The sequence below is a fragment of the Zophobas morio genome, unplaced genomic scaffold (genome assembly GCF_036711695.1).
Source record: "Zophobas morio isolate AGI-343-1 ecotype UQ-CSIRO unplaced genomic scaffold, CSIRO_AGI_Zmor_V1 ptg000004l, whole genome shotgun sequence".
Classification (NCBI taxonomy): domain Eukaryota; kingdom Metazoa; phylum Arthropoda; class Insecta; order Coleoptera; family Tenebrionidae; genus Zophobas; species Zophobas morio.
Window position 1 is genome coordinate 3,717,274 of NW_026972109.1, and position 144,179 is coordinate 3,861,452.

General features: G+C 33.0%; 2 protein-coding genes across 2 annotated transcripts in view; one reads left to right on the forward strand and one right to left on the reverse strand.

Moving 5' to 3' along the window:
- Positions 1–31,087: 31,087 nt before the first annotated feature.
- On the forward strand, positions 31,088–84,113 carry LOC135134161 (uncharacterized). The gene is made up of 7 exons (XM_064062784.1): positions 31,088–31,184; positions 39,526–39,715; positions 52,661–52,843; positions 74,414–74,759; positions 74,984–75,385; positions 75,431–75,569; positions 83,925–84,113. The coding sequence occupies exons 2-7, from the start codon at positions 39,534–39,536 to the stop codon at positions 84,056–84,058; spliced, it is 1,386 nt and encodes a 461-aa protein (XP_063918854.1). The 5' UTR covers positions 31,088–31,184; positions 39,526–39,533; the 3' UTR covers positions 84,059–84,113.
- Positions 84,114–96,955: 12,842 nt separating this feature from the next.
- The window catches only part of LOC135137772 (uncharacterized), a 58,472-nt gene continuing 11,248 nt past the window's right edge, over positions 96,956–144,179 (reverse strand). The window contains exons 2-9 of the mRNA XM_064067509.1: positions 127,532–127,708; positions 112,525–112,657; positions 105,012–105,327; positions 104,383–104,842; positions 99,019–99,172; positions 98,598–98,807; positions 98,364–98,543; positions 96,956–98,311 (exon numbers count right to left, since the gene is read on the reverse strand). Coding sequence (XP_063923579.1) covers positions 97,057–98,311; positions 98,364–98,543; positions 98,598–98,807; positions 99,019–99,172; positions 104,383–104,842; positions 105,012–105,327; positions 112,525–112,657; positions 127,532–127,592 — 2,769 coding nt within the window. The 5' untranslated portion in view covers positions 127,593–127,708 and the 3' untranslated portion in view covers positions 96,956–97,056. The remainder of the gene's footprint in view (positions 98,312–98,363; positions 98,544–98,597; positions 98,808–99,018; positions 99,173–104,382; positions 104,843–105,011; positions 105,328–112,524; positions 112,658–127,531; positions 127,709–144,179) is intronic.

Genomic DNA, 144,179 nt, shown 5'->3' on the forward strand with positions numbered 1-144,179 from the left:
GCCTTTATTTGCGCAATTATTTCCTCCATTCCATTGTAATTATTGTCGTGCTTTCTTAATTAAATCAACAAGCATCCGAATATCGAGTGTCGCGACGACTCTAAGCTCCGTTTGTTTGCATACCTAAAGTGCATTCTTGTTAATCCATAACAGGCACTCCTCCTGCCGGAACAAGACATCGAATAAATTCATTAATTCGCTGGAAACAACAGTTTAATCTCGTTAATGCAAAATGCGATTGAAGTAGCTGTTTGCCGGCTTACTTAAGTATCGCCAACGAATAAACTCAATTAAAAAGACGGTGTGGTAATGGCATGCCGCGAGTACCGAACAAGATAAGTTTGCTAGCAAGCTCATGCTGCATTATTCACGCGACAGCTACCACCAGCTATGAATTTTAACAATTTTATTAGAATTTTTATTAGCTTTTCAAAGTAGGGGCATTTTGTTCTACATGAACTACTCCAAATTCGTACCTTAAACAACCAGAGTGAGCTTGTCTGTTTATACTTTGAAAGTAAAAATTAGCCGAGTCATTGTTTTTGGCGTTTCGCAACTCGCGCAAAACTTAAATAGAGAGTTCCCGTTTGCGAGTGTTTGTCTGTTCGTTCAGTCAAATACGTAGAAATAAACAAGGGTTTTTTGAGTTCACATAGGGATTGCGTCGTCGTTGCCTTGTTTGCGATGGTTGTTACGACGAAAGCTGAGCATTTTCTGCGTCGCCAGATCGATAAATTTAGTATCAAACTTCCTTTAATTAAAAGATAATGCAATATTAATAGATGAGATGTGTACAAATTCCTCAAATTTCCGCCGAGTTCTCCGTGTGGTGTACCACTGTTGAGAAATATAGATTTTGGAGCGCATCGGGTAACTGAATAACCAAATCGCTTGTGCGTATATCGAACGATCTAAATAAAGTCAGTCACGATAAAATAGATGTGATTTATAAAAAATAGGTCCGAAGTTGTTTAGACGGAATTCTTTGTTACATCAGGATTAGAGTTAATAAAATATCATATTTCGTTAATAAAACGACTGATTTTGAAGCGCTGTCGCTTTGCATGGACTTTATTAATTACGTGTTTTAAATTATTCAAGTATATTTTAACAAATAACTAGTTTTATTCAAATATAATACAGAAACGAGCGCCCACATGAAGTGTTTGAATAAATTTAACAAATTTTGACCCACGCTATTATTAAGCAAATAAATCTCTACTAAATTTCAAATATTTAATTTCTCTAAACTAAATACACCTTTTTACATTCCGGATTTAACCTCACTCGGATAACATATTCGAAAAAATAAAACTAAATCTAGTTGAATAAAATTATATAAAGTGCTTTAAAAGAGTGAAGGTTTTTCACCCAAAGCAGAGGCAATGTGTGCATAGTTTCATATTTCTTTCTCAATTCTTGTTTTTAGGTAAACACAACTGCACTTAAAAAATATAAACACAACCCATGTGTTCCACTTGGCAAATAAACCTTAAGAGAACAACATGAACGTGTTTCTAAAAAGTGAGGTCTTTAAATGAATAGAAGTGGCGTGTGATGATTGTCATTAACATATTTTAATCAGGTTTAATGTTGCTAAAAATTTTTAATTTTTTTGCAAAAATGTGGATACTCAGGGAACAACCTCATACGGATTCATGAACTACAAGTGGAGAAGTACGCTAATAATACGTTCCATATTTAATTAATAATTTATAAATCAAAATCACTTTCACTAAATTTATTAAAGAACATATTTTTGATTTTGGTAAGTTTTTTTGGATATATGCGCATATTTCAGTAAATTTTGTGCATAGAATTTTATCCTCTACATCATAAGTTCCTAATATATGTATATAAAAAAAACACACACTCAAGAAGAAATCAAATTTTTCCTGAAGTGGTGGAATGTAAGAGAATCTCCCAAGATTCTCTTACATTCTTTCAAAAAAAGATACTAAAAACACGAGATCTATTCAAATTTTCAAAATGATAGCAGTGGTCTTTAAAATTTTTTCAAAAATAAAATACCAGAGGTGTTTAATCTTTTTCAGATACAAATAGAGTCCTTTTAAATTCGTGGAAAAAAATTTCAAGGAATCTCAAGATTCAACTTTTTTTTTAAAGAATCCCTGAGATCGTTCTATTCATTATTTTTTAAGTAATTTGAAGGAATCTCGGGAACCCATAAGGTCTGATTTTTGAAGTAGTTTGACAGAATCTAGAGGACATCTTGTGCTAAGTTTTTGAAATAGTTCGAACGATCTCGGAGGCCTCTTGTATTTTATTTTTGAAGTAGTTTAAAAGAATCTCGAGGACCCCTTGAGTTTTGTTTTTGAAGTAATTTTTTCTAGAATCTCGGGATCCCCTTTTCTGTTTTGAAGGAGTTTTCTTTATAGAATCTCAGGGATTACTTTTGTTTTGTTTTTGGAGTAATTGGAAAGAATCTCGGGAACCAGTTTTTATTTTGAAGTAATTTAAAAGAATCTCGAGGACCCCTTGTGTTTTGTTTTTAAAGTATTTTGAAAAATTTGAAGGACCCCTTTTTCTTTGTTTTTGCAGTATTTTTTTATAGAATCTTAGAATCCCGTTTGTGTAGTTTTTGAAGCAGTTTGAAAAAATCTCAAGGACCCGTTGGGTTTTGTTTTTGAAATAGTTTTTTTAACAGAGCCTCGGAGATCCCTTTGGTTTTGTTTTTGAAATAGTTTCAGGATCTTAAAACCCCCTTTGTTTTATTTTTGAAATGGTTTGAAAAAAATTGTGTCTGGTTTTTGAAGTAGTTTGAAAATTCTCGGGAGCTACTTTGTTTTGTTTTTGAAGTAGTTTTTTATAGAATCTCGGGGATCCCTTTTGTTTTCGTTTTGAAGTAGTGTTTTAAAGAATCTCGGGGATTCCTTTGGTTTTGTTTTCGAAGTAATTGGAAAGAATCTCGGAAACCTCATTTTATTTTGCCTTTGAAGTAGTTTGAAAGAATCTCGAGGATCCCTTGTGTTTTGTTTTAGAATTTTTTTTTTGTCTAGTTTTTGATGTAGTTTGAAGTAATCTCAAGGACCTCTTGTGTTTTGTTTTTAAAGTATTTTGAAAAAATCTCGATGGCCCCTTTGGCTTTGTTTTTGAAATAGTTTTTTTTTATAGAACCTCAGGGATCTCTTTTGTTTTGTTTTTGAAGTAATTTCAAGGACTCGAAGACGTCTTTTGTTTTATTTTTGAAGGGGTTTGAAAGAATTTGTGTCTGGTTTTTGAAGTAGTTTGAAGATTCTCGGAAATTACTTTGTTTTGTTTTTGAAGTAGTTTTCATAGATCCCTTTTGTTTTCGTTTTGAAGTAGTTTTTATAGAATCTCGGGGATTCTTTGTGTTTTGTTTTTGAAGTAATTTGAAAGAATCTCGGGAACACCTTTTTATTTTGCTTTTGAAGTACTTTGTTTAAAAGAATCTCGAGAACTCCTTTTTATTTTGCTTTTGAAGTAGTTTGCAAGAATCTCGAGGAGCCTTTGTATTTTGTTATTGAAATAGTTTGAAAAAATCTGAAGGACCCCTTTTACTTTGTTTTTGAAGTAATTATTTATAGAATCTCGGGATCCATTTGTAGTTTCTGAAATAGTTTAAAAAAATCTCTAGGACCACTTGTGTTTTGTTTTTGAAATAGCTTGAAGGATATCAGGGACTACTGTTGTTTTTATGAAGTGTCTTTTCTTAATGGAGTCTCGGAGATTCCTTGTGTGTTCATATTGAAGTAGCTTGAAAGAATCTTGGGGATCACTGTTCTCTAGTTTTTGAAGTGATTTGAAGGAATCTTGGAGACTCGTTTTGTTTTGTTTTTAAAGTGATTTGAAAGAATCTTGGAGGCCCCTTGGGTTTCGTTTTTGAAGTAGTTTTTTTTTTTTATAGTACCTCACGGATCCTCTTTGGTTTTGTTTTTGAAGTGGTTTCAAAGATCCTAAAGACGCCTTTTGTTTTATTTTTTGAAGTGGTTTGAAATAATTTGTGTCTGGTTTTTGAAGTAGTTTGAAGATTGTCGGTAGCTACTTTGTTTTGTTTTTGAAGTAATTTCAAGGATCTCGAAGACTCCTTTTATTTTTGAAGGGGTTTGAAAAAATTTGAGTCTGGTGTTTGAAGTAGATTGAAGATTCTCGGAAATTAGTAGTTCGAAGTAATCTTGGGAACCCCTTTGTATTTTGCTTTTGAAGTAGTTTAAAAGAATCTCGAGAACCCCTTCTGTTTTGTTTTTGAAGTAGTTTTTATAGAATCCCAGGGATCCCTTTTGTTTTGTTTTTTAAGTATCTAGTTTGAAAAATTTGAAGGGCCCCTTGTATTTTGTTTTTGAAATAATTTTTTATATAATCTCGGGATCCTTTTTATCTAATTTGAAGTAGTTTGAAAGAATCTCATGGACCCCTTATGTTTGGTTTTTGAAATAACCTGAAGGATATCAGGGACTACTGATGTTTTGTTTTTGATGTAGTTCTTATAGTATCCCGGGGTTCCCTATGTTCTGTTTTTAAAGTAGTTTGAAAAAATCTGAAGGACCCCTTTGGTTTTGTTTTTGAAATAGTTTCAGGATCTTAAAGACGCCTTTTGTTTTTGATTTTTGAAATGATTTGAAACAATTTGTGTTTGGTTTTTGAAATATTTTGAAGATTCTCTGGAGCTAGTTTGTTTTGTTTTTGAAGTAGTTGTTATAAAATCTCGGGGATTCGTTTTGTTTTCCTTTTAAAGTAGTTTTTTATAGAATGTCGGGAATTCCTTTGGTTTTGTTGTTGAAATAATTGGAAAGAATTTCGGAAACCCTTTTTTATTTTGCTTTTGAAGTAGTTTAAAAGAATGTCGAGGAGCCCTTGTGTTTTTTTTTTTGAAGTAGTTTTTATAGTATCCCGGGGATCCCTTTTGTTTTGTTTTTGAAGTAGTTTGTAACAATTTGTGTCAAGTTTTTGAAGTAGTGTTTATGAAATCTCGAGGATTCCTTTGTTTTCGTTTTGAAGTAGTTTTATTATAGAATTTCGGGGATTGCTTAGGTTTTGTTTTTGAAGTAAATGGAAAGAATATCGGGAACCTATTTTTATTTTGCTTTTAAAGCATTTTCAGAGAATCTCGATGACTCCTTAGATTTTGTTTATGAAACAGTTTTTTTATAGAATCTCGGGATACTTTTTGTCTAGTTTTTGAAGTAGTTTGAAGGAATCTCAAGGACCTCTTGTGTTTTGTTTTTAAAGTATTTTCAAAGAATCTCGATGACTCCTTAGGTTTTGTTTTTGAAATAGTTTTTTATAGAACCTCAGGGATCCCTTTTGGTTTTGTTTTTGAAGTAGTTTCAAGGATCTTAAAGATGCCTCTTGTTTTATTTTAGAAATAAATGGTTCTAAATAATTTATGTCTTATTTTTAAAGTAGATTCTAGGAAATTATTTTGTTTTGTTTTTGAAGTAGTTTTTTATAGAATCTCGAGGATCTTGTTGTTTTCGTTTTGAAGTGTTTTTTTATAGAATCTCGGGGATTCCTTTTATTTTGTTTTTGAAGTAATTTGAAAGAATCTCGGGAACACCTTTTTATTTTGCTTTTGAAGTAGTTTAAAAGAATTTTGAGAACCCCTTGTGTTTTGTTTTTGAAGTATCTAGTTTGAGACAATCTGAAGGGCTCCTTGTATTTTGTTTTTGAAATAATTTTTTACAAAATTTCGGAATCATTTTTGTCTAGATTTTGAAATAATTTGAAAGAATCTTAAGGACCCCTTTTTCGGTTTTTGAAGTAGTTTGAAATAATCTCGGGAACCCCTTTTTATTTTGTTTTTGAAGTAGTTTTTATAGTATCCCAGGGATCCCTTTTGTTTTGTTTTTCAAGTAGTTTGAAAAAATCTGAAGGACCACTTTTACTTTGCTTTTGAAATAATTATTTATAGAATCTCAGAATCCTTTGTGTTTTGTTTTTAAAGTATTTTGAGAGAATCTGAAGAATCCTTTGCGTTTGATTTTTGGAATAGCTTGAAAGATATCAGGGACTACTGTTGTTTTCTTTTTTTGAAGTGTCTCTTTTTTAATAGAATCTCGCAGATTCGTTGTGTCTTCATATTGAAATAACTTGAGAGAATCTTGGGGACCCATATTCTCTAGTTTTTGAAGTGATTTGAAAGAATCTTGGAGACCCCTTTTGTTTTGTTTTTAAAGTAGTTTGAAAGAATTTTGGAGGCCCCTTGGGTTTTGTTTTTGAAATAGTTTTTTTATAGAACCCCAGGGATCCCTTTTGGTTTTGTTTTTGAAGTAGTTCCAAGAATCTTAAAGACGCCTTTTTTTGTTTTGTTTTTGGAGTGATTTGAAACAATTTGTTACTGGTTTTTGAAGTAGTTTGAAGGTTCTCGGGATCTACTTTGTTTTGTTTTTGAAGTAGTTTTTATAGAATCTCGGGGATCCCTTTTGTTTTCCTTTTAAGTAGTTTTTTATAGAATTTCGCGAATTCCTTTGGTTTTGTTGTTGAAGTAATTGGAAAGAATCTCGGGAACTCCTTTTTATTTTGCTTTTGAAGTAGTTTAAAAGAATCTCGAGGACCACTTGCGTTTTGTTTTTGAAGTAGTTTCAAGAATCTTAAAGACGCCTTTTTTTTTTGTTTTTGGAGTGGTTGAAAGAATTTGTTACTGGTTTTTGAAGCAGTTTGAAGACTCTCAGGATCTACTTTGTTTTGTTTTTGAAGTAGTTTTTATAGAATCTCGGGGATCCCTTTTGTTTTCTTTTTAAGTAGTTTTTTATAGAATGTCGCGAATTCCTTTGGTTTTGTTGTTGAAGTAATTGGAAAGAATATCGGGAACTCCTTTTTATTTTGCTTTTGAAGTAGTTTAAAAGAATCTCGAGGACCACTTGCGTTTTGTTTTTGAAGTGTTTTGTTTTTGAAGTAATTTTTTATAGAATCTCGGGATCCCTTTTGTCCAGTTTTTGAAGTAGTTTGAAGGAATCTCAAGGACCTCTTGTGTTTTGTTTTCAAAGTATTTTGAAAGAATCTCGATGACCCCTTGGGTTTTGTTTTTGAAGTAGTTTCAAGAATCTTAAAGACGCCTTTTTTTTGTTTTTGGAGTGGTTTGAAAGAATTTGTTACTGGTTTTTGAAGCAGTTTGAAGACTCTCGGGAGCTACTTCGTTTTGTTTTTGAAGTAGTTTTTATAGAATCTCGGGGATTCCTTTGGTTTTGTTTTGAAGTAATTGGAAGGAATTTCGGGAACCTCTTTTTATTTTACTTTTGAAATAGTTTGAAATAATCTCGAGGACCCCTCGCTTTTTGTTTTTGAAGTACTTTCAAGAATCTCGAAGAGGCCTTTTGTTTTATTTTTGAGGGGGTTTAAAAGAATTTGTGTCTGGTTTTTGAAGTAGTTTGAAGATTCTCGAAATTACTTTGTTTTGTTTTTGAAGTAGTTTTTATAGAATCTCGGAAATTTCTTTTATTTTATTTTTGAATCTCAAGGATCCCTTATGTCTGGTTTTTGAAATAACTTGTAGGATATCAGGGACTACTGATGTTTTGTTTTTGAAGTAGTTTCAAGAATCTCGAAGACCCCTTTTGTTTTATTTTTGAAGTAGTGTGAAAGAATTTGTGCCTTTGTTTTTGAAATAGTTTTTATAGACACTGTCCCGAGGATATTTTCGTTTTGTTTTTGAAGTAGTTTTACAAAATTTGAATAGAATCTCGGCATCCGTTTTGTCTAGTTTTTGAAGTAGTTTGAAAGAATCTCAAGGGCACCTTGTGTTTTGTTTTTTAAGTAGTTTTTTTTATATATTCTCGGATGTTCCTTGTGTCTTCATTTTGAAGTGGCTTGAAAGAATTTCAAGGACCACCATTCTCTAGTTTTTGAAGTGATTTGAAAGAATCTGGGGAACCCCTTTTTATTTTGCTTTTAAAGTAGTTTAAAAAATATCAAGGACCGCTTATATATTTTTTTTGAAGTAATTTTTTATAGAACCTAGAAATCACTTTTGTCTAGTTTTTGAAGTATGTACATACAAAATTTGACAACAATCGGTCCAGTAGTTTAAAAAATTATTTGTCTAATCAAATCGACACGGACGTGGACAGATGGCAGATTGTAGACGGCCACAGACAGACGGATTTTCTTAAAAATATCTGATAACTTTGAAAAGTCGTCAGCGTATAACAGAAAATTTGAGAATTTGAACAGAGAACTTTACATTATTAAATATATAAAAAAGACTAGGAATACAATGGGGCGAAAAAATGTCAACATTTTTTGTTACTTTTCAAAAACAACCCATACTTGGTGAAAATTTGATGTACTTTTGTTCGTATTAATATATTATACCAAGTTGATCTAAAAAACCCACAAATAATTCTAGCAAAATTCGTGATAAAGATATGCAAAATTATTCCGATAATGTATTTAAAAAATCATAAACCGTTTTATTCATACGACCTTTAAAAAAATTAATTACTTCCAACATGTCGTCACCACGTAAATCAAAAAGAAAACTTCCTCAGTTCCAGAAATTGTTCACTCTATCGATTCGACGCTATAAAAAGAACTCTAAAAATTAGTTTTCACAGAACCGTTCGATTACAATTTGGATATATCCTGTGCTTCAATTTAATTCTGTTGTCTTATCATTGAACGATCTGTCTGACAGCCTCGCCTATGCTCTTTTTGATTAATTCTAAACAAAACGTACGCAAAAACAATTTTCCAATAACAGAAATTTAAAAACAAAACGTTAAAAACAATCAAGCGACACTCAACACCCCTTTGTCTAGAAATCTCGCTTGCTAATTTTTCTCTAGTAATTTTCCAACCCAGCGCAGCGCGTTCTCGCGCAATTACAAAATAAATAAATAGCTAAGTATAAACCGTCCTCGACTGTAACTAATTGATCAATAATGAAATGCACGCAAGTTTGTGTCATAAATTTGCTTAATTAAAACGAGGCAATTCTCCTCAATGACCTAATTCCCGACTCATAAATTTCAGTAAGCATTCGTCGATGCGATATCATGAAATTGCATTCAATCTCAATCCGCGATTTTATTACCTCCCGAATTGCACCACGATTTTCCGACGGTGAGCATCCCACACTCATTAATTTTCTTGAGTCTGAAGTGCAAATTTACAAGTTTGGCAGCGAATCAAGTGCCAATGCGTTATTATCGCGATTTATTATTCCGTTAGGACGCTGTCATAAATTCCGAACTGATTTACACAAAAATGGCTCGGCAAACGTAATTTTCGGGATATATGGCGGAACGTGGACCTAGTTCAACAACGCAGGGGCTACGTTAATTTTGATAAGGATAGGGCCACATACCCCATTAAATCGCAACACGTTTGCCTACTTTCGACGCAAATGTGTGCAGGAGTTTTTCTATGATCGTTGAATAATCTAAGAAGCGAATCAAGAGCATGCAGTGATGTAAAATTAAATCTCTTCAAATGATCTGAATGCTCTACACCACGTGGGGGGTAAACATTCTTGTAAGAAAGCTAAGAATTTTAAAAATTTTCGTTGTACAGCCTCAAGCGTAGATGGGGCACCAAATAACTGCTTCGTACTTCTCATGAAAAAAATAATATGATACATCTTGTAAATCTTAGCAATAATGTCTTTATAATGATCTGTGAAATAAAATTTGCTATCGAAACTGATACCTAAATTATACTCAAAAACAATCGTGATAAGTTTTCTTGTATAAGAAACAACTTTGCTTTTAGAGATATTCGACATTAATCTATTTCGAATACATCAGTGGTAAAGCAAAATTAAGCAAAACTGAAGATTGCAGGGAATAGCATCAGGAAGATCGTTAATAAAGAGCAAAAACAACACGGGTCCTAAGTTCGATCCCTGTGGTACCCCACAAAATGGAGTAAATGGTTTACAGCTAAAATTTCTGTATTTCACTAATGAGATGAAATTTTTAATAGGTTAATTAGAGGGTATCTCATTTGCCAAAATCAGTCTTATCTTAGCAGGTTCTAGCCCCGCCCACCCACCCCCTCTTTTCTTAGAGGGTATGTCATTTGCCAAAATCAGTATTATCTTAGTAAGTACTGTTGATTCACTTTTACAAAAAATGATCAAAATTTGGAAACATAACAGTTTTTAGCGGCAAAAACAACACCGCCATATTTAAACAATTTTCCATAGAATGGTTGTTACGAAAAACTAAGTATACAGTATAATCCAAAAATGACGCAATATTTTATCAATGTATTTAGTTAAATTTCGAACATCGTCGAAAATGGGTCGAAATTTGCATAAAGGGAACAATATAGTGAAAAATTTCATTTTTGAAAAAGTCGTCTAAAAATTCTCAAAAACCCCAAGGATATAGATCCTGACGTGCTGATTCCAAAAATATAGCGTGTTTAGGGTCACGGAGCAATATTTTCGAAAAATTCGGTGTGACATTTGAATTTTTTAAAATTTTTAATTTCAATGGGTGATTCTCGAATAATGGTTGGAGTTATCGAAGAAATGAGGCCAGAAGTGACTTTTGCGGTCCGAAATATAGAAGAAAATCTATATATTTAGTTAAATTTCGAAAATCGTTGAAAATGGGTTGAAATTTGTATACACAAGGTGAAAAATTTCTTTTTTAAAAAAGTCGTCTGAAAATTCTCAAAAAAATCAGGATGACAAATCTTGACGTGCTGAATCCAAAAATATAGCGTGTTTATTGTCACGTGTTGCTTAAGAAAACTTTATTTTTGTTTAATAAAATTAAACTTTATTTTTTATTTGTTTTTACCAATGTATGAAGTTGTTATTCATTTCCCCTTCATCTTCATCTAAAATCTGAATTTTCTATAGCCCTAAGCACATGTTTCTTGCGAAGGTAATATTTAATAGTTCCGGCACTATAAACAAAGCTGAGTTTTGTGTAAAAAAATCTCTTTTTCTGAGTTTATCTGTTCTAAATTTGTTTTAGGAAAAGATGACTATGTATATTAAGAAAAAAAGGCAAAATATAAGCCCCGCCCACCCGCCCTGTCTCTATTGTGATGATTTCTTTTTTATTCGTCGTGAACCAAGAGGGCGGAGCTTAATTACAAAATCCTTAATTCTCTGGAAGAAATTACTATGTGAAACATTTTTTAAAACAGATGACTACGTATATTAAGAAAAACAAGGTACAATATAGGCCCCACCCACCCGCCCTATCTCAATCGTGATGATTTCTTTTATCCGTCGTAACTCGTGGGGCGGAGCTTAATTGCAAAATCCTCGTTTTTCTAATAGAAACCGTTATCTGAATCATGCTCTGGAGTAATCGTGTTGTTTAAACCAAACAATATGTATTAAGTAAAAACAAGCCAAAAGATAAGCCCCACCCATCCGGCTCGATCTTAATCTGGCTTTAATTTTTAATATACATACTATTTTTTGAACAACACGATGCTCAAAAACATGTCTTACATGGTAATTTTGTTGAGAAATAACGATTTTGCAGTTAAGCTCCGCCCTCTTGGCTCACAACGAATAAAAATAACCATCACAATTGAGACAGGGCGGGTGGGTGGGGCTTATTTTGCCTTTTTTTTCTTAATATACATAGTCATCTTGTCGCAACAAAAATTTAAAACAGATGACTACGTATGTTAAGAAACAAAGGCATAATATAAGCCCCACCCACCCACCCTATCTCAATCATGATAATTTTTTACTCATCGTAAGTTGTGGGGCGGAGCTTAATTGCAAAATCCTTGTTTTCCAACGAGAAATTGCTAAAAGAAACATGTTTGTGTATTAATTAAAAAAGAAAGCCGGAAGGATACATTGTGGAAAATTTCATTTTTGAAAAAGTTGTTTAAGAATTCCCAAAAAAATCAGGGTGACAGATCTTGACGTGCTGATTCTAAAAAATCGCGCGTTTATTGTCACGAAGTAATATTTTTTGGAATATACATGTTGTTGCTTAAGAAAACTTTATTTTTGTTTAATAAAATTAGTTTATTTTTTGAAGTTTGTTTTTACCAGTGTATGAAGTTGTTATTCATTTCCCCTTCATATTTTTGGGAAAATCGCTTATCCGAACAAATCGCTAATCCGACTACTTTTCTCCAATTAATTCGGATTATCGAGGTTATACTGTAGTTGGTGGCAAAGAGTTCACTACAATGAATATCACTAGTAATCCAAAATTCTGTGAAAAAAATAAAATCAAAATTATTTGCTGAGACATTATTGTAAAATTCAACACATTTTAGTTTTCTGCTTATTTTGTTCTAAAATCTGAATTTTCTATAGCACTAAGCACATGTTTGTTGCGAAGGTAATATTTAATATTTCCGGCACTATAAACAAAGCTGAGTTTATCTGTTCTAAATTTTTGTTGTGAAAAGATGACTAGGTATATTAAGAAAAAAGACAAAATATAAGCCCCGCCCACCCGCCCTGTCTCTATTGTGATGATTTTTTTTATGCGTCGTGAGCCAAGAGGGCGGAGCTTAATTACAAAATCCTTAATTCTCTAGAAGAAATTAACATGTAAGACATGTTTTTTTACTATGTGTATTAAAAATTAAAACTAGATTGAAATCGAGCTGGATGGGTGGGACTTATCTTTCGGCTTTCTTTTTTACTTAAGCCAAGATTCTGTGAGAAAGATAAATTCAGAATTATTTGCTGAGACATTCTAAATTCAACACATTTCGAACGCAACCCGCGTACATTTTGATAGAAAAACTGTATAGAGTTACTAGAAATGCCAAAAGATGGGTTTGGAGATTTATCAGAGGTAGAAACCCAAGTTTGTGGTCTTAAGTTTTGTACAAATTGGTCGAAACAACAAAATTTGTAATCGGATATTGAATCAGTATAAAGAAATTATCTTTAAACTAGTTTCTTCTAACTTGACAGCGCTAGACGAACAACGTGTTATTGGAAACGAAATATCAAACGTCGTTTCGTCGAATTTTCCTTAATTCATCGTTCCTAATTTATTATTCGAAAATGTATCCCGCGTCTGTAATCACAAAAGTCAAACCCGAAGTAGATACATATTTCATAAAATACGCCATAAACGTCGGTGCGTTTGTTTGAATTGTTTTTCCTTTTGTGATTTACAGCAGTTTTGTGTATGTACATTGAACATCAAACGTGAAACTTTGTACGATGAGTGCGACCGCTCCACTTGTCTCAATCAAAAAAGCTTTCGCCGTTCTTTTCCGGATATGAGGCACGTTCTAGCAGCTTCACGTGAGCGTGAACAGACCAAAGTGGTGCAATAATTGCCTCTTGGAAAGAAACAACTGCAAAATTAACATAAATTCGGCCGTGTTTTGACAAGTGTTATTTTTCATCGAGCGTTTGTCGAAAACAATTCGTAAACTTTATATCACGAATTAAATTCGCACAAATTTCGCGAGCGACGATAAAAAACCCGGTTTATTTTGTTTTTCTTCAGGTTCATTGTTCTTCGAAGTCGTGCTTCTTGTTTGTTATCACTGCGCTTTCCAGTTATCGAGCACTTAGGAGAAGGCGCGAAGTCGGTTATCAAAATATCTCGTTAAAACTACTGAAAGCTGCGCGAACTGTACATATTATTAATGGAATTTTGGTCTTTATCCCACTTTAATAATTTATCAAAAGTTGGATCCCGGCGTGGGTGAAAATAACACCTCGGAGTAATATAATACAGAGCAAGTTTGTGTCTACAACAGTTTTTTTGGCAATTACGCGTAAGATACCTTAGATTAACACTAACGTCGCTATGCACAAGAATATTCGACTGAGAGTGAAACTTTCTTTTTTGAAATCAGATCCTATTTAGAATATTGACTGAAGTCGGTCTGGTTGGGTTTCTCAAACGACCGACTACGGTTCAAGTGTTTGTCGACGTCAACTCTGTAAGAGGATGATTTGGTAAAAAAAAATCTGCGTATCTTTGATATTTTCAAAAGCTTTACTCTAGTTTCTTTTTAGAATGGGGGTTAGAGGTAATAGTTTCCGTTTCCGCGCTTTCGACATCCCTCTGTCGGTTTAAAAGCGTTTCATTCTTGCTTTGGAACGAATTCGTGACGGATGGAGATCTTTGCAAAAAAATATTGAAACATTTCTAAAAGATATGCAAAACCCACAAGAATTAATTCGAGTTTTAATTTAAAAAACGACGAGATTATTTTCTGTAATACCTTGTAAGACGTGAATCTAAATAATTTACAACCTGCCCGCCACCAAAGACAAAGTTTAAATATATTCTTCCTGCGAAAATTAAGCTAACCGTGGATTAAGCGTAAATTGGACTAACAATTTATGTGTCTTTCACCCAAACGTAATCATTATTAAATTATGAAACAAAGGTAATTTCTCCAGGGTGTAAACTCCAATACAGGCAAAATACGTTCTCTTTGAAACTTGATGAGTGTTTAATTTTCTACGTCTGTAGAACGCAATCTTGAAATTAAGAAGAGGCAGCTTCTAATTGAAATCGTATTAAATATAATGAAATAATAACAACGGAATCGGGTTTATGCGCCATCGTTTTCCTAGTTTAAAAAAATGTACCGCGGTTACTTTAGGTGAATTTATCAACCATGAAGGATGTTTTAGATTTATGGAGCATGATGGCATAAAAGCATATTGCAATTTTGCTTTGCTTGCATAATAACTGTCATTTTTCACGTTTAAAGTTATTGTTGCTTTGACTGTGACTAAGCACATCGTCAACTATTGCCTCAAACCACACTCTGTCCAACTGCTGCCAAATTTTCATTAAACTAAATATTTGAAACGTCCGGGTGCAGCCAGGACATCCTCAGGGAAATTTGCAGAAGGCGCTATCGATTTTTACATTTTAGAACCGTTTTTGCAAAAATAAACCCCGGTTTACTAAGCAAACCAACGATTAATAAATTAACAGATAAATCGTTCAAATCGTGCAGAAATAATTCCATTGCCGCACACATTCATGATCATAAAGGGAATAAGCCGCACGATTTGACAACAAAAGACGCGATAAGTCGTTATTACGAAGATTTATGTCGCAGCCTTGCCGCAAAGCAAATATTATTGCATTTTTAGCTATTAATAATTCCGCGGGCTACACAATGGGAGTGAAGGATCCGGCTAAATTTAACCGATTTGTGCGTATGTCTTCGGAGTTTTTTTTTTCGACTAGTGGAAGCGGAAAAGCGTGAAAATGACTCACAGTTGATACTAGTAAGTCGAAATGTTGGCATATTCCAGCACTGAAATTTTCCTTGTCACTTTTAAACTTTGTCCATTGTTGGCGGCCGACAATGCGCGGAGAGCTTCTGGATTGCACGACGTCCGTCTAACGGAAGAGTTCGACGGCGACTGAGCGTCCTCGGCGTCTAAATGCCATGCCATAATGTTGGTGGGCTAAGTACTGCCATATTGATACGCCGGGAACAGGGATCACACCTGTTTGAAAACCCATTGTGCAAGGTTGGGTAAGGTGCGTGAGGTTTGAGGTGGTGGACAGTTTTAACCCCAACATCAGGTTTTGCTCAAAAATCGCCAAATTAATCGCGTTTTTTAATTTTTTTCTGGATTTCATTTTGTTTGACATTTAATTCATTTATAACTAATCAACTCCATCAGCGATGAAACAAAAAACAAATTTGTGCTGTGTGCTTGTGGGTTAATCTTGATTAATTTTTTAATACCTATATTAAACGACAAATTTTGATTTACATAATTCATTTTGCCGATTTCAATTATGAGCAAAAATAAAAAAGAAACAACGTTACGTAAAAGTACAAGATAAAATAAAAAGCGACACAGCGATTATTTGGTAACGCGCAAAAAAAAGAAGAAGAAACAATAGAAATCAAAATTTGAAAAAGGAAACCAAAAAAGATTTTTATTTAAGATCAAACAATTTCATTCGCGCAGAACGAAAATTAAAACCCGCAATTGAGTTACTGCACTGTCGTAACAGGACCCGATTCTAGCCCAATACCGCGACTAGACGCACGGTTTCCATGGCAACGGTGTAAAAAAAAAAACGTCTAAATGAGCCACGATTTGGTCTACGTCTCTGCCTTTCATCAGCAATAACATGTCATAATCCAAGACGCATCATCTTTAGATGTAAGTTTTGATACATTTTATACAACTGGAGCGAGATAAAAAAAATAATTTTGATAATTATGACACAAATTTACGGATAATTTTTTAAATATGACATGCTCACATTTTGCCTTTTCGTTAATATACATTTTTTCACAACAAGAACCTTAAAGCATATTCAAAATACAGTCATTCTTAGACTCATTTACCGGTCACTTCATTAGATGGACACAATCAACTCAGTCCAAGTCAGTTTCAACACGAATTTTTGCATATGGATTAATTATTTATGATCGATCTGAAAAAAAACGTGTTTTTAAGTTATAGGTTCCACGCACGCGGTTCATAGTCTGACAATGCAACGTTGTGGCGTTTATTTTAATATAAGCCAAACCATTTCATTCAGAAACGTAGATGGCCGAAAAAAATTAGAAAAATAACACTAAACAAACGAAAAATAACGTTACAAACATGTTTCATGTATTGTATTTAATGTAGTCAGTTGTGCACAGTTGAACATTTATTGCAGATTATATATCTTTTTGGAGGTATTTGAGGGTTTAAATCAAATTATTCACAATTTATGAGGTTCATTTTTAAGATGTACATAAATGGAGCTTGTAATTTTTCACCTATGTTTATTATCGTGATGATTATTTTTCAAATTTTTCTTTCCATTACTAAAAAGTTGACCTGATTGATGAAACACATTCCTGGACATTTTTATTTCCAAACATATTTTTTTAGAATCACTTATACAGACTGACTAAAGAATTATTATTAAAATTTTACACTGCACCCATGTGAAAAGAAATCTACACATTAAAAAAAAAAGACAAAATATAAGCCCGCCCACCCACCCAATCTCAAATGTGATGATTTTTTTATTCGCCGTGAACCAAGGGGGCGGAGCTTAACTGCAAAGTACTTATTTTTTATGTCTTACATGGTATTAGAGAAATAATATGAATTTTGCAGTTAAATTCCTCTCGTTTGGCTCTCGACGATAAAAAAAAATCACCACAATTGAGATAGGGTGGGTGGGCGGGGCTTATATTTTACCTTTTTTTTTACTATACGTAGCCGTCTTTTCAGAACAAAAAATTTAAAACATATTTATGTTTAGAACGGTAAATTCTTGTAGACAAATATAGATCTTGCAATTAAGCCCCTCGATCTGACAACGAATGAAAAATTCATCACAATTGAAAATTGAGATCGGGACGGGTATGGGTGGTGCCTAATTTTTTTAATAATATGTATATACAAAATTCTTTGAACAAACAGATACTCAAAAACATGTTTTTTATTTCTTGTAGAGAAATAAGGATTTTTTAATTAGCATACGCCTCCTTGGCTCACGACGAATAACAAACTGATCACAATAGAGATAGGGCGGGTGGGCGGGGCATATATTTCGCCTTTTTATTCTTAATATTATATAGCCATCTTTTCACAACAAGAAATTTAAAACATGATTAAAATGGTAAATTTGTATAAGGAAATATCGATTTTACAATTAAGCTCCGCCCCTCGGCTTACGACGAATAAAAAAATCATCAGAATTGAGATAGGGTGGGCGGGCGGGGCCTATATTTTGTCTTCTTTTTCTTAATATACATAGCCATCTTTTTACAACAGGAAACTTAACACATGGTTAAAATGGTACATTTTTGCAGGGAAATATGGATTTTGTAATTATGGGGTGAAGCCTAATTATAAAATCGATATTTCCTTATACCAATTTTTATTTTAGACATGTTTTATGTGGTGAAAAGAAGTCTACATATATTAAAACAAAAAGTCAAAATGTAAGCCCGCCCACCCGCCCTGTCTCAATTATGATGTATTTCTTTTCCGCCAAAATTTCACATTTTCGAAACCTAACCAAATACATTTTCTTGTAGATTTCGAGCTCTAGAACTCATTTCCGGCTTCGTTTCTTTGATGACTCCAACCGTTTTTCCAGAATCGTCCGTTAAAATATCGAAATTTTTAGAAAATGTCAAAAATTTACATTTCGTCCAGATTCTTTCGAAAATGTTGCTCCGTGACCATCAACATGCTATATTTTTGGAATCAGCATGTCGAGATCTACGTCCCAGAATTGTTTCAGAATTTTTAGACAACTTTTGTAAAAGTGAAATTTTTCCAATGGTCCCCCTTTTTCAAATTTCGGCCAAAATTTCACGTTTTCGAAATCTAACTAAATACATTTTCTTGTAGATTTCGAGCTCTAGAACTCATTTCCGGCTTCGTTTCTTTGATGACTCCAACCGTTTTTCCAGAATCGTCCGTTAAAATATCGAAATTTTTAGAAAATGTCAAAAATTTACATTTCGTCCAGATTCTTTCGAAAATGTTGCTCCGTGACTATCAACATGCTATACATACTTTTGGAATCAGCATGTCAAGATCTATATCATTGAATTTTTTCAGAATTTTCAGACAACTTTTTTAAAAGTGAAATTTTTCCAATGGTCCCCTCTTCTTCAAATTTCGTCAAAATTTTGACATTTTCGAAGTTAAACTAAACACATTTTTTTGCAGATTTCGAGCTCTAGAACTCATTTCTGGCCTCGTTTCTTTGAGAACTGCAACCGTTTTTCCGGAATCGACCGTTAAAATATCGAAATTTTTAGAAAATTTTCAAAAATTCGCATTTCGTAACGATTCTTTCGAAAATGTTGCTCTGTGGTCACAAGACTCTATATTTTTGGAATCAGCTTGTCGAGATCTACGCCTCTGAATTTTTTCAGAATTTTCAGACAATTCGCCGTCAACCAAGGGGGCGGGGCTTAACTGCAAATACTTATTTCTTTACAAGAAATTAAAAATATATTTTTGAGTATTATGTTATTCAAACAGTATATTTATATTAAGAAAAAGACAAAATATAAACCCCTCCCACCCAGCCCATCTCAATTGTGATGTTTTTTTATTATTACAAACTTAAATCACCTTTAAAATGGTAATTTTTTTTAAGGAAATACGAATTTTACAATTAGGTTCCGCCCCTAGGTCTGCCAACGAATGAAAACTTCATTACTATTTAGATCAGGGCAGGTATTTCTTGTAGAGAAATAATAAGGATAATAAAAAAATCATCAGAAGTGAGATCGGGTGGGTGGGCGGGGCTTATCTTTTCCCTCTTTTTTTCTTAATATACATGGCCATCTTTTCACAACTTAAAACCTGGTTAAAATAGTACATTTTTGCAAGGAAATTTGGATTTTGTAATTATTGGGCGAAGCCTAATTGTAAAATCGATATTTCCTTATACCACTTTTCTGTTCTTAACATGTTTTTAGTTTCATGTTGTGAAAAGAAGTCTACACATGTGTATTAAAACAAAAAGGCAAAATGTATTTTACATTTTTTTGGACCACATTCAAAATTTAGCGAAGTTTTTTTTTTTTATTTCGACCTCGAGAAGTTAATTTAGACCTTTTTCAGAAACTTCTACAATTTGTTCAAAAACCCCGAATAGATTGGGAGTAATTATTAAGATTTTTGAAAAAATTACTACAAAACAAACAGTTCATCGCGAACTATACCAAGCCCTGTACATAAAGTGTTTTTCAAGTGGAACACCTCTATTTTCTTGGAGAGTATGTCTTTGTCAATAAAAGATCTGCCAAAATCCGTAGTATCTTAGCAAGTACTAACCCCACCCACCCGCCGTCTTCTCATTCTAACGACAAGTTTTATTCAGAGCAGATAAACTTAATCACTGAAATAGAGGCGGGTGGGTGGGCGGGGTTAATTATTTTTTCTTCTGTAGAGTGGAATTGGGAATTAATGGAACCTAGGCTGTAAAAAAAGTAAAAACAGTTCTAATCGTAACTTTTTTTGTTGTACCTATTTGCTGTAAGATTTATTTCTTATTTCAGAAGAAAAACAATGAGAGACTGGCTGTGTGGGCGGGGCTAATTTTAACGTTTTACATTTTATAGGCAAGCAATAAAAAAATCACAAAAAAGTCTGGGATATATTCCAAGTATTGGCTCACAACGAATAAAAAAAAAATCTTCACGATTGAGAGAGGGCGGGTGGGCGGGGCTTATATATTGCCTTTTTTTATTATTATACATAGTCATCTTTTCACAACAAGAAACTTAAAACATGTTTAAAATGGTAAATTTGTATAAGGAAACATTGGTTTTTCAATTACGCTCCGCCCCTGGGTCTGATAACTACTAGTGAAAAATTCATCACGAATGAGATCCAGACGGATGGGTGGGGCTTATCTTCTGGTTTTATTTTTTAATTAATAAGTTCATTTAGTTTTCTTTGTAGAACACGATACCTGGAAGAACATTTTTCACATGGTAATTTCTCGTAGAAAAATAAGGATTTTACAATTAAGCTTCGCCCCTCGGCTTACGATGAATAAAAAAAATCATGAGAATTGAGATAGGGCGGGTGGGCGGGGCTTATATTTTGTCTTTTTTTTCGTAATATACATAGCCATCTTTTCACAATAAGAAACTTAAAACATGGTTAAAATGGTACATTTTGCAAGGAAATATGGATGAAACATGGGGCGTAGCCTAAATGTAAAGTCGATATTTCCTTATACCAATTTTCTATTCTAAACAAGTTTTGAGTTTCATGTTTTGAAAAGAAGTCTACACATATTAAAACAAAACGGCAAAATGTATGCCCGCCCACCCGCCCTATCTCCATTGTGATGATTTTTTTATTCGCCCTGAATCAAAGGGCCGAATAAAAAACAACTGCAAAATACTGAATTCTTTACAAGAAATTAAAAACATGTTTTTGACTATCGTGTTGTTCAAACACTACTACGTATATTTAGATAAAAGGCAAAATATAAACCCCGCCCACCCACCCGATCTCAATTGTGATGAATTTTTTTAATGCATCAGAAACTTAAATGAGTATGGATTTTGTAATCAGGCTCCGCCCCTAAGTCATCCAACGAATGAAGATTTCATTACTCTTTAGATCATGGCAGGTATGTTTGGGGCTTAATCTTTGGCTTTAATTTTTTCTTAATATACATAGTGTTCTTTGAACACTATACTCAAAAACATGTTTTTAATTTCTCGTAGAGAAATAAGGATTTTTCAGTTAGACTCCGCCCCCTTGGCTCATGACGAATATAAAAAATCTTCACAATTGAGAGAGGGCGGGTGGGCGGGGCTTATATATTGCTTTTTTTTCTTAATATACATAGTCATCTTTTCACAACAAGAAACTTAAAACATGTTTAAAATGGTAAATTTGTATAGGGAAACATTGGTTTTTCAATTACGCTCCGCCCCTCGGTCTGATAACTAGTGAAAAATTCATCACGAATGAAATCCAGACGGATGGGTGGGGCTTATCTTCTGGTTTTATTTTTTAATTAATAAGTACAATTAGTTTTCTTTGTATAACACGATAACTGAAGAACATTTTTCACATGGTAATTTTTCGTAGAAAAATAAGGATTTTACAATTAAGCTTCGCCCCTCGGCTTACGATGAATAAAAAAAATCATCAGAATTGAGATAGGGCGGGTGGGCGGGGCTTATATTTTGTTTTTTTTTTCTTAATATACATAGCCATCTTTTCACAACAAGAAACTAAAAACATGGTTAAAATGGTACATTTTGCAAGGCAATATGGATTTTGCAATCATGGGGCGGAGCCAAAATGTAAAATCGATATTTGTTTATACCAATTTTCTTTTCAATGTTTTAAGTGCTAGGTTGTGAAAAAAAGTCTACATATATTAAAACACAAAGGCAAAATGTAAGCCCGCCCACCCGGCCTATCGGATTTGTGATAATTTTTTTTATTCAATGCGAACCAAGAGGGCGGAGCTTAACTGCAAAATACTTAATTCTTTACAAGAAATTAAAAAACGTTTTTGAGTATCGTGTTGTTCAAACACTAGTATGTATATTAAGAAAGAAAAAAGTATAAACCCCGCCCACCTACCCCATCTCGACTGTGATGATTGTTTTTATTCTTAAAAACACGTTTAATACGGTAAATTTTTGTAAGGAGATATGGATTTTGCAATTAGGCTCCGCCCCCAGGTCTTCCAGCGAATAAAAACTTCATTACTATTTAGATCAGGGCAGGTATGTGTGGGGCCTAATATTTGGTTTTACTTTTTTCTTAATATACATAATATTCTTTGAATAACACGATACTCAAAAAGATGTTTGTAATTTCTCGTAGAGAAATAAGGATTTTGCAGTTAAGCTCCGCCCTCTCGGCTCACGACGAATATAAAAATTCATCACAATTGCGATAGGGCGGGTGGGCGGGCCTCCATTTTGCCCTTTTTTCTTAATACATATATGTAGACTTATTTCAACAACGTCAACAACAAGTTTATAAATTCCACCTGTTACGTTTTTTGAAATATAACAAAAATGCCTTTGAAGTATTTTATTTTTTCATAAATGCATTACTTGCTAGGTTTTTGCGATCTTACTGTCCCTCCAGAATCTTCTATATTTCGGTAAAGCGGCACGCCACTGGCCTCAGTGATCAAGGCATAATTTGACGGTCAAAAGTGTCACGTGCGCGTGTTTTGAGGTTAGGTTTTTATTTAGAATAGAATAGTTCTAATTATCTAATTTGATAAGCACAACATGGTCTGTTTGAAGTAAAATCTGCCCGTTAATTCTGAAAATAACATTTTAGCAAATAAACGTGAACTGACAGTTAATACCAGCAAGAAAGAAGAGGAAGAATCCGAAAACAAACCTATAGTGGACTATTATAAATTGGAATTTGAGAAGTATGGAGTTGTATGACTTTTCACAGTCAAATGATTTGAAATATTTGGGTGAGCATGAATATATAATTTCCATTTATGAGTTCTTAATTTTGACAACGAATTATTAGCCTGGATTTGCGGTTATTAATATATCGAAATTGTGGGTTGCTTTAGCACCGAGATGTAAATCACAGGCAATAACTTTTTTTTTGACAAACCGACTAAAAAAAGAAAAAGTCTAGGTTAATTTTACGTCGGTCGATACTTGAACATGCGACATAATCCCACGCGTCGCCTAATTTCCGAAAACATACTGTTGCAATTAATTATTTACATCACTTTATATAATTTATCGCGCTATAAAAAGAGTATCAATGACAACCGCGTTTACAGAATTTTTAACATCGTCTAAGACACAATTTCGACTTTATTGCCCGGTTTATCATCTCTAATTTTTACCGATCATTGATTATTAAACCTAATCAGTGAAAGCGATAAATTTTACAGCGTGTTTAACTTAAAAGAGGACTCCAGGCAATTATTTTTGATTGGATAACAGCGTTCCTTCATCTGGTCGGAGATGGCCGCATTGCTTTCAAGCGGAATATAAAAGACTCCCTCATCAAACGGAGTTAACCAGCGTGTTGGGGATTACTAAACGTTATTAATTTTTCATTAGACTCGTAGATCGTGTGCGAAAACCGCCACTACAACCCTATAACATTCAGCAAAAAAAAACAAATACGAGATTGCTGGCAATATTTTTCAATATCCACACTGCAGCATCAATAAATTTGCTTTATTGCAACGGAGTGAACTACTTGTTGCAGATGTTGTAGAAACGTTGCGTGGAAGAGATTTTTTTCTTTAAATGGTCAAGTAGAGGTCTTGTTTGATTTTTCGATTTTAATCTACTCGAGCTCGAGTTATCGAGGAAAGCTTTATCGGAAAGACCCGCTTAACTGATAGTATCAATGGCAATTACAAACTGAGTCGGCTTGACAATAATACGTGGACCAAATTTGTGTGCTTTAGGGTTGATCAGCATCATTAATCCCCTGAAGTGGGAATAGGTAATATCTTGGTCCTACAGTGGCTATTAATCAACGGGTTAAAATCCAATAGTCCACGTTATTATTATATGGGCGCTCAATTTAGATTTCGTAAATATTTATCGCCTGCTATTAACAGCAGCGAATTACACAAACACCCCCATTAAAAAAAAAACTTTTTACATGTCCATTATTGTAAAATAAACAATTTTCATGCAATTCTACCCCATATTTTATGGCACGTTGCGAATGATTTGTGTGTTACGGAGCTACGACAAGAATTTGCAAAATGTCCATTTAGACCCAACTTTGATGTTAATTACGTTTTTATTAAAATTTTATTGCCGTGCGTAGGTCTGGAATTTAGCTCCATTTCCTTAGTAACACACAAACTAACACCTCAATTTATTCATTCTTTCCCGGCGCATCCACCATTTTTATTTCACTACAATTCCTCCCACCCAAGGTGAACGACACACATTTCTGACAATGTGCTCAATTAATTAAATATTTGAATAATACCAATTTGTGCTTTCATCGCGCGTAATTGCTTAAAAGCTCACGTAATTAAACGATTTCATTCAAAAAGCTTTATCATTCATGGCTCCCGTAGTGAATCGCAATAAACTTTTATTATAATTAATGGCTAAAATTTAGCAAATACTCCGGCAGCGAGCAAAAAAACTTCCACTTTGTGCTAAATTCTAGTTATAAATAACGACCGAAAAATATATTCTTGGCTTAAATTATGCAGACACGTTCACGGCGATATTAGTATAATCGCACTAATGAAAGATCACGCATGGGTGCAGTACAATGGGCGTTCATATTTTTACGTGTCATGGAGTACTCAGCGAAATTACGGGAATAGTGGTTGCCGGTCCCTTGTTGATTTAATAATTTCGGGCGTATTGTTGCTGCTTGAGCGTAAGCTACTTGGTGGTTTATGAATCCGTGTTCAGGTTTTACCTTAGACATCCAGATTTTTGGAAAAAAAATAAAACTTGTATAACAACATTTTGCAATTTGACTTTGAAACGTTTCAAGGTTATCGTAAACTTGTTTATTCAAAATTTATTCGTTTATCCCCATCAAAAAATTGATGACGTCAGCTTTTGTCTAATGAATCATCCTCTCTAAAATATGCAAAATATTATTATTATTATTATTATTATTATATTATAATTGTGATATCACTGCGCTCATAGGTTTTAGAACTATTTATACAGGTGGCTTAAAAAATAAAATTCGCATAATCAAATCTTATAATTTTTCGAAAAATCTGGATTAATTTCCCTTCAACCAAGTTTTTGAAATCACAATTTTTTGTTTTTCATTTTTCATTTTTCTTATTTTTTAGTTTTATAATATTTCGCTTTTTCAACTTTAATTTTTTCAACTTCGGAATTTTCACGTTTTTGATCTTTCAATTTCTCGAGTTGCAATTATTCGATATCGCAATTTTTCATTTTCTGATTTTTTAAATTTCATTTTCTTGATCTATAGCACAATCACAAGGAAATGAAAATCCATTATTTTTTCAACATTTTTTTAGATTTTATAATTTTTAGCTTATTCAAATTTTCAGAACTTCAGTCGTTGATTTTTCAATTCCCCGATTATTATCACAATTTTTTGAAACATATTGCAATTTTTAATTTTTTTATTTTCTTTATTTTCTCAATTTTTCTTTTTTCTCAATTTCGAAACGTTTCAAATATTCCATCCTTCAGTTTTTCGAGTTGCAAATTTTCGATATCGCAATTTTTCCTTTTCGATTTTTCAATTTCCCATTGTAGAATTTTTCGTTTCCTCAATTTTTCAAGTTTTTGATTTTTTTCTTATTTTCCAGAGTTTTTAAATTTCGTTTTCTTGATTTAAATCGCAATCACAAGGAAGTGAAAATCCTTTATTTTTTCATTGTTTCTCTAGATTTTTAATTTTTAGCTTATTCAAATTTTCAAAACTTCAAGTTTTTGACTTTTATTTTTTATTTTCCCGATTTTTTATCGTAAAGAAGTGAAAATCTTTTATTTTTCAAGGTTTCTTTGGATTTTATCATTTTTCGCTTATTCAAATTTTCAAAATTTTAGTCTTTGGTTTTTCATTTCCTGAATTTTTCAATTTTTTAATTTTTCAATTTTGCAATTTTTGGATTTCTTAATTATCCGATTTTCCGATTTGTTTAATTTTCAATATTTCGATTTTACAGTAGTTCATTTTCCCGATTTTGCACTTTTTCGATTTTGAAGAGTCTCAATTTTTAAGCTTTCGACCTTTCAATTTTTCGTTTCTGCAAATTTTCAAGTTCTGGAACTTTTTGGATTTTCCATCGTTGTTATTCCAGATATTTGAGTAATTTCATTTTTGATTTTTCAATTAAACAGTGTTGCAATTTTTACATTTTTTTGATTCGAAAAGTTGAAAAATCGGAAAACTTTGAAACACGAGAAATTACAAAATAAAAAAGGGGAAAACCCAAAAAACTGCACTTCAAAAAACTGAACAAATGAAAAATTAAAACATTTAAAAATTAAAAATCGAGAAACTTAAAAATCGAAAAAAATGTATGAATCGAAAAAAACCAAGAATCGAATCGAAAAACTGTAACATTGAAAGATCGAAAAATTGAAAAATTAAGTGCCGAGGAATTTAAAAATTAAAAAATGAAACATTGAAAAATCGAATAAATCAGAAAGAAATCCAATTGAAAAATGGAAAAACTGTAAATTCGTAAAATTGAAAGAGTGAAAAATTTTAACAATTTTAATTGTTACTACATATTTAAAATTAAAGCCAGAAAAAATGCAAATCCAATAATTTAATAAACGAAAAATTGAAAAACAAAAAATCTGAAAGCAAGAGTCGAAAGTTCGAACGATCGTGAAATCGAATTATCAAAAAAGTGAAAAATCTAGAATTGAAGAATTGAAGAACTGAAGAGCTGAAGAACTGAAGAACTGGAGAACTGAAGAACTGAAGAGTTGAAGAGTTAAAGAGTTGAAGAGTTGAAGAATTGAAGAATTGAAATATTGAAGAATTGAAGAATTGAAATATTGAAGAATTGAAGAATTGAAATATTGAAAAATCACAAAAATTGAAAGATCGAAAATTTCAGAAAAATTAAGAAATCGAAAAATTAAAATAATTATTATTGCCAATTAATAATTATTTTTAATTTAAATTGGTAAAAGGAAAATTTAGAAACGCCAAAATTTAGAAAATCGAAAAATTATAAAAATCTCACGAAGTCGAAATATATACATTGAAAGTTTTGAAAATTTAAATTCGTAATATTGAAAAACTGAAATTTTTTTAAAATTGTAATTGTTATTACGTTTTAAAGCTGAAAAACGAAAAATTAAAAATCTAAGATTTGAAAGTCGAAAAACTGAAAAACTAAAAGATCTAAAAGCAGGAGTCGAAAATTCGTAAGATCGAGAAATATCGAGTTGTTATCAAAAAAGTTAAAAACTGAAATTGAAAAATTGAGAAAACGAAAAATTTTAAAATCGAAAAATTTAGAAGTCAAAAAATTGAGAAATCAAAAAAATGAAAAATCAAAAATCGGAAAGTCGAAACATAAAAATTATGATTAATCGAGAAATTCAGAAATCGGAAAAACGAAAATTTGGAAACGCCAAAAATTGACAAATTGAAATATCGAAAAATTATAAAAGCGGAAAAAGTCGAAAAAGTGTAACGATGGAAGATCTAAAAATTTTTCAATTTTTAAATATCGAGGAATTCAAAAGTTAAAAATTGAAAAATTGAAAAAACAAAAAATCCAAAAACAAGAGTCGAAAATTCGAAATATCGAGAGAAATCGAGTTATCAAAAAAGTGAAAAACTAAAATTTCAAAATTGAAAAATTGAAAAACCAAAAAATTTAAAAATTGAAAAATCGAAAAACTGAAAAATCGAAATATTGGAAAATCACAAGAATTGCAAAGTCCCAAAACTGAAACATCGACAATTTAAGAAATCGAAAATTTCAGAAATCAAAAAATGGAGAAACCGAAAAATCTGAGAAATCGAAAAATTGAGAAATCAAAAATTGGGAAATTAAAAAAACTGAGAAATCGAAAAATTGAAAAATCAAAAAATTGAAATGTCGAAAAATTAAAAAATTTATTAATCCAGAAATTGAAAAATCGGAAAAACGAAAATTTAGATTCGCCAAAAATTGAAAAATCGAAAAATTATAAAAGCGGAAAAAAGTCTGAAAACTGTAACAATGGAAGATCTAAAATATTTTCAATTTCTAAATATTGAAGAATTAAAAAATTAAAAATTGAAAAATTGAAAAATCGAATAAATTAAAAAACCAAAAAATCTAAAAGCAGGGGTCGAAAATTCTAAATATCGAGAAAAATCAAGTTATTAAAAAAATGAAAAACTAAAATTTAAAAATTGAAAAACTGAAAATTGAAAAACCAAAAAATTTAAAAATTGAAAAACTGAAAAATCGAAATGTTGGAAAGTCCCAAAACTGAAACATCAACAATTTAAGAAATCGAAAATTTTAGAAATCAAAAAATGGAGAAGCCGAAAAATCTGAGAAATCGAAAAATTGAAAATTCAAAAATTGGAATGTCGAAAAATTAAAAAATTTAGAAACGCCAAAAATTGATAAATTAAAAAATCGAAAAATTATAAAAGCGGAAAAAGTCGAAAAACTATAGCAATGGAAGATCTAAAAATGTTTAAATTTTTACATATCAAAGAATTCAAAAATTAAAAATTCGTAAAATTGAAAAGTTAAAACTAAAAAAGTTGCAAAATAAAAATTTAAGCAACAAAAAATTGAAAAAAGGAAAAATTGAAAATCAAGATATGAAAATCGAAAAATTAAAAAACCAAAAAATCTCAAAGCAGGGGTCGAAAATTCGAAATATTGAGAGAAATCGAGTTATCAAAAAACTGAAAAACTAAAATTTCAAAATTGAAAAATCGAAAAATCGAGAAATTGAAAAGTCTGAATATTGGAAAATCACAAAAATTGAAAAGTCCCAAAACTGAAACATCGACGATTTAAGAAATCGAGAATCTGAAAAATCTGAGAAATTGAAAAATTGAGAATTCAAAAATTGAGAAATTAAAAAATTGAGAAATCGGAAATTAAAAAAATTGAAAAATTGGAATGTTGAAAAATTAAAAAATTGATTAACCCAGAAATTGAAAATTCGGAAAAACGAAAATTTAGATTCGCCAAAAATTGAAAAATCCAAAAAATGAAAAATTGAGACAAAAAAAGGAAAATAAGAACACTAAAAAATTGAAGAAAGAAAACAAAAAATTGCAAATTTAAAATTCGTGAAATTACACACAAAAAATTGGAACATCCGAAAGTTGGAAAATTAAAAAACTGAAAGATTTAAAAAGATAACTCTATATATCCTAAAATTGGAGAAACAAAAAAAATAAGAAACGGGAAATTTGCAAATCGAAAAATTGAAACATCGAAAAACTGTAAAATCTAAAATTGAAAAATCCAATGAATGAAAAATTGAGATCCGAACAACTGGAATATGAAAGAAAATAAAGAACTGAAAAGTTGAAAAAATAAACAAAATAAAAAATCTAAACGAAAAATTGCAAATCGAAAAACTGAAAAATTTAAAATTGAAAACTGGATGAGTTACATAACGTAAAATTGAAGAAAGGAAAAATTGAAAACAATTAAATTGAAGAAACAAAAATTTGTAAAATCGGAACCTTGAAAATTCGAAAAAGAAATTAAAAAACTGAACCGAAGAATTATAAATCGAAAATTGGAAAAATGAAAAATTAAAAATTGAAAGCTCGGCAGATTTTAAATCGGACAATTATTGTCAAATTCAAAACTTGGAAAATTGAAAAACTGAAAAATTTAAACTTGAAAAAATAAAGACAATAAAAAAATCGAAACGAAACATTGCAAATTGAAAAACTGAAGCAAAATCAAAATTGAAAAATCGAAAAATTAAAAAGGTTGGAAAATCGAAAGACTGAATAATTTAAAAATGAAAACTGGAAGAATTACATATCGTGAAATTGAAGAAACAAAAAAAAAAGAAACAAAAATGAAATGAAAAAACAAAAAAGTGTAAATTCGGAACATTGAAAATTCGAAAATTTACAAAAATAAAGAAAATAAAAACCGCGAACGAAAAATTGTAAATCGAAAGCTTGAAGAATTGGAAAATTAAGAATTGAAAATTCGAGATACTTTAAAACGAAAAATTGTCATGTCTAAAAGTTGGAAAATTCAAAAACTAAAATAAATTTTAATCTCGAAAAATCGCAAATCGAAAAATGAAGAAATTTACGTCACTGGTTTTAAGTTTTATAGAGGTTACCAGGAAACAAAAATCCGACAAATTTTTTCAAAGAACTAGATTTGTTGGGCTGTACTTCAGGAACGAGGAAAGTTCTGTCGAAATTATCCTCGACGAATTTTTTATATCTGATTCTAAAAGACGGTTTCTTGCTTATTTAATAAGTTTGCGGAAAAGTTTGGAACTTCTGCCACTTGGATGGATGTTTATCTGGATGAAATCTGTAATTAATCGGGGGCAAGTATTTGTCAAACAAGGAAATTTGTTTCGGGACGTTTTAATTACATCATTTCGAGATTTATTTATAATACATATGATGGTTCAGTGGTGATTAAAATATTGTTTTGATTTGAATCCCATATTTAGTAATTATTTAGTAGTACATGTTATAAAATGCTTTTCAATAATAATTAGTCGGAATCCAATATTGCCCCATAAGTTTCAGTGTAGCGTAATTGCTGTAATTTACACTCCCTATCGACAAATTTAATTGTCGAGCGATTGACGTCGATTCGATAATCCTAGAAACATGAGGTATTAACGAAAAATGCCTATTTCGGCTATTAATTAAAAGAACCCCGAAATTAGGCCGACTTTCCGTCATTTTCGCATATTTCGCTCTTCGAATCCCCTTATTGAAACCTCGACTTGAAAGCCCATAAATAGCCGGCTTAGAACAGTTTGCACAATTGTGACTTTCACTCGGGGGTGTAATACGCTGCAAACACTAATGAATTATTCAATTTTTAATTGAAATTTCGCCCCCGGTCGCTCCAAATAGTTGGCCGTAAAACAAATTAAACTTTCCCATCTAATAATAAAATCAGTTGTTTTCGCCTTAATAACATTTAATCCAATTTGGGCCGACGCCGCAAAAACGTGTCCTCTGCGAAGATCCGCCCCGTCACGGTGCCACCTTGGGGTTAAAATAATCACGTCGGTTTCCGTCATGTCCGCGAAGTGTCAGTATTTTTTCGACGTTTTTTTCTAGTTTAATAAATGAATCAGTGCACAGTAATACTTCGCCCCAGCACTTGAACCGTCCTAAGGTAAACCGCATTAATTCCATTAAAGTAGCCTCGCATCCTTGTCAGCCGAAATCACGAAGCGTTAAAAGTTCGCCCGTCTAATCTTTATTTGGCCAACAATGAGGTCCTGCAACCGACAACTTGTCAACGAAGACGCGAATTAAAAAGTTTCGGCCCTGCATTATAGCAAATGGAATTTTTATTCAGCGGGCGCTATCAATTTAAGTTTGCATCGCTTCGTGCATTAAGGCTATTGAACTAACCTTACGCATAAAAGAACTTTTTTGCTCGTGCGAAGGAACAATATTAAAGTTTGCTTTCACCTTCTGTATGTACGGGAATTTTTTTTCGAGGAGTTTTAATTGGCGCAGTGGATAGGATTTGTGTAGGTTATGTGTATTGTTAAGCTGAGTGAAGTGGAAGCGAATTGTGTTGATGGATTGATTGTATGAGGTATAGAATGAACACAGAATTTATTCCAGTTTATCTGCAAACTGTGATGTGCTTACAAGTTATAATTGATTACTTTTTAATCTTTACGGTGCTTTTTCATTTGTTCATTTTGTTTCCTCCTTCATTTTCTTGTTTTCTGTATTAGAATAGAGTCGTAAAGCAGATTAAGTTAGTTCAGGTCAGATCAGGTTAAGCGAGGTCAAATCAGTCAGACCGGATCATTTCAAATCAGGTCAGGAGAGATCCTAGTCAGGTCACATCCGATAAAGTGAAGATGGATCAAGTCAAGTCAAGTCTATTAAAGTCAGATCAGGTTAGGTCATGTCAGGTTAAGTCATATTAGGTCAATTTAAGCCAAATCAATTCTACTTAGGTCAACTGTGGCCAGATCAGGTCAAGTTAAAGCAAATTGGGTCAGATTAAATCAATCCAGATCTACCGAGATCATACCTATTAAAATCACAATTTCTTGAATTGTGATTTTCTTGAATTATTTGTTTTATCCTTTGCTGCTTTTCTCCTGTCTCTTCTTGTACGAACAGAATTCTTGTAGATGGATTGTTGTCAAATTTTATGTGTGTGATGAATAACACTAAGATTGTATATAATGAATGTGTTTTAAATTTTATAAAATAACGCCTATACGTGTAGTTTATGAATCTGTACTGAAATTTTACTCGAGATACCCAGATTTTTGGGAAAAAACATCGAAGTTATAACTTGAAACTGCAGACGTTTTATTCCTTAATCAAAATTTATACGTTTACCACCTTCCAAAAAATTAATGACGCCATCTCAAAATTTTGCCGAATAAATCGTATGTAAAATTTTATGACTCCATATTTGTTTTTATGATTACTTGTACAGGGTGATTAAAAAAAAATATGAATGATCCAATATATTTTATTCACCTCATTTTTCAAAAATTTTTTCTGAAGTGGTTGTTGAAGTTATTTGAAAGAATCTCGAGGACCTCTTTTGTGTCTAGTTTTTGAAGTACTTTAAAAGAATTTAGGGGATCTTTCTGTGTATTGTTTTTAAAGTAATTTTTAAGAATCACGAGGAGTCTTTGTCTTGTTTTTGAAGTAATTTGAAAGATCCTCGGGCAGAGCTTGTGTGTTTTTTAAGTGTTTTTGAAGAACCTTCTAGATCTTTTTCTGGTTTTTGAAGTAATATGAAAGAATGTTGGGGATCTTACGGTGTATTGTTTTTGAAATAGTTTTATAAAATCTTGGGGTTCCTTTTCATGTTTTTGAAGTAATTTGAAAGATTCTCGACGACCCCTTTTTGTTTTTCGAAGTAATTTGAAAGAATCTCGAGGATCTTTCTGTGCATTATTTATGAAACAAGTTATTAAAATCTTGAGTATCATTTAGTTTTATTTTTTAAGTAGTTTGAAAGAACCTTGAGAATCTCTTGCTGGTTTTTGAAGTCATTTGAAAGAATCTCGTGGATCTTCCAGTGTATTGTTTTTGAAGTAGTGTGAAAGAATCTCGGAGATACCTTGTTTTGCTTTTAAAGTAATTTGTAAGAAACTCCGGTGCCTGTTGTGTTTTGTTTTTGAAGTAGTTTGAAAAAATCTCGAGATTCATTGTCTTGTTTTTAAAGTAATTTGAAAAAATCTCGCGAAACTTTCGTGTTTTGTTTTTGAGTTAGCTGGAAAGAATCTCGACGGCCCCCTGTGGGCCTTACTTTTGAAGTAATTTGAATATTTGAAAGAATCGGTGGGATTCCTTTTCTTTTTTTTTAAGTAATTTGGAAGAACCTCGGGGACTTTTTGTTTTGAAAGAATCTTGAGGAACTTTCTGTGCATTGTTTGCGAGATAAGTTATTAGAATCTCGGGGGTCCCTTTGGTTTTGTTTTTGAAGTAATTTGAAACAATCTTGGGAGCCCTTTCTGGTTTTTGAAGTAATTTCAAAGAATGTCTGGAATATTTCTATGTATTGTTTTTTAAGTAGTTTAAAAGAATCTTGGAGATCCCTGCTTTGTCGTGTTTTTACAGAATCTTGAAGATTCCTTATCTTATTTTTGAAGTAATTTGAACGAATTTCCGGCACATTTGTGTGTTTTTTTAAGTAGTTTGAACGCACCTTGAGGATTTCTTTCTGGTTTTTGAAGTAATTTGAAAGAATCTCGGGCACCTCTTGTGTTTTGTTTTTGAAGTAGTTTGAAAGAATCTCGGGGACCCCTTGTGTTTTGTTTTTGAAGTTTGAAGTTTGAATGAATTTCGAGGATTCATTGTCTTGTTTTTAAAATAATTTAAAGCAATCTTTGGGATTTTTCTGTGTATTGTTTTTAAAAAAAAAATAAAAAAAAATGGGAAATCCTTGTGTTTTGTTTTTGAGGTACCTTAAAAGAATCTCCACAGCTCCCTGTGGGCCTTACTTTTGAAGTAATTTGAAAGAATCTCCAGGATCCCTTTTTATGTTTTTGAAGTAACATGAAACAAGCTCGGGGAATTTTTTTGTTTTTTTTGAAGTAGTTTGATAAAATCTTTCGGATCTTTCTGTGCCTTGTTTTGGAAACAAGTTATTAGAATCTCTAGAATCGCTTTTGTTTTAGTTTTGAAGCAATTCGAAACAAGCTCGGAGAATTTTTTTGCTTTTTCTGAAGTAATTTGAAAGAATTTTGAGGATCTTTCTGTGCCTTCTTTTTGAAACAAGTTATTAGAATGTCTAGGATCCCTTTTTTTTGTTTTGAAGTAGTTTGAAAGAATCTTGGAACCTTGTGTTTTCTAAAGTAATTTGAAAGAATTTCGGAGATTGTCCTGTGTGTTAGTTTTGAAATTTGAAAAAATCTTTAAAAATCCCTTGTCTTGCTTATGAAGTAATTTGAAAGAACTTTAGGGACTCCTTGTGTTATTTTTTTAATAATTTGAAAGAATCTTGGAGATTTTTCTGTGTATTGTGTTTGCAGTAGTTTGAAAGAATCTCGTAGATCTCTCGTCTTGTTTTAAAGTAATTTGTAAAAATCTCGGGATCTTCCTGTGTATTGTTTTTGAAGTAGTTTGATAGAATCTTGGGATTCCTTCCTAGTTTTCGAAGTAATTTGAAAGAATCTCGAGGACCCCTTTTTGTTTTAGAAGTAGTTTGGAAGAATCTCCTCAAGGATCTCTCTGTGCACTATTTATGAAACAAGTTATTAAAATCTCGAGGACCGCTTTAGTTTTATTTTTGAAGTGGTTTAAAAAAATCTTGGGGATCCCTTTCTGCATTTTGAAGTAATTTGAAAACATCTCGCTGATCTTTCTGTGCATTGTTTTTGAAACAAATTATTAGAATCTTGGGGACCATTTTTGTTTTGTTTATTAAGTAGTTTGAAAGAATCTTGGGATGCCCTTTCTGGTTTTTGAAGTAATTTGTAAGAATCACAAGAATTCTTGTCTTGTTTTTAAAGTAATTTGAAAGAACCTGGGGCAATGCTTGTGTGTTTTTTAAGTAGTTTTGAAAGAATCTTTTGGATTTTTTTCTGGTTTTTGAAGTAATATGAAAGAATGTTGGGGTTCTTCCTGTGTATTTTTTTTTAAGTAGTTTAATAGAATTTCGGAGATTCCTTGTGTTGTTTTTACAGTAATTTGTAAGAATCTGCAGGGTTTTCTATCATGTTTTTAAAAGAATCTTGGGGATTCCTTTCTAGTTATTGAAGTAATTTGAAAGAATATCGGAAATCTTTCTGTGCACTATTTATGAATCAAGTTATTAACTAAAGGCCACTTTAGTTTTATTTTTAAAGTAATTTGTACTAATCACGAGGATTCTTTGTCTTGTTTTTGAAGTAATTTCCAAGAACCTCTGGCAGAGCTTGGTTTTTTTCTAAGTGGTTTTGAACGAATCTTTTGGATCCCTTTCTGGTTTTTGAAGTAATATGAAAGAATGTCCGGGATCTCTCTGTGTATTGTTTTTGAAGTAGTTTGATAGAATTTCGGAGATTCCTTGTCAGTAATTTGTAAGAATCTGGAGGGTTTTCTACCTTGTTTTTAAAAGAATCTTGTCTGCATTTTGAAGTAATTTGAAAGAATGTCGGAGATCTTTCTGTTTACGCTTTTTGAAGTAGTTTGAAAGAATCTTGAAGATCCCTTGTCTTGTTTTTAAAATAGTTTGTAAGAAACACGAGCATTCTTTGTCTTGTTTTTGAAGTAATTTGCAAGAACCTCGGGCACAGCGTATCTTTTTTCAAGTGGTTTTGAACTAATCTTTTGGATCCTTTTCTGCTTTTTGAAGTAATATGAAAGAATGTCCGGAATCTTTCTGTGTATTTTTTTGAAGTAGTTTGAAAGAATTTCGAGGATTCATTGTCTTGTTTTTAAAGTAATTTAAGAGAATCTCTGGGATTTTTCTCTGTATAGTTTTTAAAGAAATGTGTGTCTTGTTTTTGAGGTAGCTTGAAAGAATCTCGAGGATTCCTTTTCTTGTTTTTGAAGTAATTTAAAAGAAACTCGCGTTTTTTTTTTAAGTAGTTTGAAAAAATCGTGGGATCCCCTTCTGTTTTTTGAAGTAACTTGACAGAATCTTGGAGATCTTTCTGTGTATTGTATTTGAAGTAGTTTAAAAGAATCTCGAAGATCTCTGCTTGCCTCGTTTTTACAATAATTTGTAAGAATCTCGAAGATTCTTTATCTTATTTTTAAAGTAATTTGAAAGAACCTTCGGGAATTCTTATATGTTTTTTTAAGTGGTTTGAAAGAACCTTGCGGATCCTTTTCTGGTTTCTGAAGTAATTTGAAAAAATCTCGTGGATCTTCCTGTGTACTGTTTTCGAAGTAGTTTGAAAGATTCTTGTTTTTATAGTAATTTGTAAGAATTTCCGGTACCTCTTGTGTTTTGTTTTTGAAGTAGTTTGGATGAATCTCGAGGATTCATTGTCTTGTTTTTAAGGTAATTTAAGAGAATCTCTGGGATTTTTCTGTGTATTGTTTTTAAGAAATTTGAAAAAATCTCGGGAAATGCTTGTGCTTTGCTTTTGAGATAGCTTGAGCCTTACTTTTGAAGTAATTTGAAAGTTTGAAAGAATTTCGAGGATTCCTTTTCTTGTTTCTGAACTAATTTGAAAGAACTTCGTGGACTTTTTGTTTTTTTTTTAAGTAGTTTGAAAGAATCTTGAGGATCTTTGTATGCACTGTTTTTGAGTCAAGTTTTTAGAATCTCGGGGACCCCTTTTCTTTTGTTTTTGAAGTAATTTGAAAGAATCTTTGGATCCCCTTCTGATTTTTGAAGTAATTTGACAGAGTTTTGGGATCTTTCTGTGTATTGATTTTGAAATATTTTGAAAGAATCTCGCTGCTTGTCTTATTTTTACAATAATTTGTAACTCGAAGATTGATTTTTTATCTTATTTTTGAAGTAATTTTAAAGAACCTCGGGGAATTCTTATGTGTTTTTTTTAAGTAGTTTGAAAGAACCTTGAGGATCCTTTTCTGGTTTCTGAAGTAATTTGAAAGAATCTCGGAGATCCCTTGTTTTGTTTTTAAAGTAATAAGTAAAAATCTCCGGTACCCCTTTTGTTTTGTTTTTGAAGTAGTTTGAAAGAATCTTAGGATCCATTGCTGGTTTTTAAAGTACATAACTTGAAAGAATCTCTGGGATCTTTCTGTGTATTGTTTTTTACGTAGTTTAAAAGAGTCTTAGAGATCCCTGCTTAACTTGTTTTTACAGTAATTTGTAAGAATCTCGAGGATTTATTATCTTGTTTTTAAAGTAATTTAAAAAAATTTCTGGGATTTTTCGGTAGATTGTTTTTAAAGAAATTTGAAAAAATCTCGGGAAATTCTTGTGCTTTGTTTTTAAGTAGTTTGATAGATTCTTGGGGATCTTTCTGTGCCTTGTTCCCTTGTTTTTGAAACAAGTTATTAGAATCTCTAGGATCTCTTTTGTCTTGTTTTAAAGTAGTTTGAAAGAATCTTGGGATTTCTTTCTGGTTTGTGAAGTAATTTGAAAGAATCTCGAGGATCTTTCTGTGTATTAGTTTTGAAGTAGTTTGAAAAAATCTCGAAAATCCCTTGTATTTTTTTTAGGTAATTTGAAAGAATCTCATGGACCTTTGTGTGTTTTTCTTTTAAATTGTTTGAAAGAATCTGGGGGATCCCTTTATGGTTTTTGAAGTAGTTTGAAAGAATCTTGGGGACCTCTTTCTCATTTTTGAAGTAATTTGAAAGAATCTCGGGGGTCTTTCTATGTATCATTTTTGAAGTAGTTTGAAAGAACCTCGAAGATCCCTGTTTGTCTTGTTTTTAAAGTAATTTTTAAGAATCTCGAAGATTGGTACTATAAATGAATGCGGGCATGTTTAAATAACATTTATGGCGATTTATGGATCGCGCGACCTGGGAATTATTTTTTGGGCAGGACCGGCTTCGGGGTGCGGTGTGACGTTCGATGTGGAAAAAGTGTCATAAATATTTGTCGTTTCTAAATTATTCGCACGTTAATTCGTGGCTTCTATAGTTAACAAATTGTTGCTTTCAAAAAGATTCTTCACATTTAAAAAACAAATTAATCTGAAGTTTTCTTCCTCATAACGTACAGTCCAGCTTCTTCGAAAAATTATAAAATTTGATTTCGGGCACGAATATTTCATAAATCAGTTACCGTATCGACTTCGAGATTCTTCGATTTTTCATCTACTTGAAGATAAAGTTCTTTTTTTTCAATAATTGAGAAGATTCGAAATTTTTGGCTTTCCAAACAATGTTCCAAAAAATACCAAAAATTCGTTTCACTCAACTTCGATGTCTAAAATTGTCTGCAGGATCAGTTTGTCGATATTTCGTCAGCCAATGGACCCCATTTAAACCATTTTTTGGAAAAATTTTGAAAATTGGACGCTTAGTTTTGACGTTTATTTGAATAAACATCGTAACCTCGATTTCAAATTCCTAATTAGCTGATTGTTAACAACAATTCGAGGCCAATTTTCAACCGATTGATGCCATTTAACCATTTTTTTGGAAAAATTTTGAAAATTTTACACTCACTTTCTACGTTTATTTGAAAAGAGGTCGTGACAGTGAGTTCGGACTCATAATTAACAGAAGATTATCGCCAATTTGACGTCAATTTTCAGCCAGTTGATCCCATTTTAACCATTTTTTTGGAAAAATTTTGAAAATTATTTATACACTCACTTTTCATGTTTATTTGAATAGATGTCGTGACTGCCATTTCGGGTTCCTAATTAGTGGAAGATTATGTACAATGCAATATCAGAACACCGATTCAGGCCTGAGAAAAGTAATGTGTAATTCTATAGGCCAATTTTTTGGATTCTAGAATAGATTCTCATCACTCACGTCTTTAAATAAAACCGAAACAGCAACAAAGAACACAATCAAAGACAGCCACGGAGTCTTGAAGATCTGTCTTTGATACAATTTTTATTTAAATAATATAATTTGACAAAAGAGCCTTAATTTTTTCGCGTATCTCTACCTCGCATTGAAATTCTACCCACTTCCTGTGCCTCTCTAAAGTGTAAATCATTTATTGTCTCAGGACAGGTAAGAAGTTTAAATTAAGCCCCCAAATTAGATCAACCATAGCTCCCTCCTCAATCTGAACCAATTTATTTCCCTTTCTCCGCCTTGATGCAATTTTTGCCTCCGGCGAATTACCCACACTCACCCGCCTTTCCAGAAACATGTTCAATGAACGCTGCACCTCGAACTTACATGGAAACTTTTATAATAAACCTCCAACTTCCTGCTTATCCAATTTCGATAAAAATTCAATTACACTTAATTATTGTGGCAAAACTTCTCTTTAAAGAAATTCTCGACGGTGCACCAGTGCAATTAACTTTTAACAAGCTCCAAACTTCCCTCTGCCCACATGCAAAAAATTCCAAACTTGTTCCGCAGAACTTTTATCGACGTTTCCGAGCACGAATCTAAATTTTTCATTCCGTGTTTTCCAGTTTCGACGATGTCTTACGGTTATGTCTCTCAATATGTGACAGAAGAGCAAGAACTCTCCGAGAGCGACTGTCCGTCAGACGTTCACGTGCACGTTGCGTCGGACCTCACGGAACTCTACCGGAGGAAACATCAAGCCGTCAGCCAAACCCGGAACCCGGCAGGAACTTATTATCACCCTCACATACCAGCGTAAGTAGTTGCAACCGCAAGCAAACTCTTCTAATGGAAATTTTAACACCTGACAAGGACTTTACTTAAGAAGTTTAAACGCTGCGTGCCGCTCGGGTCGGTTTACAAAGCGATTTTAATGGCCCCATAATGGGAATAATAACAATTAACGTTCCAAAAGACTGAAAAATCCCCCGGGAATTCACATAAAGGAGCGATTTTAAAATTAAAGGGGATAGCTGGGTGCGACAAAGGGTCACACGAATCGGTTCTATAGACGATTTTTCTATCAAGTTTGAGAAAATGGCGCTGATTAATTAGTTTTCGGACTTAAAATTGTTCCTGTTAAAGAAAGAAACGTAAAACTTTGTTTTGTGTCGCGGATTAAACTGTGAAGTGTGTTTCGATTGATTCAGTGTTAACAATTTCCACCCGGGGTGAGAGAGACGGACGAATAAAGATAAAAAATTTCCGAATAACTCCTATTGGAGCAATTAAAACTTACGGTTACACTATTCACATTACTAATTTATGACCCAATTAAAACCCACCAGCACGTCGAGCCATAACGTGATTAATTTCGAATTTCTCCACATTTTTATTCTGTTTACATTTAATTTAGTGCTCCAACAATAAACCCGAATTAGTGGGAGACGGATCGATCAAAAGCCGTCTCCTTCAAATCATGAACATTACCAAGATTAGAACAGAATAGCTGAAAGCATTGTTATTGTCACAGATGGTCACAGTAGTAACAAAATTATGCCCTTAACGATCAAATTAAGATGATTTACGAGAGACTTTCATTCCGCAACAATACGAAAATAAAAGATGGTATTAATAAAATATTTTACTTTCCGCGAATATTTTTCTTGCATTGTGAAAGTTTGGGCTGTTTTTCGGAGTGTGCACATCGATGCTTTTTGTTGTCGAAGTGGGGCAAACAGTTGTGGTCCGGTTGCAGCTGGAAGCTGCGTTCGAACTATGCGGGTTGTAAAAACGGAAAATAGTTTATCTTGCGTCGGATGACTTGTACACTGAGGGTTTTTTCGGCGCTGTGGAAATTTAAAAAACTATTGTCCGACGATGAAACCGCACTGACGAATAACTGGCATGAATGAATGCGGGTACGGTTTAAATAACATTTATTGCGAGTTATGGATCGCGCGAGTTGGGTGATGTTTTTGGGCAGGACCGGCGTCAGGGTGCGCTATAATATTTGTTAAAGTCATCTGTGGCGACAGACAAAATATGGCAAATTTTGAGATTTTCTAAAAATTTTATGTTGAGCACAGATAATTTAAAAACAAGTCGTTCTATCGGTTTTCAGATTTTTTTTCTTATAGACACGGCATTTCTGCATGACAGCAATTTTTTTTGTAATTTTTGAAGAGCCAGTTTTTCCGGAGTGACACTGAATACGTCCTTAAAAAAAGTCTATTACGTAATATATAGTTTTCAGTTTCCGGGTATAATCTCCGTCCGGAGATAAATTACATTTTTTGGATAGCTGAGAAGATTAGAAATTTTTGGTCTTCCAGACAATTCTTCCAAAAAATATAAAAAATTCCTTGCAGCCAACTTCGATCTCTAAAATTGTCTGCAGCATCAGTTTGTGGATTATTTCGTCAGCTAATTGATCACATTTTAACCATTATTTGAAAAAAATTTAAAAATTTCACACTCATTTTTCACGTTTATTTGAATAGCTGTCGTGATGGTGATTTCGGATTCATTATTAGTGGAAGATTATTTACGATTTGACACCAAAATTTGGTGAATTGAATCCATTTTAACTAATTTTTGGAAAAATTTTGAAAATTGTACACTCCCTTTTCACGTTTATTTAAACGGATATCCAGACAGCGATTTCGGATTTGTAATTGTCGGAAAATTATCTACAATTTGACATCAATTTTCAATAAATTGAACCTAGTCTAACAATTTTTTTGGAAAACTTTTGAAAATTATACATTCACTTTTCACGTTTATTTGAATAGATGTCAGGACCACCATTTCGGATTCCTAATTAACGGACGTTTATGTACAATTTAGTACAAATTTTCAGCTTATTGAAGCCATTTTAACCATATTTTTGGAATAATTTTGAAAATTTTAAACTCAATTTCTACGTTTATTTGACAAGATGTTGTGAAGGTGATTTTGGATTCGTAATTAGCAGACGATTATTTACGATTTGACACCAAAATTTGGTGAATTGAATCCATTTTAACAAATTTTTTGGAAATATTTTGAAAATTTTGCACTCACTTTTGACGTTTATTTAAATGGATATCGAAACGGCGATTTCGGATTTGTAATGATCGGAAAATCATACAATTTGGTATCAATTATAGGTGAATTGCACCCAGTTTAACAATTTTTTTTGAAAAATTTTGAAAATTTTACACTCACTTTTCGAGTTTATTTGAATACATTTAGGACCGCCATTTCGGATTCTTAATTTGCGGAAAATCATGTACAATTTGATACAGTTTTCAGCAGCTTAAAGCCATTTTAATAATGTCTTTGGAAAATTTTTGAAAATTATACACTCCCGTTTCACGTTTATTTAAACAGATATCCAGACAGCGATTTCGCATTTGTAATTGTCGGAAAATTATCTACAATTTGACATCAATTTTCAGTGAATTGAACCTAGTCTAACAATTTTTTTGGAAAACTTTTGAAAATTATACATTCACTTTTCGCGTTTATTTGAATAGATGTCAGGACCGCCATTTCGGATTCCTAATTAACGGACATTTATGTATAATTTAATAAAAATTTTCAGCTGATTGAAGCTATTTTAACCATATTTTTGGAAAAATTTTGAAAATTTTAAACTCAATTTCTACGTTTAATTGACAAGATGTTGTGAAGGTGATTTTGGATTCGTAATTAGCAGACGATTATTTACGATTTGACACCAAAATTTGGTAAATTGAATTCATTTTAACAAATTTTTTGGAAAAATTTTGAAAATTGTACACTCACCTTTGACGTTTATTTAAATGGATATCCAAACGGCGATTTCGAATTTGTAATTATCGGAAAATTATCTACAATTTGATATCAATTCTCGGTGAATTGAACCCAGTTTAACAATTTTTTTGGAAACATTTTGAAAATTATGCACTCACTTTTCACGTTTATTTGAATACATTTAGGACCACCATTTCGGATTCTTAATTTGCGGAAAATCATGTACAATTTGATACCAGCTTTCAGCCTCTTGAAGCCATTTTAATAATCTTTTTGGAAAATCTTTGAAAATTGTACACTGCTTTTTCATGTTTATTTAAATAGATATCCAGACGGCGATTTCGTATTTGTAATTATCGGAAAATTATGTACAGTTTTCGGTGAATTGAACCCAGTGTACCTATTTTTTTGGAAAAATTTTGAAAATTTTATTTATTTTCCGCGTTCATTTGGATTCGCAATTAGATTATTTACAATTTGACACCTATTTTCGACGAATTAAATCCATTTTAACTATTATTTTTTGAAAAATTTTGAAAATTTTGACCTCATCGTTCACTTTTATTTGAATAAGTTTGGTGAAGGCGTTTTGAGAATCATAATTATCGGAAGGTTATCTATAATTTGACACCAATTTTAAATGGATTGAACTCATTTTGACAATTTTTTGAAAAAATTTTGAAAATTTTGACTTTACTTTTCACGTTTATTTCAATAGATATCCTCTGACGACAATTTCAGAGTCGTAATTACCAGAAACTTATCTATAATTTGATTCTAATTTTCAGTCGACTGAATTCATGCTGACCATATTTTTGGAAAATTTTTTTTAACATGTTGAACACATGTTTGACATTTATTTGAAGGGGATTTCGGATTAGCATTTACCGAAAGGTTGTCTACAATTTGGCACCAATTTTAAGTCGATTGAACTCATTTTGATAATTTTTTTTGGAAACATTTTGAAATTTTTTGACCTCATCTTTCACATTTTTCACTTTTATTTGAATAGATTTGGTGAAGGCGTTTTCAGAATCATAATTACCGGAAGGTTATCTATAATTTGACACCAATTTTATGTCTATTGAACTCATTTTGATAATTTTTTGGAAAAATTTTCAAAATTTTGACCTGACTTTTCACGTCTATTTGAATAAGTATCGTGACGGTGATTTTGAATTCGTGATTAACGATAGTTTATCTATAACCTGACGCCAATTTTCGGCCAATTCAACTACTTTTAACCATTTTTTTTTAAATTTTGAAAGTTTTGACTTCGTCTTTCACATTAATTTGAATACATATCGTGACATCGATTTCGGAATCATAATTACCGAACGCTTATCTATAATTTGACACCAATTTTAGGTCTATTGAACTCATTTTGACAATTTTTTTAGAAAAGTTTGAAAATTTTGAACTCATTTTTTACATTTATTTGAATAAATATCTTGACGGTAATTTCGGAATCACAATGACCGGAAGCTTATCTATAATAATTTGACACCAATTTTAAGTCGATCGATCTCATTTTGGCATATTTTTTTTAATTTTGAAAATTTTTGACTTCGTCTTTTACATTTATTTGAATAGATATCGTGAGGGCGATTTCGAATTCGTATTTACCCAAAAGATATCTATAATTTGACGCCAATTTTATGTTGATTGAACTCATTTTCACCATTTTTTTGGAAAAATTTTGAAAATTTTGACCTCATTTCCATTTATTTGAATAGATCATAATTCCCCGAAGGTTATTTATAATTTGACACCCGTTTTCAGTCGATTGATCTCAAATTGACCATTTTTTTCGGAGAAATTTTGAAAATTTTGATCTTATATTTCACATTTATCAGGATAGATATCGTGACTGCAATTTCGGAATTGTAATTACCGGAAGCTTATCTGTAATTTGACACCAATTTTACGTCGATTGAACTCATTTTGACCAATTTTTTGAAAAAATTTTGAAACTTTTGAAAATTTTCAACTCACTTTGAGTAAGGATCGTGACGGTGATTTTGGATTCGCGATTAACGGAAAATTATCTGTAATTCGACACCAATTTTAAGTCGACTGGACTCCTTTTAACCATTTTTTGGAAAAATTTTGAAAATTTTGACCTCATCATTCACATTTATTTCAATAGATTTCGTGACGGCGATTTCAGAATCATAATTACGGGAAGCTTATCTATAATTTGACACCAATATTAAGTCGATCGAATTCATGTTGACCATTTTTTTGAAAAAATTTTGAAAATTTTAACCGCAGGTTTCACATTTATTTGTATAAATATCGTGACTGCGATTTCGGAATCATAATTTCTGGAAGCTTGTCTATAATTTGACATCAATTTTCAGTTGATTGAACTCATTTTGACTATGTTTTTGGAAAAATTTTGAAAAATTTGTCCTCATATTTCACATTCATTTGAATAGACATCGTGACGGTGATTTCGAATTCATAATTACCGGAAGCTTACCTATAATTGGACACCAATTCTCAGTCAATTGAACATCTTTTAACCATTTTTAGAAAAAATTTGATTCTTTTGAAAATTTTCAACTCACTTTGAGTAAGGATCGTGACGGTGATTTTGGATTCACGATTAACGGAAAATTATCTGTAATTCGACACCAATTTTAAGTCGACTGGACTCCTTTTAACCATTTTTTGGAAAAATTTTGAAAATTTTGACCTCATCATTCACATTTATTTCATCAGATTCCGTGACGGCGATTTCAGAATCATAATTACCGGAAGCTTATCTATAATTTGACACCTATATTAAGTCGATCGAATTCATGTTGACCATTTTTTTGAAAAAATTTTGAAAATTTGGACCTCACTTTTCTCGTTTATTTGAATAAGTATCATCACGGTGATTTTGGATTCGTGATTAACGGATCATGATCTATAATTTGACACTAACTTTAAGTCGATTGAACTCCTTTTAACCATTTTTTTGGAAAAATTTTGAAAAATTTGTCCTCATATTTCACATTCATTTGAATAGACATCGTGACGGTGATTTCGAATTCATAATTACCGGAAGCTTACCTATAGTTGGACACCAATTCTCAGTCAATTGAACTTCTTTTAACCATTTTTAGAAAAATTTTGAAACTTTTGAAAATTTTCAACTCACTTTGAGTAAGGATCGTGAGGGTGATTTTGGATTCGCGATTAACGGAAAATTATCTGTAATTCGACACCAATTTTAAGTCGACTGGACTTCTTTTAACCATTTTTTGGAAAAATTTTGAAAAATTTGTGACCTCATCATTCACATTTATTTCAATAGATTTCGTGACGGCGCTTTCAGAATGATAACTACTGGAAGCTTATCTATAATTTGACACCAACATTAAGTCGATCGAATTCATGTTGACCATTTTTTTGAAAAAATTTTAAAAGTTTAACCACAGGTTTCACATTTATTTGTATAAATATCGTGACTGCGATTTCGGGATCATAATTCCTGGAAGCTTGTCTATAACTTGACACTAATTTTCAGTCGACTGAACTCACGTTGACCATTTTTTTTGAAAAATTTTGAAAATTTTGACCTCATGTTTCACATATTTGAATAGATATCGTGAGGACGATTCCGGATTCGTATTTACCGAAAAAATGTCTATACTTTGACGCCAATTTTATGTCGATTGAACTTTTTCACCATTTTTTTGGAAAAATTTTGGATAATTTTGACCTTATCATTCGCATTTATTTGAATAGATTTCGTGACGGCAATTTCAGAATCATAATTCCCGGAAGGTTATTTATGATTTGACACCAATTTTCAGTCGATTGAACCCATTTGGTCAATTTTTTTCGAATAATTTTGAAAATTTTGACCTCATCCTTCACATTTATTTGAATAGCCGATTGCGGAATCATCATTACCGAAGGCTTATCTATAATTTGACATCAATTTTAAGTCGATTGAACTCATTCTGTCAATTTTTTTGGAAATATTTTGAAAATTTTGAACTCATATTTTACATTTATTTGAAGATATGTCGTGAGGGTGACTCCGGATTCGTATTTACCGAAACGATATCTATAAGTTGACGCCAATTTTAAGTCGATCGATCTCATTTTGACAATCTTTTTGAAAAAATTTTGATAATTTTGACCTCGTCTTTCACATTTATTTCTATATATTTCGTGACGGCGATTTCGGAATCATAATTACCGAAAGCTTATCTATAACTTGCCACCAATTTTCAGTCGACTGAACGCACGTTGACCATTTTTTTTGAAAAATTTTGAAAATTTTGACCTCATGTTTCACATTTATTTGAATAGATATCGTAAGGGCGATTCCGGATTCGTATTTACCGAAAAAATATCTATATGACGCCAATTTTATGTCGGTTGAACTCATTTTCACCATTTTTTTTGAAAAATTTTGAAAATTTTGACCTTATCATTCGCATTTATTTGAATAGATTTCGTGACGGCGATTTCAGAATCATAATTACCGGAAGCTTATCTATAATTTAACACCAATATTAAGTCGATCGAATTCATGTTGACCATTTTTTTGAAAAAATTTTGAAAAGTTTAACCACAGGTTTCACATTTATTTGTATAAATATCGTGACTGCGATTTCGGAATCATAATTCCTGGAAGCTTGTCTATAATTTGACATCAGTTTTCAGTTGATTGAACTCATTTTGACCATTTTTTGGAAAAATTTTGAAAATTTTGTCCTCATATTTCACATTTATTTGAATAGTCATCGTGACAGTGATTTCGAAATCATAATTACCGGGAGCTTACTAAAGTTGGACGTAAATTTTTAGCCAATTGCAGTCTTTGTAACCACTTTTTTGAAAAAATTTTGAAAAATGTAAACTCACTTTTCACGTTTATTAGACTAGGTATCCGGATGGTGATTTCAGATTCGTAATTATCGGAAAATTATCTACAATTTGACACTAGTTCTCGGTCAATTGGACCCATTTTAACGATTTTTCACCTACTTGAAGATAAAATCAATAATAATAATTGACAGGATTTGAATTTTTTTATTTTTCCAATCATTCAAACAAATAACAAAAAATTCTTTTTAGTGAACTTCTAGTCCGAAACACGTGACACATATTTTCTTCGATTTAGCTCTTAGAGATCTATGCCCCTGATATGTTTGTTGTATAATTTGAAATTTTTAACTTTTCCAAAAAATTGGCAAACAAATTACCAAAAAATTGTGGAAAAGATCACTTCAACAATATCACCTAGCATTGTTTCAAAATCCCCCAAATGAAATATGATAAATTTTGATATATTCGAAAAATTTGATTTTAAGCACGAATAATTAAAAAACGAGTCTTCGGATCAAGTTTAAGATTTTTTCTAGGTTTTTCACAAAAAGTGCTCAAAGTCCGTAAAATTGAGAAAAGGAAAAATAAGTTTCAAGCTAAAAGCACTAGCGGTTACACAGTTTCAATATTTTAAACAGCGTTTACCCAGCAAAACTTGGAGATAATTCAAGTTTTGTAGGAACGAACGAACAAAAACAGAAAGTGTTCAGTGAACTGAGTAATTAATAACTCTAGTTTTGCAAAGACGAGTTTAATGACAAGTTGAGCAACAGGGATGAAATTGTGACGGCAGTAACACATTCGTGGTTTCACATTCTCATAATGTCCTAACCTTTGTAACGGCAATATTAAACCGTGCTAATGCGTGGGCCTGATGACGTACGTCGGTGTTTCATGTTCACGTTACGCTATTGTCATCGAATACTAACTAGAATTTTGCATATAAATTCGCCGCATATGTGATCATCCCCTTCGATTTTCCCCGTGCCGATGAATTTCTCTCAATTGTCTGTCAAGTTCCACGACGTGACGAACGGTTATGTTCATGTATAAATTAGCAAGTCGGAGCGCGTAGCTGTAAAAGCCGAATTTAATCGCATGTTAAATTTCCAATTCTATCGGTCACCGTCACGAAAACCCTTCCTCTTTTTTATCTCGTCGGCGTCTCCACTTTACCTATTCGGATCACACTCAAACAAGTCGTTACTTTTGAATTTCTGTTTTCGTCAGCACGCAGAAAAAATCCTGCAAAGCCAATAATCTTAATAAATCCTGCAAAGACACGCCTCGACGTCTTATTTCTTCGAACCTCTTGAAGCGAAATTGGCTTTTTGTTTCTATTATTCGATGCTTTTCATTACGCCTAAGCACTTCGCAGCTCCGTAAAACATCTTTAAAGTTGAAATTTTTCACAAGGCCGATTACCGTTCACTGCAAGAAACACCATTGTGTTCGATTCGTGAGCGAATTCCCGTAATAGACGTAGATATTTTACTGCAGCGTTATTTTTCCTCGAACACAGACGGTCGTTGTATGCAGTCGACGTTCCGGATAATAAATTAACAACCAACTGCATCTACCCAACCACGCTAAAAACGAACGAACAAATTATCAATTAACTAAATTACATCGTGCAATTTACGCCGCCGCTGCAGCTTTATGAGGTTTTAGGAAACATTTTACTCGTCTATAATATTTGCTAAGATAAGACTGATTTTGGGAAGTGACATACCCTCTAAGAATAGTCGTTTTTCCATCTTAGATTTTGCAATTTTTTGATATCGCAATTCTTCTTTTTTTTGTGTTCTTATTTTTTCAATTTTACCACATTTTATAATTTTTTGTTTTTTCAACTTTACTTTTTCAAATTTTCAATTTCTCGACTTCCAAATTTGTCAGTTTTTACTTTCTTGAATTTTAAGGTTTATTTATCGATTTTTCAATTTTTCGTCTCCCCAATTTAGTAAGTTCTTGACTTTTATCTTTCATTTCCCTGATTTTTTATTTTCATTTTCTCGATTTTATATCACAATTCTTCGTTTTTCGATTTCCTTTAATTTTTCAATGTTTACTTCGATTTCATAATTTTTCGTTTATTCTATTTTTGATTTTTCAATTTTCGATGTTACAATTTTAAATTTTCCAATTTTGCAATTTTTGGATGCCTCAGTTATTCGATTTTCCGATTTCTTTAATTTTCAATATTTCGATTTTACAATATTTCGCACTTTTTCGATTTTTAAGTTTCTCAATTTTTAATTTTTCCATTTTTCAAGTTTTTCATATCCAATTTTTAGATTTTCCAGTTTCTTTAGGTACTGAAGATTCTAAATATTCTAGAGATTTTAAAGATTCGAGAAATTCTAGGAATTCCAAAAATTCTAGAGATTCTACAGATCCTAAAAATTCCATGAAATCCACAGCGGTTCCAGCAATTCTAGAGATGCTAAAGATTCTAGAAGCTCTAGAGGTTTTAAAGAATCTAGAAGCTCTGGAAAGTCTGGAAATGCTAAAAGTTTTGTAGATTATAGAAATTCGAGGAATTCTGAAAATTCTATAGGTTCTAAAATTTCTAGAGAAAATTATGGAGAGATTCTGGATTCTAAAGATTCTAGAGGTTCTAAAGATTCAGGAGATTCTAAGGATTCAAGAAATTCTAAAGATTTCAAAAATTTGAGAGCCTCTAATGATGCTAGAAATTCTTAAAATTTTTTAGATTCTGAAGACGTTAAAGATTCTAAAGAGTTCAAGAAATCCAAAGGTGTAGAATTTAATGGTTCTAAAGACTCCAAGAAATCCAACTCAAGCGGTTCCAGAAATTCTAGAGATGGCGAAGATTCTGGAAGCTCTAGAAATTTTAAAGAATCTTAAAGCTCTGGAAACTCTGGAAATGCTAGAAGTTCTGTAGATTATAGAAATTCGAGGAATTCCAAAAATTTCAGAGATTCTGGAAATTCTAAGGATTCATGTTTTAAGAGTTTTAGAAATTTTGAAGATTCTGACGATTCTAGAGGTTCTAGACATTCTAGAGAAAATTATGGACAGGCAAAAGTTTCTGAATTCTAAAGATTCTAGAAGTTCTAAGGATTCAACAGATTCTAAGGATTCAAGAAATTATAAAAATTGCAAAAATTCGAGAGACTCTAAAGATTCTAGAAGTTTTTTTTATTTTCGAGATTTTGAAGATGTTAAAAATTCTAAAGAGTCCAAGAAATCTAAAGTTTTAGAGTATACCGGTTCCAGAAATTCTAGAAAGAATCTTAAAGCTCTGGAAACTCTGGAAATGCTAGAAGTTCTGTAGATTATAGAAATTCGAGGAATTCCAAAAATTTCAGAGATTCTGGAAATTCTAAGGATTCATGTTTTAAGAGTTTTAGAAATTTTGAAGATTCTGAAGATTCTAGAGGTTCTAAACATTCTAGAGAAAATTATGGAGAGGCAAAAGTTTCTGAATTCTAAAGATTCTAGAAGTTCTAAGGATTCAACAGATTCTAAGGATTCAAGAAATTCTAAAAATTGCAAAAATTCGAGAGACTAAAGATTCTAGAAGTTTTTTGAATTTTCGAGATTTTGAAGATGTTAAAAATTCTAAAGAGTTCAAGAAATCTAAAGTTTTAGAGTATACCGGTTCCAGAAATTCTAGAAAGAATCTTAAAGCTCTGGAAACTCTGGAAATGCTAGAAGTTCTGTAGATTATAGAAATTCGAGGAATTCCAAAAATTTCAGAGATTCTGGAAATTCTAAGGATTCATGTTTTAAGAGTTTTAGAAATTTTGAAGATTCTGAAGATTCTAGAGGTTCTGGGAGATTCTAGAGATGCTGAAGATTTTGAAAATTCTAATAGTTCTAAAGAATCCAACAAATCTAACTCGAGCGGTTCCAGTAAATCTAGGGATTAGAGATTCTAAAGTTTTGAAAAATTTTAGAAATCCGAAAAATTCTAGAAATTTTAAAGTTACAAGTTCCAGAGATTTTAGAGATTCTAGAGATTACTAAGATTCTGGTGGTTCTATAGATGTTACTTAAAATTCCAATAAATTCAAGATTCAGAGTTTAACAGTTCCAGCAATTCTAGATACTCTAAAAATTCTAGAAAAACATGTTTTAAGTTTTTTGTTGTGAAAAGATGGCTATATATAATTAAGAAAAAATATGACAAAATATAAGCCCCACCCACCCACCCTATCTCAATTCTGATGATTTTTTTTATTCATCGTAAGCCGAGGGGCGGAGTTTAATTGAAAAATTCTTATTTTTCTACGAGAAATTACCAGGTGAAATATGCTCTGAAGTAATCGTGTTATACAAAGAAAACCAAAAGATGATGAATTTTTCATTCGTTGTCGGACCGAGGGGCGGAGCCTAATTGCAAAGTAGTACTTTGTAAGATAAGACTGATTTTAGCAAATGACATATCCTGTGAGAAAACAGGGGGCGGGTGGGCGGGGTTAACACTTGGTAAGATAAGACTGGTTTTGGCAAATGACATATCCTGTGAGAAAACAGGGGGCGGGTGGGCGGGGCTAGTACTTGGTAGGATAAGACTGATTTTGGCAAATGACATACCTCTGACAAAACAGAGGGTGGGTGGGCGGGTACAGTATTTGTTAAGATAAAACTGATTTTGCCCCTATTAATCTTGTAAAAACTTATTTTTAAAGGTGTTAAACTCCAAATTTCCATAGTAACTAGTTAAATTCCTAAATCTACCCGAAATGTGCAAAATATGATGATATTTTACTTGTGATTTATCATCGCATTCATATTTTTCGATTTGCTTATACAGGTGGCCCAAGGAAATTAATGAATATGTCAATTTATTTTATTGATTAAATCAGGAACAGCTCACGGAATTTTGGGAATACAATACTGTTATTTTTAGTAATACACTGCACCAATCCAAGTTGATATACGTGTTCTTGAAAAAATGTTGATGACGTCATCACAAAATTCTGTAAAGTAAAAACTCAGCTCAAAAATGCTGGAGTTACATTACCACAAATGGAACACATTAATAACACTCATAAACCACACTTCTCGAACAATTTTCACTCTACAAAAGTATAGAACTGGTTAGAGTGACGTCACACGACAAAAACGAGCTGGCTCAACTTTTTTCTTTTTTCAAACGTTATTGTTTTTCAGCTACTACGAGCAGCACGGTCGCGTGCAGTCCTGCAGCTGCACTCCCCCAGACGCCCGATTCTGCTACTACAAAGCCGTTTCGTCCAATCAAGACTCCTTCCGAGCCCCGAACTTGCGACCCGTCGAGGCAAAAACCCCCACAGCTAGCGCTAAAAAGTACCCCATCACGGCCAGAACGCCAAGGTAATTTTTCACGGCAAATTCATCGCATCAGCGCCACAACGGCTTCCCCAAAAAACAAGTGTTTTAACGTCCGCGGCGATTACCAGCGTTTTCGGCCAGATTATCGCAGTTATGTTCTCTTTTATCCTCGCATTGATCTGTTAACGTGCATATGTGGCCCGGACATCCATTAAACAGAGCTTAATAATCTCTGGTACGTTTAAACGTACTGAATTATTGTTGGACGTTGCGGTTATTGCGGGCCGTAAATCGCGCGAATTTAGGTACCTGTAAAAGCAAATTTTGTAGTTTTGCGTAATGGGTTTCTAATCTGGAAGAACTGCACAGGGCAAGGTCGACTGGGTTCGATTCAATCAGAAAGTGCTTTCGAGGCAAATCAGCTTTTAATGGAGAGTTGTACGTGGTGTGGCGCTGGTTATCGGTAAATAGCAACAAAATGGTGATCGAGGCGGTGATAGGAGGCGTTTATATTAAAATTATTTGTGCAAATGGCGTGGGTGGAGGCCGGGAAGGTGACGCACAATACGGCAAGGAAAGAGCGGGTTCTAGGGTGAAAGCTTTTATGTTTTGGTTGTTATTTTGTTCTAATATCTGAATCTATCTATCAGTGGCGTAGCTAACTTCCACTGCGCCCCCCCGCAGTTTATAGTAAGCGCCCCCATACACCAAATTTAAAAAGTAATATAAAATTAATATGAAATTACTGGTTTACCAGTAGTGGCGCCGAATAGCACAGATTTACAAATAATAATAATTTATACACATAATAATTTTTAAAAATTGTTAATTGATTATATTGGCTTCATTCGACGTTGTCGAGAGTTCATAAATTCGCGTATGACACTGTCGAGATCTAATTTTTGGGATCGATCAGACTCAATGCTAAGTTGGTTAATCGTGTTTGACTTATCGTGCTTCCCAAATATGACTTAATTAATTTTAATTTAGAAAAAGATCTTTCTGCCGATAAAGAAGTCACTGGAAGTATTAAAAATAGAAGGGATCTTTGAAAACGGTATCTTCACATAATTCATCATGAAACAGTTTTACTTTTTTTATACGTCTATTTCAAAAAGAATTGTTAATTTTCCAGGTATCAGCACATTTCCTTGATTCCTCCATTATTTGTTCAAAATTGTCACGTAGGTATACTTTGAAATTTGTCTTTTAGATGTTCCATCCATTTACAAGCCTCATCTAAAGTGATATTTGAACTCTGTAAAGTTTTTGAGACCAAATTGACATTTTCTAAAATTTTGCAGTGAAATACTAATACAGCAACAAATTCAAATGAATCCATTTTTTTACGAAGATCTACAGCTTCATCTATTTCACTTTTCTTTTTTGATGTTAAAATAATTTTTGACAAACAGCTCATATTTGTTGAGAGATTATATCTAATGGCAATTAGAAAATCAAATCTCGACGACCATCTGGTGGGGCATAACTTTTTTAATTTTTTTTTATAACACACTTATCATTTTCTTTCATCTCAATGTTATGTTGTTGCCATCCATTCTTAACAGAATCATTAAGGACTAAATTGAGGTTCTGTGTAGCGCAATGAACATATTCGGCGTAATGATGTTGTTTCAAGTTCTTCATTTTCCCGATTTTTTAATTTTCATTTTCTGGATTTTATATCACAATTTTTCGTTTATTCAATTTTTCACATTGTCAATTCCTCGATTTTCCAATTTTCAATATTTAGATTTTACAATAATTTTCGTGTTTTCGACCGCAATTTTTCGATCTTTAAGTTTCTCAATTTTTAATCTTTCGATTTTTGAATTTTCCGTTTCTTCAATTTCTCAAGTTTTTAGATTTCTCGAAGCTTTGCTTTTATACTTTTGCGTTTTTTCATTTTGAGTTTTCAATTTTACAATTTTTCTATTTTATAACTTTTCCATTTTGTTTATTCGGAAAGTAGAAACTTCGAAAAATTGAAAAATCGGAAAATTAAAAAATTGGAAAAAATTGAAAAAACAAATTGCAAAATCGATAAAACGGAAAATCGAATGGAAATTGTTTTTACGATTTTTTAACTTCGATTTTTTAAATTTTTTAATCTGTATTTCAATTTTTCGATTTTTGAAATTTTCTGTTTACCGATTTTTTTAGTTTTTCGATTTTTCCGTTTATCTTTTTTTTAAGTAAATATTTCAATTTTGAATTTTCCGATTTCGGCCTATTTCGATTTCTCGATCTTTTGAAGTCTCAAGTTTTCGATTTCGATTTCTTGGTTTTTCGATTTTCAAAATTTTCGATTTTTCTGGTATATATTTTAAATTTTCGATTTTTAAATTTTCCAGTTTTCGCTTTTATAATCTTTATGTTTCGACTTCCCGATTTTTATTTTTTAATGTGTTTCAATTTTTCCATTTTTGGAATTTTCGATTTCTCATATCTCAATTTTCCAATTTTAAAAATTTTTCGATTTCTCGATTTTTAAATTTTTGGCTATCTCAATTTTGAACATCGCAATTTTGGAAATTTTTCAATTTCTATATTTTTCAGATTTTCCATATTTTCATTTTCCCGATTTTGTAATTTTCATTTTCTTGATTTTATATCACAACTTTTCATTTTTCCATTACCTTTATTTTTTCAATGTTTCTTTGGATTTTATAACTTTTTGTTTATTCAATTTTTTACATTTTCAATCTTTGATTTTTTAAGTTCTTGATTTCCAATTTTTTTATTTTCCGAAGCTTTCATTTTGTACTTTTTCAGTTTTACAATTTTTCTATTTTATAATTTTTCGATTTCGTTTAATCGAAAAGCTAAAAACTCGAAAAAGTGAAAAATTGAAACAATGCAAAACTAAAAACCGAGAAGCTTAAAAATCTAAAAAAAAATTAATGAATCGAAGAATGGGAAAGAAGAAAAACCATTCGAATTGAAAAATTGGAAAATCCAAAAATTGTAAAATCGAAAAATTATAGAATCTTGAAAACTGTAAAGTCCGAAACTGTGACATTCAAACACCGAAAAAGTGAAAAATTCCAAAAACGAAAAACTGATAAAGTGAACAACTTTAAAAATTATAATTATTAGGAGTGTTACATAATTAAAATGAAAACTAGAAAAACTGTAAATGAAAAATTAAAGAAACGGAAAATTGAAAGCCGAAAATTGAAAAAATAAAGAAAATTAAAAACCCACACGAAAAATTGCAAATGGAAAAATTGACGAAATTAAAAACTAAAAACTCGTGAAATTTGCAAACTCTAAAATTTGAAACATCTAAAAGTTGGAAAATCAAAAACTGAAAAATCGTAAAATCGAAAATTTTCAAAACTGAAAAATCGAAAGATTGAAAAATCGAAATTTTGGAAAATCGAAAAACCGAGGAATTCAAACTGAAAAAATAAGTGATTAATTTTTTTGAGACACCCCCTATAAGCAATACTAAAAAATATTAATGAATGAATGATAAAAAGTATAGTCTCATCCTATTTTGGACATTTTAGATAGGATCCATTTGGCAAAATTTTGGGCTGACGTGATCAATTTTTTGGAGGGGATGAGTAAATATATTTTGAATAAAAATGTATTATGCTTATCATGTGGTTAAAACATCTGCAAGGTTTCAAAGCATTCGGTTTTGCAGATTATGCAGATATAAAGAAAGACACTTCAACCTGAGTTTAGCGTAAAAAAAAATCTATTTTTCTGCATAAACTATCAAAGAACTAATTTTATTCCACAGCTAAGTACCTTGATAAGTTTTAAAATAAATTAAAACACCCATTTACAGACTCCGAAACAAGTTTCTCTTGCTTTTCCAGGAACAGCTTTGATGTGTTAAATACACCAAGCCCTCCTACAACTTTCTTTTTTGAGTTCTTTTCCTGCATCAATTAGTTGGTGTTGGGTTTTCGTAAAAATGGAGTTCAAAAGTGTAAAAGTATTTTAAAAATCGTTTATCATCTAGTATTCTGTGCCATTTCCAAAAATTCCAAAAGCCAAATCGTCTTTATTTTCGTCATATATTATGCCTTTTTTAATTGCAAAATCCTTAATTCTCTACAAGAAATTACGACCTAAGACATGTTTTTGGGCATCGTCTGTTCAAAAAATACTAGGTGTATTAACAATTAAAGCCAGATTGAAACCGAGTCAGATGGGTGGGGCTTATTTCTTTGCTTTTTTTTTCTTATTCTATACATATAATTTGCTTTGAACAACACGATTACTCAAGAACATGATTCACATAGCAATTTCTAGTTGGAAAATAAGGATTTTGCAATTAAGCTTATGCTTTTTTTCCTAATACACGTAGTCATCTGTTTTAATTTTTTGTTGTGAAAAAATGACTATATACTCGTATTTCAAGAAACGAAAAGAAAAAATATAAGCCCCACCCGCCCGCCCTGTCTGTATTGTGATGATTTTTTTTTATTCGTCGTGAACCAAGAGGGCAGAGCTTAATTGCAAAATCCTTAATTCTCTATAGGAAATTACCATGTAAGACATGTTTTTGAACATCGTGTTGTTCAAAAAAATACAATGTGTATTAAAAATTAAAGCCAGATTGAAACCGAGGCAGATGGGTGGGGTTTATTTTTTTGCGTTTTTTTCTTAATATATACATATAATTTGCTTTGAACAACACAATTACTCAAGAACATGATTCACATAGCAACTTCTAGTTGGACACCAAGGATTTTGCAAATAAGCTCCGCCCCGCGACTTACGACTGGTAAAAATAAGATGACCACGATTGAGATAGGGCGGGTGGGCGGGGCTTATGCTTTTTCTTCCTAATACACGTAGTCATCTGTTTAAATTTTTTGTTGTGAAAAAATGACTATATATTTCAAGAAAATAAAAGGAAAAATATAAACCCCACCCGCCCGCCCTGTCTCTATTGTGATGATTTTTTTTATTCGTCGCGAGCCAAGAGGGCGGAGTTTAATTGCAAAATCCTTAATTCTCTACAGAAATTACCATGTAAGACATGTTTTTGAGCATCGTGTTGTTAAAAAAATTCTAGGTGTATTACAAATTAAAGCCAGACTGAAACCGAGGCAGATGGGTGGGATTTATTTTTTTGCGTTTTTTTCTTAATATATACATATAATTTGCTTTGAACAACACGATTACTCAAGAATATGATTCACATAGCAATTTCTAGTCGGAAAACAAGAATTTTGCAATTAAGCTCCGCCCCACGACTTACGACTGGTAAAAAGAAGATAACCACGATTGAGATAGGGCGGGTGGGCGGGGCTTATGCTTTTTATTCCTAATACACGTAGTCATCTGTTTTAATTTTTTGTTGTGAAAAAATGACTATATATTTCAGGAAAAGAAAAATAAAAACAAATAAGTCATGTTTTTGAGCATCGTGTCGTTCAAAAATGCTAAAAGACGATAAGTTTGGAGGTAGAACCCCAAGTTCGAGGTTTTAAGTTTTGTACAATGCAAGTTGTAATCGGGATATTGAATCAGTTTAAAGAAATGATCTTAGGTACGCCTTTAATATAACGAATTTTTAAGTTAATCCGAGAAAATGTAAGTTTGGAGAATTTTTAAGATGTTTAGCTAGTTTTAAGTGTAATTGCTTCCGAATCACTCGCTAACGTGATTTTTATTGGGCGACCACGTAGGCCGTTGACTTTGAATTTCCCGAGCCTAGAAATTTTTACATTTTGCAAATTAAAATCTTGTTTGATTGATTTTAAAAGATTCGTTGCGTGTGCGGTCATGTTAAAAATAATTACTAAAAGCAACTATCAATTGTCTTCAAACAAGTCTTGACCTGCTGCGGGTTGATTTGATACGCCAGCTTTAAAAGTAAATCTCTTTTATATCAATATAAGAAAGTAATACCGAACGTCCGACCCAATTCTTCGGATATTAGATTTTTTTAGTGTCGCCGCGGAATTACAGAAGTTAATCAAGAAAACCACAAAAAATGTTTTCTCGCACCGGAGTTGTGTCGAATTACGGCACATATGATGATTTTATTCGAAGATGTTCGGAAAGAGAAGGAAACTTGGAGTATCGGTTATGTGACGGAGTTTTTGTGAGTCGTGGGTAGGGATCGAGTGACATTAAATGACGTCGGATCGGCGCACGATTGTCAATGTACGCTTGACGTAACTCGATTCTTAAATAAATAAACGAAATAATTGAGCATCTGTATATATGTACAACTTTTGAAAATAATTTTATCCCGGCGCCTCCACCATTTTTCGTAGAAATTAAAATTCTCATTGAAAAAAGGGTCAAGTCGGAGTTTATATTTGTTCTGCTGGAGTGTCGTAAATTATGACGTTGCTCCACCCAGCGTGAAAAAAGTGAGAAATCAAGAAAACGTTGCAGAATGTTGGCGGTTGGCATGCTTCGTTTATTTCTCACATAAGTTTCCTGACCACCGATGTTGTGTATAATATTTTAGGGGACAGAAGATAGGGGGTTTATTTATTACACCCATACAACACAACACGACTGTCGTTTAAAACAACCTAAGCCACTTTGTAAAAACAACAAAACATTTTTACATTCCGGCAACATCAACAATTTCGAAAATTAATCGCCGCTATTTCGTCCAACTTTGTAATTATCCCCGAATATGTTGAATGTCTTTTCGTTTCCGCTATAAATCTTGGCAGATCGTTTGCCCTCCCGGTCTGTACTGGCCATTGGAATCTTGTAAACAATACGATTGATGGAGATCAAGTTGTGGAATTCGATTTTCTGTTATTAGTAGCCCGTCGGATTTCGCTGGTATTTAAGACATGTCAGTGGAATCTTCGCCTCCACTCTTATTTATGGCCTTATTATGTAAGTACTTGTAATAAAACCAATACGATTTATTGTCTTCGTTTTGTTAAAAATGAAATGTGTACTTTGTGGAAACAAATAATTAGTGAGAGCGCGTTTCAAACTGGCGGAGGTGCAATAAAAGAAAATAGCTGTTAAATCTTTGTAATTACCCGTTACCATACCCCAGACGTTGCTAATTAGCGCAATGGCGCATTTTAATTAAATAAAGAAAATAAATACAATATGTTTCGCTGCGCGGAAACGGTTCACACAATAGAGCCGACTTTTGTAAAGCTTGTGAAAGCTTCTCTCCGATGAAACTTTTCCCGGTCACTATCCTGAAACTTACTATGTCAATATAATTAAATTTTAATGAGCTTACAAGAGACACAAACGTCGAATAAACGAAACACTTGCAGTATTAATATTAAAGAGCGGATTTTAGGCTAAAAAAAAGACAAAGTAAGCGACAAAAATGGGGTGTAGGGTTGAAAAATGGTAAGGCAACTTTTAGGAAGAATAAATTTTACGCAGCGTTTGATTTTTTTGGAGATCTACAATTATTTTAATATTTTACGTACTCAGCGATTTTAATGTTCGTTAAAATTGTATATAATAAATTAGATATTTTGCCAAATTTTCGGCAGAAAAATGTTTTTTGTCTGTTAGTAACAAATTGGAATGTTTTGAAATTTCTAAAAATTGATAAATCGATTACTAGAGAAGTCGAAAAATTGAAAAATACAAAAACTGAAAAATCCCAAAACTGTACGAATTGAGAAATCGAAAAGTCTAGAAATTGGGAAATCGAAAAATCGAGAAAAATCGAGACAAATCGAAAATCTAGAAACGTCAAAAATTGAAAAATTAAAAAATCTAACAATTCAAAAATCAGAAAATTGGGGAATCGAAAAACTGAAAAATCGAAAATTGAATAATCGTGAATCTGATACATCGCAAAATTAAGGAATTGAGAAAAGAGAAACTCGAAAAATTATAAAATCTAAAAGTCGAAAAGTGTAAAAATCGGTAAATCGAAAAGTTGAAAAGTCGAAAATCCAAAAATTAGAAACGAAAAAAATTAACCGATCGAAAAATCGGGAAATTGAACAATGGAAAAATCGAAATATCGAAATCTCAATACATTGAGAAATCGAAAAATCGGAAAATCCAAAATTTGTAAAATAAAAAAATGTTGAATTTAAAATCGAAATATCTAAAATTTAAAAAACGAAGTATGAATTAAACTGTAATAAAATTGAAGAATCGAAAAATTGAAAAAAATTTCAAAACCAATATGGAAATATTGATAAATCGATAGATAACTAGAAAAATCGAAAAATTGAAAAATACAAAAACTGAAAAATCCCAAAAATGAACGAATTGAGAAATCGAAAAATCGGGAAATTCAGAAATCCAAAAATCGAAACTTTAAAAAATTGAAAAATTGAATAATCGAGATCTCGAAACATCGAATAATCGAGAAATTGGGAAATCGAAAAATCGAGACAAATCGAAAATCTAAAAACGTCAAAAATTGAAAAATTAAAAATCTAACAATTCAAAAATCAGAAAATTGAATAATCGAAAAACTGAAAAATGAGAAATTGAACAATCGTAAATCTGATACATCGTAAAATTACGAAATTGAGGAAAGAGAAATTCGAAAAATCATAAAATCTCAAAGTCGAAAAGTGTAAAGATCGGTAAATCGAAAAGTTGAAAAGTCGAAATATCGAAAAATCCAAAAATTAGAAACGAAAAAAATTTGAAATATGTATTAACAAATCAAAAAATTAGTAAACTGAGTAATCGAAATATTACCGAAGTCTCCGTAAATCGAGAAATCGAGAAATTGAAAAATTGAAAATTTAAAAAACCGAAAAACTGAAAAATCGAAAAGTTGAAACATTGAAAAATCGAAAAAAATTGAAGAATTCAAAAACTGAAAAACCGATAAACTGAGAAATCGACAAGCCAAAAAATGGAAACATCGAAAAGTCCAGAAATTGAAAAATGGAAAAATCGAAAAATCGAAATATCCAAGAATTAACAAAAATAAAAAATTTGGAAACGAAAAAACTGAAAAATTAATAAATCGAAAAATCGAGAAAGTGAACAATGGAAAAATCGAAACAGAAATCTCAATAAAGCGAAAAATCGAAAAATCTAAAAAGTGTAAAATCGAAAAATGTTAAATTTAAAATCAAAGTAACTGAAATTTAAAAACTGAAAAATTAAAATGTAGAAAAATTGAAACATCGAAATCTCAGTAAATCGAGATATCGACAAAAAGAGAAAAATCCAAAAGTTGCAAAATCAAACAATGTTAATTTTACAATCGAAATATCCAAAATGTAAAAAACGAAGAAAGAATTAAACTGTAGAAAGATTGAAGAATCGCAAAAATGAAAAATTCCAAAACCAATATGGAAAAATTTATAAATTGACAAATAGAAAAGTCGAAAAATTGAAACATCTGAGAAATTAAAAACTACAAAAAGTGAGAAATTCCAGAAGACTGAATGAATTGAGAAATCGAAAAATCGGGAAATTCAAAAATCTAAAAATCGAAAATTTAAAAAATTGAAATATTGGAGGAAACCTGAAAAATCGAAAAATCGAGTGATCGAAAAATTGAGAAATTGGGAAATCGAAAAATCGAGAAAAATCGGAACAAATCCAAAATTTAGAAACGTCGAAAATTGAAAAATTCAAAAATCTAACAATTCAAAAGTCAGAAAAACTGAAAAATCAAAAACTGAATAATCGTAAATCTGATATATCATAAAATTAAGAAATTGAGAAAAGAGAAAATCGAAAAATCATAAAATCTAAAAGTCGAAAAGTGTAAAAATCGGTAAATCGAAAAGTTGAAAAGTCGAAATATCGAAAAATCCAAAAATTAGAAGCGAAAAAATTTGAAAAATCAACAAATCAAAAAATTGGTAAACTGAATAATCGATATATTAAATTACTCGATGTAAATCGAGAAATCGAGAAATTGAAAAACTGAAATTTTGAAAAACCGAAAAATTGAAAAATCGAAAAGTTGAAGAATTGACAAATCGAATAATTGAAAAATTCAAAAACTGAAAAACCTGAAAACTGAGAAATCGGGAAGTCGATAAATCGAACCATCGAAAAGTCCAGAAATTAAAAAATGGGAAAATTGAAAAATTGAAAAAGTGAAGAGTCGAAAAATCGAAATTTCGAAGAATTGACAAAAATCAGAAATAGGAAACGAAGAAACTGAAAATTTAACAAATCAAAAAATCGAGAAATTGAACAATGGAAAAATCTAAACATCGAAATCTCAATAAATTGAGAAATCGAAAAATTGTAAAATCCAAAAGTTGTGAAATCAAAAAATGTTAAATCTAAAAACGAAATATCTAAAATTCAAAAAACGAAGAAAGAATGAAACCGCAGAAAATGGAAGAAGCCAAAAATTGAAAAATTTCAACACCCATATGGAGGAAAAATTGATAAATCGATAAACAGAAAAGTCGAAAAATTCAAAAATCCAAGAATCGAAAATTTAGAAGATTGAAAAATTGAGTAATCGAGATCTCGAAACATCGAAAAATCGAGAAATTGGGAAATCCAGAAATTGGAAAATCGAAAAATTGAGACAAATCGAAAATCTAGAAACATCAAAAACTGAAAAATTAAAAATCTAACAATCAAAAATTAGAAAAAATGAATAATCGTAAATCTGATATATCGTAAAATTAAGAAATTGAGAAAAGAAAAAATCGAAAAATCATGAAATTGAAAAGTCGAAAAGTTGGAAAGTCGAAATATAGAAAAATTCAAAAATTAGAAACGAAAAAAATTTGAAAAATTAACAACTGAATAATCGAAATATCAAATTACCGAAGTCTCGCTAAATCGAGAAATAGAGAAATTGAAAATTTAAAAACCGAAAAATTGAAAAGTTGAAAAACTGAAAAATCGAAAAATTGAAGAATTCAAAAACTCAAAAACTGGAAAACAGAAATCGAAAATGGAAAAATCGAAAAATTGAAAAAATGAAAAGTCGAAAAATCGAAATATCGAAGAATTAACAAAAATCAAAAATTGGAAACTAAAAAATTAACAAATCGAAAAACCGAGAAATTGAATAATGAAACGTCGAAATCTCAATAAATTGAGACATCGAAAAATCTTAAAATCCAAAAATTGTAAAATCGAAAAAGGTTAAATTTAACATCAAAATATCTAAAATTTAAACTGAAAAATTAAAATGTAGAAAAATTGAAGAATCAAAAAATTTAAAAATTTCGAAATCTATATTGAAAAATTGATAAATCGATAAACAGAAAAGTCGAAAAATTGAAAAATACAAAAACCGAAAAATTCCAAAACTGTAGGAATTGAGAAATCGAAAAATTGGAAAATTCAAAAATCCAAAAATCGCAAATTTAAAAAATTGAAAAATTGGGAAATCGAAAGATCGAGAAAAACTGAGACAAATCCAAAATCTAGAAACGTCAAAAACTGAAAAATTAAAAAATCTAACAATTCATAAATCAGAAAATCGAAGAATCGAAAAACTGAAAAATCAAAAATTGAATAATCGTAAATCTGAAATATCGAAATTGAAAAATGAGAAAATTGAAAAATCATAAAATCTAAAAGTCGAAAAGTGTAAAAATCTGTAAATCGAAAAGTTGAAAAGTCGAAATATTGAAAAATTGAAGAATTGAAAAACTGAAAAACCGGAAAACCGAGAAATCGGAAAGTCAATAAATCGAAACATCGGAAAGTCCAGAAATTGAAAAATGGGAAAATGGGAAATCGAAATTTTCCCACCTTCTCTTTTCAAAATAAAAAATTGGAAACCAAAAAATCTGAAAAATTAACAATTCGAAAAATCGAGAAATTGAACAATGGAAAAATCGAAACATCGAAATTTCAATAAATTGAGAAATCGAAAAATCATAAAATTCAAAAGTTATAAAATCAAAAAAATGTTAAATTTAAAATGTAGAAAACTTGAAGAATCGAAAAATTGAAAAATTCCTAAACCTATATAGAAAAATTGATAAATCGATAAATAAAAAAGTCCAACAATTGAAAAATCTTCGAAATTGAAAAATACAAAAACTGAGAAGTCTCGAAACTGGAACTTCGAAAAATTGGAGAATCGAGAAATCCAAAAATTGAAAATTTCAAAAATTGAAAAATTAAAAAATCAAGAACCTAAATATCGGAGGATTGAAAATTGCCAAATCGGAAAATTGAAGAACTGAAAAACTGAAAAATCGAAATGTCGGGAAATTGGGAAAATGGGAAATCGAAAATTTCCCACCTTCTCTTTTCTTGGACGGTATCTTATCAGTTTTATCTTAGCAAGTACTAATGACTTAGAACTTACAAAAAATGATCAAAATTTGGAAACATCACGAGCTTACTTAAAAGCACAAAGCAGGAATTTTGAACATCTCAAGTGTTTAATTGGTTATGCTTTAATGGATTTTTCTTTTGTTGGTTTTGTTTCTGTTTATAATTTATAAATGTCTTATTATATGTTTTCTTCCTGTTGAAATCAATAAATATAATTATTATAATTACTAAGTTACTTCTAGTAATTATTTTTAACATGACCGCACCCGCAACATACAATTTTAATTTACTCAGTTTTCGTAAAATCCAAGAAAAGTGTAATTTCAGTGCCCACATTTATCAAAAACGGGCAGTTTTTCAGGATCCTCTCCAATTTACTAATTCATGGCGAGTCCGCCTCATGCTTTCTCAGTTGATGAAACAATCATCGACAGTATCCCTCATTGCGATATTTCAAGGGAAGGACCTTCCCGAGTACGATTTTTCCGTTTCGTTAATTTATCTCTCATTTCACGTCTGACACTCCGCCGGGACGACGTCGGTCGTGACTCGATTATTTATTCAGGTGTGTGGAAGGGTCGGTGAGATACAACATCGTGGCTTAATTCGCCAGCTTCATGCACTTCGAACACTGTCTTGATTTACAACAAAGGAAGATTCCATTATAACGCTGACCTCTCTGTCACGCTCCCCTCGCAAATTAAGACCCTCGCCCAGGGGCGGACTGGATTTCTTGGCGCTCGCTAGCCACAAGCGCGATGAGAGAGAATTTGGCGGTCCGCCCCTGCCCGCTGCTCATTTTTCATGTTTACTAACTGCGCTTAATTGTTCTTTGTTCGTGTGCAAGCCGTCTATTCGATTGTGTTTTCCGGGTGACGATGGATGTTCCGGTTACCGGATCGTCCGGATGTCGCCTTCACACAGAAACTCCGGAGGAGTCCGGTTTTCACGACGCATATTGGATCAGTTATTCGAGTGGAAGATGCTTGCTCGCCTCGGGCTCGGAAGAAAACGCATTTGTGCCGATTTCGACAATATAAACTCCGCAAGTTTTTTGTGTGTGGGTCGGGGGCGTGGGGGCGGCGTCTGCAACGCGGCGACATTCGTTAGAAAATGTTAAAGTGTACATATATTTACAAGCATTTACATGAGGAGAAGCTTGTTAGTAATGAATAATGGATACGCACTTTTTTGTTGCTTAAGGTCTTATGCAAAAAAGTTCGATGAAACTGGAAGTATAATTTTAAATATATATGCATGGAATTGAAAGAACGAAGGTAATTACGGATTATTAAGCCGCCGGTTCAGGATGACTTATACATGTTTCTTGGAAGGTAACGCAGACGGGAGATATTTCTGCGGAAAGCTATTCTCGGCAGTAATCCAAACGATGTTCGTCCTGCACCTCTGAAATGGGTTGCCAAAGTCCATAATGTATATGTCTGCGGGACATTTTCTAGGATAACTGTTATGTCGGAAATATGGGACAAGACGACTAACGCTATCTTTCTTGGAGTCTACTTGAAATTTAGAAGTTATCATGCAGAGAAGAGGCATTGGATTGTACAAACTCGATTTTACAAAAAAATTCTACTTCGAATCTAGTTTTTTTCAACTTTCATATCGACTTAAACCAATTTAATAGCTTCCATAAAATGAGATTTTTTCGGTAACTTGACGAAATGACGTAAAAATAGGCACACATTCTCGATTCTTATTAAATTTACATTCAGAATGACACTGGTTTCAATCGATTGTAACAATTTTAATTTCTGAGAAAAATGGTGGACGCGCCGGGATTAAAATTAAGTTTTACAAAATTAATTTAAAAAATTTATAAATTCATCTATTTTAAAATGAATATGTGTTTATCGGGCTTCTATTGAGCTGAATTGAAACTAATATATCCAACATATGTTAAATCAGAACTAAAATAATTGACCAGAGTTCGGATGGATTCAACCCAATTTAATAGCTTCCACAAAAAAGATTTTTTTTCGGTTACTTGTAGAGATAAGGCAGAAATAAGCACAGATTATTGATCCTGATGAAATTTTACGTCAAAATGACGCTGTCACAGGTCAATTCTAATGGATTTAATTTTTGAATAAAAATGTTGGAGGCGCCGGGATTAAAATTTAATTTTGTTGAATTTATTTCAAAAATTTGCGAAGATCCTCTGTAGAAAATCGCATATTTTAAAAGAAATAAGTATTTCTTTAAGTTTCTATCGGGATTTAATCAAAGTAACAATTCCAGCATACGTTAAAAACAAAATAATTAACCATAGTTCCGATCGATTTAACCCAATTTAATAACTTCCATAAAATTATATTTTCTCGAGTTTTTGAAATTTTCTTTCAGAATGCCACTGGTTCAGGTCGATTCTAATAGTTTGAATTTTTGGATAAAAATGGTGGAGGCACCGGGAATAAAATTTAATTTTGTTGAATTTATTTCAAAAATTTGTACAGATGTTCCGTATTAATCGAAAAATTGAAAAATTGAGGAACCGAAAAATCTAAAATTTAAAACATTGAAAAATTCAAATATCGAAAAACTGTAAAATCGAGAAATCCAAACGTGAAAAAATAAAAAAATTGCAAAATCGAAATATAGAAGAATGGAAAACTCTAGAAATTCACAAACCTATAATTTGAAAAACTGTAAAGTTAAAATTTCGAAAAGTTGAAAGATTGTGAAATCGAATTATAAAACAGTCAAAAAATTCAAAAATCTAAAGTTTAAAAAACGAAAAATTGAAAAACCAAAAAGTACAATGTCGAGAAATCGAAAAATTTAGAACTCGAAAAGTCGAAATACTAAAAAATTCCAAAACTCAAGTATCGAAAAATTTTTTTATATTTTCGACCATTTTTAAACTATTTCCGAAAATTAAGTATTTGAAGACGTTTTCTCGTAGATTTCGATATCCAGAAGTGATTATCGGCTTCGTTTTTTGGGAAACTCCAGCCGTTTTTCCAAAATCGCTAATTGAAATTTAGCAACTTTTACTGTTTCGTCAAAATAGCTCGCTATAAAAATTTGGTAAATAAAAAAGAAAATTATTATTAATTTTTGTCAGGTCATGAAATAAGAAATAAATTTTATAGCAAATAGTATAACAAAAAAAAATACGATTAGCGCTTTTTTTATTTTTTTCACATCCTAGATTCTATTAATAGTTTCCACTCCCACTCGACAGAATAATATAATTAGCCCCGCCCACCCACCCTGCTTCCTTTTCAATGATTGATTTTATCCGATCTGAATGAAATGAATGCTCTTATACCTACAGCAATAAAATTAGTCGTTAGAATGAGAAGAGAGGAGGTGGTTGGTATCAATACATGCTAAGATAAGACTGATTTTGGCAAATGACATAGCTTCAAATAAAATAGAGGGTGGATGGGCGGGGTTACTATTTGATGAGATAAGACTGATTTTGGAACTTTTGACATTTTTCAACTACATATTTCCGAAAATTAGTTGAAGACATTTTTGACGATAGAGAAGTCAGGACAGGTCAGTTTACATTAGGTCAAGTCAAGTCAGATGCATGTAATAATAAATAAATTTTATAACAAATAGTTTAACAAAAAAATTACTATTAAAGTTTTTTTTATTTTTTTCGCATCCTAGATTCTATTATTATTATTAGTTTCCAGTCCCACTCGACAGAAGAACATAATTAGTCCCGCCCACCCACCCTGCCTCCTTTTCAATGATTGATTTTATCCGATCTAACTAAAATTAATGCTCTTATGGGGTACAGTAATAAAATTAGTCGTTATAATGAGAAGAAAGGGGGTGGGTGGTCCTAATACTCGCTAAGATAAGAGCGATTTTGGCAAATGACATGCCTTCCAAAAAGATAGAGGGTAGGTGGGCGGGGCTAGTATTTGATAAGATAAGACTGATCTTGGCACTTTTGACATTTTTCAACTATTTTCGAAATTTAGTTGAAGACATTTTCGACGATAGAGAAGTCAGGACAGGTCAGTTCACATTAGATCAAGTCAGGTCGGGTGCATGAAATAATAAATAAATTTTATAGCAAATAGTTTAGCAAAACAATTACGATTAAAGTTTTTTTTAAATTTTGTTTCACATCCTAGGTTCTATTATTATTATTAGTTTCCAGTCCCACTCGACAAAAGAACATAATTAGCCCCGCCCACCCACCCTGCCTCCTTTTTAGTAATTAATTTTATTCGATCTCAATGAAATGAATGAATCAAAAAATCAAAAAATTAAATTCGAAAATCTAAAATTTAAAAAGAAATCGGATAACTGAAAAATCGAAACATCGATAAATTGAACAGCCCAAAGGTAAAAAATCGAAAAACCGAGAAATCTAAAAATCGAAACATCGAAAAATTTAAAAACTGTAACGTCGAGGAATCGAAAATTCAAAGGAAAATCGAGGAGTCGAAAGCCGAGAAAAAAATTAAAAATTGAAAAATTGATGAATCGAGAAATTGAATTGGATAAATCGAGCGATAAATCGAGAAATAAAAATTTGAAAAATCGAAAAAGCGAAAATAAAAAAATCAAAAAATTGAAAAATTGAGGTATAGAAGAAATAAAAACTCGAGTCATCGAAAAACCTAGTATTTTAAAAATTGAAAAATTAAAACATCGAAAGGTTGAAAAATTGAGAAATCGAAGTGTAAAACAGTCGAAGAATTGAAAAATGTACAGTTTAACGAAAAATTGAAAAGCCAAAATGAAAAAAATCGAGAAATGAAAAAATCCAGTAGTCCAAAAATCGAAAAGTCGAAAAAATCGAAATATTCAAAAATCTCAAAAGTGAAATAAATATCCAAAAAATTGAGATTTTTTTTTGATTATGTTTTAAATTGTTAACATGTTCAATAACTTTGTTCACTTAATCGTTGTAAAGTCCGACCAGATAATTGAAGCGGGTTAGTTCTTCGTAGTGGATGTCGACCAGATCAGCTCTAACGAAAGTCGGTTTATAGATAAATCGCTTTGAGTCGATATTGGCCTGAGTGCGCTCTGGTCTGTAGATCAAACAAGTTCTCAGGCCACGATCGATTCTAATAGTTTTAACTTTTGGATAAAAATGGTGGAGGCGCCGGGATTAAAATTTAATTTTGTTGAATTTATTTCAGAAATGTGTACAGATCTTCCACTGAAATTCACGTATTTTAGAAGGAATGTGTATTTCTTCAAGTTTCAACTGAGACATAGTCAAAATAACAAATCCAGCTAACGTAACAACCAAAATTATTGACCACAGTTCGAACAAATTTAACCCACTTTAATAACTTCCATAAAATGAAATTTTCTCGGGTATTTGAAGAGATAAATCAAAAGTAAGCACAGATTCGTGATCCTGATGAAATATTCTTTCCAAATGCCTCTGCGCTAGGTCGATTCAAATATTGTAAATTTTTGATACAAATGATGGAGGTGCCGGGATTAATCTTTATTTTCGTTAAAGTAATTTCAAAAATGTTTAAAAATCTTCCATATAAAATCAGATACTTGAGAAGGAAATTGAATTTCTTCAAATTTCTGTTGAGACGTAACCAAAATTTCAAATCCAGCATAGGTAGGATTCCAAATAATTGACCACAGTTCAGACAGATTTCACCCAGTTTAACAACTTCTATAAAATGGTATTTTCTGAAGTATTTGAAGAGATAAATCAAAAATAAGCCCAGATTCATGATCCTGATGAAATTTTTTCCAATACTTGCCAAGTTAAAGACTGATTTTACCAATTGATATACCTTATTCTATCCTTCATGTTCCTAGAGGGTATGTCATTTGGCAAAATCAGTTTTATTTTAGCAGGTACTAGCCCTGCCCACCCATCCTCTCTTTTCTTAGAGAATATGACATTTGCCAAAATCATCATCATTTTGGCAAGTACTAGCCCCGCCCACCCGCCCCTATTTTCTCAGCGGATATGTCATCTGCCAAAATCTGTCTTATCTTAACAAATACTAGCCCCGCCCACCCGCCCGTATTTTTTCAGAGGAAAGGTCATTTGCCAAAATCAGTCTTATCTTAGCAAGTACTAGCCCCGCCCTACCGCCCCTATTTTCTCAGAGGATGTCATTTGCGAAAATAAGACTAACTTATCTTAGCAAATACTACTTTCTGAGAAAATAAAGGGCGGGTGAGCGGGCCTGGTACTTGCTAACGTAAGTATTATTTTGGCAAAAGACATATCTTTTGAGAAAATAGGGGGCGGGTGGGCGGGGTTAGAACTTGCTAAGATAAGACATATTTCGGCAAATGACATCCTCTGGGAAAATAGGGGGCGGGTGAGCGGGCCTAGTATTTGTTAAGATAAAACTGATTTTGCCCCTATTAATCTTGTAAAAACTTGTGAAATTTTAAGGTGTTAAATTGTAAATTTCCGTAGTAACGAGTTAAATTCTTAAGTCTACCCGAAATGTGCAAAATATGATGAGTTTTTACTTGTGATTTTTCATTGCATTAATATTTTTTATATTTGCTTATACAGGTGGCTCAAAAAAATTATTGAATGTGTCAATTTATGATATTGATTTAATCAGGAACTATGATTTTTTCATGTTCCTGCATTCTGAAAATTAATGTATTACGGGAATTTTAAAATTTGCACATGTTTCAGATATATTTTAAATAAATATATTCGTTTAGTTTTGAAAACATAAGAAATATTTCCAATATTTTAAACATTTTGGATTTTGAGTGACATTACTGAATTTTCTTAAGATTTTCAGTTCATTTTTCTGATTAATTCAACTTCCTCCCTTTATTCTACAAAACACTAAATGTATCTTTCAGTTTTAAACTTTTATCATTCGCTAAAATTTGAAAAGCTGCGTGTTTAGTGAACACAGCATTAATCGAACAATATCTTGTAAACCAAAGAATATTTACTTTTTGTTGCCTGTTTTTTCACGAAAATTTTATTTTTCTATCCACTATGATTTTTTCATGTTCCTGCACTCTGAAAATTAATGTGTTATGGGAATTTTAAAATTTCCATTGCCATTTATGTTTCAGATATATTTTAACTAAATAAATTCGTTTAGTTTTGAAAACATAAAAAATATTTCCAATATTTTAAACATTTTCGATTTTGAGTGTTATTACTGAATTTTCTTAAGATTTTGAGTTCATTTTTCTGATTAATTCAACATCCTCCCTTTATTCTACAAAACACTAAATGTTTCTTTCAGTTTTAAACTTTTATCATTCGCTAAAATTTGAAAAGTCGCACGTTTAGTGAGCACAGCATTAATCGAACAATATCTTGTAAATCAAAGAATATTTACTTTTTGTTGCTGTTTTTTTCACGAAAATTTTTATTTTGTCTCCACCATGATTTTTTCATGTTCCTGCAATCTGAAAATTAATGTATTATGCGAATTTTAAAATTTCCATTGCCAGTTATGTTTCAGATATATTTTAACTAAATATATTCGTTTAGTTTTGAAAACATAAAAAATATTCCCAATATTTTAAACATTTTGGATTTTGAATGTCATTACTGAAATCTTAAGATTTTCAGTTCATTTTTCTGATTAATTCAACTTTGTCCCTTTATTCTGCAAAACACTAAATGTATCTTTCAGTGTTAAACTTTTATCATTCGCTAAAATTTGAAAAGTCGCATGTTTAGTGAGCACAGCATTAATCGAACAATATCTTGTAAACCAAAAGATATTGACTTTTTGTTGCCTCTTTTTTCACGAAAATTTTTATTTTGTCTCCACTATGATTTTTTCATGTTCCTGCAATCTGAAAATTAATGTATTATGCGAATTTTAACATTTCCATTGCCAGTTATGTTTCAGATATATTTTAACTAAATAAAGTCGTTTAGTTTTGAAAACATAAAAAATGTCTCCAATATTTTAAACATTTTGGATTTTGAGTGCCATTACTGAATTTTCTTAAGATTTTCAGTTCATTTTTCTGATTAATTCAAGTTTCTCCCTTTATTCTACAAAACATTAAATGTATCTTTCAGTGTTAAACTTTTATCATTCGCTAAAATTTGAAAACTCGCATGTTTAGTGAGCACAGCATTAATCGAACAATATCTTGTAAACCAAAAGATATTGACTTTTTGTTGCCTCTTTTTTCACGAAAATTGTTATTTTGTCTCCACTATGATTTTTTCATGTTCCTGCAATCTGAAAATTAATGTATTATGGGAATTTTAAAATTTCCACTGCCAGTTATGTTTCAGATATATTTTAAATAAATATATTCGTTTAGTTTTGAAAACATAAGAAATATTTCCAATATTTCCGCTGCCAGTTATGTTTCAGATATATTTTAACTAAATTTTATTCGTTTAGTTTTGAGAACATAAAAAATATCTCCAATATTTTAAACATTTTGGATTTTGAGTGTACTGAATTTTTTTAAGATTTTCAGTTCATTTTTCTGATTAATTCAACTTTCTCCCTTTATTCTACAAAACACTAAATATATCTTTCAGTTTTAAATTTTTATCCTTCACTAAAATTTGAAAAGTCGCATGTTAGTGAGCACAGCATTAATCGAACAATATCTTGTAAACCAAAGAATATTTACTTTTTGTTACTTGTTTTTTCACGAAAATTTTATTTTTGTCTCCACTATGATTTTTTCATGTTCCTCCAATCTGAAAATTAATGCATTATGGGAATTTTAAAATTTCCACTGCCAGTTATGTTTCAGATATATTTTAACTAAATATATTCGTTTAGTTTTGAAAACATAAGAAATACTTCCAATATTTTAAACATTTTGGATTTTGAGGGCCATTACTGAATTTTCTTAAGATTTTCATTTCATTTTTCTGATTAATTAAAAAAGGTGGAGGCGCCGGGATTAAAATTTAATTTTGTTGAATTTATTTCAAAAATTTATACTAGAATCATACTTTCTCAAGTTTCAACTGAGACATAATCAAAATAACAAATCCAGCTATCGTAAGAACCAAATTTATTTATCACAGTTCAGAAAAATTTAACCCAGTTTAATAACTTCCGTAAAATGATATTTTCTCGGGTATTTGAAGAGATAAATCAAAGTAAACACAAATTCATGATCCTGATGAAATTTTCTTTCAGAAAGACGATGGTTCAGATCGATTCTAATAGTTCTAATTTTTGGATAAAAATGGTGGAGGCGCCGGGATTAAAATTTAATTTGGAGGAAATTAAAAAAATAACAGTACAGGTTAGAACTAAAATAAATGACCAGAGTTTTTCTCGATCTCAATAATAATCAGTCTCGACTTGATAATTTTTTGCGTATACAGAGGATGCGTCGGAGAAAAGAAATATTTTTTAACTTTATTTCTACAACTATTAAGGATAATTTCGTCCAACTTTTCTAATTTTGAGACTAGCCATCACTATTAGATGAAAAAACCGATAGGAGTATCCGCATTTATAAAAGCTGTTCTATTTTCAGATATTACCGCTGCCCTCCCGCCCAACTATGTAAGCGTCCTTCAACCCTTTGTCTTCCGGTGACGTGCCAGCCCGACCCAGCAGTAGCCCATCGCCCACGGAAAGCTTCAACGGAAATTCAACATTATCGCGGTCAAGAAGCTTCCTACGCAATTAACGATTACGTCATGAGAACAACAGCAGTCAAAAGAACCGACACCCGACCCGTGGATTCCGAAGGCGACGTAAACACGAAGCTCAACGACCTGGAGAACTTCCTCACCAAGTTCAACGACGACGACGACGACGAGACCGAGCAAGTCGAGATATCCGGAGTGAGCGACCTGGCGAAAATCCTAAAACCGAAAGTACGATTCGCTCTTGAACGAAAACGTTACGTAAATTGTAAATTCGCTAGGGTTAGAAATTTCGCGGTTAGGTCACGAATTTTTTTCTCCGGCAAACTTGAAACATTTGCTTTTACAGCTGTATCCCGGGTATAAATCACCGGATCCCGAGAGAAAAATATTTTTAATCTGTTTCGTAATAAAGTGTTAAATAACTTGACATTAAAGCACACAAATTTCATCAGGTCCCCGCGTCTGTGAAGGCTAAGCAAGATAAAGTATTAAAATTAAGGGCGGTGAAAACGAATTTGACCGAAACAGTTGCGGCGACGAGCGAGAAAGTCAACAAATTGGAGGTGACGCAGGCGCCGGAAGAGCCGTTCGAACTACTTTTGCAACGGATTGATAGAGCGGGGACTCAGGCGGTTGAAGAGGGACACAAATCGACAACCGAAAAGACAAAGGTGCCTCAAATGAGGTCGGAATTTACGAGTAGGCAAAAACAAGCGCTGTTCTTAGATCAAAAGCCACCTTTAGATGATACGTCGGCTTTGGAACTTCACAAGTCTAAGAGCTACATCGTTAGTTTAATTGATAAAGCGTTGAGCAAGGAGCTGGGGACAGTTCCGGGAGATAAAACGCAAGAGGTGACGGTGTGAATTTTTGTATCGGGGTTACTAATTATGTTACAGTTTTTGAATATGAGTCCCAAGAAAGCAGTCGATTTGGTTAATCGGCACCCGTTTCCGCAAGATTATGAGAAAGTGGTGGGTTTGGAAGGAGCACCAGAGAGTTCGTCGAAGAAAGAGGACCAGTGCGCCTGCAAAAGTGGTAATTTGGGTTTTTTTTAATTCTTTTTTTGAATTTTCATGGAAATTCTAATTTAAATTTAAATATTATTTAGGAACTCTGTGGTAATAATTGTAAAAGTAAAAGTAGGCAACCCACATTGCAAGTGGTGTTTTTTTTTTCTCAATCTAACTTAGTGAAAAATCGAATAAACTGACAAATATTGACAATTCGAAAATAAATTTTGGGACTTCATAATATTTCGACTTTTAAATTTTTCGATTTTTCGTGTTTTTGATTTTTTTACCTATTTTGTATTGCGATTTTTTAAATCTTACATTTTTCGATTTCTCAGTTTTTTGATTTTTCGATTTCTTAATGATCTGATTGCTCGATTTTTTAAATTTTCAATTTTTCAACTTTCCCTCCCCCCTTTTTTTAATTTTTCGTTTTTTTAATTTTTCAGTTTTTCGATATTTCAATTTTTCTCGTTCTTAGGTTATCACATTTTATACCAATATACGAGCACTGGTTTGAGGAGGACGCCGGGGCTCGAAAATGTTAGAATACAGTAATGTTGCGCTAGCCTATATTTAATAATGATAAAATAAAAATTGTCATAATAACATCGACTTACCCAAAATAATCTTCAGAAATTGAGAAATCGAAAAATCCAAAAATTTAGAAACGCCAAAAATCGAAAAACTGAGAAATCGAGAACTTGAAAAAACGTGAAATAGATACATCAAAAGAAAAAACTAAAGATCAAAAAAATGGGAAAATTCAAAATTGAAAATTTAAAACCCGATAAACATTAAAATTCAAATCAAAAACTCGAAAAACTGAAAAATTCTTTCCGAAACATTGAAAACTCGAAGAATCTAAAAATGAGAAGGCAAAAAATCGAAAGACTGAGATATCGAAACAACAAAAAATTTAAATATTTAAAATTTGAAAAATTCGAAAAATTGACAATTGACAAAATCGAGAAATCAAAAAAACATCGACGAATTGAAAAATCGACAAATGTAAGATTTAAAAAGTCGCAAAATTGAAAAAACGAATAAGTAAAAAATCAAAAAAACGTAAAGTCGAAAAATCTGAAAATTTAAAATTTGAAATACATATTGAAAAATCACAAAACATGAACACTGAAAATTTGAGAAATCGAAAAATTGAGAAATCGAAAAATGTAAGATTTAAAAAGTCGCAAAAATGATAAATCGAATAAGTAAAAAATCAAAAAAACAGAAAATCGAAAAATCTAAATATTTAAAAATCGAAATACATATTGAAAAATCCCAAAACTTAAACATTGGACATTTGAGAAATCAAAAAATTTAGAAATCGAGAATTCGAAAAGACGAAAAATTGAAAAGTCAAAAAATTAAAAAATCCATTAATCGAGAAATTTACATAATCGAGACATCAACGAATCGAAAAATCAAAAAATTGAAAAATCGAAAACTCCAAAAATTTAGAAACGCCAAAAATGAAAAAATCGAAAAATTTAAATACATAAATCCCAAAACTGAAACGTTGAAAAATTACGAAATCGAAACAACAAAAAATTGAAAAATCGAAAACTCCAAAAATTTAGAAACGCCAAAAATGAAAAAATCGAAAAATTTAAATACATAAATCCCAAAACTGAAACTTTGAAAAATTGGAAACTCGAATAATCGAAAAACTGAGAAATCGAGAACTTGAAAAAACGCGAAATAGATACATCAAAAGAAATAACTAAAGATCAAAAAATTGGAACATTCACAATTGAAAAATTAAAACCCGATAAACAGAAAAATTGAAAAATCAAAATATCGAAAAACTGAAGGATTATTTCCGAAACATTGAGAACTCGAAAAATCTAAAAATGAGAAGGCAAAAAATCGAAAGGCTGAGGAATCGAAACAACAAAAAAGCGAAATATCTACAATTTTAAAAATTCGAAAAATTGAAAATTGACAAAATCGAGAAATCAAAACTTCGACGAATTGAAAAATCGACAAATGTAAGATTTAAAAAGTCGCAAAATTGAAAAATTGAATAAGTAAAAAATCAAAAAAAAAAACAAAGTCGAAAAATCTAAAAATTTAAAAATCGAAATACATATTGAAAAATCCCAAAACTTAAACATTGAACATTTGAGAAATCAAAAAGTTGAGAAATCGAGAATTTGAAAAGACGAAAAATTGAAAAGTCAAAAAATTAAAAAATCCATTAATCGAGAAATTTACAAAATCGAGACATCAACGAATCGAAAAATCAAAAAATTGAAAAATCGAAAACTCCAAAAATTTAGAAACGCCAAAAATGAAAAAATCGAAAAATTTAAATACATAAATCCCAAAACTGAAACGTTGAAAAATTGGAAACTCGAATAATCGAAAAACTGAGAAATCGAGAACTTGAAAAAACGCGAAATAGATACATCAAAAGGAATAACTAAAGATCAAAAAATGGGAACATTCACAATTGAAAAATTAAACCCCGATAAACAGAAAAATTGAAAAATCAAAATATCGAAAAACTGAAGGATTATTTCCGAAACATTGAGAACTCGAAAAATCTAAAAATGAGAAGGCAAAAAATCGAAAGGCTGAGGAATCCAAACAACAAAAAAGCGAAATATCTAAAATTTTAAAAATTCGAAAAATTGAAAATTGACAAAATCGAGAAATCAAAACATCGACGAATTGGAAAATCGACAAATGTAAGATTTAAAAATCGCATTACATATTGAAAAATCCCAAAAATTAAACATTGAAAATTTGAGAAATCGACAATTAGGAAAGACGAAAAATCGGGAAGTCAAAAAATTTAAAAATCGAAATGCATATTGAAAAATCCCAAAACTTAAGCATTAAAAATTCGAGAAATCGAGAAACTGAGAAATCGAGAGTTCGGAAAGACAAAAAATCAAAAAGTCAAAAAATTAAAAATCGAGAAATTGAGAAATCGAAAAATTGTGAAATCGAGAAATCGAAAAGACGAAACATCGAAAAGTCAAAAAATTTAAAAATCTATTAATCGAGAAATTTCCAAAATGGAGACATCAAAACATCAACGAATCGAAAAATCAAAAAATTGGAAAATCGAAAAATGTAAAAATTAAAAAGTCGCAAAATTGAAAAATGGAATAAGTAAAAAACCCAAAAAACAGAAAGTCTAAAAATTTAAATATCGAATTACATATTGAAAAATCCCAAAAATTAAACATTGAAAATTTGAGAAATCGACAATTCGGAAAGACGAAAATTCGGAAAGTCAAAAAATTTAAAAATCGAAATACATATTGAAAAATCCCAAAAATTAAACATTGAAAATTTCAGAAATCGAGAATTCGGAAGGATAAAAAATCAAAAAGTCAAAAAACTTAAAAATCGAGAAATTGAGAAATCGAGAGTTCGGAAAGACGAAAATCTAAACGTCAAAAAACTTAAAAATCGAGCAATTGAGAAATCGAAAAATTGAGAAATCGAGAAATCGAAAAGACGTAACATCGAAAAGTCAAAAAATTTAAAAATCTATTAATCGAGAATTTCCAAAATGGAGACATCAAAACATCAACGAATCGAAAAATCAAAAAATTGAAAAATCGAAAAATGTAAGATTTAAAAAGTCGCAAAATTGAAAAATGGAATAAGTAAAAAACCAAAAAAACACAAAGTCTAAAAATTTAAAAATCGAATTACATAGTGAAAAATCCCAAAAATTAAACATTGAAAATTTGAGAAATCGACAATTCGGAAAGACGAAAAATCGGAAAGATAAAAAAATTTAAAAATCGAAATACATATTGAAAAATCCCAAAACTTAAGCATTAAAAACTTGAGAAATCGAGAAATTGAGAAATCGAGAGTTCGGAAAGACGAAAAATCAAAAAGTCAAAAAACTTAAAAATCGAGAAATTGAGAAAACGAAAAATTGTGAAATCGAGAAATCTTAAAGACGAAACATCGAAAAGTCAAAAAATTTAAAAATCTATTAATCGAGAAATTTCCAAAATGAAGACATCAAAACATCAACGAATCGAAAAATCAAAAAATTGGAAAATCAAAAAATGTAAGATTTAAAAAGTCGCAAAATTGAAAAATCGAATAAGTAAAAAATCAAAAAAACGGAAAGTCTAAAAATTTAAAAATCGAATTACATATGGAAAAATCCCAAAAATTAAACATTGAAAATTTGAGAAATCGAAAATTCGGAAAGACGAAAAATCGGAAAGTGAAAAAAATTTAAAAATCCAAATACATATTGAAAAATCCCAAAACTTAAGCATTAAAAATTTGAGAAATCGAGAAATTGAGAAATCGAGAGTTCGGAAAGACGAATAATCAAAAAGTCAAAAAAACTTAAAAATCGAGAAATTAAGAAATCGAAAAATCCAAAAATTTAGAAACGCCAAAAATGAAAAAATCGAAAAATTTAAATACATAAATTCCAAAACTGAAACGTTGAAAAATTGGGAAATCGAAACAACAAAAAACTGACTAATTAATAAAAGTTAAAAATTCGAAAAATTGAAAATTTACAAAATCGAGGAATCCAAAATATGAACGAATCGAAAAATAGAAAAATTTAAAAATCGATTCAAAAAGTCGCAAAATTGAAAGTCGAATAAGTAAAAAATCAAAAAAGCAGAAAGTTAAAAATCTAAAAATTGAAAAATCGAAATACATATTGAAAAATCCCAAAACTTAAACATTAAAAAGTTGAGAAATCGAGAATTCGGAAAGACGAAAAATCAAAAAGTCAAAAAACTGAAAAATCCATTAATCGAGAAATTGAGAAATCGAAAAATCCAAAAATTTAGAAACGCCAAAAATTAAAAATCGAAAAATTTAAATACATACATCCCAAAACTGAAACGTTGAAAAATTGGAAAATTGGAACAACAAAAAGTGAAAAATTAATTAAAGTTAAAAATTCGAAATATTGAAAATTTACAAAATCGATTCAAAAAGTCGCAAAATTGAAAAGTCGATTAAGTAAAGAATCAAAAAAGCAGAAAGTTGAGAAGTCTAAAAATCTAAAAATCGAAATACATAAAAATTCCAAGACTTAGACATTCAAAATTTGAGAAATCGAAAAATTGGGAAAGACAAAAAATCGAAAAGCCAAAAAATTTAAAAGTCGATTGATCCAGAAATTGAGAAATCGAAAAATCCAAAAATTTAGAAACGCCTAAAATTGAAAAATTTAAAAATCGAAAAATCTAAAAATGAGAAGGAAAAAAATCGAAAGACTGAGAAATCGAAACAACAAAAAAGTGAAAAATTTCATATTTAAAAATTCGAAAAATTGAAAATTTACAAAATCGAAAAATCAAAACATCAAGGAATCGAAAAACCAAAAAATTGCAAAATGTAAGTTTTAGAAAGTCGCAGAATTGAAAAATCGAGGGAAATCAAAAAAACAAAGTCGAAAAATCTAAAAATTTAAAAATTGAAATACGTATTGAAAAATCCCAAAACTTAAACACTGACAATTTGAGAATGCGAAAAATTGAGAAATTGAGAATTCGCAAAGTTAAAAATTAAAAAATCAATTAATCTAGAAATTGAGAAATCGAAAAATCCGAAAATTTAGAAACGCCAAAAATTGAAAAATTGAAAAATCGAAATACATATTGAAAAATCCCAAAAATTAAACATTGAAAATCTGAGAAATCGAGAATTCGGAAAGACGAAAAATCGGAAAGTCAAAAATTTCGAAAATCCATTAATCGAGAAACTGAGATATCGAAAAATTCAAAAATTTAGGAACGCCAAAAATTGGAAAATTGAAAAATGGAAAATTTTAAATACATAAATACCAAAACCCAAAACTGAAAGGTCGAAAAACTAGGAAACTCGAATAACTGAAAAGACGAATAATCGAAAACTGAGAAAGCGAAATTGAAAAATTGAAAAAACGCGAAATCGAAACATCGAAAGATCAATAAGTCGAAAAGTCGAAAAATTGAGATATCAAAATAGCTAAAGATCGGAAAATATGAAAATACAAAATAGAAAAATTAAAACCGGATAAATAAAAACATTGAAAAATCGAAAAATGTAAGATTTAAAATGTCGCGAAATTGAAGAATCGATTCAGTAAAAAATCAAACAAACAGAGAATCGTAAAATCTAAAATTTAAAAATCGAAATACATATTGAAAAATACCAAAACTTAAACACTGATAATTTGAGAAATCGAGAATTCGGAACGACGAAAAATCAAAAAGTCAAAAAACTGAAAAATCCATTAATCGAAAAATCCAAAAATTTAGAAACGCCAAAAATGAAAAAAATCGAAAATTTAAATACATAAATCCCAAGACTGAAACATTGAAAAATTGGGAAATCGAAACAACAAAAAAGTGAAAAATTCGAAAAATTGAAAATTTACAAAATCGAGAAATCCAAACATGAACGAATCGAAAAATAGAAAAATTTCAAAATCGATTCGAAAAAGCAGAAAGTTGAAAAATCTAAAAATTTTAAAATCGAAATACATTTTGAAAATTCCCAAGACTTAAACTTTATAAATTTGAGAAATCGAAAAATTGAGAAATCGAAAATTCGGAGATGAAAAATCGAAAAAAAAAATTTTAAAATCCATTAATCAAGAAATTGAGAAATCGAAAAATCCCAAAATTTTGAGAAAACGAAAATTCAGAAAGTCAAAAAATTAAAAATCCATTAATCGACAGAGAAATTGAGAAATCGAAAAATCGAAAAATTTAGAAACGCCAAAAATTGAAAAATTGAAAAATCGAAAAATTTAAATACACGAATCCCCAAACTGAAACGTCGAAAAATTGGAAACTCGAAATTGAAAAATTGAAAAAACGCGAAATCGAGATATCAAAAGATCGAAAAATCGGAAAATTCAAAACTGAAAAGTTAAAACCCGATGAATCGAAAAACTGAAAAACCAAAATATTGAAAAGATGAGAACACAAAAAAATCGAAAGACTGAGAAATCGAAACAAAAAAGTGAATAATCTAAAATTTAAAAAATCGAAAAATTGAAAATTTATAAATCTTGAAATCAGAACATCAACGAATCGAAAAATCTAAAAACATTGGAAATTTGAGAAATCGAAAAATCGAGAAAGACGAAAAATAGGAATAACCAAAAATTTAGAAAAACTGGAAAATTGAAAAATCGAAAAAACTGAGAAATCGGGAAATCAAAATCAGAAAATAAAAAAATCGCGAAATCGAGAAGTCGATCAGTCGAAAAATCGAAAATTTGAGAAAATGAAAGTAGCTAAAAATCGTGAAATTTTAACTTAAAAGAACCGAAAAACCGAAAAAGTGAAGAATCGAAACATCAAAAAACAGAAAAGTTAATTAATTCCGGAAAATTGGGAAACCGGAAAATCTGAAAAGGAGAAGGCAAAAAATCGAAAGACTGAGAAATCGAGACAGCAAAAAAGTTAAAAATCTAAAATTTAAAAATTCGAAAAATTGAAAAATCAAAAAACTGAAAAATCGATAATTTTAAGATTTAAAAAGTCGCAATATTTTGAAAAACAAATCGAATGTAAAAGTAGAAGTAGTATCCCAAAATTGAAATAGAAGATAAAAAGAAGATAATTTTTATATGTGTCATTCCGAGGTTTCGTCTTGTTTTATTTTCGAATTATCAGTCAATAATTTTGCGTACGATAGTACGTAGTTTGCAATCGAGCCATCCTTCGAATTTCACCCAATTCCAAATTATTAATATTGTTTAGTGCATGCTCACGTCCCAAAAATTATTACACGTGTTATTAGAGCAAAGCAGAAACTTACACGAAGTTCGCGCATTAAGCGTCGGCGAACGGAGGCAAAATGTAGCATAACGAATGTGTTCGTGCACGAAGTTTCTCTTTTTGCCATCTGATAAAAAGAGCCATTCGAAGGGAACAAACCCGCGTTATGCTTTTGGAAATGTGGTAATACATATTTGAATATTGTGCATACTCTCCCCCATATAAATTAAACCGTGCAAACATTTATACTTGCCTCGCTAAGTAATGAGCAGGAACAGATCTATTCCCATACATAATTAAAACCCTTTATGCGAATGAAAGTCGCAAAGTTGTAAAAACAGCGCGCAATCTATTCATTAAACTCGTGAGTGAGGTCTCGGTGTTGACATTATTATTTTTTAACAAGGCTCAGGCCGGCTCTTCGGGAGCCCGATAAAAGTTTGAGAATTCTCGTTTCACGCACTGAGATGCGGCAGTTTCGGGAAACGAAAGACGTACGCACAAACCCGGGGAAGAGAAGCGGATTTTCGCACCGTAACCGGGAGAAACAAACTTCATTTAGAATGTACAGTTGTTAGAGCACGACAGTTCAAAAACAAGGGGTTGTATTTACAAAACTGGGTTGTTGATCGTTGTTTTTTTTTTTTTAGAGGAACCCATGTATTTGAAACAGCTAAAGCAGCTGCGATGGAGCCATTTGCGCCACATCCAGCGAGAAGCGAAAAGATTAGCAGATTTGGAGAGATTCCTGGATTCCTTCAGCGAAGCTGATAGTCCGCCGTAATACTTTACGAACATTTTATTTTACAAAATTTATACAATAAAACTATAAAAACACAGGTGCAGAGTTTAAATAAAAATAATTCTTAGTTTTCCGGGAAGGGTGCACGGAAGGGTGGATTTTCGTCTGCTCGGCTTTAGGTGGAGGCGTGCCGGATCTTATTGTAGCGAATTCTCTTCGAGTTACTACACGTCGGATTCTTGCGGGTGCTGAAGTTGATGTAGACTCACCGAACCATAAAAGCATGTATCGTGGTCTATCCTAGTTGTAATTATATTACTGATGAGCTTAGAAGTGTAAGTTCTGACTAAAGAGGAGATTGTTTCTCTTGCGCACTCGGCTTGTTCAGACATCCTTGAAAGTCTAAACACTCGTTATCGTCTCGAAGAGATTATCACCGTTCTTAATGGGTTTAGAACTTTCCTCCTTCGCCCACTTCGTTTGTTTTGGTTTACGGACGATGAAATACATTAAATCAAATCGGTTTCAAATTCCAAAACATTGAAAAAAGTCGTTTCGTTGTTTGCCGATTTGGAATAAAGTCGGCGTTGGCGGAATCGATCGGGCACCAGTTTTTTATGTCGCTTGAGATGAGTTGAATCTTATCCGACGTTGTAGTTATATTGTTGGCGAACTTAGGAATCTAAGTTCAGGACTGTTCCTTTTGATCATTCTAAGCCTCCTCTAAAGTCTGACAGTAGTTCTCATCTCTCAGAGGTTATTACCGTTCTTAGTAGGCTAAGAGCAGTCTTTTTGTTCCAAGAATACACAGCATAGAAAAAAAAACGCCGTTGTTTTTTGAATAGATCGGTGTTTAAAGAATCTCAGAAATTTTTAATTTTTAAAATAAATTTAATGGATTTCTAATGTTTTGTTTTTAAAAAGGATTTAGAACACTTCAAGGGCCCCTGGTGTTATGTTTCTGAACGGTCTTTAAAAGTCCCAAGTATCCTGGTCTTTAATTTTTAAAAGACATATAAGGAATTTTAGGGGTTATTGATGTTTTATTTTTGGAAAAGTTTAAGAAGAGTCTCAGGAGCTCCTAGTGTTTTATTTTTAAAAGGGATTTAAAGCACTTCAAGAGTCACCGGTGTTTTGCTTTTGAACGGGTTTTAAAGCATCGCAGGAGCCTCCAGTGTTTTACTTTTGAAAAAACTTTAAGAACCTCAGAGCCTCTAGTGTTTTGTTTTAGGTGTTTTAAGAATCTTTGGGGATCTTGGTGTTTTGTTCTTGAACTGATTTTAAAGAATCGCAAGATCCCCAAATGTTCTTAATTTTGAAAATGGTTTAAGAAAGTCGGGGATCTCTTAAGTTTTATTTTTGGAAAAACGTTACGGATTTCAGGGACCTGGGGGTGTTTTATTTCTAAAATGGTTTTGAGGAATCTCAGAGGCCCTTGGTATTCTATTTTTGAACGTGTTTTAATGAATCTCAGGGGTTCCCTTGCTTTTATTTTTAAAAAGGTTTTGAAGGGTCACAAGGGTCGCTAGTGTTCTCATGTTTGAAAAAGCTTTAAGAATCCCAGGGGTCTTTAGTGTTTTATTTCTAAAAAGGTTTTGAAGAATCTCAAGAGTCCCTGGTGTTTAGTTTTTGACCGGGTTTTGGATCTCAGGGACCCCTTTTTGGTGTTATGTTTCTGAGCGGTTTTTAAAGAATCCCAGGAGTCCTAGCATTTAATTAAAAAAAAAAATTTAAGGAATCTTAAGGGTCTTACGGTGTTTTATTTTTGAAAAAGTTTATTGAGGATTTCGGCGGCTCCTAGGGATTTAATGCACCTCAAGGGTCCCTTATGTTTTATTTTTGAAAAGACCTAAATGATCTCAAGGGCCTAGGGGTGTTTTATTACTCAAAGGGTTTGAAAAAATATCAGGAGTCTCTAAAGTTTTTTGAAAGGGTTTTAATTATCTCAGGGACCCTAGCGTTTTATTTTCAAAACGGTTTTGAAGAATCACAGGAGTCCCTAGTGTCCTTATTTTGAAAAAGAGTTAAGAAACTCAGGGACCCCTTTCATTTTATTTTTGAAAAAGGTTTAAGAATCTCAAGGGTTCCTGGTGTTTTATTTTTAAAAGGGTTTTGAAGAATTTTAAGGGCTCCTGGTGTTTTGTTTCTGAACGGTTTCTAAAGACTCCTGGAATAGTCCTTGCTTTTAAAAGAAATTTAAAGAATCTCAGGGGCCACTAGTCGTCCTTTTCGTCAATTTCGTCCTTTTAGTCCCTTTCGTCCTCTCCGTCTTTTCGTCTCTTTCGTCCTCTCCGTCTTTTCGTCCTTTTTCGTCCTTTTCGTCCTTCTCGTCCTTTTGGTCTTTTTTCGTCCTTTTTCGTCCTATCCGTGTCTTTTCGTCCTTGTTTGTCCTTTTCGTCCTTGTTCGTCCTTTTCGTCCCTTTAGTGCTTTTCATCCTTTTCGTATTGTTCGTCCTTTTCGTCCTCTTCGTATTTTTCGTACTTTGCGTCCTTTTCGTTTGTGGTCCTTGATCCTTCGTACCTAATCCTTAGTTCTCGGTCCTTCGTCCTTAGTCCTTCGTTCTTTGCCCTTCGTCCTCCGTCCTTCGTCCTTAGTCCGTCGTCCTTAGTTATTCGTCCTTAGTCCTTAATCGTTAGTCCTTAGTCCTTTTCGTCCTACATCCTTCGTCCTTTTCGTCCCTCGTCATTTTTGTCCTTCGTCTTTTTCGTCCTTCGTCTTTAGTCTTTAGTCCTTAGCCTTTCGTCTTTGTCCTTCGTCTTTAGTCTTAAGTCCTTGGTCTTTCGTCTTTGTCCTTCGTCCTTTTCATCCTGCTCGTCCTTTTCGTCCTTTTTCGTCTTGTTCGTCTTTTTTCGTCCTTTTCGTCCTTTCCGTCCTTTAGGTCCTTTTTCGTCCTTTTTCCTCCTTTTCGTCCTTTTTCGTTCTTTTTCGCTCTTTTCGTCCTTTTCGTCCTTTTCGTCCTTTTTCCTCCTTTTCGTCCTTTTTCGTCCTCTTCGTCCTTTTCGTTCTTCTCGTCCTTTTGGTCTTTTTTCGTCCTATTCGTCCCTTTTCGTCCTTTTCATTATTTTCGTATTGTTCATCCCTTTCGTCCTTTTCGTCCTTGGTCCGTGGTCCTTCGTACCCAATCCTTGGTCCTAAGTCCTTCGTTCTTTGTCCTTCGTCCTTGGTCCTTCGTCCTTGGTCCTTCGTCCTTGGTCCTTCGTCCTTAGTCCGTCGTCCTTAGCCGTTCGTCCTTAGTTATTCGTCCTTAGTCCTTAATCCTTAGTTCTTAGTTCTTTTCGTCCTACGTCCTTCGTCCTTTTCGTCCCTCCTCATTTTTGTCTTTCGTCCTTTTCGTCCTTCGTCTTTAGTCTTTAGTCCTTAGTCTCTCGTCTTTGTCCTTCGTCCTTTTCGTCCTGTTCGTCCTTTTCGTCCTTTTTCGTCCTTTTTCGTCCTTTTCGTCCTTTATCGTCGTTTTTCCTATTGTTCGTCCTTTTTCATACTTTCCGTTCTTTTTCGTCCTTCTTCGTCCTTTTCGTCCTTTTTCCTCATTTTCGTCCCTTTTTATAATTTTCGTCCTTTTTCGTTTATTCGACATTTTCTTCCTTTTTCGTCCTTTCCGTCCTTTTTCGTCCTTGTCGTCCTTTTCGTCCTTCTCGTCCTTTTTTGTCCTTTTCGTCCTCTTTGTGCTTTTTTCGTCCTTTTTCGTCCTTCTCGTCCATTTCGACATTTTCGTCCTTTTCGACCTTTGTCGTCCTTTTCGTCCACTTCGTCCTTTTTGGTCCATTTCGTCTTTTTTCGTCCTTGCTTCGTCCTTTTTCGTCCTTTTTCGCCCTTCTCGTCCTTTTCGACATTTTCATCCTTTTTCCTCCTTTTCATCCTTTTCGTCCTTTTTTCGTACTTTTCGTTCTATTTCGTCCTTCTTCGTCCTTTTTCGTCCTTTTCGTCCTTTTTCCTCTTTTTGGTCCTTTTTTCTAATTTTCGTCCTTTTCGACCTTTTCGTCCTTATTCGTCCTTTTCGTCCTTTTTCGTCATTGTCGGCCTTTTTCGTCCTTTTCATATTTTTCGTCCTTTTCGTCCTTTGTCCGTCGTCCTTAGTCCTTGGTCCTTGGTCCTTCATCCCTAATCCTTAGTCCTTAGTCATTCGTCCTTCGTCCTTCGTCCTTCGTCCTTCGTCCTTCGTCCTTCGTTCTTAATCCTTCGTCCTTAGTCCTTTTCGTCCTGTTCGCCCTTTTCGTCCTTTTACGTAATGTTCGTCCTGTTTCGTCCTTGTCGTCATTTTTCATTTTTTTCCTTCGTTTTTCTCCATTTCGTCCTTTTTCGCCCTCTTCGTCCTTTTCGTCCACTTCGTCCTTTTTGGTCCTTTTCGTCCTTGCTTCGTCCTTTTTCGTCGTTCTCGTCTTTTTCGACATTTTCGTCCTTTTTCCTCATTTTCGTCCTTTTTTGTGATTTTCGTGTTTTTTCGTCCTTTTTCGTCCTTTTCGACCTTTTCGTCCTTTTCATCCTTTTCGTCCTTTTTCGTCCTTTTCGTCCCTTCAGTCCTTTACGTCCTTTTGGTTCTTTTCATCCATTTCGTCCTTTTCGTCCTTTTCGTATTTTTCGTACTTTTCGTCTTTTTTGTTATTTTCGTCCATTGTCCGTCGTCCTTAGTCCTTGGTCCTTGGTCCTTCATCCCTAATCCTGAGTCCTTTGTCCTTCGTCCTTCGTCCTTCGTCCTTAGTCCTTCGTCTTTAGTCCTTCGTCCTTAGTCTTTCGTCCTTAGTCCTTCGTCCTTCGTTCTTAATCCTTCGTCTTTAGTCCTTTTCGTCCTGTTTGCCCTTTTCGTCCTTTTTCCTACTGTTCGTCCTTTTACGTAATTTTCGTCCTTTTTCGTTCTTTTCGTCATTTTTCGTTTTTTTTCCTCCTTTTCGTCCTACTTCGTCCTTTTCGTCCTTTTGATCCCTTTTCGTCTTTTTCGTCTTTTTCACCTTTTCGTTCTTTTGGTCCTTTTTCGTCCTTTTTTATCCTCTTCGTCCTTTGTCGTAATTTTTCGTCCTTTCCGTCCTTTTGGTCCTTTTTCGTTCATTTTCCTCCTTTTCGTCTTTTTAATCCTTTTTTCTCCTTTTCGTCCTTTTTCGTAATCTTCATCCTCTTACGTCCTTATCGTTCTTTTCGACCTTTTTCGTTCTTTTTCCCCCTTTTCGTCTTTTTTGGTCCTTTTCGTCCTTGTTTGGTCCTTTTCGTCCTCTTTTGTCCTTTTACGTCCTTTTCGTCCTTTTCGACGTTTTCGTCCTTTTTCGCCCCTTTCGTCCTTTTTCGTCCTTTTCGACCTTTGTCCTTCGTTCTTAGTCTTTAGTCCTTAGTCCTTCGTTTTAAATTCGAGAAATTACAAAATTCTTAAACTGAAAAATTTGTCCTTCGTCCTTTTCGTCCTTTGTCCTTCGTTTTTCGTCCTTCGTCCTTAATCCTTCGTCCTTTGTCCTTCGTCTTTCGTCCTTTTCGTTCTTTTCGTCTTTTTCGTCCTTTCCGTCCTTTTCATCCTTTGTCCTTCGTCCTTGGTCCTTAGTTCTTAGTTCTTAGTCCTTGGTCGTCGAAGGTTTTTTAAGAGTTTTAAAAATGTCAAGGACCATTTATCTCTAAAAGTTTCATGAACGGAAATCTTAGGGGCTTCTGGTGTTTTGTTTTTGAACGGGTTTTACAGAAACTCAGGAACCCCTCCTTGGTGTTCTGTTTCTATGCAGGTTTTAAAGAATCTCAGGAACCCTTAGTGTTTTATTTTTTAAAGGGTTTGAAGAATCTTAAAGGCTTTTGGTGTTTTGTTCTTGAAAGGTTTTTAAAGAATCCCAGGAGTCCTTGTCTTTTATTTGTAAAAGAAAAAAGCAATCTCGGGGGTCACCTGTGCTTTATTTTTGAAAAAGTTAAAAGAGTCTCAGGGGCCTCTAGTATTTTGTTTTGAAAAAGTTTTAAGAATCTCAGCAGTCTTTAGTGTTTTATTTCTAAAAGAGTTTTAGGAATGTCAGGGGCCTCTAGTGTTTTGTTTTGAAAGAGTTTAGTGAATCTTAGGGGCCCCTTGTGTTTTATTTTTTAAAAAGGTTTAAAAATCTCAGAGTGTTTTATTTCTAAATGGATCTTGAAGAATCTCTTGAGCATGTGTCTCAGAGGCCCTTAGTGTTATGGATTTAAACGATTTTAAAGAATCTTATAGTGTTTTATTTTAAAAGGGATTTAAAACATCTCAGGGGATTCTGGTATTTTAATTTTGAACGGGTTTTAGTTCAAGAGTGATACTCTTGTTAATTACTAGCTTTATACAGGCATCCTCGAAAGTCTGAGAATTTGTTGTCATCTTAAAAAAATTATTACTTTTTTTAGTAGGCTTGAACTTTCTTTCCTCTCCCAGTTTGTTTATTTTGAGCATCATGGATGACAAACAGAGAAAAAGTAGTTTTTTTGTTTCATAATTACACAACATTGGAAAAAACGCTGATTTTCGCCACATTTGAAATAAAGTTCGTCTTATAGACCTCGGGCGACAATTTTTTCACCTTTTATGCCCCACTTTCTCATATACGTGGGTCACTGAACTGACGAGATCAATATTAGAGATGACTTATTTTGCTAAAACCACACAGTTAAGAAAATGGTGGAGGCGTCGTAACAATTTTCTTTAAAAAATATATTTCAATAATTTGTGTATTTATGGAAATTACTTCTTTTTCAAATACATATCCACTTTTAATTTATCTCTTTTTTCCACGCGGAATTAAAAAAAAATTCTTAGTAGCGTTGGTTTCGAAGAAATTAAAAACACTTGCTCCCCTTTTTTTACACAAAATTTATTTTACAAAATTTTTACAATAAACAACATCGTATAAAAACCTATTTACAAACTTTAAATAAAAATAAATAATTACGCTATCTCGTCGAGTCTTTCAGCGATACAGGTATATACTTGACTTTGGGCGTAGCGTCAAAAACCGGCAAATCTACGTAAATAGCTTTGGATTTTTTCGTAGTCGTCACAACCACATCATCCTTGACCGCCCCCAGCTTCATCTCCAAGATATTCTTCCTCACGTGCACGTCATCCCGCGCCCTCCGACTCACCCCACTCGCACTCTCAACCCTATCACTCTTCTTCCGAATTTTCTGAATATGCGTATACGGAGTAGTTTACGCCTTCTTCGTCGACGACTCAGCTTTAAGCACTGGAGGCGGATCAAACTGCTTGTTATCGCGATTCCTCTTCGCGTTGCTCACGTGCTGGACCTTGGGGGTGGTGGACGTGGGGTCCTCATACGACAAAGGCACATACCGCGGCTTCTCTTTAGGGGTGATTATATCACTAATAAACTTAGGGGTGTAAGTGCTCACTAAAGGTAAAATCGTCTCTCTGGCGTACTTCTCCGCTTGCTCAAACATCCTTGCCAACCGTTGCGGAAGAAACTGAACCGTCATGGCAATCATCTCCAACGGGTTGTCGTCGTTCTTGATCGACTTCGAGCCGTCTTCGCGCTTCCACTTAGTTTCTTTCGGTTTAACCGACACCGACGGAATCCACTCATTTTCATCCTCCGACTCGTAAAAGTTGTACGAAATCTCTTTATTGTTGTTGGCGAGGCGCGAAATGAAGTCGTTTTTGACAGCTGGCTCTAGTTTGAAGGCACCGAAATTGCGCGCCGTCGTGGATCCTAGAATGGGTTCGGTTATCTCGGGTTTGTCCTTATCGGGGTCGTGGGATCTCCCGATTTTGTTAGAGTGGGGTTTGAGCACAGGCTCCACGATTTCTTTGATGACGCCGGTTTTGGAAGTGTCTGATTAGACAGACTTGGTGTTGAAAGCACGACTGGATTCGGCTTCTTCGGGATCGAAAACCCGGTTATCGTCGTTCCAGTCGATGGAATTGGGGACTTTTTCTTTGTCGTAGTCTTTGTCGAGGTCTTCAGGCCCGATTCGAACGACTGGGGTTGGGATAAAGTTTTTCACTTTTGTGGTAAGGTTCAGGGGGAGGTTCAAGGGGTTGGGGTCGTGAACGCGATCCTGGGATTCTTTGGGGAAGGTTCCCGGGAGGTTGCATTCGCCTGGGTAGAGTTGTTTTTAAAAAGGATTTAAAGCACCTCAGGGGCCCCTGGTGTTCTATTTTTGAATGTGTTTTAAAGACTCTCAGAGGTTCCTTTGCTTTTATTTTTAAAATGGTTTTAAAAAATCGCAAGGGCCTAAGTGTTCTTATATGTGAAAATGCTTTAAAAAACTCAGGAACCTCTTATGTTTTATTTTTGAAAAAGGATCTCAGGGGCCCAGGGGTGTTTTATTTCTCCAAGGGTTTGAAAGAATGTCAGGATCCCTAAAGTTTTTTGGAAGAGTTTTAATAATCTCAGGGACCACCCTAGCGTTTTATTTTCCAAAGGGTTTTGAAGAATCTCAGAGGCCCTTTGTGTTTTTTTTAACGGGTTGAAGAGTGTCAGGGGTTCCTTTGGTTTTATTTTTAAAATGGTTTTAAAGAATCACAGGGGTCCTTAGTGTTCTTATTTTGAAAAAGATTTAAGAAACTCAGGGACCCCTTGCGTTTTAACTTTGAAAAAGGTTTAAGAAGGGGTCAAGAGTCCCTAGTGTTTTATTTCCAAAAGAATTTTTAAGAATCTCAGGAGCCCCTGGTGTTTGTGTTTTTGAACGGGTTTTAAATAATCTTAGAAACACCTAGTGTTTTATTTTTAAAGGGGTTTTGAAGAATCTTCAGGGTTCCTGGTGTTTTGTTTCTGGACGTTTTATAAAGACTCCTGGGATAGTCCTTGTTTTTAAAAGAAATTTAAAGAATCTCAGGGGTCACTAGTCCTCCTTTTCGTCATTTTCGTCCTTTTAGCCCCTTTCGTCCTCTTTGTCCTTTTTCGTATTTTTCGCCCTTTGCGTCCTTCTCGTTCTTTTGGTCTTTTTTCGTCCTTGTTCGTCCTTTTCGTCCGTTTAGTCCTTTTCATTTTTTTGGTATTGTTCGTCCTTTTCGTTTTTTCGTATTTTTCGTACTTTTTGTTATTTTCGTCCTTTTCGTCCTTTGTCCGTCGTCTTTAGTCCTCGGTCCTTGGTCCTTCGTTCTTCGTCCTTAGTCCTTTGTCCTTAGTCCGTCGTCCTTGGTTATTTTCGTCCTTTTTCGTCCTTTTTCCTACTGTTCGTCCTTTTACGTAATTTTCGTCCTTTTTCGTCCTTTTCGTCATTTTTCCTTCTTTTCGTCCTATTTCGTCCTTTTCGTCCTTTTGGTCCTTTTTCGTCCTTTCCGTCCTTTTGGTCCTTTTTCGTCCTTTTTCCTCCTTTTCGTCCTTTTCGTCTTTTTTTTCCTTTTCGTCCTTTTTCGTAATTTTCATCCTTTTATGTCCTTATCGTCCTTTTCGTCCCTTTTCGTCCTTTTCCGTTCTTTTTCGTCGTTTTTCGCTCTCTTCGTCCTTTTCGTCCTCTTTCGTCCTTTTTCCTCCTTTTTGTCCTTTTTCGTCCATCTCGTCCTTTTCGACATTTTCGTCCTTTTTCCTTCTTTTTATCCTTTTCGTCCTTTTTCATACTTTTCGTTCTTTTTCGTCCTTCTTCGTCCTTTTTCGTCCTTTGCATGCCCTTCGTTTTTTTCGTCGTTTTTCCTCATTTTCGTCCTTTTTTTCTAATTTTCGCCCGTTTCCGCTCTTTTTGTCCTTTTCTTCCTTTTTCGTTTTTTTTCCTACTTTTCGTTCTTTTTCGTCCTTCTTGTCCTTTTCGTCCTTTTTCGTCCTTTTCGTTAACCTCGTCCTTTTTGTTCCTTTTCGTCCTTGCTACGTCCTTTGTCGTCCTTCTCGTCCTTTTCGGCATTTTCGTCTTTTTTCCTCCTTTTCATCCTTTTAGTCCTTTTTCATAATCTTTGTTCTTTTTCGTCATTCTTCGTCCTTGTCATCCTTTTCCGTCCTTGTCGTCCTTTTCCGTCCTTGTCGTCCTTTTTTGTCCTTTTTCGTCCTTCTCGTCCTTTTCAACATTTTCGTCCTTTTTCGTCCTTTTTCGTCCTTTTCCGTCCTTTTCATCCTTGTCGTCCTTTTCAGCACTTTTCGTTCTTTTTCGTCCTTCTTCGTCCTTGTTCGTCCTTTTTCCTCATTTTCGGCGTTTTTTTTGTTAATTTTCGTCCTTTTTCGTTTTTTCGACTTTTTCGTCCTTTTTCGTCCTTTTTCGCTCTTTTCGTCCTTTTTCGTCCTTCTCGTCCTTTTCGGCATTTTCGTCTTTTTTCCTCCTTTTCATCCTTTTCGTCCTTTTTCATTCTCTTCGTTCTTTTTCGTCCTTCTTCGTCCTTTTTCGTCCTTTTCATCCTATTCGTCCTTTTGTCCTTTCAGTCCTTTACGTCCTCTTTGTTATTTTCGTCCTTTTCGTCCTTTCTCCGTCGTCCTTAGTCCTTGGTCCTTGGTCCTTGGTCCTTCATCCTTAAATCTTAGTCCTTTGTTATTCGTCCTTCGTCCTCGGTCTTTGGTCCTTGGTCCTTCGTCCTTGGTCCTTCGTTCTTTTTCGTCCTTTTCGTCCTTTTCCGTCCTTTCTCCTACTATTCGTCCTTTTACGGAATTTTCGTCCTTTTTTCATCCTTCCCGTCCTTTTTCGTCCTTTTCGTCCTTTTTTTGTCCTTTTCGTCCTTATCATCCTTCTTTTTCCTTTTCGTCCTTTTTCATAATTTTCATCCTTATTCGTCGATATTTTCGTCCTTTTGGTCCTTTTACGTGATTTTCGTCCTTTTCGTCCTTTATCCTACTGTTCGTCCTTTTACGTTTTTTTCGACCTTTTTAATAATATTAATAATAATAATAATATTAATAATTTCCGGGTCAGTGGTGGGTCTTAATAATAAGAATAATAGCAGACTAATTTGTATGCTGTAATTCTAGAATCTCGAAAGTTGTTCTGTTAATCTAATCAATGCATATCATTGCTTGGTCTTAGTACCCGTAATGATAGAAGTCTTGCCTGAATGCCGGTCATTTTCGGGTCAGTGGTGGGTCTTAATAATAATAATAATTTTTATTGAACCAATTTTAAATAAGTAAATTAAAAACATTGGTACAAAAGGTATATATAAATACAGCAAAAACTGATATTAATCTGACCTGACATTATTATCTAACTTGACATTAGTATTAAAAAGCATATTAAATTAAGAATGAGTTAAAACAGACCTAAATTTATATTTGGTATTTTTCGTCCTTTTCGTCCTTATTTGTTCTTTTCATCCTCTTCATCCCTTTTCGTCCTTCTCGTCCTTTTTCGACATTTTCGTCCTTTTCGTCCTTTTCGTGCTTTTGCGTCCTTTTTGTCTTTTTCGACGTTTTCGTCCTTTTCCTCCTTTTTCGTCCTTCGTCCTTTTCGTCCTTCGTCCTTTTCGTCCTTCTCGTCCTTCGTCCTTTTCGTCCTTCGTCCTTTTCGTCCTTCGTCCTTTTCGTCCTTCGTCCATTTCGTCCTTAGTCCTTCGTTTTTCGTCCTTTTCATCCTTTGTCCTTCGTCCTTAGTTCTTAGTCCTTGGACATCGAAGGTTTTGTAATAGTTTTAAAAATGGCAATCATTGGTTGATTGATATTGATTGATTGATGTCATGGACCCTTATAATAGTGTTTTATCTCTAAAAGTTTCATGAACGGAAATCTTAGGAGCTTCTGGTGTTTTGTTTTTAAACTGAATTTAAAGAATCTCAGGGTCTCCAAGTGTTTTAGTTTTAAAAGGGTTTTAAAGTATCTCGGAGGCCCTTGATGTTTTGGTTTTGAACGTGTTTTAAAGTATCTCAGGGGTCTCTTTGGTTTTATTTTTAAAGAGGTTTTAAAGAATCTCAGGGGCCCATTGTATTTTATTTCTAAAAGGGTTCTGAAGAGGAGACCCTGCTTTTTTGTTTTTGAACGGGTTTTACAGAAACTCAGGAACCCCTCCTTGGTGTTCTGTTTCAATGCAGTTTTTAAAGAATCTCAGGAACCCCTAGTGTTTAATTTTTTAAAGGGTTTGAAGAATCTTAAAGGCTTTTGGTGTTTTGTTTTTGAATGGTTTTTAAAGAATGCCAAGAGTCCTTGTCTTTTATTTGTAAAAGAAAAAAGGAATCTCAGGGCTCACTACTGCTTTATTTTTCAAAAAGCTATAGGAGTCTCAGGGGCCTCAAGTGTTTCGTTTTGAAAAAGTTTTAAGAATCTCAGCGGCCTTTAGTGTTTTATTTCTAAAGAGTTTTAAGAATCTCAGGGGCCCCTAGTGTTTCCTTTTTGAAAGAGTTTAGTGAATCTCAGGGGCCCCTTGTGTTTTGTTTTTTGAAAAGGTTTATCAATCTCAGGGTGTTTTATTTCTAAATGGAATTTGAAGAATATCTTGAGCATGTGGTGTTCAATTAGTGAATAGTTTTTAAAGAATCTCAGAGGCCCTTAGTGTTTTGTTTTTAAACGAGTATAAAGAATCTTAATGTTTTATTTTTAAATAGAATTTAAAGCATCTCAGGGGATTCTGGTAATTTTCAACGGATTTTAGTTCAAGAGTGATACTCTTGATCATTACTAGCTTTATTCAAGCATCATCGAAAGTCTGAGAATTAGTTGTCATCTTTAAGAAATTATTGCTTTTTTTTTAGTAGGCTTGAACTTTCTTTCCTCTCCCAGTTCGTTTATTTTGAGCATCAAGGATGACAAACAGAGAAAAAGTAGTTTTTTTGTTTCACAATTACACAACATTGGAAAAAAACGCTGATTTTCGCCACAGTTGTAATAAAGTTCGTCTTATAGACCTCGGGCGCCAATTTTTTCACCTTGCATGCCCCACTCTCTCGTATACTTGGGTCACTGAACTAACGAGATCAATATTAAAGGTGACTTATTCTGCTAAAACCACACAGTTAAAAAAATGGTGGAGGCGCCGTGACAATTTTCTTAAAAAAAATTATTTCAATAATAATTTACGGAGTTAAAAAAAAATCTTCGTAGGTCGCCACCAATTTCTCCAAGTCGTAACATAGTCGAAGAAATTAAAACACTCGCTCCCTTTTTTTTACACAAAATTTATTTTACAAAATTTTTACAATAAACAACAGTCGTATAAAAACCTATTTACAAATTTTAAATAAAAATAAATAATTACGCTATCTCGTCGAGTGTTTCAGCGATACAGGTATATACTTGACTTTGGGCGTAGCGTCAAAAACCGGCAAATCTACGTAAACAGCTTTGGATTTTTTCGTAGTCGTCACAACCACATCATCCTTGACCGCCCCCAGCTTCATCTCCAAGATATTTTTCCTCACGTGCACGTCATCCCGCGCCTTCCGACTCACCCCACTCGCACTCTCAACCTCTTGCGTCGTACTCTCAACCCTATCACTCTTCTTCCGAATTTTCTGAATATGCGTATACGGAGTGGTGGACGCCTTCTTCGTCGAGGCCTCGGCTTTGAGCACTGGAGGCGGATCAAACTGCTTGTTATCGCGATTCCTCTTCGCGTTACTCACGCGTTGGACCTTGGGGGTGGTCGACGTCGGGTCCTCGTACGACAAAGGCACATACCGCGGTTTTTCTTTAGGGGTGATAATATCACCAATAAACTTAGGGGTGTAAGTGCTCACTAACGGTAAAATCGTCTCTCTGGCGTACTTCTCCGCTTGCTCAAACATCCGTGCCAACCGTTGCGGAAGAAACTGAACCGTCATGGCAATCATCTTCAACGGGTTGTCGTCGTTCTTGATCGACTTCGAGCCGTCTTCGCGCTTCCACTTGGTTTCTTTCGGTTTAACCGACACCGACGGAATCCACTCATTATCATCCTCCGACTCGTAAAAGTTGTACGAAATCTCTTTATTGTTGTTGGCGAGGCGCGAAATGAAGTCGTTTTTGACAGCAGGCTCTAGTTTGAAAGCACCGAAATTGCGCGCCGTCGTGGGTCCTAGAATGGGTTCGGTTATCTCGGGTTTATCCTTATCGGGGTCGTGGGATCTCCCGATTTTGTTAGAGTGGGGTTTGAGCACAGGCTCCACGATTTCTTTGACGACGCCGGTTTTGGAAGTGTCTGATTGGACAGATTTTGTGTTGAAGGCCCGACTGGATTCCGCTTCTTCGGGATCGAAAACTCGGTTATCGTCGTTCCAGTCGATGGAATTGGAGACTTTTTCCTTGTCGTACTCTTTGTCGAGGTCTTCAGGCCCGATTCGAACGACTGGGGTTGGGATGAAGTTTTTCACTTTTGTGGTGAGGTTCAGGGGGAGGTTCAAGGGGTTGGGGTCGTGAACGCGATCCTGGGCTTTTTTGGGGAAGGTTCCGGGGAGGTTGCATTCGCCTGGGTAGAGCGGAAGAGTCACTGGAATCCCCGAGTCCAGGATTAGATTCTTCTTGCAGATGGAAGATCTGGAACGATTAGAGTGAGATGGGTTGGAAAAATGGGTGTAATGGGACTCACGTTTTGCCGAAGCTGTCACTGATTGTGACTTTGTCCATCCTCCATTGGGTCAAACCGGACGACAACCAGCCGCTGTAGGCGGTATACAGGATTTCTATGCTAGTGGGTTCTGATAAAATTGGGTGAGGTACCAAAATCCGAGATATGGACTCTCCGAGCTTCATTTCTTCGTCTTCTTTTCTATAACGTAAAGAATGAAAGCATTAATTGGAACGTCGCAACTTTAATTATTACCTCGTCATCATGAAAGTTTCGTTGAAGGTGGAATCCCCGATCAAAGTGATTTGAATCTTGCCATAGGAAACTATAGGTACGGCGCTGGGCGAAGTTTCAATCTTGACGTTATACTGATGAGCACAGAAGGGTTCCTCGTCTCTCGTGATTAAATATAACTGTCCCCTTCCCTTGGACCTATCGGCGTAATAGCCCATATTGCCGCAGCTCCTTAAACGCAAAATAAACATGTCAATCAATAACTCACAACTCCATTAACCCTTTAAATAAATAAAGCTCGAAGTTCGATACACCCGAGCCCAACCACCCTCAATAAAAGCCCCTGGTTGATATGCGCCTTGCATACGCAGACAATTCCCGAAATGTATCTCCCGAAATATTTTTTCTGCGGCTGATTTATGATATTGAAAACAATCCCTACCTTTCATCGGTGCATGGAAAGCACTTTCCCGAAAGGAAATCTTCGTACGATTCACAGGGGAATGCCGGAAAATGACATCGAGGAGAAACTGAGTCGGTAAAGAACTTATAGGCTCGTCTATGGTTACAAAGCGATCGTCCCTCGACGGCAGACGCTAAAAATCCAACACATTTACCACAAACAGAAAACCCATCGTGCTAAAATCAAATCACAAAAAATATGGGCCATAAATTTGGAACAAATTCGATCTTGGCGCAGGTTCGACGAGCGGCGAGGGGCGGAATTTATTTAAAACGGCGGTGGTGTTTTACGCTCACTTAGAAATCAGGGTTTACGAGGTAACTCTTTAGTTTGCTTCCATTAGTGGTAACAAGATTAAATAACGGGGATGGGAAATAAAAAACATTCGTTCATTAAGGGTTCCATTACTTTGATAATGTTAATAAATTCGTAATGTGGCCAGTAATGGACGCGTTTTTCCGGATAGTTGTTTAATAGTATATTAAAAAGCAAGTTTCAGGGCGTATTTTACACTATTTTTTCTACTTCGCAACTCTTTTTCCAAAGTTGGATTTTTTTCAGTTTTGGGGAATTTTGTTGTGGTTGGTACGAGAAATGTCAGATGATTTATTGCTATTAATCTCAAAAAAAATTAAATCTTTTCACAACAAGAAAGGTAAAACATGTTTAAAATGATAAATTTTTGTAGGAACGTATCAATTTTTCAATTAAGCTCCGCCCCTTGGTCTGACAACGAATGAAAAATTCATCACAATTGAGCTTAGGATGTATATGGGTGGGGCTTGTTTTTCTCTTAATATACATAATATTCTGTGAACTACTCGATATTCAGAAACATGTATTTTATTTCTTGTAGAGAAATAAAGATTTTGTAATTAAACTCCACCCGCTTGGCTCACGACGAATAAAAAAATCATCACAATTGAGATAGGACGGGTGGGCGGGGCTTGTATTTGGCTTAACTGCAAAATACTTATTTCTTTACAAGAAATTAAAAACATGTTTTTGAGTATCGTGTTGTTCAATGAATACTATGTATATTAGAAAAAAAGGCAAAATATAACCCCGCCCACCCACCCTCACTCCCTTTTGTGATGATTTTCTTTTCTTCTTAGAAACTTAAAACACGTTTAAGATGGTAAATTTTTTAAAGAAATATAGATTTTGCAATTGGGCTCCGCCCCTCGGCTCACGACGAATAAAAAAATCATCAGAATTGAGATAGGGTGGGTGGGCGGGGCTTATATTTTGCCCTTTTTTTTCTTAATATACATAGCCATCTTTTGATAACAAGAAACTTAAAACATGGTTAAAATGGATTTTCCAATTATGGGGCGGAGCCTAATTGCAAAATCGATATTTCCTTATACAAATTTACTATTTCAAACATGTTTTAAGTTTCTTGTTGTGAAAAGAAGTCTACACATATTAAAACAAAAAGGCAATATATATGCCCGCCCACCCACCCGCTCTCAATTGTGGTCATTTTTTTATTCGCCGAGAACCAAGAGGGTGGAGCTTAACTTCAAAATACTTATTTCTTTAGAAGAAACTGAAAATATGTTTTTGAGTATCGTGTTGCTCAAATACCACTATGTATATTAAGACACAAAGGCAAAAGGACGAAATGGACGAAAAGGCCGAAAAAGGACCAGAACGACGAAAAGGGCGAAAAAGGATGAACAAGGACGAAAAACGACGAAAAGGACGAAAAAGGACGGAAAGGATGAAAATGTCGAACAGGACGAAAAGGATGACAAAGGACGAAGAGGAGGAAAATGGACGAGAAAGCACGAAAAGAAGAAAAACGGACGAAAAAGGACGAAAATGAGAAAAAAGGACAAAAAAAGGACGGAAAGAACGAAAAAGGACGAAAAAGGAGGAAAATGTCGAAAAGGACAAAACAAACGAAAAAGTACGAAAAAGGACCAAAAAGACCAAAAGGACTAAAGGGAGGAATAGGATGAAAAAGGACGAAAAAGGACCAAAAGGACGAAAAAGGACTAAAAAAACAAAACAGGACGAAAAGGGACGAAAAAGGACCAAAAGGACGAAAAGGACGAAAAGGACAAAAAAGGACGAAACGGACGAAAAGGGACGAAGAAGGACGAAAAAAGTCGAAAATGTCGAAGAGGACGAAAAAGGACTAAAAGGACAAAAAAGGACGAAAAGGGACGAAAAAGACGAAACAGGATCAAAAGATCGAAAAGAACGAAAAAGGACGAAAAGGACGTGGAAGAACGAAAAGGACGAAAATGACGACAAAGGGCGAAAATGTCGAAAAGAACGAAAAGGACGAAAAAGACCAAAAGGGACCAAAAGGACATAAAGGACGAAAAGGACGAAAAAGACGAACAAGAACGAAGAAGGACGAAAGTGGACGAAAAAGGACGAAAAGGACGGAAAGGACGAAAAAAGGACCAAAAAGACGAAAAGGACGAAAAGGAGGAATAGCATGAAACAGGACGAAAAAGACGAAAGAGGACCAAAAGGACGTAAAGGACGAAAAAGGACGAGAAGGACGAAAAAGGACGAGAAGGACGAAAAAGGACGAGAAGGACGAAAAAGGACGAAAAGGACGTGGAAGAACGAAAAGGACGAAAATGACGACAAAGGGCGAAAATGTCGAAAAGGACGAAAAGGACGAAAAAGACCAAAAGGGACCAAAAGGACATAAAGGACGAAAAGGACGAAAAAGACGAACAAGAACGAAGAAGGACGAAAGTGGACGAAAAAGGACGAAAAGGACGGAAAGGACGAAAAAAGGACCAAAAAGACGAAAAGGACGAAAAGGAGGAATAGCATGAAACAGGACGAAAAAGACGAAAGAGGACCAAAAGGACGTAAAGGAGAAAAAGGACGAATAAGGACGAAAAAGGACGAAAGAGAATGAAAAAGGACGAAAAAAGTCGAAAATGTTGAAGTGGACGAAAAAGGACTAAAAGGACAAAAAAGGACGAAAAGGGACGAAAAAGACGAAAAAGGATGAAAAGGTCGAAAATAACGAAAAAGGACGAGAAAGGACGAAAAGGACGAAAATGACGACAAAGGGCGAAAATATCGAAAAGGACCAAAAGGACGTAAAGGACGAAAAAGGACGAGAAGGAAGAAAAAGACGAAAAAGGATGGAAAGGTTGAAAAGAACGAAAAAAGACGCTAATGTCGAAAAGGACGAAAAAAACGAAAAAGGAGCGAAAGGACGAACAGGACGAAAAAGGACGAAAAGGACGAAAAAGGACGAAGCAAGGACGAAAATGGATGAAGGGGATGAAAAAGATAAAAAAGGACGAAAAGGGAGAAAAAGGACGAAAGGAAGAAAAAGGACGAAAAAGACGAAAAAGGACGAAAGTTACGAAAGAGGACGAAAAAAAGAAAAACGGACGAAAAAGGACGAAAATGAAAAAAAAAGGACAAAAAAGGACGAAAGCACGAAAAAGGACGAGAAAGGAGGAAAATGTCAAAAAGGACAAAACGAACGAAAAAGGACGAAAAAGGACCAAAAAGACGAAAAAGAGGAATAGGAGAAAGAAGGACGAAAAGGAAGAAAAAGGACGAAAAAACGAAAAAGGACCAAGCATACACAAAAGGACAAAAAGGACGAAAAAGGACCAAAAGGACGAAAAGGACAAACAAGGACGAAAAGGACGGTAAAGGACGAAAAGGACAAAAAAGGACGAAGAAGGACGAAAAGGACGAAAAAAAACGAAAAGGACGAAAATGACGAAAATGGAAGAAAATGATGAAAAAGACGAAATAGGACGAAAAAGGACGGAAAGAATGAAAATGTCGAACAGGACGAAAAGGATGACAAAGGACGAAGAGGACGATAATGAACGAAAAAGAACGAAAAGGACGAAAACCGACGAAAAATACGAAAAAAGACGAAAATTACGGAAAAGGACGAAAAGGAGAAAAACAGACGAAAGAGGACGAAAATGAGAAAAAAGGACACAAAAGGGCGATCAGCACAAAAAAGGACAAAAAAGGAGTAAAATGTCGACAAGGTCAAAACGAACGAAAAAAGACCAAAAAGACGAAAAGGACGAAAAGGAGGAAGAGGATGAAAAAGAACGGAAAAGACGACAAAGGACGAAAAGGACGAAAAAGGACGAAAACGACAAAGAAGGACGAAAAGGACGACAAAGGACGAAAAGGACAAAAAAGGACGAAGAAGGACGAAAAGGACGAAGAAGGACGAAAAGGACGAAGAAGGACGAAAAAGACGAAAAAGAACTAAAAGGACGAAAATGACAAAAAGGACGAGAAGGACGAAAAAAGACGAAAAGGACTAAAAAGGACGAATAAGGACGAAAAAGGACGAAACAAGGACGAAAAAGACCAAAGAGAAAAGACAACGAAAAATATAAACCCCGCCCAACCACCCCACCTCAATTGTGGTGATTTTTTTTATTCTTACCACACAGTACTCAAAAACATGTTTTTAATTTCTCGTAGAAAAATAAGGAATTTGCCTCTTGGCTCACGACGAATAAAAATAAATCATCACAATTGAGATAGGGTGGGTGGGCGGGGCTTATATTTTGCCTTTTTTTGTTCTTAATTTGTGTAGGCTTATTTCGACACCAAGAAACTTAAAACATGTTTAAAATGGTAAATTTTTGTAGTAATTAACTTAAATCCTCCACTTTTCTTCTACAACCCCTTTAAATTCGTCAAAAGTTGAACATCATCATCAACGGCAACTTGGCAACGAAGTTTATAAATGACAATTTTCAGTTCTAAAAGCAACGTCAAAAGCACTGAAGTGAACAGTTATTATTTCAGTATTTATTTTAACAAGCATATTTTTCCAGTTTAAAACAAAAATTGAACTTTTTAAAATTTTGGGGAATTTCGTCGTGGTTGGTATGACAAGTGTCAAATTATAACAGTTGAAGAGTCCCTAAATTTAACCTTGTCTGGCCGCTCCAGGGCCCTATAGGTCCAGCCAGATAAATCACATGGCAGGAAAACGGTGACTTACCATGGTCAAGTTTAATTCCATTTAAAACGATATATTTTTCACAAAATTTTTAATCAAACCTAACCTAAATGTTCAAAACAAAGAAAACCATCTACACTAAATTTGTCACTGAATTAATTTTATTTTCCACCGTCTTGTATCTTCTTTTTTAACCTTGGTAGTGAAGTTGAACTTCACTACTTCGAAACAAGGCGACAGTTGCATGCTTCATGGCTACTAGTGAAAAACACAACGTTGATTTTATTCGTTATTTGACAATGACATTTGTACTTCCAGTCTTAAAAACAAATTCCACCAGTTCTCGGTTACGGACTCGAAGTAAAAAAAAGGGTTTGCAATTTTGATTTTTATCAACTTACACCAGATGATATCGCTGACGGCCCCCACGAACAAGTTGCTGCAGCCTTTCTGCATCCTGCCGCCGTTGGGGTAGAAGTCCACGTGTCCCATGGGCTGGTAGGAGCCCAACCCGCCCAGAATCAGGTTCTCCCCGTTGCTGTGTATGACGTCGACGAAGGCGGCGTCGCTCTGGTCGAGCCTGGCCCTGGGGTCCTGTGACTCAAAAAGCGGTCCTGCGGGATCCAGGCCCGTGATCCTGCTTAAATTTCCCAATTCGGCGCCCGCGAAGCCAGACACATGTGCGCCCAAACTGAATCCCACTAAATGAGTGGTTCTTAATGACAAGCCGTTATTATCTACCAATCCCTTAAGGAGCATCGCGAGCTGCTTCCCGACTAGTCTAGTGTTTGCGGCGGCTTTAACGTAATTAGGAAGTATTGCCCCTTTCTCCCAATCGACGCAAATAATGTTAAGCTCCTCCTGCAATTTCAACGTAAACGGATCGATGAAGCGGTAATTTGATAGGTGTTTCTCGGGCTTGACAATCACCCGGAAGAGTCGACAAACGACTTACAAAAATCGTGCTACTTTGTATTAAAAAAAATCGTTAGAGCGGGTGACTGCCTTACCCTCGCTGACAAAGACTCACCACCGCCATTAAAGCGCTCCTCATCTCGTATATCCAAATATGGCTACAATCGCTCCCGAATCCGTGTATCAGGACTTTGGTGGGCAGGCTCTTGTTAAACCCTTGCTTAGCCCATTCAAAAGCTTCTTTGATGGACGTGAAAGGCACTTCGGCTGGGCTAGAGCCGCTGCGTCTTCTACTGTGACTGGGATATAGCAGAAATTTCGTGTCGATCTCCTCCGGTTTACTTGGCAGCATGTCCAAATAACCGAAAGGGCCGGACGCCTCGAAACATCCCAGGTCGCCGTAGCAGACCGACGAATCCTCGCGTTTGATTCTGAAATTTCGGTGATGGATAATGATTTTTCGTACAAATATTCAGATGGGTTTTAATTAAAACTTCAAAGCCGGACATGCATAATCAATCAAGTGGTAATTGAGGGTTGTGTGGGTTTTTTGGGAAACGTTGGGGGTGGGTGAATGTTTGGGTTAAAGTGCGACACGAATACAATGCAGAATTAGTTTAATATAAATGATCATGGAGAAGAGAACAGAAAAAGAAAAAATCTCAGCATATAATATAGATGTAGATATAAATGGAAATGCAATCACGCGTTTTACATTTTATCGTTTAAGACTCTAATGGAAGTATTAGTCCACTGAATAACGTGTAGTCTGTTTTTAAAATCTTCTACAAGAACAAAAATTAATTCGTGACCTTTGATCTGAAATATAAGCTCCTGAAAGCTTTCATTTTACAATTAACTTAAAACAACATTATAACAATTTTATAGTAATTTAAGATTTATGTTGCCGATTTATAAAAGTTTTCGTCTTGATAAAACAAACACACTTTGTTTCACTTAAACAACGGTTCAGAAATTAATTTTCCCTTTTCTCAGCAAACAGTTATACTTGGTGTATTTTACGAGTAGGTGTTGCGAATAAAAAAAATACTTTTTAAGTATAGTTCAAATATAAAGAAATTTTATTAAAATATTCATAATAGCGCCTACACATTTAATAGCTGTGTATTGAAATAATTGAAAGTTTCCTCTTTTCAAATTTGGCGGATGCGCCGGTTTATTGCAAAAAAAATTGTTTTCGGAATGGACAAAACTAAAAAATATTGAAACATTCTCGGAAAAGATATGCAAAACTGTAAATATCAAGATATGATCCTATGAACTAAAAAATTATTATTGTTAAGTCCGGTAATACAAGATTAATTACTTTGTCTGCAAAACATTCTGGGAAACGTAATCAATAAGATAAAGGATACAACATCTTATTCATTAATATTGGATACTACACAAGATATCACCAAAATAGATCAGCTGTCCATAACCATAAAATATATTGTTATCAAACCACAAGAAAATGTTAATACTTGAAATTCATTAATGGTTTTAAAATATAACTTCTCTGTCTTATTTATCAAATATTTAGTTAATTATAGACCAAGGGTATTATGAAGTTGTTTATGCACGAGGGTATAAATTTCAGATCTAGGAACTAGAATATAGGTTGTAAATTTGGGGTTGTTCTTATTAAACATCGCATAAATCAGAAAAATTGAAAAAATTCAGAATCTAGAATCGAGATTGAAGGATCTCGAATGTATTATCCAGGATCTACAATCTAGTGTCTAGAATTTAAGATCTGGGATCTTGAATCTAGAATCCTATGATCTTGAATCTAGGATCTAAAAATCTGTAGAATAGGAACTAGAATTTAAAACTTAAAATTCAAAATCTAAGATATAGGATCAAGAATCTAGGGTCTAGTATCTAAAATTTAAGACCTTGAATTTAGGAACCAGAATCTTGAAATCAGGATCTAGTAACTAGGATGTAAATTCTGTGATCTAAAATTTGAAATCTAGACTCTGAGGTCTAGAATTTAGGCTCTAGAATCTAAAATCTACGATCTAGAATCTAGGAACTAGAATATAGATGGATCTAAAATTTAGGAACCTAGAACATATGGGGCAGAACTAAAAACAAGAATCACGGATCTAGAATCTCGGATGTAGAATATATTTTGTTCATTGTGGACCACGGGTATTATGAAGTTGTTTATGCCCGAGGGTATAAACTTCAAATCTAGGAACTAGAAAATAGGTTATAAATTTGAGGTTGTTCTTATTAAACATCGCTTAAACCAGAAAAAATTGAAAAAATTCAGAATCGAGAATCGGGATTGAATAATCTCGAATCGATTATCCTGTATCTACAATACAGTGTCTAAAATTTAGGATCTGGGATCTTGAATCTAGGATCCTATGATCTTGAATCTAGGATCTAAAAATTTGTAGAATAGGAACTAGAATTTAAAACTTAAAATTCAAAATCTAAGATATAGGATCAAGAATCTAGGGTCTAGTATCTAAAATTTAAGACCTTGAATTTAGGAACCAGAATCTTGAAATCAGGATCTAGTACCCAGGATGTAAATTTTGTGATCTAAAATTTGAGATCTAGACTCTGAGGTCTAGAATTTAGGCTCTAGAATCTAGGATCTAGGAAATAGATGGATCTAAAATTTAGGAACCTAGAACATACGCGGTTGAACTAAAAACAAGAATCACAGATCTAGAATCTCGGATGTAAATATATTTTGTTCATTGTGGACCAAGGGTATTATGAAGTTGTTTATGCTCGAGGGTATAAACTTCAAATAATACCAGTAGTACGACAGCGTTTTATGTCTTACTATGTAGTTTTTGATATTTACAAAAGAAACATCAGATTTGAATGTATCCTATAGGATCTGAGATTTAGAATCTGGGACTTAGAATCTGAGATATAAAATCTGATATCTAGACATGAGATTTAGAATCTAGGATATAGTATCTCGGATATAGAATCTGTGATTTAAAATCTAAGATCTAGAATCTTGGAATTAGAATCTAAGTTCTAAGATCTAAAATATAGGATCTGGAATCTGGGATGTAAAATCTGAGATATAGAATCTGACATGTCGAATCTGAGATTTAGAACCTAGGAACTAGAATATAGAATCGAGAATATAGTATGGAGAATATAGAATGGAGTATCTAGGAATTTAGAATCCGAGTTTTAAAGTCTAAAATCTAGGATTTAGAATAAAGGATCTAGCATTTAAGACCTAGAATCTACCTATGAATGATATGATGGAATGAAATGATGGATCTGGCATCCAGAATTTGGGATACAGAATCTGTAATCTGAGATCTAGAATGCAGTACCTAGAATCCAGGATCTAGACACTAGAATCTAGGATCTGGATCTTAGGATCTAAGATCTAGAGTCTGAAATTTAGGAACCCAGAACATGGGGAGCAGAACTAAAATTAAGAATCACGAATCCAAAATCTCGGTTGTAGAATCTATGAACTAGGATCTTGAATCTAGATTCGAAGATGAAGGATGTAGGATATCGAATTTAAAATACAGTATCTATGACCTGCATTCTGTGATTTCAGTTCTAGAATCTAGGTGATAGAATGAAAAATCTAGAATATGAAATTTAAAATATGGCATCTATGAAATAGAAACTGAAATTATATTTTAAGATCTCGTTTCTAGAATCTACGTTCTAGGATCCAGGATACATGATGTAGGATCTAGAATCTGGGATTTAGAATATAGGAACTAGAATACAGAATCTAGGATATAGTATCTAGAATATAGTATCTAGCATCTAGAATCTGGGCTTTAGAATCTATAATCTAGAATTTAAGACCTAGAATCTAGGATCTAGAATTTTGAATATAGTAAATCTAAGATCTGAAATCTAGGATCTAGAATCTAAAATCTAGAGTCTGAAATTTAAGAACCTGGAACATGGGACGCAGAATTAAAATGAAGAATGACGGATCCAAAATCTCGGCTATAGAATATTTTTTTCTAGAATCTATGAACTAGGATCTAGAATCTAGATTTAAAGATAAAGGATGTGGGATATAGGATATGGAATTTAAAAACAGTATCTATGAATTAGGACTTACAAACTACGTTTTAGGATCTTAGTTCTAGGATCTAAGATCTAGAATGTAGAATTTAGGATCTAGGATCTGGGATATAGAATTTGTGATTTAGAATCTAAGATCTAGAATTTGGAATTTAGAATCTGGGATTTAAAACCTGAGATCTAGAATGTAGAAACCAGAATCTTGGAACAAGGAACTAGAGTCTAGAATGTAGGATCAAGTTTCTAAGATTTAGGATTTAAGGTTTGGAATAACCTAGGAGATAGAGTATAGGAACTTGAATATTGAATCTAGGATATATGTAGTATCTAGAATCTGTGCTTTAGAATCTATAATCTATAATTTAGAATGTGCTGTCTAGGATCTGCAATCTAGGATATAGAATCTAATATCTAATATCTAGAATCTGAAGGTTAAAAACCTAGAACATGGGAAGCCGAATTAAAATGAAGAATCAGGGATCCAAAATGTCGGATATAGAATCTATTTTTCTAGAATCTATGAACTAGGATCTAGAATCCAGATTTGAAAGATGTTGGATATGGAATTTGAAAACAGTATCTATGAATTATGACCTATAAACCACGTTTTAGGATCTTGGTTCTAGAGTCTATGATCTAGAATGTAGAATTTAGGATCTAGAATCTAGGATCTAAGATCTAGGATATAGAATTTATGATTTAGAATCTAAGATCTAGAATTTGGAATTTAGAATCTAGGATCTAAAACCTTAGATCTAGAATGTAGAAACCAAAATCTTGGAAACAAGGAACTAGAGTCTAGAATGCAGGATCAAGTTTCTAAGATTTAGGATTTACGGTTTGGAATAACCTAAGATTTAGAGTAAAGGAAGTTGAATATTGAATCTAGGATATATGTAGTGTCTAGAATCTGGGCTTTGGAATCTATAATCTAGAATTTAAGACCTAGAATCTATGATCTAGAATTTTGGATTTGGAATCTAGAATTTAGAATGTGCTATCTTCGATCTGCAATCTAGGATATAAATTCTAATATCTAGAATCTGAAATTTAAGAACCTAGAACATGAGGAATCAGGGATCCAAAATTTCGGATATAGAATCTATTTCTCTAGAATCTATGAACTAGGATCTAGAATCCAGATTCGAATGATGTTGGATATGGAATTTCAAAAAGAGTATCTATGAATTAGGACCTATAAACCACGTTTTAGGATCTTAGTTCTAGAGTCTAAGATCTAGAATGTAGAATTTAGGCTCCAGGATCAAGGATATAGAATCTGTGATTTCGAATCTAGGATCTAGAATGTAGAAACCAGAATCTTGTAACAAGGAACTAGAGTCTAGAATGTAGGATCTAGTTTCTAAGATTTAAGATTTAGAGTTTGGAATAACCTAGGATTTAGAGTATAGGAACTTCAACATTGAATGTAGAATATATGTAGTATCTAGAATATAGTGTCTAGGATCTAGAATCTGGGCTTTAGAATCTATAATCTAGAACTTAAGACCTAAAATCTATGATCTAGAATTTTGGGGATCTGGAATTTAGCATCTAGAATCTAAGATCTAGAGCCTGAAATTTAAGAACCTAGAACATGGGACGCAAAATTATAATCAAGAATCACGGATCCAAAATCTCGGATATAGAATCTGTTTTTCTAGAATCTATGAACTAGGATCTAGAATCTAGATTCGAAGATGAAAGATGTTGGATATGGAATTTAAAATACAGTGTCTATGAATTAGAACCCATAAACTACGTTTAGACATAGAATCTAGGATCTACAATTTAGGGTTTAGGTTGTAGAATTTATGACATAGAATCTGAGATTTAAAATCTAGGATCTAGAATTTGGAATTTAGAATCTAGGATCTAAAATCTGGGATCTAGAATCTAGGAATCAGAATCTTGGAACAAGGAACTAGGGTCTAATTTCTAAGATCTAGGATCAAAGATTTGGAATATATGAATCAGAATCTAGAATGGAGAATGAAGAATCTAGGATAAAGAATTTAAGATAGGGTATCTGGGAATTAATTACTGGAAACTACGTTAGGAGGTAGGATAATAGGATAAGGACATAATTTAAGATCTTGTAGGATTTAGGATCTAAAATCTAAGAACTAGAATCTAGAACCTAGTATCTAGGTTCAACATTGAATATTTCAGGCTTGGAAAAATGTAGAACATAAGATTTGGCATTTAGAATCTAGGATATATAACCTAAATTCTTGATAATTCAGCTAATAGAAGTTGTACCGTGTATAATATTTCTCACAGATTACAAATTTGAGGTTGCTTTTACTAGACAGACATAAATCAGGAAATTTGAAACCACTCATCTTCAAAAAAATTTTAAATATGAAATTTAATAATTTCGGTATAAAAAAAAGCATTGCCCTGCTGAAAATTTCCTGTAAATTATAAATCTGAACCGAGGTTTTCAATAAATCTAACATAAAGAAAAAGCAAACGAAGGTATGATTTTTTAAGTCATCTTTTTTTGTTATTTGTCTACTCGTCCAAGACCACTGCGTGTTTAAAGTTGGCCTTTTTTTAAATTTTAAACCAAAGCTGTTTGTCTTCAGTGTGAATAGCTTTACAGGTTCTTAATTTTTTTATATTTTTATTTTTCATGATTCTACATGCAATTTTGAACTTTTACATACTTAATTTTTCTTTGTCTTCTATTCCTATCAATCAATCATGTTTCTCTGTCAAAGTTTTGTATTTAACACATGATTTTTGCAGGCAAATTAAATTTTGCCTGTTACCAGAGACCCGGTTTTCAATAATATAAATTAGCGCTGGCGCCGTATTGACATTTGCAACCAGCAATACACTAAGTAATAGTTGGTTTCTAGTGTCTTGCGTGTTCTGTTGACATTATAGCAACTATCTTTAATGCCCTAGGGTATTATTTGGTCAATAACGTACCTCAATAACAAAGTGGTAAGACAAAAAATATATATAATATCAGTAACTGTAAGAAGAACTCCAGACAGTGGTCGTACAACTTCAATTAGAACAGAGGAGAGGTAAATACAGAAGGGCTGTCATTTTTTTGTTACGCCTCTGAAACACAACTAAAACAAACGACGATTGGAGTGACAAAAAGCTCCTCAAAAGTTGTCCCAAACTGACTCGCTTTAAATTTTATTTTCTATCCACTTCGTTTTAAATTGTCTTTGATACCTCACACAAACTTTTTTTATTTAATTATTTGCACACAAATTCGCCAGTTCGCAAAACTGTGTTGACAGAAATGATATATTTTATTTTCTCGCTTCCGCAACACTGTAACTACGGATATCCTTGGCCCTTATTCTTTCAGGGGTCTGAACGGATAATAAGATTTATTTTTTTAGGTCCTCGATAAAGTTGAAACTAAAGAAATATGGATTACTAATCTTATTTTCACAGAAAAACAGAGAAGTTTTCGGAGCTTTTTGCTGAAGTCGCTCCTCACCCTTGCATTTTTCAAAATCTGACACGGAAAATTTAATTTCATCGAAGAACATTATATGCAACAGAAAATCAGAAGTAAAAAAATTCTCGACATTGTTCAATCGCCATACCTGCCATGAATTTTCTTCAGTTCCTGTCTCTTCTGCCACTCGTTGATGGATGTGACCACGGATTTGTAAATTTCAGCATCGTTGAGCTCGTCCAGCACCTCCAGGGACGGGCTGAGCCACGGCACCGATGCCCCTTGAACGAAACAGATACATGCAAATTACTCTCGCAACCACAGTACGTCCATGTTGCAAAGTTTAATTAAAATTTTGGTAGTAATTATGTACGGTACGTTAACTCCGGTGGCACAAAAAAAAAATGTATGCTTATTTAAGAAAAACCTTGATTTACTTCTGGTAATGACATGTAGCTGTCGCAAGATGTTATGCTTGGAAAACACTACGATCGGTGGTATCCTGTCAAAAATCGAATTTGCTTTTCAAACCAAATTACGCCGGATGCGACATCGATTCATTAATATTGCTTGTATTAAATACGATTTAACACAGCTGTGGTTCTTGTAAGTGATTAAATAGCGCTTGTTCAGACTGGCTGTGAGGAAGAGTAATTAAGTCAATGCTTGCGTGCACTCATTATAATCTTTCTATTTGTCGTCATGGTTTCGTTTTATGAGAAGGTAATCAACTAAGAGTTACATTAAAGAGCTTGTAATGTATAATCGCATAACAGTTATTTAGCATGTAATTTCTATTTCCAAAGAACGCCTTGTCGTTGGCAGAAGGCGGCTATAAACAATCGTGGACCACTTCTGTGTATTACGCCCTCGTGGTAGTCGCGGTGTACTCCTTCGAGGAAAAGTTTAATGACTCACTATGTACAGAACTGTGTTTGTAGTTCATACATGTATAATAAAATCCTATTATTTCGGTAATTATTTATTTATTTGTGAGCGCATTGTTCGGAACTGCTTAATGCCAGTGTTTCGGTTATCAAAGAGAAGAAAGCATAAGATTGTTGTTGAAAAAAGTTTAACTTAAACAGAGATTATTGTTACGAATTACAATTCAAACGAAATTACTTCCGAATGCCGCAATAGAAGACTAGAAATACATTATAAATTCATTAGTTTGGAAGATGGCCGCATTTTCCGTTTCCTGTAACGCAATTAAAGTCGTTCCTTTGAATATAAATACAGTGTTGTCGAAGACATACGAAACCTGGTTACTCCATAAACAAATACGTGATGATTTTATAAACAATTGTAACGTCAGTATTGTAAATTTTGACGATCCATTCACTATTCCGTAACTAGAATATTTTGTTATGCAAGACTGACGCAAAATAATTTGCCTCAAAATTTTAAATACTCAACTCTGGAAATTATTTACAAGTTTATATTCTTAGTTTCGATGCACAGCGGGTATGCCGTTGCAATAATCTGTGGCCAAACAATTCAGTACGAAGTTCCCAACTAAAATTACGGTCTTAGTAGATGCCTCAAGATTTTACATTTTATGTAAACCCAGCTCTCGTATTAATAGCACAGACGAGAACTTTATTCCAAAACACGTGCTGCATACAATTTGAAAATAAATTAGACATTATTGAAGTTGTAAAAGTTTCTTAACACGTGAAGGCATAAATAATATTTTATTGATTAGTCTGGCTCAGCGTGAAATGAAAGTATTAAAATAGCAGTAAATTGTGATTACGATAACTGTACTCATACTCGTACAAACCACTGTCTGCTAAAGTTTTCGCATTTTGAGTCATATCGTGCTAAAAAAAAGAAGTTATGACAATGATGTTATTAGGCAAATTTGTTTCAACTCTAAAAACGTTGTCACGAATTCTGAATCTTTCTGTGTCATCTAAACATCATTGGCGTAAAGGACGCACGAAATCCAAACGTGCTTGGAAAGTTTTAAGATAATTTTTCGGTTTTGTGTAGCGTTTTATTTTGTCTCAAAAATGTTTAAGAACAAGACGTTTTTCTCTTATCGCTAAAGATAAATTTAATCTAACTGTGTTTTTTTTCCTGAATTTCAGTAACAAATTTTTGGAAATTTAAAAATTAGTGTTATCATAAAGATTTTCCTCTGAGAATTAACTGTAATTTAAAAATATGAATTTTTGCCTTTTTATTTTTTTTTATTTTTTTAATAAAAGTCGTAACATGAAACATCCTTACTTAAATCAGAAAAATTAAAAAAAATCAGGATCTAGAATCTAGTGTCTATAATTTAGGGTCCGGAATTTAGAATGTGAAATCTAGGATCGAGATTCTAGGATTTAAAATTTACGAGCAAGAATTTAGGGTTTAGAATTAGGATCTATTGAATTTAAAACCTAAAATTCAAGATCTAGAATCTAGACCTAGGACCTAGAATCTAGGATCTTGAATTTCCTCGCTTAATTAGAAAAGTTTTAAAAATCTTGATCTAGAATCGAAATTGAAGAATCTCGAATTTATTAACCAGCATTTACAATCTAGTGTTTAGAATTTAGGATCTGGGATCTAGGATTTAGAATCTAGGATCTACGATCTAAAATCTAGGAGTTAAAGTTTAGGATCAAGGATCTATGATCTAGAATTAGGATCTATATCTATAGAACTTAAAACCCAAAAATTTAAAATCTAGAATCTAGGATCTTAAATCTCCTCGCTTACTAAGGAAAATTTAAAAAATCAGAATCTAGAATCGTGATTGAAGAATTTCGAATCTATGGTCCAGAATCTACAACAATCTAGTGTCTAGAATTTATGATCTGTGATCTAGAATCCTGGGATTCTAAAATCTAGGATCTAGAATCTAGGATTTAAAGTTTACAATCAAGAATCTAGGGCCTAGAATTAGGATTTAAAACCGAAAATTCAAAATCTAGGATCTAGAATCTAGGGTTTAGCATCTACAATCTAGGATTTTGAATCTCTTCGCTTAATCAGAAAAATTTTAAAAAATCTGGATTTAGAATCGAGATTGAAGAATCTCGAATCTATGATCCAGGTTCTATAATCTAGTGTCTAGAATTTAGGATCTGGGATTCAGGATCGAGGATCTAGAATCTATGATTTAGAATCTAGGATGTTGAATTTAGAATCTTGAAACTCTAAATCTAGGATCCAGAATCTAGGATTTAAAATTTAGGATCAAGAATCAAGGGTCTAAAATTAGGAACTATAAAATCTAAAACTGAAAATCCAAAATCTATGATCTAGAATCTAGAACCTAGAATCTAGTATCTAGGATACAGGATTTTGAATTCAGGATTTAGAATTTAAAATCTAATCGAGAATCTAGGAACGTGGGTGTAGAATTTAGAATCTACGATCTAAAGTCTACAATTTAGGAACCTAGAACATAGAGAATCACAGATCACGAATCTCGGATATAGAATCTATTGTCTAGAATCGAGACTCTAGAATTTAAAATTTACGAACAAGAATTTTTAGTTTAGAATTAGGATCTATAGAATTTAAAACCTAAAATTCAAAATCTAGCATCTAGGACCTAGGATCTAGGATCTAGAATCTAGGACCTAAGATCTAGGATATGAAATTTAAAATATGAATTAGAAACTGAAACTACCTTTCAGGATATCGATTATTATAGAATCTAGGCTCCAGGATATATGATGTAGAATCGAGGACCAAGAAATTAAAATTTTGAATGTGGCATGTGGACTCTGAGATATAGAATCTGGGGTCTAGAATCTTTGATTTAGAATCTAGGAATTAGACTAGAAATCTAGGATATTATATCTAGAATATAGAATACAGTAGTATCTAGGATATAGAATCTGGGCTTTAGAATCTAAGATCTAGGATCTAGGATTTAAAATCTGAGATTCAGAGATCTAGAATCTAAGATCTAAAGTCTAAAATTTAGGAACCTAGAACATAGGAAGTAGAACTAAAATCAAGAATCACCGTTCCAAAATCTGGGATGTAGAATTTAAAATACAGTATCTATGAATTAGGACCTATAAACTACATTTTAGGATATCGGTTCGAGAATATAGGTTCTAGGATTTAAGATCTAAGATTAAGAATCTGAGATTTAGAATCGGGGATGTAGAATCTGAGATATGGAATCCCGCGTCTACAATCTGGGATTTAGAATCTAGGAACTAGAATATAGAATCTAGGATATAGTATCTAGGATCTAGAGTGTGGGCTTTAGAATCTAAGGTCTAGAATCTAAGATCTAGGTTCTACAATTTAAGGTTTAGAATCTAGGATCTAGAATCTTGCATTTAAAATCTGGGATCCAGAACCTAGGATCTAGAGTTTGAAATTTAGGAACCAAGGGCATAGGGAGCAGAACTAAAAGCAAGAATCACGGATGTAGAAACTATTTTCCGAAAATCTATACACTGGGATCTAGAATCTAGATTCAAGGATGAAGGATGTAGGATATGGAATTAGAAATACACTATCTATGAATCAGGAGCTATAAACTACGTTTCAGGATCTCAGTTCTAGAATCTAGTATCTAGAATTTAGAGTTTAGGACCTAGGATCTGGAATCTAGGGTCTAATATCTAGAGTCAGAAAAATTAAAAAAATTCAGGATCTAGAATGGAGATCGAAGAATCTCGAATCTATGATCCAGGACCTACAATCTAGTGTTTATAATTTAGAATCTGGGATCTAGAATCTAGGAACTTGAATCTAAAATCCTGAGGTTTTAAAATCTTGGATTAAAAATTTAGGATCAAGAATCTGTGAATTTAGAATTAGAATCTGTAAAATGTAAAATCCAAAATCTGATCTAGAATCTAGGCCCTAGGAGATAGAATCTATGGTTTAGTATCTAGAATCTAAAATTTATGGTCTAGAATTAAGGATCTAGGATCTAAGATCTAGAATCTAGGATCGAGGGCGTAGAATCGAGAATCTACGATCTAGAGTCTAAAATTTAAGAACCTAGAACAGAACACTGGGAGCAGAATTAGAAGCAAGGATCACGGATCTCGAATCTCGGATATAGAATTTATTGTCTAGAATCTATGATCTAGAATATGAAATTTAAAATCTGGTGTCTATAAATTAGAAACTGAAACTACATTTTAAAATATCGGTTCTAGAATATATGATGTAGGATCTAAAACCAAGAATCTGAGATTTAGATGTAGTATCTAGAATCTAGATTGGAGCACGAAAGATGTAGGATATGAATTTAAAATACAGTATCTATGAATTAGGACATATAAACTACGTTTAAGGATCTCAGTTCTATAATCTAGGATCTAGAATTTAGAGTTTAGGACCTGGGATCTAGAATCTAAGGTCTAATATCTAGATTCTAGAGTCTAGGATCTTGAACCTCCTCGCTCAAATCAGAAAAAAATAAAAAATTTAGGACCTAGAATGGACATCGAAGAATCTCGAATCTACGATCTAGGACCTACAATCTAGCGTCTAGAATTTAGAATCTGGGATCTAGAATCTAGGATCTAGAATCTAGGATTTAGAATCTAGGAACTTGAATCTAAAATCCTGGGGTTCTAAAATCTTGGATTTAAAATTTAGGATCAAGAATCTGTGCATTTAGAATTAGAATCTGTAAAATCTAAAACCTAAAATCCAAAATCTGATCTATAATCTAGGACCTAGGATCTATAATCTAGGGTCTAGTATCTAGAATCTAAAATCTAGGGTATAGAATTAAGGATCTAGGATCTAAGATCTAAAATCTAGGATCGAGGGCGTAGAAGCGAGAATCTTCGATCTAGAGTCTAAAATTTAAGAACCTAGAACAGAACACTGGGAGCAGAATTAGAAACAAGAATTACGGATCTTGAATCTCGGATGTAGAATCTATTATCTAGAATCTATGATCTAGAATATGAAATTTAAAATATGGTGTCTATGAATTAGAAACTGAAACTACACTTTAGGATATTATAGAATCCAAAGTCTGAAATTTAGTAACCTAGAACATGGGAAGCAAAACTAAAATGAAGAATCACGGATCCTGAATCTCGGATGTAGAATCTATTTTTCTAGAATCTATCGGTTTAAGAAGAAATTTAAGACCTAGGATTGTAGACGTAGTATCTAGAATCTAGATTGGAGTATGAAAGATGTAGGATATGGAATTTAAAATACAGTATGTATGAATTAGAACCTATAAACTACGTTTTAGGATCTTAGTTCAATTTTAAGTTTAGGATCTAGAATCTAGGATATAGAAGTTGGGATTTAAAATCTAGGATCTAAAATCTGGGAACCAGAAACGAGGAACTAGGGTCTAGAATGTAGGATCTAGTGTCTAAGATGTAGAATATAGGATTTGAAATATATGAATCAGAATCTAGATTGCAGAGTGAAGAATCTAGAATATAGAATTTAAGATATAGTATCTGGAAATTAAGAACTGGGAACTACGTTTTAGAATCTAGAATCTAGAAGCTACAATTTAGAAGCTGTGATCGGAAACATAAGATCTAGAACACCGATAGAGAATATAGGATTTAGAATTTAAAGTCTAAAATGTAGGGACAAGAATATAGGAATCAGACTCTTGTAACAAGGATCTAGGCTTTAGAAGTGTGGATTTAAATTTAACATGTATAGGATCTAAAATCTAAGAACTATGAACTATGGTAGAACCTAATATCTAGCTTCTAAAATGTAGAACTTAAAATTTGGAATTTAGAATCTAGGATATATAATCTAACCTTTAGTTAGCCATCCTCGCATAAATCAGGAAATTTTAAAACATCCATTTCAAAAATTTTTAAAATATGAAATTTAATAATTTTGTAAGCAAAAAAAGGATTGCACTGGTGAATATTTCCTACAAATTATAAATCTGAACTGAGATTTCCAATAAATCTAATATAAATGAAAAACGAAAAAACGTAATTTTTTTTTAAGTCATCTTTTTTGGTAATTGTACACTCTTCCAAGATCACTGCGTGTTTAAAGTTGGCTTTTTCCTATTTTACCTTACAGGTTCTTAATTTTTTTATATTTTTACTGTTCATGATTGTAGATGCAGATTTGATCTTTTTACATACTCCTGTACTTGTGGTTTATGAATCTGCTTCAACCTACTTAATTTTTCTTTGTCTTCTAGTTATATCAATCAATTATGTTTCACCAACAAATTTTTTTACTTGCACAGCGAACTGTATTCAAATTTCTGGCTGTTTTTGTTTAAGTAACGAATTAAGTGTTTATTTTTTAATTAAAAGTTTTTAAAATGAAGTAAGAATAAATTAATAGGAAATTATCTGAAACTTTTTGCATTCATTCATAAACGGATTTTCTTGCGTTAATAGAAATTGTAAACACCGAAGCAAAAATGATTTATGCTTTTTGTAGCGCAATTTATTTTTAGCGTGCAATTTTTCCAGTTACTTCTCAAGTCTTGCAAAAATTCAGTGATTATCTACTACCTAGTTCTCAAAGTCTCCCGTTGTTTGATGAATAATCTTGCAATAGTGACCGTGGTTTAGATTTAGCGAGTCTGAATAAAGAACAATCACTTTTTATTATACATCAGAAAGAATGTAAAAAATGTTTAAATAACTCTGCAAAATCCTACTTCACCAGAACAGGACACGACTTAGCAAACATTGTGCAACAAATTCCTCCACATTATTGCCTTAAAACCCGCGACCATTCTTCAAACAAACAACCCAAAGTTAAACATTTGCGAACCTCCAAGACCGCGAAACTTTGCAAATTTTTCAGCTGAAAAGTCAGCGCACCTTAATTTATATTTTTCAGACACATAACCACCTGAAATACTTAATTGCCCGCCAACAACAGGTTACGTGACGCATTTCTCGCCGTCAAGCGCTCGTTTATCTAAAACCAGCGCAATCAAAATCGATTCACAGTTTATTTCATGGTGTCTGATCATTTTTTGATTACTTCGGCTGTACGGTCCGGTTTTGCAACATAAAAATTCTGCACCAATCGGAAATTCATTTTCCGTCAGATCGTCCCTTGATCTCGATCTTAAAGCTTCATTGAACTGACCCCATCTCATATCTGCCGATTGAAATTCAGCTCTGCTTAACTTTCTATTCGAACTTGACATGTTCCCGCAATTCGCACTTTCTACTTAACGAAATCAGATGATGCGTTTGCCGAGTGATTAGTTAATTAGTTGCGTCAATTTTGATTTGGATGTGCAATTGTGGATGTCGTTCACCTCTTTTAAAGCGCAGTCAGTGTATTTATTTTAATTGTAAACAAAGACGTAAAAATTGTTTACAAAAAGTTTTTCGAAAACAACTTCCGGAACATTGTGATCTGGACATTGCCACACACAGTTAGAACGGACACTAATAATCGGCAAATAGAAAGTTTCATCAGTGTTTACAAAATTCGTACATGTGGGTACAATTAAAACTATTGCAAACAGGGGAATTACATTTGGAGTGCATCCTTACGAACTTTCGCAACGTTAAACATGATTAATTACTTAGACGTGACCTTTTGTGATTTCAAATTATGCACCGAAAACATAGGAAACTGTTTCCAACAAAGGAAGCTATGATGTAAAATTGTCGGACGTAATTGCCTTTATTAGTATTCATTCGAAAAGAAAGTTGAAAATTTAGCACGTATGGCGTTTATTTAAGTTTGAGTTGTCTGTGTTTGTAGTTCATTAGCATACTGGCACGAAATTTGCCATGTAGAACAAAAAGTTTTAAAAGGAAAAAGTTTCAGAGCAAATAATGTTGGTTGACATCAAACGCGTTTGTTAAATTCGCGATATTTACTTCTTCCTTTATGAAAATCAAAGTGTAAAAAGTAGCATGAATTTAAATTCGAGCGAGCGGTTGGTTATTTTTTTTATTTTTTGATGCTTAGTTTTATTATCACGGTGACGAAGTTTCCAACTCGGAAAATGAACACGGTTTTTCAATTACAGTAAGACAAACTTAAAATAAAATGGTCTAGTTTTTCGATTCGAATTGAACTGTTGTAGCATGACGTGATTTTTATTTAAGAGTGTTTTAGTCCTCAAGCCAAAAAGTAAACTCGTAGGGCGTGAATTTTGCCTTTTGACTGATCATTCCACAAAAATTAGTACCTCAATTCATGTATGTTTTTTGGCCTAATTATACTCAATTAGATTTTGTTATATTTTTATTGATTTGTTATAAAATTAAAAGTAAATAACAACATTGTCAAAATAACGCAGGAGAAAATAACAAAAGAATGGATTAAAAATGAGGACGATTTTTTTTTACTCCCAAAAACATTTTAGGTACGTGTCACAAACAACTTTTTTTAACGCTCCCAAAAATACCTCAATACGACTAATATGACTAAAGCAAATATTTCTCGAAAATACATATAGTGTGCTAAATATAACTAAATCATCCGAGTTGATCGTCAATAGTTCGTAATTTTTTGGAACTGAGTCCGAAAAAGACTAATTTTACGGACACTTAAAAAAAGATTTTTTTCGAAAAGTTGTCTAACAATCTAGAATATAAACCTAGACGTGCTGATAGTAAAAATTGAGCGTGTCCCGGAGTAAGATTTTCGAAATACTCCATTTGAAAGTAATTTTTTTTAATCCTAAAATTTACCATATGGCTGATTTTGGAAAAATGGTAGGAACTGCTAAAGGAACGAAGCCGAAAGTAGCTTTTGGAGATTGAACATTAAAAAAATCCTTTAAGTAATTTTCGAAGGTACTCGAAGAAGAGTAAAAAATTTCAAGGGCGTGGGTGGGAGCTTTCATCAAAGCTGCGTAAAAATCCATAAAAATTCTAAAATACAAATCCCGACGAGCTTATTCGAAAGCGTTTTGATGGCTCCAGGTCAAAATTTGGGAAAGTCCGATTTTTAAAAATGATCTCAAGCTGTTTCTTGTCAGTAATTTTTTTTTCCATTTGTCTTTTTATTTGAAGCAAAAATTACATCTAATGATCTACATTCCAGGTCTTAAATCTTTAATGATAGAACCTAGATCCTAGGTTCCAGATTGTGGATTCTAGAACCTAAATCTTAGATCATATCTTTTGATCATAGATTCTGAATCCTAGATTTTAGATGCTAGATTCTAGATCCTAGATTTTAAATTCGAGATACTAGAGGTCCTAGACCTAGAATCTGGATCATTGATGCTAGATCCTACATTCTAGATCCCAGAATCCAGATCATAGATTCTATATCCTAGATTCTACATCGTAAATTCTAAATCCCAGATTGTAGATCCTAAAGCTTGAAACTATACTCTATATTCTAGATCCTATATCCTAGATTCTGTATTCTAGATTCTAGATTATAAATCTAAGATTTTGGATCTTACATCCTAAATGCCAGATCTTAGATTATAAATCCTAGATCCTAGATCATAAATTCTAAATCCACATTCTAAATTTTAGACTCTAAATCACAGATTCTAGATCCTTGATTCTAGGTTCCAGATCATACATTTTAAATCCTAGATTCTAGATGGTAAATTTTAAATCCACATTCTAGATGTTAGACTCTAAATCACAAATTCTGGATCCTAGATTCCAGTTCGTAAATTCTAAATCCAGATTCTAGGTCTTAGATTCTAAATCCCAGATGCTAGATGTTAGATTATAAATCCCAGATTATAGATCTAAGACATTGCTAAGATTTCCCGTTGAGACTTATCTGTAGAGATCCTGTAGTCCCTTGATTTTAGATCTTAAATTCTAGATCTTATAGCCTAGATTCTAAATTTTAGATTCTAAATCGCAGATCTTAGATACTATATTCTATATCCTAGATCCTATACTTTAGATCCTAGATTCTACATTCGAAATTCTAAATCCCAAATTTTAGATCCTAGATTTTAAATCTCAGATTCTAGATCATAAATTCTGAATCCTAGACCCTACATCCTAGATGCTAGATTTTGAAACTATATTCTAGATCCTAGATTCTGTATTCTAGATCCTAGATTATAAATCTCAGTCCGATTCCCAGATTCTAAATCCTAGATTCTCGATCCTAGATTCCAAATACCAGATTCCGGACCCACATTCTAGATTCTAAACTCTAGATCGTAAATTCTAAATCCAGACTTTAGATGTTAGATTCTAAATCCCAGATGCTTGATGTTAGATTATAAATCCCAGATTATAGATCTAAGACATTGCTAAGATTTCCCACTGAGACTTATCTGTATTTAAAAAATATAAATTTATTTTTGACTTCTGTGTTCTAAAACTATCCTATTTTCCAGAAAGTAGACAATAAATGAGAAATATTAAAAAATATATTTTGAAAAATTAATAAAAATACTAGAAGTTTGTGATAATCTCGCCAATAAAAGTCATAGCGTGTAAAATATTGCTCACAGATTACAAATTTGAGGTTGCCCTTTCTAAACATCTTCGCATAATTTAGAAAAATTTAAAAAATTTAGGATCTACAATCGAGTATCTAGAATTTGGGATATAGAATGTAGGATCTAGAATCAAGGATCCAGAATCTGCAATCTACGATCTAAAATCTAGGATCTAAAATTTGGGATTTAGAACCTAGGATCTAAAATCAGGGATTTAAAATCTAAGATGTAGAATCTAGGTTATAAAAAATAATATCTATGATCTACGATCTAGAATCTGGGATTTAGAATGTAATATCTAGAACCTAGGCTATAAGATCTAGAATCTAAGATATAGCGCCAGCATTTAAGATTTACAATCCGTATTTAGAATCTAGGATGTAGAATATAGCATCCAGAATCTGAGATTTAGAATTTAGGATCTAGAATCTGAGATTTAGAATCTAAAATCTGGAATCTAGGATTTAGAATCTGGGAACCAGACTCTGGGATTTATAATTTCGGATGTCGAATCTAGAATGCAAAATATATGATCTAGGATATAGGATCTAGAATATAGAATATAGTTTCAAGATCTAAAATCTGGAATTTAGATGGAATTTAGAATGTAAGATCTAGAACCTAGGCTATAACATCTAGAGTCTAAGATATAAAATATAGGGTCTAGAATCTAAGATTTACAATTCGTATCTGAAATCTAAGATGTAGGACATAGCATCCAGAATTTGAGATCTAGAATCTAAAATCTGGAATCTAGGATTTAGAATCTGGGAACCAAACTCTGGGATTTATAATCTCGAATGTAGAATCTAGAATACAAAATATATGATCTAGGATTTAGGACCTATAATATTGAATGTAGTTTCAAGAACTAAAATCTGGAATTTAGAATGTAACATCTAGAACCCAGGCTATAACATCTAAAGTCTAAGATATAAAATATAGGGTCTAGAATCTAAGATTTACAATCCGTATCTGGAATCTAAGATGTAGGATATAGCATCCAGAATCTGAGATTTAAAATCTAATATCTAGAATCTGAGATTTAGAATCTAAAATCTGGAATCTAGGATTTAGAATCTAGAATACAGAATCTATTTTTGAAGAAATAATGGCAAAAAAACCTTCTAGAGATCAAAATCTATAAAAAAAAACTCTTTTGCTAACTTTGAAAAAATGGTAGATATCTTCAAAGGAATTAAGCCAAAAATAACTTGTGAAGTTCAAAGTTTACAAAAAAAAATCTCTTTCGATAATTTTCGAAAGTGATCGAGAAAAGGTCAAAAATTTCTTAGAGTTTTTTAAAAACTAAAAAATGTTATCGATTCTGAAAAACGGTGGCAATTTTTGAATAAATAAAGCCAAAAAAAGTCTGGAGATCGAAATCTGTGGAAAAAAAATTTGGTAATTTTAGAAGGTGGTTGAAAAAAAACCAAAATTTCATAGAGAAGGATATTGAAAAATTGAGCTTTTGGGAAAGAAAAAGACAAATCAAAAACCTGAAAAATCGAAAAATTGAAGATACGAAAAATTGCAAAAACGCGAAATCGAGAAATCGGGATATCAAGAAGTCGAGAACACAAAAAGTTGAAAAACCAAAAATTCATAAATTGAAACATCAAGAAATCAAAATTCGGAAAATTGAAGAATCGAAAAATTGAAAAATCATTAAACTGAAACATCGCAACAAACTTTGAAGAATCGAGGAACTGAGGAATCGAAAAATTCAAAAATCCCAAAAAAATTAAGAAGTCCCGAAACTGAAACATCGAAAAATGTAAGTGGTTTTCCAAAAGTTTTGGAAAAGTTGATAAATAAAAAACCTCAAAAATCGACAAATGGAGAAACCGACAAATCGAAAATTTTGAAACGTCAAAAATGGATAAATTGCATTATAGAAAAATTTCAAAATTGAAAAATTGAAGAATCGAAAAATTGAAAAATCGCAGGAAAATTGAAAAATCGAGCAGTTGAAAAATCGAGAAATCGAAAAGTCGAAAAATGGAAAATTTTTAAAATTCGAAAATCGAAAAATGAAAAACTTGAGAAATCCAAAATTTGAGAAATTGAAAAACTGAAAAATCGAGAAGTCGAGAAATCAAAAAGTGAAGAACTGTAACATTGGAAAATTGAGAATTCGAAAAATAAAAACATCGAGAAATCGAAAATTTGAAGAAACGATAAATTGAAGAATCGAAAAACTGAAAAATCCCGAAACTGAAATATCGAATAATTGAAAAATTTAAGAAAAATTGAAGAATCGAAAAATAAAAAAATCCCATAAATAAAATATCGAAATAATGAGAAGTCATAAAATCGAAAACTAAAAAAACGAAAAACTGAAAAATTTAAAACCTGAAAAATCTAAAATTGAAGAATTGAAAATTGAAAAATAGAAAAATCGGCAATCGAGAAATCAAAAATTCAAAAAATGAAAAAATCGATTAATCGGGAAATCGTGAAATCGAAAAATCAAAAACATCAGAAATTGATAAATTGAAACATTGAAAAATTTAAAAATTGAAAGATTGAAGAATTGAAAAATTGAAAATGGTAAAACTGAAACAACGGAAAATTGAAAAATCGAAAATTTGAAGAATCGCGAAACTCAAGAACCGAAAAATTGAAAAATCCCAAAACCGAAAAACCTAAAATTTCATAGAGGATATTGAAAAATTGAGCTTTTAGAAAAGTCGCCTAAAAATTAGCAAAAAATTCTGCAATATAGATTTTCATGAGATGATTCGAAAAATATAGCGGCTTGAAAATTTCAAACCAAGATTTTCAAAATACTCTGGTTTGAATGAGCAACATGACAACTTTGAAAAAACGGTAGAAATCTTCGAAGAAACGAAGCCAAAAACAAATTCTGAAGTTCAAAGATTACAAAAAAATCCCTTTCGTCAATGTTTGAAAATGATCAAGAAAAGGTCAAAAATTTCGAAAGAAAAACTCTAAAAAATGCGATATTTTATCTTATCGATTCTGAAAAATGGTGTCAACTTTTGAAGAAATGCAGCTAAAAATAATTTCTGGACGTCGAAATCTATGAAAAAAAAACTCCTTTGGTAATTTTCGAAGGTGGTCGAAAGAGATTTAGATTTATTATGAACAATGAAGAAAAATAGTTTTAGACACCACATACAAACTTCTTCTTATCTTTCAGAAAAATATCGAACATCTCGTTAAATTAAGAAAAAAGTGATAAACCCATAGTGCAAAAACTCCCGTTTAACATTAATTAAAGCTTCAAGTTGTTTTTTAATTAATTTTTGTTGCAAAGTTGTTAGATTCTGCTGTACAGCCGGGCTTATTAAATAACAAAAAACCCGCCTTTGAAATTGGAAATCTAGCCTGATGAACATCGTGTTAAAGTGTAATTATCTTAGGAAAACGTAAATGGCACCATTACTGTGTAACCACATGAAAGTCAAAAAAACTTTAAGTTGAAATTCAAAACTCCGGATAATACGACATTTTTTTTTTAATTTACAACCCTCCTTAAGCTCCGCTCACACTTTTCCTCCCACAGACTTGACATTTCGCCAGAAAACGCCTCGTACGCCTTTTAAGTATTCACCATACGAAATTTCTATCCCAAGAACGAAAACCTGACACCCCGAACATTATTACCGAGCCATTAATCGGAAACCTTTTAGCCGTTCTTTTACTCAATTTATTCACTTCCAATAATTGAGCCAAAGGTTTCTATTTGTACTTTTTTCATTAAAAGCCGCAATTAGCGAAACGTCGAAAACTACTTCCTCGCGATTAGGCGTTCGTGTGGTCTAGTTTCACTTACCGGTGCAAAAAAATCCGATCAGAACCCACACACATGTCTGAACGTACATGTAGGACGGCATCGTTCATCACAAAAGTTTTTCACAACCATTGGTCTAGATTTAAACAACCACTAGAGTCCCGTCACATTACACTACACCCAAACACGAGGATCCTCTTCACAGCGATTAAGTCCCACCTGCAACAAAGACAAATTTTAGTCGGAGTTCGGCGGGGCAAATTTCTTTTCGTGACGAGTCATCGGACAAGAAGTGAACGTGCAAAGGTGCTAAACGACCACGTACTACTTTATTATTTGATACATTTCACAAATTTCACTTCATATGAGTACGATTATGAGTCAGGTTTGGGAAGACGGCACCGTTCTAGTGCTGTTGCATAAGAATTCGCAGGAAGAGATTATCAGTGGAAAAATTCGCGAATTGCTACACTAATTAAAAAGCACAACGAAAATGGACCGGAAATGCACAACTTTTGCTGAATTATTATAACGGTCCGAGATTTTGTTTTCACGAATGATCGTTAAAACAGTTAAAAATTGTCATTTGTTAATTAATTTACAACGTCGGAAGGTTTTTTTAATAAATATTTTTTACAAGTGAAAATAAAATCTCAGTCGGTAATAAAACACAGGCATCCCGAAATTTACTGAATGAAAATCCAAAAATTGTTTGCCTGACGGCTGTAAATGGATATGAAATCTCAAAAATAATAAAAGGCGAGTGTGAACAAATTTATACAATTACTTTTTTACGGTTATATGTACCGTATAAAACACGAGAAATTCAAGATATTTTAATTTAGAAGCTACTATAAATGTTAACAAAAACTTATTTTCAAGGTTTTTTATCATATGGAGTAATATTATTCCCAAATGTTTTTTTAATTTGAAAACTGTTTGAAAGCTTCTAAATTTTTTAAAGACTTCGAAAAACTCTTATAGGTTTTCAATGTCTTGTTTTAGAATTAGAAAAAATCTTACCGACCCCAGTTCGAAAAACTCTTATAGGTTTTCAATGTCTTGTTTGAGAATTAGAAAAAAATCTTACCGACCCCTAGTGTCTTTTTTATTTTGGGGGTCCTGAGTTTAAAAGATCCTAGGGAGCGCCAAGGAATGAGAGAATCGTAAGGACCCGTAGTACTTTATTTTTGAAAAAGTTTGAAAAAATCTAAAGGTATTCCCTACCTTATTTTAAAAGAATGGGGTAGGATCTTGGATGTTTCTGATCTCTTTTCAAGATCTGAAAAAATCTCGAGCGCTTTTGATTTTTTTTAAAAGTTCTAAAGACTCTTATAGGGCTTTAGAGTCTTTTTTAAGAATCAGAAAGAATCTCTGTATCTCTTTTATCTTGAGGAACCTGATATTTTATTTCTAAAAAGTTTGAAAGGATCTAAGGAGCTTCGAGTGTCGTATTTTAGAACGTAGAAGAGTCTTGAGGGTCGTAAATGTTTTTAAAGAGTTTGAAGGAACTGTAGAAGCCTTAGTGTCTTTTTCGAGATTGCGAGAAGATTTTTAAAAAATGAGAAAAGATTTTGGAGTCTCTAGTGTCTTTTTATATTTAAAAACATCTTCAGTGGTTTCGCTTTTTTTTAAGAGTTTGAAGGACTCTTCTAGGGCTTTATTGTCTTGTTTGAGTATGACAAAGGATCTGACGGACCCCTAATGTCTTTTTTGTCTTGAGGATTCTGGTATTTTATTTTCAAAGAGTTTGAAAGAATCTAAGAAGCTCCGAGTATTTTATTTTAAAGACCGTAGAAAAATCTTGAGGGTCCCGAATGATTTTAAAGAGTTTGAAGGAATCTTGGAAGCTGTAGCGTCTTTTTTGAGAATGCGAGGAGATCTTTGAAGAATGAGGAAAGATCTTGGAGTCTCTAGTGTCTTTTTGGAGTTTTAACTCCTTTCTTTTCCTATTATAGAACACGTATACGACGCGCACCGGAACAGGATGTCGATTGTTGAGTTCGAGCTAGAATTCGGTGTCGGTGTCGGTGTTGGTGTCGGTGTCGGGGCTCTTAATGCTTTTTTAAGACTTTGAAGGAAACTTGGGGGCCCCTAGTGTATTTTTGAAAACAAGAGAAGATCTTAAAGGAACGTGAAAAATCTTAAAAGAATGTGAAAAGATCTTTTGGGTCCCTAATGTCTTTTTTAAATTTAAAAACATCTTGAGGGATCTTGTTTTTTTTTTAAGAGTTTGAAGGACTCTTGTAGGGCTTTACTGTCATGCGTAAGTATGAGAAAGGATCTGACGGACCCCTAGTGTCTTTTTTATCTGGAGAATTCTGTATTTTGTTCTCAAAATGTTTGAAAGAATCTAAGGAGCTCCGAGTGTTTCATTTTAAAATCCGTAGAAGAATCTGGAGGATCCCGAATGATTTTAAAGAGTTTGAAGGAATCTTGGAAGCTGTAGCGTCTTTTTTGAGAATGCGAGGAGATCTTTGAAGAATGAGGAAAGATCTTGGAGTCTCTAGTGTCTTTTTGGAGTTTTAACTCCTTTCTTTTCCTATTATAGAACACGTATACGACGCGCACCGGAACAGGATGTCAATTGTTGAGTTCGAGCTAGAATTCGGTGTCGGTGTCGGTGTTGGTGTCGGTGTCGGGGCTCTTAGTGCTTTTTTAAGACTTTGAAGGAAACTTGGGGGCCCCTAGTGTATTTTTGAAAACAAGAGAAGATCTTAAAGGAACGTGAAAAATCTTAAAAGAATGTGAAAAGATCTTTTGGGTCCCTAATGTCTTTTTTAAATTTAAAAACATCTTGAGGGATCTTGTTTTTTTTTTAAGAGTTTGAAAGACTCTTGTAGGGCTTTACTGTCATGCGTAAGTATGAGAAAGGATCTGACGGACCCCTAGTGTCTTTTTTATCTGGAGAATTCTGTATTTTGTTCTCAAAATGTTTGAAAGAATCTAAGGAGCTCCGAGTGTTTCATTTTAAAATCCGTAGAAGAATCTGGAGGATCCCGAATGATTTTAAAGAGTTTGAAGGAATCTTGGAAGCTGTAGCGTCTTTTTTGAGAATGCGAGGAGACCTTTGAAGAATGAGGAAAGATCTTGGAGTTTCTAGTGTCTTTTTGGAGTTTTAACTCCTTTCTTTTCCTATTATAGAACACGTATACGACGCGCACCGGAACAGGATGTCGATTGTTGAGTTCGAGCTAGAATTCGGTGTCGGTGTCGGTGTTGGTGTCGGTATCGGGGCTCTTAATGCTTTTTTAAGACTTTGAAGGAAACTTGGGGGCCCCTAGTGTATTTTTGAAAACAAGAGAAGATCTTAAAGGAACGTGAAAAATCTTAAAAGAATGTGAAAAGATCTTTTGGGTCCCTAATGTCTTTTTTAAATTTAAAAACATCTTGAGGGATCTTGTTTTTTTTTTAAGAGTTTGAAAGACTCTTGTAGGGCTTTACTGTCATGCGTAAGTATGAGAAAGGATCTGACGGACCCCTAGTGTCTTTTTTATCTGGAGAATTCTGTATTTTGTTCTCAAAATGTTTGAAAGAATCTAAGGAGCTCCGAGTGTTTCATTTTAAAATCCGTAGAAGAATCTGGAGGATCCCGAATGATTTTAAAGAGTTTGAAGGAATCTTGGAAGCTGTAGCGTCTTTTTTGAGAATGCGAGGAGACCTTTGAAGAATGAGGAAAGATCTTGGAGTTTCTAGTGTCTTTTTGGAGTTTTAACTCCTTTCTTTTCCTATTATAGAACACGTATACGACGCGCACCGGAACAGGATGTCGATTGTTGAGTTCGAGCTAGAATTCGGTGTCGGTGTCGGTGTTGGTGTCGGTGTTGGTGTCGGTGTCGGGGCTCTTGCTGGTTTTTTTAAGACTTTGAAGGAAACTTGGGGACTTCTAGTGTATTTTTTGAGAACGGAAGAAGATCTTAAAAGAACGTGAAAAGATCTTAAAAGAATGTGAAAAAATCTTTTGGGTCCCTACAGTCTTTTTAAATTTGGAAACATCTTGAGGGCTTCTATTTTTTTTTAAGAGTTCGCAAGACTCTTGCAGGGTTTTAGTGTATTTTTTAAGAATCAAAAAGTATCTTACGGACCCCTAGCGTCATTTCTATCTTGGTGTTCGTTGGTGCTTTATTTTTGAAAAACTTTGATACAATCTAGAGATCTCCGAGTGTCTTTTTTTTAAGAATGTAGAAGAATCTTGGAGGACCCGATTGTACGTCTTTTAAAACAGAATCTTGGGGGCTCCTGATGCTTTTTTAAGAATTTGAAGGATACTTGGGGGCCTCTAATGTATATTTTGAGAACCAGAGAAGATTTTAAAAGAACGCGAAAAGATCTTAAAAGAACGTGAAAAAATCTTTTGGATACCTATTTTCTTTTTAAATTTGAAAACATCTTGAGGGCTTCTAACTTTTTTTGAGATTTTGGAGGGTTTTAGTGTCTTTTTTAAGAATCAGAAAGGATATAATGGACCTCTAGAGTCTTTTTTATCTTGGTGGTCCTTTGTTTTTGAATAAGTTTGAAACAATCTAGGGATCGCCGAGTGTCTTTTTTTAAGAATATAGAATAATCTTGGGGGACCCGATTCCATGTCTTTTAAATTTGAAATCGAAGAAATCTTAGGAGCTCCTGGTGTTTTTTTTTAAGAGTTTGAAGAAACCTTGGGAATCTCCAGTCTTAATTGGAGAGTATCTGAGGAGCTCCGAGTGTCTTATTTTAAAGAACGTAGAAGAATTTTGAGGGTCCAGGGTATTTTTAAAGAGTTTGAAGGAATTGTGGGAGCCTCTAGTGTCTTTTTTTAAGAATGTAAAAGATCTGAAAGGTCCCAAGTGTTTTTGGAGTTTCCGGTGTTTGTTGTTCGAGTTTGAATGAATCTTAATGTCCCTAGAGGTTTTTTAAAAATGCGAAAAAATCGAACGGACCCGTAGTGTTTTATTTTTTTAAAGTTTGAAAGAAACTTAAAGATCTCCTGTTTTATTTTTAAAAGAATATGGTAGGATCTTAGAGGTCTCTAGTGCTTTTTTTTTCAATTTGAGAAAATCTTAAGGGCTTGTGAGTTTTTAAAAGAGTTCGGCTAATTTTTATAGGGCTTTAGTGTCTTTTTAAGAATCTGAAAGAATCTTACGAGGCCTTAATGATTTTTTTATCTTGGAGGTCCTTGCTGTTTTATTTTTGAAAAACTTTGAAAAAATCTAAGAAGCCCTGAGTATTTTTTTTTAAAAAGCGTAGAAGAATCTTGAGGGCACCAAGTGTATGTTTTTTAAATTTAAAATTGAAGAAAGTTTTAAGTAATCTTGGGACCTCTAGTTTTTTCAGAATGAGAAAGTTTCTTCGATAACTCCAATGGTTTTTCCAGAATCGTGCTTTGAATAGTACAAATCTATGCAAAATATGACCAATGTTCGACCAATTTTCAACGAAATTTTCGAAAGTTCACTAAATACATTTTCTTGTAGATTTCTGGCCGCAGAAGTCACTCCCGCTTTCATTTCTTCGATACCTCCAACGGTTTTTCTAGAATCGTCCTTTGGAAAGTGCAAATCTATGCAAAATACGATCAATTTTCGACCAATTTTCAACGAAATTTTTGAAATTTCACTAAATACATTATCTTGTAGATTTCGGACCGCAGAAGTCACTCCCGCTTTCATTTCTTCGATAACTCCAATGGTTTTTCCAGAATCGTGCTTTGAATAGTACAAATCTATGCAAAATACGACCAATTTTCGACCAATTTTCAACGAAATTTTCGAAATTTCACTAAATACATGTTCTTGCAGATTTCGGACCGCAGAAGTCACTCCAGCTTTCATTTCTGCGATAACTCCAATGGTTTTTCTATAATCGTGCTTTGAAAAGTACAAATCTATGCAAATACGATCAATTTTCGACCAATTTTCAACGAAATTTTCGAAATTTCACTAAATACATTATCTTGTAGATTTCGGACCGCAGAAGTCACTCCCGCTTTCATTTCTGCGATAACTCCAATGGTTTTTCTATAATCCTGCTCTGAAAAGTACAAATCTATGCAAAATACTACCAATTTTCGACCAATTTTCAACGAAATTTTTGAAATTTCACTAAATACATGTTCTTGTAGATTTCGGACCTCAGAAGTCACTCCAGCTTTCATTTCTGCAATAACTCCAATGGTTTTTCTATAATCGTGCTTTGAAAAGTACAAATCTATGCAAAATACGATCAATTTTCGACCAATTTTCAACGAAATTTTCGAAATTTCACTAAATACATTATCTTGTAGATTTCGGACCGCAGAAGTCACTCCCGCTTTCATTTCTTCGATACCTCCAACGGTTTTTCTAGAATCGTCCTTCGAAAAGTACAAATCTATGCAAAATACGATCAATTTTCGACCAATTTTCGACCAATTTTCAACGAAATTTTCGAAATTTCACTAAGTACATAACTCCAATAGTTTTTCCAGAATCGTCCTTTGAAAACTACAAATCTATGCAAAGTACGACAAATTTTCGATTAATTTTCAAAGAAATTTTCGAAATTTTACTAAATACATTTTCTGTTTCAGATATTTTTAATCTTATATGCAACTTAAAGTCGTCATGTAGTCCTGGTCCCGATGGGGTGCCAAGCGTAGTTTTAAAAAACTGTATTGTCTTTGCCATTTCTATTGAAACACCACCTGTTGATTTTGCTTAAAATTTAGCAATTGGTTACAGGTTTCGGTTGATTGACAACGGCTTTTAGTTAGAAAATCGTCTGAATATGAACGTTGCCAAATTTACGATTAACAAGTGGTGTTTCAATAGAAATGGCAAAGACTATATCTACTCTAGAACGAACCAATATGATAAAATTGAAAACTACAGGGGCGTATGTAATCAGTCCACAATTCCTAAATTGCTAGATTCACACATTCTTTAAGAGTTTGAAAGAATCTGTAAATCTCCGAGTGTTTTATTTTAAAGAACGTAAAAAATCTTGAAGATACCAAATGTTCTTAAAGAGTTTGACGGCATTGCTCCTAATCTCTTTTTTAAGAATGTGTAAGAATCGTAGAGGTACTTGGCGTTTTATTTATTGAAAAAGTTTGAAACAATCTTAAAGGTTCCCTATCTTATTTTTAAGACAATCTGAAAGAATCTCGGGGACTCTTTAAATTTGAAAAAACTTCGAGGCTTCTGATTTTTTTAAAGAGTTTAAATAAAAGACTCTGGGAACTTTTGTGTCCTTTTTAAGACTGATAGAGGAATAAAGGCCCCTAGTGTTTGTTTTGCAAGAGTTTAAAAGATTTTAGGAATCCGCTAGTTTTTTTTTTAAGAATGTAAAATAATCTTTTGGGTCTCAGCATCAGGATTACGAAAGCTTAACAGACTTGCGGAGAACGAAAGATTCACTAAGAGGAAAACAAATTAAGGAAAATAAATGCCTACTTGGTGTATGATATATATGTAAAAACAGTAGTGAGAAAGTTCTTTTTTTCAAATACCAACGTTAGTCTTGTAGACTAAGCATGGCCGTTAAGTTGCAGGTATTTCACTCAAAACACTTTGAAATACGTGTCCTTGGATACAAATTAACTGTGTAAAGAATCTAAACGTGACGAAGACAACACCCATCCTGGTTAAATACCAGAACTAAACAATTAACCAAATGAAGTTTGCGCAACCGTAGATTGTCACTTGAATAAAATATCGCTGGTTATCACACTTTCGCAGCGTAATGTACAAGGCCGTAATACCATTACTCTAAGTCTTTTCAAAACATCATTCGTTTTATTGATGACTGCAAGCTCTCAAGAATAATTTTCCACGCGTTAGCAATATCCGATATTCATAATTATTGATAAATGAAACTGCGACTCAAATGTGCATTCAAGCAATAAAACGCGTTTATGAAAATTTTATAAAAATGCGTCACATTTCGGCGAAAATAACACCACTCCAACCTGGATTTGTCTAACAGTTTCCGATTTTGGTATCAACAACCTTCCACTCATGATCAGATTTCTTGGAAGACGACACCTTTCTAATTTCCAATATTACCACCAACTCACGATCAGTTACACCGCAGCCCTATGCACCACCTGAAAAAAGTCGCTCGGGGACCGATCCCATGACCTTGAAACACACTCTCGACCTACACATTGTGCATTCACCGTCTGCTGAAGTAGCAATAAAACTCGCGCTGTTCGGTGTCCTCTTCTTAGAGAGCCACCACGACCTATGACCCACATTGGCAGCTGTTCGATTAGCCGTAACGCGAACCCGTTAGAGTGTTTCTCTGAGGTCTCTTGCACCCTCACTCTCTCCTCGGTGCTCAATTTTCGGTAATGAATGGCCTGTTAACGAAAGTGAAACCGTATGAGTTTATGATGCGTGTAAATGTGATGTGCTGCGAATAAATGCAGAAATAACCGGCGATGAAAGGGGAATTCTCGTTATACTGTGCAAAGATGGTTTTCGCTTATTTACTTCTTGTTAGAACCGGGTTTAGCTTTCTTGATGATTCGACATGCAGTAACGTTAAGAAACTGTTTCGATTCAATAAGCAAATTGAATGGTTCGAATATGGATCAGATACAGTCGCACGACATCGAGAAGGTTTGGGTTTGGAATTTGTTTTTTTAAGTTTGCAACAGTTTTAACGTACGTAGGAAATCAACATCGATAAAAGCGCTAACGCAAAATAAAGCTTAGGAACCTCTAATTTTTGCAGTTTTTAATAGCGTTTTTTTTTTATTTTATGGCCAAGAAAGTCATTTAGTGGAGAGATTCCGTTTTTTTGTAGCAACTGAATTAATATCAGTGTTCGTTGAATGAAACAACTTTCAAACTGACCTCTCCGCGCTATTCGTCTCCTCAGAGGTTTTTTTTTCAAAGTAGAAAGTCGTCTCGAAAAACATTAAAGCTCTGTAGACGGTAAACTGGACTCGAATTCAAGGTGATACTATTTAACAATCATCAAATTGGGTTATTATTACTTTCATACTTATTGATATTAATTTAAAATTATAATTAGCTTGCGCTAATTGGAACTGGATCAAAATTAGCCGCACAATCTCCTTTCTTTGCAGACATAAAATTAGTATCGTTGCCGAACTGATTAACAAGATTATTTTAACACAACACTGAAACGCTCCAGCCAATATTTGCCCAAATTATTCTAAAGAAAACGTTAACAATGAACTAACCACTTGTATCAACTGGTGCTAGACCGTCAATTTATGTAACGGAAGATGTGTGCAACCTGGAATTACTCTATTTAGTGCACTTCATAATCACCACTACGGCTGCACAATAAAACAAAGTAAAAGAATGTTATATGAATGCTAATTGCCTTTCAATCCGGGCGTAATTATCGTCATACTTAACACAATTGTCAATGAAAGCACGTACCGTAATGTCACTATATTGTCATCATTTCATTATTTTAATTAACTGCTATAATTCAGCGAGTGAAACTCGTAACTCAGACATTGATTGTGTCGACAAAAACCACTCGTTATGTGTAGCATTAACATTCCAGTACACATTTACGGTTGAGTTGGGGAAAATTTTTGGAATGAAAGCGCTCAAGCGAAAGACCGAACGTATATTTAAAATTAAAAACCAAAAGCTAAATTTTCCGCCTGTGACACTAAATTGGGTACGCAAGTTCGAGTGAATACCTAGTTGAGGATGTGCTAATGTGTAGCGAGAAGAAGACTATAGATATTGCGTAATTTCCAAAGCAAATGTTTTTGCAACAGCGGATGAAATGTGCCAATGTTAAATAAAATTATAGTTCTGTGTTAATTTTATGTGGTGCTTACAACGAAAGTGAGTAACTGTAACCTTTCAACTGGGTTGAAGTAAATAACTGGATGTTGCAATTAGTTTATTATAAGTTTTATAAAACGAGTACAGCCTGTTATGCAACGTTAACGGGTTCTGCGTTCAGCAGAAATAATTTTAATTTTCCGTTCAATGAATACGATTTAGTTATTCATATTTCTCTAAATGGATTTTGAACTGGATGCTGAGATTATTTTATATTTTACTGTGGATTATTTAAAATTGACACTTTTTTTGTGAAAAAATATCCAAAAATGATCTAATTTTAAGACACTCGATAAGCAAAAATTTATATTTTACAATAACAGATATAAGTAAGAGCCCCAATATTCTTTGAAACCCTCTAAAAACGAAACACAAGAATATTGTCAAACTCTTTCAAAAACATTTTCAAAATAAACACAACAGCAGTCCCCAAAAATTTTCAAATTCTTTCAAAAACAACACAATAAGCGTTCCTGAGAATTTTCAAATTCTTTATAAAAAAATCGGAGTGGACCCCTAAGATTCTTTTTAGACTCTTTCAAAAACAACACAACAGGGGTCTCTAAAATTTTGAAATTCTTTTAAAAACAACACAATAGAGATATCCGAAGTTTTCCAGATTCTTTCTAAAAACATTCAGAAGAAACCCCAAAGATTCTTTCAGATTATGTCTGAAACAATAGGGGTCCCTTTTCAAATTGTTTCCAAAAAAATCGGAAGGAACTCCTAAGATTCTTTCAGATTATGTCAAAAGCAACAGGACTCTCTTTTCAAATTATTTTAAAAAAATTGGAAAAGACCCTAGAGAATCTTTCAAAAACAATCGGATGAAACCCCTAAAATTCTTTTAGACTTTTTCAAAAACAACACAATAGGGGTCCTCAAGATTTTCCGAAATCTTTCAAAAAAAATCGGAAGGGACCTCAAAGATTCTTTCAGATTCTTTCACAAACAACACAACAGCGGTCCTCGAGATTTTTCAAATTGTTTCAAACAGATCCCAGAAGGGACCCTTAAGGTTCTTTTCAAATTCTGTCAAAAACAACACAATAAGCGTCCCTGAGATTTTTCAAATTCCGAAATCTTTCAAAAAAAAAATTGGAAGAGACTCCTAAGATTTTTTTACACTCTTTCAAAAACAACACAATACAGGTCCCCAAAATTTTTTAAATTCTCTCCAAAAAAAATCGGAAGACACCCCTAAGTCTCAGATTTTTCATAAAAACACAACATAGATCCCCAAAGTTTTCCAGATTCTTTCTAAAAACATTCAGAAGGAACCCCTAAGATTCTTTCATATTATGTCAGAAACAATAGGGGTCCCCTTTCCAATTGTTTCCAAAAAAATCGGAAGCAACCCCTAAAATCCTTTCAGATTATGTCAAAAACAACAAGACCCCCTTTTGAAATTCTTTCCAAAAAATTGAAAGAGACCCCAGAGAATCTTTCAAAAATAATCGGATGGAACCCCGAAAATTCTTTTAGATATTTTCAAAAATAACTCAATAGGGGTCCTCAAGATTTTCCGAAATCTTTCAAAACAAATCGGAAAGGACCACAAAGATTCTTTCAGATTGTTTCAAAAACAATACAACAGCGGTCTTCGAGTTTTTTCAAATTGTTTCAAACAGATCTCAGAAGGGACCCTTAAGATTCTTTTCAAATTCTGTCAAAAACAACACAATAAGCGTCCCTGAGATTTTTCATAAAAACACAACAGAGATCTTTCTAACAACATTCAGAAGAAACCTTTAATATTCTTTCAGATATTGTCGAAAACAATAGGGACTTTTCAATTTTTTTCAAAAAAATCGGAAGGGACCCCTAAGATTCTTTCAGATTATTTCAAAAATAATACAAAACGGGTCCCCGAAAATTTTCAAATTCTTTCAAAAACAACACAATAGAGATAGAGATTTTTCTAATTCTTTTCAAAAAAAACCAGCGGAAAAGACGCCAAAATTATTTCAGATTCCAGATTTCCAAAAAATTCCAGAAGGGACCCTTAAGATTCTTTTCAAATTCTGTCAAAAACAACACAATAAGCGTCCCTGAGATTTTTCATAAAAACCCAACAGAGATCTTTCTAACAACATTCAGAAGAAACCTTTAATATTCTTTCAGATATTGTCGAAAACAATAGGAACTTTTCAATTTTTTTCAAAAAAATCGGAAGGGACCCCTAAGATTCTTTCAGATTATTTCAAAAATAATACAAAACGGATCCACGAAAATTTTCAAATTCTTTCAAAAACAACACAATAGAGATCGAGATTTTTCTAATTCTTTTCAAAAAAAAAAAACAGTGGAAAAGACGCCAAAATTATTTCAGATTCCAGATTTCCAAAAAATTCCAGAAGGGACCCTTAAGATTCTTTTCAAATTCTGTCAAAAACAACACAATAAGCGTCCCTGAGATTTTTCAAATTCCGAAATCTTTCAAAAAAAAAATTGGAAGAGACTCCTAAGATTTTTTTACACTCTTTCAAAAACAACACAATACAGGTTCCCAAAATTTTTTAAATTCTCTCCAAAAAAAATCGGAAGACACCCCTAAGACTCAGATTTTTCATAAAAACACAACAGAGATCCCCAAAGTTTTCCAGATTCTTTCTAAAAACATTCAGAAGGAACCCCTAAGATTCTTTCATATTATGTCAGAAACAATAGGGGTCCCCTTTCCAATTGTTTCCAAAAAAATCGGAAGCAGCCCCTAAAATCCTTTCAGATTATGTCAAAAACAACAAGACCACCTTTTGAAATTCTTTCCAAAAAATTGAAAGACACCCCAGAGAATCTTTCAAAAACAATCGGATGGAACCCCGAAAATTCTTTTAGACTTTTTCAAAAACAACACAATAGGAGTCCTCAAGATATTCCGAAATCTTTCAAAAAAAACCGGAAGGGACCACAAAGATCTTTCAGATTCTTTCAAAAACAACACAACAGCGGTCCTCGAGATTTTTCAAATTGTTTCCAAAAGAACCCAGAAGGGACCCTTAAGATTCTTTTCAAATTCTGTCAAAAACAACACGATAAGCGTCCCTGAGATTTTTCAAATTCCGAAATCTTTCAAAAAAAAAAATTGGAAGGGACTCCTCAGATTTTTTTTTACACTCTTTCAAAAACAAAACAATACAGGTCCCCAAAATTTTTTAAATTATCTCCAAAAAAAATCGGAAGACACCCCTAAGACTCAGATTTTTGCTAAAAACCCAACAGAGGTCTTTCTAACAACATTCAGAAGGAACCCTTAATATTATTTCAGATGATGTCGAAAACAATAGGGACTTTTCAAATTATTTTCAAAAAAATCGGAAGGGAACCCTAAGATTCTTTCAGATTATTTCAAAAAGAACACAAGAGCGGTCCCTGAGATTTTTCATATTCTTTCCAAAAAATCTATGAGGAATCCCTAAGATTCTTTCAGATTATTTCAAAAATAATACAAAACGGGTCCCCGAAAATTTCCAAATTCTTTCAAAAACAACACAATAGAGATCGAGATTTTTCTAATTCTTTTCAAAAAAAAAAACAGCGGAAACGACGCCAAAATTATTTCAGATTCCAGATTTCCAAAAAATTCCAGAAGGGACCCCTAAGATTCTTTCAAATTCTTTGAAAAATAACACATTTCAAAAATAATACAATAGGAGTCTTCAAGATTTCCCGAATCCTTTCAAAAAGGGACCTCCAAGATTCATTCAAATTATTTCAACAATCGGCAAGAACTCTGAAATTTGTTTTAGACTCTTTCAAAACAACACAATAGGGGTCCCCAAAAATTTTCCAATCCTTTCAAAAACAACATAATAGGGATTATCGAGATTTCCGAATTCTTAAAAAAAAACGTATAGGACGGCAAAAATACAGCACGGGTCCTCCAGATTTTTCAAATTCTTTCCAAAAAAAGTATCGGTGGGATCCCATAGATTTTTTTTAGAATCTTTAAAAAATAACACAAAAATAGATCCCGAAAATTTCTTTAGGAAAAAAAGTGAAAGGGACGCCAAAGATTCTTTCAAATTCTTTCAAAAACAACACAACAATGGTCCGAGAGATTTTTCAGATTCTTTCCAAAAAAATCCAAAATTGTTTGAGATTCTTTTAAAAACAACACAAAAGGGATTCTCAAGATTTACCGAATCCTTTGAAAAGGAAAAACCGTAAGGGACCCCTAAGATTCTTTCAGATTGTTTAAAAAAAAATACAGCAAGGGTCCCCTAGATTTTTCAAATTCTTTCCAAAAAAAAAAAAATTTGTGGGATCCCATTGATTTTTTTTAGACTCTTTAAAAAATAACACAAAAAGGGTTCCCGAAAATTTCTTTAGAAAAAAAACTGAAAGGGACGTGAAAGATTCTTTCAGATTCTTTCAAAAACAACACAACAATGGTCCAAGAGATTTTTCAGATTCTTTCCAAAAAAATCCAGAAGGGACCCCAAAAATTCTTTCAGATTCTTTCAAAAACAACGCTATACGGGTGGTCAAGAATTTCAGAATCCTTTCAAAACGAGGACCCTAAAGATTCTTTCATATTCTTTTAAAAACAACATCACAGTGAGATTTCTCAAATTTTTTCCAAAAAAAAATTGGAGATTCTTTCAGGTTCCTTCAAAATCAATAATAGAGTCTACTAAATTTCTGAGATATTTTACAAAAAAAAACACAGTCCAGTTTTGTGCTAATACAAACCAACAAGAGTCCCAAGATTTTTCAAATTCTTCCCAAAAAAATCCGGGAGGGGACTCTAGGATTCTTTCAAATTCTTTCAAAAATAAAGGGACCCCTAAGATTCTTCCACATACTTAAAAAAATACGCTGAGGGGGGCTAAGATTATCTGAGAATCTTAAAAAAAAACACGACAGTTCAAGATTTGTCAAATTCTTTCAAAAAATAAACAACTGGAAGGGACGCCAGAGATTCTTTCAGAATCTTTAAAAAACAATACAACAGTGGTCACCCAGATTTTTCAGATTCTTTACAAAAAATCCAGAAGGGACCCTTAAGATTCTTTTACACTCTTTCAAAACAACGCAATAGGGATCCCCGAGATTTTCCGAATTCTTTTCAACAAAAAAAAAAACGGAAAGGACGCCAAAGATTCTTTCAGATTCTTTTAAAAAAATTCCGAAAAGAAGCCCCTAAGATTCTTTCAACTTCTTTCAATAACAATACAAAGGGGTCCTCAAAATTTTCCTAATCCTTTCAAAAAGGAAAACCAGAAGGGACCTCAAAGATTCCTTCAGATTCTTTCAAAAATAACGCAGCAGAGGTCCTCGAGATTTTTCAGATTCTTTCCAAAAAAAATCCAGAAGGGTCCCCTAAGATCCTTTCAAATTCGTTCAAAAACAAGACAACAGCGGTTCCTGAGATTCTTCATATTCTTTCTAAAAACTCTAAAAGAGATCCCTAAGATTCTTTCAGACTATTTCAAAAACAATAAATACAACACGGGTTCCCGAAATTTAAAAAAAAAATTCCAAAAGCAATCGGAAAGGACTTTGAAAATTGATTTAGACTCTTTCAAAAACAGCATAATAGGATAATCAAGATTTTTCGAATTCTTTTCAGAAAAAAAACCGGAAATGACACCAAAAATTCTTTCAGATTCGTTCCAAAAAATTCCAGAGGGGACTCCTACGATTCTTTCAAATTCTTTAAAAAACTACATAGTAGGGGTCCTTAAGATTTCCAGAATCTTGCAAAAGGAAAAATCGTAAGGCACCCCAAAAATTATTTCAGATTCTTTCAAAAACAACACAATAGTGGTTCTCGAGATTTTTCATATCCATTCTAAAAACTCTAGAACATATCCCTAAGGTTCTTTCAGACTATTTCGAAAACAACATAATAGGGATCATCGAGATTTTCCGAATTCTTTACAAAAAAATCCAGAAGGGACCCCTAAGATTCTTCCAAATTATTTCAAAAACAACACTATACGGGTGCTCAAGATTTTCAGAATCCTTTCATAAAGAGAATCCGTAATGGATCCTAAAGATTCTTTCATATTCTTTTAAAAACAACACCACAGTGAGATTTCTCAAATTTTTTCCAAAAAAAAATTGGAGATTCTTTCAGGTTCCTTCAAAAACAATAATAGAGTCTACTAAATTTCTGAGATATTTTACAAAAAAAACACAGTCCAGTTTTGTGCTAATACAAACCAACAAGAGTCCCAAGATTTTTCAAATTCTTCCCAAAAAAATCCGGGAGGGGACTCTAGGATTCTTTCAAATTCTTTCAAAAATAAAGGGACCCCTAAGATTCTTCCACATACTTAAAAAAATACGCTGAGGGGGGCTAAGATTATCTGAGAATCTTAAAAAAAAAACACGACAGTTCAAGATTTGTCAAATTCTTTCAAAAAATAAACAACTGGAAGGGACGCCAGAGATTCTTTCAGAATCTTTAAAAAACAATACAACAGTGGTCACCTAGATTTTTCAGATGTTTTACAAAAAATCCAGAAGAGACCCTTAAGATTCTTATACACTCTTTCAAAACAACGCAATAGGGATCCCCGAGATTTTCCGAATTCTTTTCAAAAAAAAAACGGAAAGGACGCCAAAGACTTTCAGATTCTTTTAAAAAAATTCCAAAAAGGAGCCCCTAAGATTCTTTCAACTTCTTTCAATAACAATACAAAGGGGTCCTCAAAATTTTCCTAATCCTTTCAAAAAGGAAAACCAGAAGGGACCTCAAAGATTCCTTCAGATTCTTTCAAAAATAACGCAGCAGCGGTCCTCGAGATTTTTCAAATTCTTTCCAAAAAAAAATCCAGAAGGGTCCCCTAAGATCCTTTCAAATTCGTTCAAAAACAAGACAACAGCGGTTCCTGAGATTCTTCATATTCTTTCTAAAAACTCTAAAAGATATCCCTAAGATT

What these genes read in the sequence shown, in the direction of transcription:
- LOC135134161 (XM_064062784.1), top strand. Translation starts at nt 39,534, where the DNA reads ATGTCTTACGGTTATGTCTCTCAATATGTGACAGAAGAGCAAGAACTC. An exon ending in TATCACCCTCACATACCAGC is followed by an intron (nt 39,716 to 52,660) that starts GTAAGTAGTTGC and finishes ATTGTTTTTCAG; the next exon opens with CTACTACGAGCAGCACGGTC. An exon ending in ATCACGGCCAGAACGCCAAG is followed by an intron (nt 52,844 to 74,413) that starts GTAATTTTTCAC and finishes TTCTATTTTCAG; the next exon opens with ATATTACCGCTGCCCTCCCG.